The sequence below is a fragment of the Emydura macquarii genome, unplaced genomic scaffold (assembly GCF_026122565.2).
Source record: "Emydura macquarii macquarii isolate MOO-44397 ecotype Brisbane River unplaced genomic scaffold, CSIRO-AGI_Emac_v2 contig_2897, whole genome shotgun sequence".
Classification (NCBI taxonomy): domain Eukaryota; kingdom Metazoa; phylum Chordata; order Testudines; family Chelidae; genus Emydura; species Emydura macquarii.
In genome coordinates, this window is record NW_027133034.1 from 17,013,332 (window position 1) to 17,157,510 (window position 144,179).

Below are 144,179 nucleotides of genomic sequence, written 5' to 3' on the forward strand. Positions count from 1 at the left end.
ACTGGGATGAGCTTTGAGAAGGGGACCAGCATATACGCCACCTCCTCCTTCCTAGCAAGACAGACATCAACAGGAGAAGGTTAGCTTACTGGACCTCTCCAAGCTGGAGAATGAAATAGAAAAAGGGATCCATCTGAAGGTGAAGCTGGTTAAAGCTCTGCAGCTGGCCTGAGCCACAGCTGGCCTGTCTTGAGAAGTGGCTGAGCTGCCTGAACAACCCTCTTCCTCCCTTCAGGAGGAGAGCTGGGGGACTCCTGTCTAAAGGAGGGAGATGCTGACAGCTTGAACCATAACCCCAGCTGCAGGAGGAGGGCTGGGGGAATTTCTGACTAAAAGAAAGTGTTACTAGTGGCCCAGTCCATAACTCCAGCTCCAGGAAGAGCGGTAGGGGAAATTCCTGAGTTGAAGAGGAAAACTATAAGGACAGTTTGGACTATTGCCCAGTGTGTACCAGAGAAGCTGAGGAAACACCAAGAGCAGAGACTTTCAGTAACTGGCTGTGAGAAACCCAGGAAACCAGGACCTTGGTGGAAACAACTAGAGGACTGAACCAGAGAACCAGCCTGCAGGGCAAACATGGTAGGTAGCAGGCCAGGGGCACATTAAAGGGTTGTGGGCAGATTGCACCAATGACTTTATACAGGGTCCTGAACTGAACCCTTTAATGTGCCCCTGGCCTGCTACCTACCACGTTTGCCCTGCAGGCTGGTTCTCTGGTTCAGTCCTCTAGTCGTTTCCACCAAGGTCCTGGTTTCCTGGGTTTCTCACAGCCAGTTACTGAAAGTCTCTGCTCTTGGTGTTTCCTCAGCTTCTCTGGCACACACGGGGCAATAGTTCAAACTGTCCTTATAGTTTTCCTGGAACCAGAGAATGGGTGGTCTTGGGTTCCCCTACCAAACCCACCAAGATAATTTTGTTAAGGCCTTGAACAAGTGGGCCACACAAAGGGAACAGGGACTATATGCCACTCAGCTAGGACTACTTGTCTCATGAGTCACTGAATTCTTGAGTACCCTGAAAGAGGAAAGGACTGTCAATAACCCAGCCATAAGGCTAAAGTCAGGACAAAAGACTAATAATAAGTGAGCTAGATGGCGAGAGGTCCATCAGAGGAGTTAAAAGGAGGTAAGCTCGCTCTGGTGCTTGGTTTTGTTGAAAGTGGACACCCAAGATAGAAACCAACCAGTTAATGGGTACAAATGAGCAACAAATTCTGTAAGATACCTGGGAATTCAAATATCAAGCAATCTAGAAAAGCTGTATGATTTAAATGTCAAACCACTAATTCATCGATTGAAAACAGATTTGGAGTGTTGGGGGAAGTACGCAATTTCTTGGTTGGGAAGAATAGCCACAGTCAAAATGAACACTTTGCCAAGGACATTTTTCTTGTTTCAAAATCTTTATGTAATCATCCCAGATAATCTTCTAGCAGGAATACAGAGGATGTTGTTAGAATTTATATGGAATAAGAAAAGACAAAGAGTGAGTTCAGATACCCATTAAACAGGGGGGACTAGTTGTTCCAAATATTCTATGGTACTATCAAGCCAGCCAGCTCAACACACTAGGAGGCTCAGGGCACTCTAACCCATCCAAAGACTGAGGGCTTGTCTACACTTACCTCAGAGATTCGGCAGCAGTCGACTGGAGCTACGCAAACTACGCAAAAAACTTGCATAACTCTTGTCGACTTCTGTGCTTCTGTTCTGCGCGCCATCTTCACTGCACTGCGCCAACGGGAACCACGTTCCCATCGACGCAGCACTATGCCACTTAAGAAGGTGGTCTTAATACGTTGATTTCTGGATCGACTGAGCGGGTCTTCACTGACCACTCAGTCGATCCAGATACATCGATCTGACGGCGGCAAATTTGCCTGGGTCTTTATTGAACAAGCAAATGATGGCAGTATAAACATCCATAGGCTATTATGGATTACTAATAATAAAAACAATCACACCCTCCAGAAACATATAGACCACCTTTTGCACAAAAAAAAAAGAAAAAATCCATATGTACAAAGTGGCTGAGTTAATGCCATTGTTGAAAACTCTGTGATTTTTTTTTAACTGCAACCTTAATTTTTTCCACCCTGAAGAATCCCATAGTGCTTCCCAGTATTTACTATAGTACATATTGCACTACTGAAATGCAGACATCTCTGTGCAAACTGGCATACAGAATACTTCCCAGCAGGAGTGAGGAGGAAGGAATTGTTTCTAGAGACCCTGGACCAAATCCCTATAACAAAGAGTCAAAAGATGTTTAGCATTCATAAGAGTGCAGGCAGGATAATGACATTTAAGGCCTTAGCCAAAAGACACCTCCACCTCCTCCTCCTTCCACTCTCCCCCATCATAACAAAATGAGACTCATTTATTCACCTTCAGTAGGATGAAAAGTCAAGATGACCCTGCCAGGATTTGAACCTCCGGTTCCAGGAAGTCTGTTTAATACCAATGGGAGTAACATACATGCATCAATGGAAGGATATACCCCCAAAGAATCTATTTAAAATCAAGAAGCTGTTTTAAAGATCTGGATTTGTATTAAAGTATTTTACAATAACTATGCAAGCATTTCAGCTTGATCCACACTTGATGGGGTGCCACTGTCATTCAAACCATGTGTCATCTGCTTGGTATATAAGGTCTAATACTGTTACCGTCTGCATTTATTTTAAACTCTGATGAAATATATTATAAAGAAGATTTGAACAACGACAACTAAAATTTGTTGGGAGGACTTGAAACAGAGTTGAATAAAGTTGAAAACTTATGGAAATAATAAAATCTGAAATGTTATAAAGAGAAATTTAGTATCCACATGGGAACTACTCTACAATCTTCTTGGCAAATTCTAATCGGACATGTCTAACAAAAGTAATATAACTAGCTTCTATATAAACAAAAACATGCATACCTTCCACCAAAGGGATTAAGCATTGAAGTTAATATATTTTTAGGACTACCATATATAGAAATTTCATGGCAGTGAGCATTATAAAGAATGTGTAGTAGAGGAATGGAACTATTTCCAATGCACATCTATTTAGCTGGTCGTCTTTTACTAACTTTATTTTCCATGGTGGAGAATGCATTTATATTAATATTTGCAATATAATTCTATCAGTTTTGCTCCATGCAGCAACTATTTTAGTCTTTTTAAACTTCAGGAGATATTTTTCTGTCCAAGATATATACTGACATCTATATAACCCTCTCAAGAACCTGCCATATTTAAACTCCTATAAAGTTTTATTAGACCTATGTATGTTATCATAATTTCCTATTTAGACAGGCCTGTCAGAACCCATGGAGGAGTTCAGATGAAGCAATTTATTTCCCAGAATGATCAAAAGAGTTACTTAAATTACACAGCACAGACAGTGCATGAAGGGCTAACTAAAGACACAAGACTTGGCAATAGAGTCCTCTTTCATAACAATAATTTGCACTAATATAGCTCTTTGCTTCTGAGGCTTTCATAGTGTTTTAGAAACATGAATGAATAAAAGCTCAAAACATAACCTGTGATGTAAGGAAGCATTATTACCGTTGAGGAAACAGAGGCATAGGCAAGTTTTTAAAAAATTGCCCAAGCTCTCATATGCTGTGGCAGAGCTAGAAATAGAATCCATATCACCTGTCTTGTGCTTTAACAGGAAGATTAGCTGTATTCTCTAGGAAAATCCTTCCTTCTCTCACCAGGAGGTGAGGCCTCCTCCATGCCTCAGAACCACACCTGACCTCATTTATTACCTGTCAGCTCTGTGTTCTTGGGGAACCAGGGCGCAAAACCCCTACTCTCTCTGGCTCACCTGAATCCCGCCCCCCCAGCCTCTGCTTGAACCAGAAACCAAAAGCAATGAAAAGGCAGTGGGAGACACACCTAAAGCACTCCAAATATGGGTGATAGGATTAAGGCAATTCCACTAGTCTCATCTACATCAAAGATGTAAAAAGGAGGCCTCTCGATTAGCACATCAAATGGAGAACAGAAGCCTCATCTACATCAAAGATGGAACAAGAATTAGTACACCGAATGGAGAACCAAGCTCCAAAGCAGGAAGTGCTCTGAACTCTGGGATTGGCAAAGCGGGAACACACTGCATGATGGGAGATCTCTGCTCCTGATGTTAATGAACCCACACCTGCACACACCCAGCTCCACAGTTATCAGACCATTCTAGTTATTGATATCCAAAACACTGAATCTGCCTGATTGCATTGTGAGCTCCCTGGAAGGAACACTGCCCATAGCCAGGGGTGATCAGCTCCTATTGTCCAGCATAAACAAAACCAAACCATTCTGGTATATTCCCTTGAGTCATTGTTTACCCATAAACAAACCTAGTGTTTTCCCTTGAACCATTGTTTCTTCCCTACAAAAACCCTACCCAAGTTCAAACCTGGGTTCTGATGCCTGGATCCAAATGCTGCCTCAGCTCCACTGGGACTTCCCTTTTTCCTGACTGATCGTGTTGGGGTCTCTGCCTGTCTCAAGCACTCTGGACCCTAAGCTGAACAGCCTGTCTCTTGGGAACTTTGAGCTGCATGGAGTAGTGAGACCCCTCCCCACATCGCCTCTTCCCCCAACACACACACACTCTCTCTCTCTCTGGTTAAGCCTACTTCTTCCCTTTAGACCTATTTTAATCTCTCTCTCTCTCTTTTAGTCCAGGTATAACTTTCTACACATGACTGTTGTAATCAAACCTGAGCTAAGCTTTCTCCAATACCACAACTGAAATTGTGTAATATTGTAACTGTTTGATTGTTTTTCTCTTCTTGTATGGTATGATTATTATTAGTATCATAAGTTTTACATACCTGGCAATAAAATAACTGTTATAATCACCCTGGTTGCCAGTCTCTCTCTCTCCAAACTTCATTTACTCCTTTGTGTTCTTGGCTTCCCTATCTTGCTCTGCAGCGACACTTCTTCTACCTAAGCCAAAGATCCCTGGAATGCCCAAAAATCCTATGGGGTTTGCTCATCAAAGGGGTTACTGCTAGAACAATTGTAGTGTGAGAATGGGAATAGCGACGTGCTGAACCTGTGGCATATAAGCGTGGCAGCTGAGAAGTGCTGCTCTGCCTAGCCTGCGGAGTCCAAGGACAAATAAGGGTGGCAGCTGAAAAGTGCTGTTTGGACCCAGCCTGTTCAGAAGTGCGTTCTATGCCCCTTGATGCGGTACAAGGGGGCATATAAGGGTGGTCGCTGAAAGTGCTACGTAACCCAGCCTGCTGAGTTCAGGGACATATAAGGGGTCAGCTAAGAGTGCTGACAGCCTGGTCTGCTCAGACGCACTCGGTTAACCTGGAATGTGTGTGTGTATGTATCTGTGGGGGGTTTATTTGAATCTGGGGCTGGAGGAACCGAGCCCTGAAAACCTTAGGTCCTGCAGGATTGCTCCATTGGGAGGGAACTTGTAGCCATATGAACACACAAATAACACAAGCAGTACATTAATAGGCTCACACTCCCCCTTCCAGGAAAGTAACCCTAATAAATTAGCTTACCCCAGGGTGACAGGCAAATCTGGTAACACATAGTTTTAACATCTTGAGAGTCAAAATATATGGGGGGGAGGGGAGGCGGAGGCAGGGACAAATATATGGAACCAAGTAAGAGTTCAATGCAGTGTATTTCATACAAACTGTATCCCAAAAATGCTTAATAGAATTAAATAATACAAGACAGGGAATACAGTTACTGCAAAACAGTAGTGCAAAGGCACTGGGTAATTTTCTGTGCTATGCTTCTTAGAGGGGGAGCAGGGTTAAGGGGGTTTTAAATTATCTTTGCATAATCTTATTCCTGGGCAGCTGCTGGCATAATTTAGACAGTATTTAGGAACTAAATTACAGCAGCCTCTTAGGGCTGTCCTATGGGTGGCAGCACTGATTAGACTTTCTACAACATGATATACTGTAGCCCTACCCTGCCTGTGGTTGTCTTCTGCGGTGCATGCACTGGAGCAATCATTCCCAAGTCAGCACTTGGGCTTTTAGGGCACTTGTACTTGGTGAAGAAGGAGCAGAGCAGGGTAAGGATCTCACCTTATTGTGTGATGAATTAAAACAAAGCATTCATGAGGCCATTAATGAGAGGCATGGAAAAAGAGTGCTAAGCAAGGAATAAAATATGTTTGGGGATAAAATTTTGGTAAGAAACAGAGTCAAGGCAGATATAAGAAGACAGCTCCAGATGGTAGAAGAGAAAGCTTTTTCATTAACTCTGCGGTGAGGTTATCAGAAGGGAAAGAAACACCACTGACATCAGTAAAAGTCTTCCCATTGACTTCTTTGAGCTTTGGATCAAACCCTTAGTGAACAGAAGAAACGGGAAGAGAATAGAACAGGGATACTTCAACCTGCCAGCTACCAGATCTGGGACACAATGTGATACAAAGACTCAACACACAAGATCTGTGTGGAATGTAAGTAACTTTTTGACTAAAAGTAGGGACATGAGAGAGGTATGGGGACATGCTCTTTGGTATAGGCTAGAGAAAAGCTATGGAAAGGTTTGGAAACAAGGGAAGCAATTCTGGATCCCAAAATAAATGGGAAACCAGAAAAATAATATGAGGCTGGAGAAGATGCTTCTTGTAAGTGTGAGAGGATAAGCAGGAGCAATCAGCAATACTGGAGTCCAGAGAGTTGGCATTTCAGGAGCTCAGAGTTCCAGTAATAATCAAAAGGGAATGGATATTAAGGCATGCATTTGAGCAGATGGAGAGATGAAATTGTGGCACACTGGGGCAGTGATCTGAAATGTCTGATAGCCATATCTGAAGACATAGGAGAGGGGACGGGAGGAGTGTTCTGGGTGAACCTTGATATCAAGTTAAAAGGCAATGGAGGCAAATGGAAGTCTGAGTTGAAGAGTGAGATAGAGGACATGGAATGTTGTTTGAAGATGCTTCTTCCCTCATTCCTGCACTCCCAGAGAGGCACTTCCATTTTCAAGACATCTAATTGAAAGAAGTTGAACCTAAGGACTTAATTCTGCCTCATTTAAGTCAATGGCAAAAGTTCCATAGATTTCAGTGGGAACAGGATTTGATCCCAACCCCCAAGTTTACATGATCAAGATAGGCACAGGGAAGAATGATTGAAAATAATGAAAGACACGCACAGTTGAGTAGGATCAATGTAAAACTGGTAGTTAAGTTTAGAGGTGAAATGAAGGAAGAGATAAAGAACGAGGAGGGTTCAGAACTGAAGACGAGGTGGTGTTAGCACAGATATAGTGCTGCCATCGGAGAAAGAATGCTTTACTAGATGGCAGTAGAACCACAACAAAGGAAATCAGAGACACCTATCAGAGATATAGAGGAAAATGAAATGCTTCATAGTGCAAAGATTAAGCAGAGTGAGGAAGAAAAAGCATGCTATTATCAGCAGGATGGAGACTATTAGTACATGGAACAGTGTTTGAATTTTTCAATTGTGTATGCACAGGTATTGAACTATCAAAATCTGTGTATGAAAATGCATGCACACAATGGAGGCTGGATTGAGGGTCTTCTGAAAATTGGGGCCAAAAATCTTTCTATTATATTTATTGTGGGCTTTCTCTAGTTTTCATCACAAAGGTTCTACTGTGATTCACAAAGACCAAATATCTTATTTGCAGGCACATACTACTATCTAGACAAAGATAAAGCATATGGCAACAGTATGTTCATTTATCTTCATAGTTCTAGGGGCAGGAGGACAGTGCATATGGGGCATGCTGTTATCACATTATAAACCACTCCTTGCTATGCATATCTAATTTCTTCTTCCTTGTCTTAGCCCCAACATCCATCCATCACTCTATTAATGGGCCAAATTTATCCCTGATGTAACCCCACTGTGCTGAATGGATTTGTACTCAAAGGCCTTACATCAGTGATGTAGTTTGCCCAATTTTCCCTATCATAAGGATTTGTATAGATTTCTACTTTTCAATTCTCTCCTTTTTCTCATGGATCATTTCTGAGAAAGATATTCCAATAATAATAACAATTAAAAACAGTATTGGTTACCTGAGCTTTACATAATGCTTCATCTTCTGCTTGAGGAGTCTGGAAGGTAAAAAGACATGGACAAGCTTTCATGGGTTCTGGACTGTTGCATTCTTCCTCAGTCTCTTTCAAGAACCATTTCCTCTGTTTGCTGTGTTTATGTCATGTATGCCACAAAATGACAATTAATTTTGGCACTAATCAATTAACACTAGTGCTGCAGCATAAGGATCCTTAAAGAACAGTTCAGTGGGGACCTCTACCTGGCCACAAAGCAGAGCACCTCCACATATTGCCTCTGGTTAGATATGTGCCAGAGTAGGATTAATGTGAACTAACATCTCCATGGTAGATGAGGCCAGTGATACCTTTTTCGCATTAGTGGATGTTGCAGTGCTCCTGGATAAAGGAGGTGGAGGGCTAGCTTCAAGATACAGTGACTGGCACTAAAATGTTAATAGTTGCTGACAGACACCACATTGTTTTCACCATCCCTTTCTGTTCTAAGTAACTGTTGGCCTCCATGCTGAAATATAAAGCAATTTATGTGTATTCCAGGCTGATCTTTTCCATACCTAGTTTAACATTCAAGAACAACCACTGACTCCAAAGAAAAGCAGCATAAATTGAAATGATTACTATTGTTTAAAACATTGTTCAAAATCCACAAGTAACAGAGAGGAAAAAAATCTGTGCTACTGACTGGACTTCCCAAAAACATAATGCCCCTAAAAGATTGAAAAGGTGTGCTGTACCTTCATAATCTATTATGAGCCAGTAGCTGATTTTTCTTTTGTTTCCTAGCTTTGAGGGACCCATACCATATCCAAGTGCTTTAAAGTCCTTATGATCATCATTTAGAAAAGCATCCTTTCGAATGATCATTATCTTCAGCACATCAACGTTTTCACTATATGTTCAAAAAGTTTCAAATGATAAAGCTGTGGCACTCACTGGATCCTGAACCTCATCCAGTCACTTCTCAAAGTCCTCTGAGTGTTTCAGACACTGTTTGAGCCTGAGCTATACACTGGGATGGAATGGATCTGAAGCTAGAAAGGCTCTGTGGGAGCTTGTGACAGACTTGCTGAATCTTTGGCATACCAGTGTTTTCTAGTCAGGAATTACACAACATAGCTCTGTCTCCCCAATGACTACCACTATCAACACAAGTTACTAACTTAGACATCTTTTAAAGGCAGGAAAAATATCAATTGCATGCCATCTACCAACATGGCTTACTTGTGCAACTTTCAGTCCCATACTTTCCTTTATGATCACAGACTTTCTTGCTATTTAGGACTTTTCAACGTCTGCATGTCACACTTTGGACCACACTGAAGTGTAGCTGAACAAACCATGCAAGATGTGGCTACCTGATGCAAAGTGGAAAATCAAAGGCTCCCATTCATGCAACAGTGGTGAGATGAAAACATCGAAACCATCAAGTACATCATCACACAATGCCCCAAATATAGATTCAAAAGTGGAATAGCGATCCACAACATCACAGAGGAGGTCTTGAAATGGCTTATGGACCTACAACTGCATCTTTAGAATGTTGCTCCGCAGATGCCATGTGCAGGAGAGAGAGGATTTTTCAGAGAGTTTATTTATTTTTCATCACAGACGTTGGAGGAAAAAGTACAATTGAAGACTTAGTTTGGGTATAAATAATGACTTGTAGACAACTGGTTTTTATTTTCATTTTTGTTTTCACTGACTGAGAATGTAAATTGAACTTCAGTGCTATTGTGCTTTGTTCTCGCTCTCCGTGTGGAAATGTGTTCTGCATTATAGTGCATGGATAAACTAGAACAGTCCCAGATATCACCCTTCAGCTTTTGTATAGTGCAAGAGCCAAGAAAAGATAGAGAATGTGGTTTTATGACCAACAGATGGTGTAATTGGTATCATAGATGTTTTTATGTTAAAGGGTCATAGGTTCAGTCTCCATCTGGAGCCTTCTCAAATCCACTGTATATCTAAATGATTAAAGAATTTATGCTGGGTAAAAAACATAGCCATCTGCCCACAGGGGAGAAATGTTGCTTTCTCAATTTTAGCTATTAGACTAGTTAGGCTCTTTGCTCTCCCTGTTGTACTCTTCACACTGATCAATATACTGATGATATATATACTGGCCGTCTGTCCAGCAAAATCATCCAACATCAATTATTTCTCCATATCCTCAAAGACTAATTCTCAGTCACCCATAACACACCTTCTGAATAGTAAAAAGTACAGTTTTCATCACCTTTATTCTGATTTGAACTAATGAATAAATAGAAAGTAACTGGCTAAAATCAAAGAAAGATTACAATTATAGCGAGAGTCCTGTGGCATCTTAAAGACTAATGGATTTATTGGGGCATAAGCTTTTGTGGGCAGAAACCCACTTAGTGGGATGCATGAAGTAGAAACTTCAGTTTGGTAGGTATATATACACATGCAAGGATGGGGGAGTTACATCACAATGCGCTTTGAAGTAGAAGTTAATTTGATGTGCACCAGAGTCAGCATGGTCTAGTGAACTGAATATATGACTGGGACCCAGGAACTCCCAGCTTTCTAAAGAGAGCTCTTTCTGGGTCTTGGTTTTCTCATCTGTAAAGAAAATAGACCCAAGCAAAGTCTGGCTTAGAATCAGAACTTCCTCAAAGCTGCTCAGCTGCTATGGTGATGGAGTCCATACAACAATCTAGATGGCTGGATAGATAAATAAATCTGTGGCTATGGTTCAGGCACAGCTCTTAGTTTACTTCTCTCTCAGGGGGCTTGTGAGGTTTAGTCTGTTGGTTAACTACTGCAGTTTTGAAGATGTAAAACCCTATAAGAGCTAAGTACAGAAGGTGGGTGAATTTCTGGCCTCATCCAAATAAATGGCAAAACCCGGATTCCAGTGGGCCAGGATTTCACCTGCTTTTCTTCACTTCTTGCCTTATATTGTTACGTAGTTTTGCTGTGCCATTGTTAGATTTTGCCCCAGCAGCAGCTGCATTTCAGTGGTGATTGAAATGATTCTTAGATGTATAGCTTGTGGAATTATTTTGTAAAAGTCTTTAGGATCTCTTTGAATGAAAGATGCTGAATACACTTGTCATTATTATTGCTAAATTACAAATTAAATAACCCCTTCCTGTTTTTGATTTGTTGGGTTAGCCCAGCTATGCTATTTGTTGTTCCTAGGGCTGGTGTACACACACTCATCTACTATAGGAAAGTATAGGATTTGTAAATTTTATGTCATATTGTCCAGAAGTAGTAATTAACTTGACATTTTTGGCAAAAAGGGACACAAACACACACTCTTCAGGAGAATGGTGTAAGGCAAGCAGTGGATAATTTAAAAGGGCAGAATCCACACACACTAAGTTAGTATTCAAATCCAACACAGCATCTTTTTAAATATAACGGCACTGGGTATTAGAAATGCATTAAAATGGGATGTTTATGATGAAAGGATAGTGGTCACTTATTACTTGTGTTCTGCCTGAGTGAATGGTGTACAGCACTGACACTTCCAAAACACCAATTTAGTCAGAAAACTACTTCTGAAACAACAACAGACTAGGATTTATATTTTTTCAGATTATTAATGGGAAATGTAAAATTACCGTGTCATAAAAATCCTGTGACTGGAATGTGAGACATCTACTTGATTTCAGTTTGCATCGAATAAAACAAGAGATCGGTCTCATTGTATTAAAATAACCATTCAGGTCTTTCTTAAAACTGACCAAAACTGGGCAAAGTTCAAGAGGAAATGGGAAACAAGGATAAGCTATTTAAAAAAAAAAAATTATAGAATTATTCCTGCTGTCTGGCTTTGTATTCAGTTGATATCGTTTAATGCCACCATTACTTAGATTTAGGTATGTTATTGGGGGTGGGGAGGAAGGAGGAGAAATGAGTATGTGCATATTCTTGTCATACTTCCAATTTTTTAAAAAAGCATGGGTGGCGTGGGGGGGAAGAATCCATTTGGTAAAACCTGCCCCATTCCACAGAGCCAAATTTAATAAAATGGAAGCAGCAGCTGTAGGCGTCCATATTTGAACATCTTGGCTTTCAGAACATTTCTTTTTCTCTAACTTTATTTATTTATTCTTTTTAAAAGGCAACAAACATCCTTCTTTCTTTCCCATTTTCTTATGTTGTGTCTCTCCGTGTGAGGAAAGCTCATGCTCTATGGGGTGGGGAACATCCAGTGGTGGTTGGCTCCATGGGCCAGATAACAGATGGTTTTGCAGCCTAGCTAAATGCCAAAGGAGCAGAGGAGAGAAGCGTAGACCTGCAGGTGGTTTCCTGAAACTGTAGCCTAGTACGTGTAAGCTGTTTTTGTGGCCAACTGCAGCCACCTCTCAAGCCCAACCCACCCCCCTGGGCCTAAGCTTAAGAGGCTCGCCTGAGTCTCCACTACAGTCACAACATCCATGCTGCTATTTTTAGAGCACTTGTTGGAGCCCTCCTATTGCACATCTGTCTACCTGGGCTGGCCTGGGAGGTTCTTCCTGTGGAAGCAGGGAATCCAAGTTAGGTGCCTTTGAAGGAGCCACCCACTGCTTTACCTACAGCAGCACATTTCCACAGGGTGATCACAGAGCTAGATCCATGCAATTTTTTGCAACTCCACTGCTTCCTTTGCTCCATACTAACCAGACAAAGCGGGGGCCTGTCCGGGTGGCCTGCCTTCAAAGCTGGGAAGTAAGGATATAATCACTGACCAGCAATTTTAGTATGTCTTAATGTCTTCCAAATATTTTTGCTTTGCTTAACATCTTCTAGACATTTAACATTTTTAGTGCTTACCCTGGAGAGTTCTCATAGTGGGAAGATAGGGGAAGACTTTGAAAAGGAAAGAAGAAAGATTTAAAAAGAAGATCTCAACACAATCCAGTTGTCTATGCTGATACTATGAAGGGAAAGTACTATTCAAGTGTATGTATTTTCATGGGTTTACATGATATAATGTATTATGAATGCACAAACCTACAATTCCAAATGTATAAGAGTAGTTTTGAAAAAGAAAGTCCATATGTACAAAGTCCATCTGGAGCTAAACTGCTGCAGTGTTTACAGATCTGTGCTTATGTGCAGAGAATTAAAGTGTTTAAACAATCAATACGGAATGTCAGAGGGATAAGAAGCAGGAGAACTGGGGTTTACAAATATGAACAGATTTAGTTAACTTCCCTCAGATTTTTTTTCCATGTTGACACTTTAAAAATGCAAAAAAAAAAAAAAATTGTAAGGAGGGGCTCAAGAACTGACAAGACAGACCAGAACAGCTTTAAAATCTACCATACAAAATACCTATTCAGACAAATTTAAAGACTTGGTATCATGAGAACCCATGTATGTATTTAGAGACTGCTTACTAAAAGCCTTTTTGAAAAATAGCAGTATAGATATGGGGGAATTATTTCATAACATAGTTTCTTTAATTAATTTAACCTCTCTGTTCACCAAATATCTGAACAGCTCAGGAATTGGTTATTCAAAACAATTTTCTGAATAACTTCTAATAGTTTGTGGTGCGTGACTTGTGAACATTTTGAGGATTTGCTATAAAAATCTAAGCTATTTTGATTGGACACAAGTCACATGGTATGTTTCTGTTCTCTGAACATAACTCTTAGAAATCCGAGTCCCCATGTGAATACTCAGGAATCTGAAGTTTGCTTTCTATGAATATTGGAGAATATTCATGGTTTCCAAGGTCACTGGGGGCAAAATTCACTCTCATGCAGAAAGCCAGCAGTCAGCTAAAAAGTCCCCCCCAAATCCTGTTAAAACCCTCAAATTGGGACTTGAAGACACAAGTAAAGTGTGGGCTTTGCGCTCACCATATTTCACCCAAAACGAACACAAAGTACATACACAACCAAAGCTAACTCAGTTACAAATTCTATACTAAATCATTGCAGTATTTTTTTAAGCCTTCACCCAGACTGTATTTAGAAGCCAGTCCATCATCTTACCTCATCATACCCAAACTCAGAAAAATGATTAAAGGAAATCAAACCCTTGAGAAGTCTGTCTCAGAGTAACCTTGCAGACTTATAACTGTTGTTTTGGTTTATGGTGGTTTTGGATTTAGCAAATAGGAAAAGATGTTAGCTCTTTTGACCCAACTGGTTACCCAATATTCAAAGCCTTCCTGGGTTAGTTCCATGAAGAGTAGAAATTGAGGATACAAGGCAGGTATTTCTTCAGTGCAATCCTGTTTATTTACAAAGAATGCACACAGAGTCTTGTTTCCCTGAGCACAGCAGGAACAAACAGCTTAGAAATCCAAATCTACATTTGCAGCAAGCCTCTGTGTCCAAAAGAAGCTGTCTCCCTTCTTAATCTTCCTCCCAGGAACACACTCACCACTGTTTCATTTGCTTGATGATGCCTCACACACTAACAGCTACAACCAACCAACCCCTTACATCTTGTGCATTTTACAATCAGGCCCAGGGAAAGACCTCAGCCTCAACACGTTTAGCCTCTGATTGGCAGCGGCTCGCTATTGTTCCAGCTATCACTACATAAACTATATTTAATTGCTTCTGTCATTTAGCCTAAAAGAAAGGTGCTTAGCACCTCCCATCAACTTTAATAAAGTCTGTGATTGTCTATAGTTAGTCATTAACACCTCCTAGCCTACCAAATATATCTTACACTGACACTACTTAAAAATAAAAAGATTTGTGGGGAAAAAATTACTCAGATTCTGGGTCTTTGCATGCCAAATGTCAAGCCTGGATTCAATATGCATGCACTTTGGTAAATACTATTTCTAGTGGAAATATGGATCTGACCAAAACACTGGCAGTGCGATGAGACAGCACTATAATATGCTCTTGAGGTACTGGGGGGGAATTTGTTTGAAGATGCAGACTACTCATATAGTGGTAGGTAATTGGAGGCCTCCAAACTATTTTTTTTTTTGTAATATTGTTATATAAGTTACAGTAGCACCTAGAAATCCCAACTGAGAATGGGACTTGTAGTGTTAGACATTGCATACACATAGTAAGAGACAGTCTTTGCCTCCTAAGAGGTTTTAGTTTAAATATGATGGCGTTCACCCAGATCCTGTCATCTAAGTCGATCTCTTCAGGCGTTTATAATCTAAATGGGTAGCTTAAATTGGAATTTTACCTCTTCCCAAGTCTCAGACTTACACAGCCACCCAGGTGTCCAGGCTTGTGGTGGTTCTGTGTTCAATACCCACTCCATTTGTCATTGTGCTATTCCTATTCCAATTCCCCCTCCTCATTTGGCCCCGACATCAGTGGGCTACAGCAGACACTGCTTTCCCTAACTGCCCTCCCTTGCTTGGAAAGGTGCCTTCATTTCTACCTCTTGGCTTTCCTGTGTGCGCACATGCCTAAGTGGGTGTATGAAGCCCCATAAACAGGTGAGGTGGGATGATTTTGTAACACTCCTGGGGTGCTGGAGGTGGGTCATGAGGACAAAAAGAAGGGGAGATGTGATCACAGCCGGCAAGAGTTGGGTGCAGACCTATGCTACCTTTTCAAAGGGCCCTTCAAAAACTTAGGTTGGTCTTATTTGAGATAAAAGGCTGCTTGGTTACTGTGTATCTCTGATTTCTATTATGCATATTTTAGAATGCTTCTAGCATACAGGCCAGGAAACTAATGTTTGAACAATCCAGTTAGTATCCAGACAGACTAGGCCTATTTTTGTATTAGCACAAAAACCTGCCAAAGAACGTAAAACACAACAAGATGTGTTCCCCAAACGTTTCCTTTTATTGGGACACTGAAACAGCTCAATGCTCAAATGCTTTGGGTTAAACCTAAATATTCTGTTTGTTTAAGCAGCATTTCCAGTTCATATACCTTTCTTGTATCTGAGGATGCAAAATACTTTTGCAGTAGCAGCTTCATAGATCAGTGAATGCCAACACTCCACCACCTAGTTTAAAATAATAAAGTCCAGATGGAGTGACAGAAAGGAGACAGTACACCATTCTCTGCAGTGACCTGGATCAGATTTCAAAAGTGTAAAATCAAAGCTACTCAGCCATACCTTCACTTCTTCCTTAATACTTTCCTTATGTATTTCACCTCCCATCCAAAAAATAATGAGCTCTATCATAAACAGAAAAGGGAATCGCAGATTTCCTTAAAAACAATTAAATTAAATACAATCAATTATTTTCAAATGTTCAAGTAAGTAATGTCCATTGGGCTTATAATCTTTGAGAAACTAGTGGAGTTAAGTAGCAAAGAATTCTGAATTTTATACTGTAAAGATAATTTTGCAAAAGGAAATTATGTGGCTGACATTAAAAACACCCAATCTATAATATTGCTCACTAGCCACTTTAAGAGGACTACTTCAATGACTATCATTATTGAATTAAGATTATTTTTTTCCCAAGAAACCTTACTGAGGTGAAACCCTCAGGGCCAGGACCTTAGCTGTTGTAAAAAAATCAGCATATTTCCAAGAAGCTGAACCGTTAGGTGCAGGAGAAGCTTTGAAGTTTCGGATCAGGCCCACATGGTTTGATCTTAATCCCATGTGAATTTGATGAATGCTTTGCCATGTACTTTAAGAGGAGCAGGATTGGGTCCTATGTATGAAGAAATATTCCTTATGATGAAATGCATGAACAATCTGATTTCATGCAAATATAATCACAAAAGAAGGCTGCCCATAAAATTGTCTGTCAGTTCATGCAAGCCTAACGTACTGAAATTTAAAGTGTCCTATCTAAATCTTGCAATCTGTTGATTCCCTAGTGTCAAAAGCTTGAACAGATTCACCAACCCCTCCACAACCATCATTACCACCATTCCATTGCCCTGGACTATATAAAGAAACAGGGATAGATTCAAAAGAAGGATTTAAGCACCCTGCTGCCTAATAGAATTCGCAAGCCAAAGTCAGGAACCCATGCATTGTATGGGGAGAGTTAGGTACCTAATATTCCTGGGGGGAATCTGCACCACTGCGTGCACACAGAATTCATGGCCCCTACAGATTTCTTTGCTTCCCCACAGAAAACGTCAGGGCAGCAAAAAGAAGACTCATGTACACTGTTGTTTTGAGCACCCGGAGCAGCCAGCAGAGAGGTAAATCACTGCCGGGGGGGAGGGGGAAGAGACTGGGAGCACCCTGGCTAGTGGCTCCTACCTGTGCTAGGCTCAGCTTCTGGTCCCGATTGGAGGCGGGGAAGGATGGAATTTTCTCTTCCTCTGCACAGAGTGGCTGGGGTTGGATCAGATCCATCCCCAGAAACCTACCCAAAGCTCCATACCCCATCGCTTCCTGCCCCTATTGCTCCTCACCCCCTGCAGCTGGAGCCTCTTGCAGCCTGACCCCCTGCTGAGCCCTATGCCCCCCCCCACACACACACAGATTCCCAACCACCTTTACCCAGAGTGCCATTCCCCCTTTACCTGGAACCCCACAATGGGCTGCCTGCACCCAAATTGCTCTGCACAGAACCCTGGATCCTTCCACCCTAAGCCTCACAACACTTGAATCCTGCTGGCCTGAGCCTGCTTGCTCCACACTTGGATCAGAGGCTAGGACTGAGCGTGCATGTGAGACTCTGTCTCTCTTACTTGCTATCTTGGTGCGCCAGGCATGGAGGGGCAGAGCCCTGGAGTGTTTCTGGGGCCAGGCAGGCCTGGCCCTTGCATTGTGTCAGGGTCAGGTGCAGCCTCATCGCTGAGGCCATGTCTGGGGAGAAGACGGGGGGGCTGCAGGGTGATCTCTCTCATCTCCCACCAAGGCCATGCTGGAGCCTCCACATGCATTTATTGACAAATAAAATATGCAGAATTTTAAAATACCATGAGCAGAATTTTACATTATTATTATTATTTTTTTTTTTGGTGTAGAATTTTCAATTTTTTGGCACAGAATTCCCTAAGGAGTCACCCAAAACGGAATTCATTTTAGAAGCCAGTACACTGAGTAGGGAGCGGCCATAATTACCCACTAGGAAATGCCAAGAAGATGGATGGTGTGCAAGACTGGTTGTTTTTTTGAAAAGCTCTGCTCTAGGAATTATTTTGGGGAAGTTTTATGGCTTGTGCTATTCAGGAGGTCAGACTAGAGAACAATGGTCCATTCTGGCTTTCAAAATCTCTGAATCAAAGAGCATTAGGACTCTAACTCTGGCCCAAAGTGAGGTGCCCCCTTCCCTTCAAGAGTCGTAACTATCCTCAAGTTAGGTGCCTAAGCCAAGTCAGTCTTTTCTCATAGCCTGCAGTGGTGGTGGTACTGCTTCTGCCATCAGTGCACCATCCCCCACCCCTTACATCCAAGAGTCCAGTGATTAGAGCACTCATACAGAACGTGGGCTACCCAGGTTCAAATCTCCACTCGACCTGAGTCTGAGCCGGCACTTGAATCCAGGTCTCCCACATCTGGTGTGAGTGCCCTAATTACTGGATTGTTGGGGATGGTGTGGAGCTGGGGCCCAAGGTACTGGTGGAAGTAGCAGAACCACCACTACCTCCGGCTGTGACAAAGAACTGACCGAGTGTACATTTAAGTATTTCATATGAAGTGGAAAAGCTTCAACAGGGGAGATTCCCACACTAGAATACCCTTCATTAGTCCATTAAAAAGAGTGGAGAATAACCCATGATTAAGTCCAGGTGTATTTGTGGACTTAGAATTTGTGGTGGAATTTCATCACTTCCGACTAAATGATGCTTCAGCATCTGAGCTTTAATTATATTTTTTAAAAACGTTCCTAGCCCTTATAATTGCAAGGAAAAGCCTTCCAAAAGTGAACAGAACATAAATCAATAGTAATCTCAGAGTGTGCAGATAGCCTGAAATAAAAAGTGTGAGATGTGAATGGGGTATTGACTCCGATACCTAATATTTCAACGTTGGTCAGTACTATGCTTACATGTTAAAATGTTTATTCTGCACTCTCAAACCATTTCCTATGCTGCCCTAGGTGTCAAATGCTTAACTTTGCCCCTGACAAGCAACAATTCAGTTGTGTGTTAATACAAAAATATGGCACACTGAAAACCTCGTGGCCGGATAAAACTAACTTAAAGAAAAAAAACACTGTGTGCTTATTCATTTGCACATTTGATTCAGGAATGTGCTCTCAGAATGGTATAGAATTTAGGTCCAGCTTGTTGCAGAATAGAAGGGCCTTTTATGCTGGTCCTCTGCCAGAGAGATTTAGGAGGTAGGATGCTCTTGTGATTTAGACATGGATAGTGTGTCGCAGGAGAGTTGGGTTCCATTTCCAGCTCTGTCACATGCTTTTTCTGTGTGATCCTGGGCAAGTCTGGTCTGTGCCTCAGTTCCCATCTTGAAAGTAGGGATAATACTCCCTTCTTCTCAGCCATGCCTATTTAGATTGTCAGCTTTTCAGAGTCTTTTACTGTTTGTCCAGTACCTAGCACAATGGGGGCTTCAGCAGTTTGAGTAGGTGCTACTGTAATACAAATACTTAAACCATCTTTCACATTTGTCTAAAGATCTCTATGTGCAGTCGTACAGGGTTACTATTCTTGTAAACAGTGTCAGTCATGAAGGTGTGCTAAACCGCTTCCTATATAATGGATTGCCCTTGTAATATACAATACAGTGGGGGTTCACCCGCTCTTCAGCCAATGGTTTTCTTTGAAAGGGTTGCATCAGAGGTGGATGTTGACCTAGCTACCAAAACCCAAGATGTGCAGAAACAGATTCTCCAGTACTATGAGCGCACAACAGAAGGTAAAGCACATGCATTCAGTTTAGAAGGAGCAGATGAGGGATAGTGAAGTTACGAGCTTTTTTCCTGGTGGCTTGACATCTCTATGGCTATGTCTACACTGCCGCGGGAAGTCGACTGTTTAATTCAACTTTCAGCAGCCTATTTTTAGAAATCGCAGCAGTGTGTACACACTGTTTGCGCTGGTCTCTTGCGTTCACACTGACCAGCCTTATTTCGAATTATAAACCAGTGCAATATGGGTAGCTATCCCACAGTGCAACTAGCCACAGTGGCTGCTGGGACGCGTGTCATCGTCCCAGGATGCAACACTGCTTCCCGCACCCTTCTCCCCACCCCAAACAAACAGGAAAAGTATTTTCAAGCCGTTTTTTTTACTCCCCTGTGATTGCCATTGCTGCAGAGACATGGAGCCAGCTCAACTCTGCACTATAATTGTGAGCGTGACAAATACATCGAAGCTTATCATCAATTATTTTAGAAATAGAGCAAGAAGCTGAAGCAGAGACAACACTGATGCCACCGAGGCTGCCCTGCTACAAGACATCAAGCAGAACAATTCCCGATTGCTGCAGGCTGTAACATATCATCTGCAGTCTGTGGAGCGCCGGTTCTGGTGCAGGGAAACAAGCACAGAGTGGTGGGACTGCATCGTTATGCAGCTGTGGGATGATGATCAGTGGCTGCAAAACTTTCGGATGTAAAAGGCAACTTTCCTGGAACTGTGCTTGGAGCTGGCGCCATCCCTGAAGTGCGTGAACACGTGCTTGAGACAAGCTATGACTGTGAAGAAGAGAGTCGCCATCGCTGTGTGGAAGCTGGCAACCCCCAGCTGTTACTGCTCAGTTGGGAATCAATTCAGAGTCGGTAAGTCTACAGTGGGCATAGCCGTGAATCAAGTGTGCAGTGCCATAAATAGACTTCTGCTACAAAGGGTAGTGACTTTGGGAAATGTGCAGGACATAGTGGAGGGGTTTGCCACGATGGGGTTCCCAAACTGTGTGTGTGGGGGGGTGTCACTGATGGGACGCACATCCTTATCTTAGCACCTGCCCACCTAGCGACTGAGTACATAAACCGGAAGGGGTACTTTTCCATGGTCCTGCAGGGGCTTGTGGATCACAGGGGTCATTTCACTGACATCTGTGTGGGGTGGTCTAGGAAGGTGCATGACGCTCGTGTATTTCATAACTTGGGGCTGTTCTCTAAGATGCAGGCGGGAACTTTCTTCCCTGACCAAAAAATTGACATCGGGGATGTGGAAATGCCAATAGTGATCCTGGAGGACCCTGCTTACCCCTTGCTCCCTTGGCTAATGAAGCCGTACACCGGCCACCTTGACAGTGACAAGGAGTGTTTTAATAAGAGGTTAAGCTGTTGCAGAATGTGCCTTTGGGCGTTTAAAGGGTAGATGGAGGAGTCTCCTCACTAGGCTGGACATGAGTGAGAAGTACCTTCCTTCTGTGATATCTGCGTGCTGTGTTCTTCATAATGTGTGTGAAGCGAAGGGTGAGAGGTTCCCCCAGGGTTGGGCTGTGGAGGCAGAAAGACTGGCCGCCAATTATGAGCAGCCAGATGCCAGCACTATGCTGAGCGCTAACTGCAGAGTGCTTTGCATTAGGGGAGCTTTGAAAACCAGGTTCTGCAATGAGATGCAGGACTGATTTATGTTCCTGTATGTTGTTTGCCTTTGGTGACCTCCCATCCCCCCAAACGATATCTGTGCCCATCAAATCCCTCCTGAACAAGATATGATTTAATAAAGAAATGCGTTGAATGTTCAGAAAAAGTTTTGCATCATTTCAAGTCATGGGGGAATGGGAGAGTGTTCATTCACGTCTCAAGGGGTAGGGTGGTAGCTTGCTGGCCAACTATCAGCGTGGCCACCACTGCTTTCTGCTCGCCTCCACTGGGATGGAGGCGAGCACGTACTGCAGCCTGGACAATCTCCTCTGAGACCTCTTGGGGCGGTGGAGGGCGGCAAAGCCCTTGGTTGAGGAGCAACTCTGTCCTGCCTCCGCTGCTCCTGAAGGTCCACAAGTTGCCAGAGCATGTTTGCCTGGTCCCACGTGATTCACAGCACTTCCCGCGTGGTACTGGGATCATGCTCCATCATTTCTTTGCGACTCTCCCTGTCCATGTCCTGTGACAAGGTCAGCCGCCACGCTCTGTGCTCTGTCTCTGCGGCTGCTGAGGCGTTCATGAGCTCCGCAAACATGTCGTCTCTGCTTTTATTTTTCTCTCTTCCTAATCTGAGACAGTCTGTCTGCAACATTTCTTAAGGGTGGGTCCAGTGCCAGGGTGTCTACAGAATGAAAGAAAAATAAAGTAGCCAGTTCATAGTGAAAAAAATGATACAAATGTAACAATTTAAATAATAATTCCCTTGATACAATGTAGCAAATGATTCCCTCTCTGCTTGTTTTAAACCCTTACAGAGAGGAACTGCAGATGCCGTTGGGGGGGGGGAGGATGAGGGGGGTTGGGAGGCTATGCTTAAAACACAGATTTGCTGGATGCAGCGGGGTACCAGCAGTGTTCCGCCATGATGCTGGCTACCTTGACTGAAGAGAAGAATCCTACCGTGGAGGGAGGAACAAGGCAGCCCTCCACTGAAACGTTTTTCGAGGGATAACAGATTACATACATTACATTTTCCATGAGATATCAACTGATGATAAACGTAGCATTTCTCATCACATAAATCAACTGTTCCTTGGTTTAACAGACTGTACAGTCACCGAAACGCCTGAAATCCACTTTGAGTCCCCGGCCCCCTCGCCCAATGAAAAAGGACAGAAATGCTAATAAGAAAGAAAACTCACCAGATGTGCCTTCCCCAGGATCATTTGTGCTGTTCTGTGTGCTGTTGGACTGCTTGGGGGGTCAGGAAAAAGTCCTGACTTTCTGTGAGAACGGACACCCCGCTCTCCTGCACCCTGCTCTCCTCAGCTTCCTCCTCGTCCACAGAGTCCTCCTCATTGATCATGGACTGTGACCCAGCGGAGGTATTGATGCTGCGGGGAGGCACCATGGTGGGATTGCCACCAAGAATTGCGTGCACCTCATCATAGAACCAGCTTTTTTGGGTGAGGATCCAGAGCAGCTGTTAGCTTCCCTGGCTTTCTGATACTACTGACGCAGCTCCTTGATCTTCACGTGGCACTGCTGAGCATCCCTCTGGTGTCCCTTCTCCAGCATGTCCTGGGATATCTTCCCATAAAGGTCCAGATTCCTTTTGCTGGCTTTGAGCTGAGCCAGAACGGACTCCTCGCCCCACAGCCCAATGAGGTCTAAGACCTCTGATTGACTCCATGCTGAAGCATGTTTGGGCTTTGCAGTAGCCATGCAGAGAACAGTGACAAAGCTCTCTCCACGCTGGCAGCACAGGAAATGAAAATTCAAATCTTCCCAGGGCTTGAGAGGAGGGGACTTTTTCTGCTAGCATGACCACTTAGCAGCACAGCGCGACTGTCCAGAGCCGTCAAAATTGGGTATTGTGGGATACATTCCGGAGGTCAATTAATTCAATTTACTTTCTGTTGTGTCTACACTGACACTAAATCGATTTAACAAATTCTAATTAGGCGCTACGCCGCTTGCAGAGGTGGTCTTAAGTTGATTTTACAGGCACCTTAATTCGAATTAAGAGTGGTGCCAGTGTAGACGCGGGTGTAATTAAGTCGACTTCAGTGACTAAGTCGACAGTGTAGATCAGGCCATACATATATAATGGAAGCATGTATGTGATGATACCTTAGAGAAAGCTCCCTCTGGGAGGAGGGGGTGGGACATTCTTGTGATCTTAGGCTACGTCTACACGGTGAGCTAAGGTGTGATTCCCCTGCTTGTGGACATGTTAACACTAGCTCAAGTATAAACAGCAATGTAGCCATGGCAGCATAGGTAACAGCAGCATGGCTTAGCCATGTCAAGTACAAGTCCACCTGAAAATGTTGGGTACCCAACTTGGCACAGCTAGCCATGCCCTTACTGATGCCACCTGTGCTACCGTGGCTACATTGCTATTTATACTTATGCTAGCTCAGTGAGAACTAGCGTATGTGTAAACGAGCAAGGTAACCACAGCCTGCGCTTGTAGTGTAGACACAGTGATAGACTCAAACCCAAATCTTACTGCACACAGAAATTACTCCTATGACCACACCAAATGGTATGTGAACTGCATAAGCATAAATTTTCTAATCAGTTAACCTTTGCTTATTTGCAAGTCTTCCTCATTCTAAGTATTTTGTTTGACAGTTGAAAAAACATGATAAAGGACCTGAACATCCCAAAAGTTTAGGGGTCTAACACTGTAGTGTAATTGACAAACAGCATTTTTGGATTAAGGTTTTTAGCACATTGTTTTCACCTGTGAGAGTTTATTATTGGGAGCACATGGGCACTGCTCAGAGTGCTCGATTCCCCATCCTTAAAATTCCACATGAGCTACTGTTCCATGTTATACTGATATAGAAAGGGGAGTAACCCTCTTTTTGTTGTAGACCAAGGCCTGTATGTAGTCAAAAAAGGGGAGAACCTGTCCTTGTTCAAAATCAGGATTATAGCAATAGCTGCTGATAAAATATACTGTCAAAACTTGCAGAAGTAGGGTTCTGAATGAATATAAATAAGATTCTGTCTTGGGTATTTTTTATTAAAAGTCAGACAGGTTACGGGCTTCCATGATTTTTTGTTTATTGCCTGCAACCTGCCCCTGACTTTTACTAAAAATACCCAGAGAGGTTAGGGGGAAGCAAATAGACAGAGCGCTGCTGCAGGCTCCAGCCCCAGAGGGACTGACCCAACTGTTAGCTGTTCTGGCGGCCCTGGGGGCTGCTGCTCCTACATCACCAGGGCTGGCTACTGGCAGTGGCTCCAACCCTGCTGCTGCTCCAGCCTAAGGGTACTGACCCAATGCCAGCTGCTGTTTCAGCTCTGCCCCAGAAAAGTCATGGAATCAGTGAAAGAATGGTATCCTTAACTACAAAATATTCCGAGCAGAACACAAAGTCCACATGACTTTATGAAGATATTTGCACTTAGAGACACCAACTAGACTTGGAAAGGCAACGCACAAATGTACTATGTACTGAAAAAGGTTTGACTAAAAAGTGTCTGATGTAGAACATTAAAAAAATAGCTAAATTTTACAATAATTTAACTGATACATGAAGTTTTGAATCAAATATGTTTAACTTTATTTAAACCAAGTTATTTCCCAAATATAGCACTGTAGTCTTTGTAGCAGCAACCAAAAAAAGACATTATAAAACAACCCAGAATACAGAATAGGCAGAATACAGAGAGTGTTTTCAAACATATAAGCCTTTCTAAAAAGTATTGGACTACACAGTAATGGTTCATATGTTATAAAAGTTACAAATAAATATGTCATCCTCTCTCAGCTGTTTTTCAAGTGATTGGTGCTCTGTTTATACCCATCTGTGTTTACTGCAAACCTGCATATGACCTTCAGATGGAGATTTTCAAAAGCTCCTAGGGGAATTTAAGTACATAAGTCCAGTTTTATCTCAATGGAATTTATACGCCTAAAATCCTTTAAGCATTTCTGAAAATCCCAGTATAAATTATAGTTATTGATGAGTAAACTAATAGCTTAAAATTTAGAGATCATGCTTCAGAACTTTCACATTGTTACGGTTGGTACACAGTAAGGAGGTAGGGGGGATTTCAAACTTTTGATTAGGATTTTTTTCCCATGCCATTTAAAATCTCTCCTAATTCTCTTCAAAACTAGTCTTTAGCCCCTGGCTGCACACACTAGGGGCTGCACACACTGTATGGAAGGTAGCAAATTCCAAAACTAGAGGTGTTAATTTGATATACGAGTTAATCGTAAGAAAAACCTCATCCACAACCGGCAAATTAACGTATACTTACAGATCAAATGCAGCATTAATCAAACTGTATTTGATGTGAATGTTGCTTTTTTGGGAAATGGACTATTATAGGGACAACGATTAAGAATTGGTTTCAAGAAATGGTTAACCAAAGTAAGTTTTAGTATATAAATATAGGGTGTGCCTAAGTACTTATTTTATTTTAATAAAATACTTAGTATAGCTGAAAACGAAGAATTCATTAATACATTAACTATTTAGCTTTTAAATATATTAAAAATATCTTGAAAGAGGTAATATTTTAAACAAAATTAAATTGACTTTCTGGAGATTATGTTAAAAATTCCTACATTCTCATAATGCTCAGTAGTTATACACAATCTTTTGGGAGAAATGGAGTGTTCAATTTAAAAAAAAAAAAAAAAAAAAAACTTTCAGGGGATGGAGCAAAGCTTAAGGCCTTTATGAAAGAGGGGAAAAATTAATATAAAATACTGCTGGGCAACAATGATACTCAGTATAATCAGTACTATAGGTAGAGTTTGTACTCTTTACATATGGTGTCTGTCATTTAGTAATTCCAAAATTCACCATTCTTCCCCTCACCATATCTACATAATTATGGAATGACCCTGTTAATCATCAATCTTTCAATTTCATCAATGGATGAGCCATAAACAGCTGGAACCTTTGGAGTGGAAGCCAAGATGCCATACAGTGGAAAACATTTCTCTCAGTGTCAGAATACAAGTATCTAAATCAGCAGTTTAATTCAGTACAGACTGTGCAGCTTCCCTGATAATCGATGCAGCTTTATCCAGTTCTTGTTCTGTTTGTTCCACTGTTATCACTACTCGAATACTGAAAAAAGAAAAACAGAAGTGTTGGCTCTTGTAATGGCAATGACACTTATTCCTTGCTTTATTTCTCCTGAACTAGTTTAAATTTTTATCAGAATCATTGGGTAAAGAACTTAGTTCACATCAATTTAGGACACTTAATTAAATTTGAAGCTTTATTGTGACAATTTTAGCATATATAATCACCTTAATTAAAACACAATATAAATGCATAAGTAAAACAAAGCAAAAAAGAGCAGTGATTAGTTACCTGATCATGGGTGTAGGAAAGCTGTTTCTTTCATTACCAGGTGTGGGTAGGTACATGTGGGGGGGGGGGGGGGGTCTCCGTCCTGCATTGCTTCGATTATTTTTAACAGTCTACATTCGTTTATGCTCTTATGTAACCTGTACATTTGCGCATACTCATACTAATCACTTACTTCCCTTGTCACATCTGATATATTTCATGCTATGTGCATACTACATTTTTATATAAAACACCCTTTGAATTGGTTCCTTCATAACAGTTACATGCAGACCGCACATAGTGACAGTGTCATCTTGCCCATTCACTATATTCAGATGTTTCCTATTTTTCTTAAACTTATCTACTTTGCTGTCTGGAGTATTTCTCCCTCACGTTTGAGGTCTAAGGTACTTTGTTCTTCTCAAACAACCTGTAACTTTTTGCAAGCACCTGTTTTTAACTTTTAGCTAAAACAATCTGACAGTTTAGAACGTTTGGTCTAACTAACAAGATACGTTGAACTACACAATTACATTTTCCATTCTTAATTAACATTACATAAATTATTAAAGCTTGCCAAGGGTTTTGGTTCATTTAATGATAGGCTTTAGTTTAACAAGCCCCTCGTCTTAATAATCAATAGACTTAGGCCTAGCCTTAACTCTTACTCGATTTATGTAACTAATATGACCCCCACTCAATATTTTGATTCTCCAGCAGAGTGAAGGAGAGAGAGACTCTCAGTTAAAAGCAATGTTTGAGCCATGAATGCAGGCACAACAAGAGGCGAAGTATATGGCAAGACGGAGAACTTGTGTAGCAATAGTTCTCGGTCAAAGCAAATAGTCATACTATCTCATTCCAGTTAGGCACTAAGCATGTCACTTGCCCATCACACACATTATATTATTCCCACATTTAGATGTACTTTGAAGTTGAATGGGCCTCTTATGAAAACCTACTCAGTAAGCAGCCAGGATAGTATACTAGAAAAAACAATACAATGCTGATATTGAAGATTCGGTTTATTTTGATAAATAGTCTCATAAATAAACATTGTAACATGCCATAATACCCATTTATAGTTTATTGTAGGCAGCATATTTCCCATTCTTCACCTGGCAAACTATGAAAAGGCTTAAAGCAGATAGCTTTGTTTTTATAAAAGTCAGGTGGTTTTCCTCATGCAAGAGAGAAAAAGAAACAGAGGTTTCTAAATTTCCACTCACCTAGGTGGTGGAAGACATTTCTCTTCCTTCTCCAGATAGCGGGCCTGAGTTAATGCAATACTTCTATTCATACACTGCAGAAATATAAATAAGAAGTTATGCAACTGGGAACTTCAGATACCACATTACAATTACATACTATGAACAGTGGTTATTTAATGTCTGGAAGACAAATATGGCAGATTCTTATTCAGCACAGTCAGAGCAGAGAGAGAAGTATATATCAAAACTAAGTCCAGTATCAGAAGAGAATTACTAGCATTTCCCTATATAGCTGTCATTAAGAAACACTCCTGGGCACAACGCATCCTTAAAAAGTTTAAAATTTTAGAAACCCAGGTGAGACTTTTTAAAATGTAGGTGGCTGTGTTATACTAGACGAACAGAGATAAGGGGGTATATGGAATGGATAGGTTTGACATTTCTTGCTACAGTTTATTACCAGCTTTTGGGAGTGGTGAAATTGCTTTTTAGAGAAGGTGGCCTGCAATGGAAGATGAGGACTGCTGTCCTAGGTATTTCATAAGTCAAGTGAGTAGGGGTTCTTACATATACATATAACAAACAGGGAAAGCTAAGGATGGGCTTCTTTCATTTCACATTTGTCTGTATGTTATCAGATCAAAAAATGTTACCTAAATAGGATTAAATCGCCTAAGCATTTACAGAATAGTGATATTTAAAATAAAAAGGACTAAAGGAAACCAACTATGGCAGCTGAAATATCTCTGCTTTGCTTCCACGCACCAATATTTCTATCTATCCCAGGATGCTTCATAAATTGTTGATCTTGGTCAATACATGCTGACTACACGTCAGCATCTAGTAACCCTGTCTGTGGAAGTCGTTGCTGCTGAGAGTCAATACAACTACTGTGGCTAGATTTAAGAGGGGACTGGTTAATTTTATGACTTAACATTTGTAGCTACGCTGGCAGAGAATAAAGTAACTGCAGTCTTTTAGGAATAAAAAGTTAGGGTAAGTTATATACCATGAGTATTATCTTATTATTTTTTAATAAAGAGTCCCATGGAAAAAAAAAGAAATAGATCATCAGAATAATGGCTCTACATTATTCTGCTTGTACTAAAACCACCAGGACAGGCAGTTTCTGGGCACACGTAGAAAGCTGTTTAATATGAACACTGATATTTAAAAGATTTCTTAAATCGAAGAGCACCTCTTTCAAAGAGTTTCATTCTTTGAATCTAGATTCGCTAGATGAGCTTAAACACAAAACAAGTACCATCATCCCCCCACCACCCAAAATGCACGAGTCACATCAATCATCTGGAACATACATATACACTTCTCACATGGGGTGTCTTGAGAATTAGTGTATACTGATGATGAAAAGTGGTAAATGTTATATATAACATTGTGCAAAATAATAATATGCTCGGACTCAAATGTAAATAAAGTTCCATCCTGTAAAAACGCTTTTTAAAAAATACAAGAGCTGAAGCTCAAGTGGAGCAGTACACTAACAGAGCTCTGCTCAAAGAATAAACTGAGTTTCTACTTCACAAAAGTTCTCTCTAATCCAGTGATCTTCACTACTTTTCAAGCAGGGGCTACTTTGGCAAAAAACCTTCAATGTGAAAACCACATCAACTACTAAATTAAGACGTAGGTTGCTATGATAATATTACAGTTATTATACAACGGATATACTTAGATGTACTTATTGGCGCACATAGTACCATGTGGTCAATGTGACGTGTAAAGAAGGCGGACTCTGATAGGCTCGGTACATATTCTAATGTTAAAAATAAAATAAACTGGAATATAAACCATTAGGCAGGGAGCTGCACTTAGGGACAATGGAAGCCGCCACTGGCTCCCAGGCCTTGGAATGAAGAACACTGCTCTAATCCATTCGTACACATCCATTCTCGTAATGGAAAGAGAAACTCATGTTTTGATGTGCTATGGCAGGGATTAAATATTGTACAGTACCAAGGTCAAATATTTCATTGCTGTTCAAAACTAAAGGGGGATAAGGGAGGGAGACTATCACTGTGGTGTGGATGATAAAGGAGATTTTTGCAGCTGGGGAACTGAGTTTCTGGATGGATATTTCCTCCCCGCTCAGGCTATCTTCCTAACCTCACCCCACTCCTGTGATTGATTTTCCTTTTTCTCTACAATACCATCCACTTACATTTTCGAAAAGCGGATACTGGCCCCTGCTGTTTTGCCTATTCAATTGCTATTCTCCAAATGGGGTCTGGAAGACTCCAGGTCATATGACAATTCAACCAACTACCATGCCCTGGTTTTGCACAAAATTATTGCTCTGCTAATAATTAAAGGGCAGTTATGCTTTAATTGCAAAAGAGTCACTTACATAATCTACAATTCTCTTGAGTAACTTCGTATCATTCTCTCGAGATCCACTGGTCTCTTGCAACTGAAGGTGTAATGCTGGAGAAAATGACTCTCCCACAACTACTAAACCAGAGATTCTGAAACAAATCAAATCATTTTAGTGTATGTCTGATCATAATAAAGAAAAAGTATATAAAGAGACAGTGAAAAGATGCTATTTAAAGGCTTGCTCATTTTTGGGTGATATTTCAGGAAAACTTTCTAAATTATTTAACATTGGTAGTATGTTAAACAAATTCTAAAGCAAACAAAGCTTTACATCTTTGAACTTCTGTATACCAGCAACTACAATACATAATTTACACTATGTAGTCATGAATTACTCATGAGAACATGTATATTGACCAAATTAAACAACCCACACCACATTGTTTCTTTCACTAAGAATGTTTACTCTTTGTGAATCTGGGAAAGGTAGGTCCCTTTATTTTAATTCAGTTTTATTGCTTTATATAATTCCTATCGTATATATTCTTCATCTACTTTCTTCTAACTGATTCCCCCGCCGCCCAAGTTTTCCTTTAATAGCTTGACCTGCTCAAAAAACAGAAAATGTACCAAAAAATGGGGAATCAGTTGACTGCCATAGGTAATGTTAATTTTTAAATAAGATTTTGTATCAACTGAATGCCCTTCCTTAGAAGTTTAAAAAAAACATGTGATTGTAATACACAAACCTAACACAATAATTCATTCCTTGGTTTGCAAGACTCTGATACTTTCAAATCTTTAAACAAAAACTTGAAGCAAGATGTTTAAGTGCAATGTGTTTTGCCAATAAATAAGGAGAAGACACTTAAGCTACCCCAATCAGAATTTAGAATCAGAGTGGGGGGGGGGGGGGCACGGGGGAAGGGAAGGAAAGGAATCACTTTCTCACATGCAGACTTGTAAATTCCCCATCAAGAAGGTGTATCAATATACAAATAAGATGAAATAAAGCCAATCCTTTGCTCCCAAACGTTAACAGCATATCACATATATGCACTATGCAGTTAGCATCAGCCTAATCTTAGATTTCTTGACTGGTCAGCTTGTTTTACACGCACTGTGTTGTAAATTTACAAAGTGTTTTTTTAATCCCCAAATTAGTTTCCTATTTAAAAAAGGATGCAAAAAGTTAGGGTCTCTTCAGAAAACACAAGTTGTCAAATCCATGGCAAGAAGAGAGTGCCACAGACGTAATGAATCAGTTATAACGCTCTGGAAAGAAAGATGTTTTTAAAATCTGAAATATGCCTTATATTTGTACAAAGCTCTACTGATTAAGAGGCCAGTTTTGAAAGGGAGCTTAATCTGGCCTTCCATTTTTGCAGCAACAAAATTACACTCAAAATTGGCATCATGTAGATATAAAATCTCAAGTTGCTTCTAAAAAGAGTCATGTAGTTAAAGAGCAAGTGTTTAAATACTGGTATCTCTCTCTAGAGATCACAGGAAAGACAATAGAGGGCAACATATGGAGCCAGCAGAAGCAGTCTGAGACCATTCTGCAAGGTAGAATCACAAATGAAATATATACAGCATGACAGATGTCAGTCATTAGGTATGCTCCATAATAGAGACCTGATGTTATAGAAGCACAATTCTAGAAATTAACAGGTAAGAACGGTAGCCAGACGTTACCATGTAGCTTAATTTAACAGCTAAAGAGGTTTCTTTGCAGCAAATATTGTCTTAGTGTTAAGACAAAGTATGTATCTGCTAGAACTTAATGAACAATACTTGCTACTAGCAATGAGATTTTCTTTTTAAAGAACATATATTAATATATTAATGACTTTAATAGCTAATCATATAACATGAAGAAGTCATTTTAATTTAAACTAGGTAAAGCATTCGTGAACAGCCTAAAAAAGAAAGGGGACGGCAGGAGAGGATGGGTGAGAGTTAATGTATTTTAGAGCAGGAAACAGCCTTTGTACCACTGCCAATTCAAACTTTGAATCTCACTGACTTTGTCCAGACAATAATGCTTTGTATTAACTATACACTTTGACTTCTAGAGGCTGCTTTGCAAATCCCAAATTGATGTCTAATTTGAAGTTCTGTCAGTTACAACTCTAGTTAAATAAACCCTAATCTGACTCAAGCAGCTGTCTAACCAAGGATGAACAATAAGAAATGTAAAAGACCCAGTTCAGCCCAGCTCTGTCAGAGAAAGGGCCACTTAGTGTGTGAAACAAAGAAAGGTTGGCTGTGCTTTTCTTGCAAGCTCTGGGTAAGTGAAATAACATTTGTGAGTCCACAGCCTGCACAGAATACTAACATCCCATCACCCCCATCTTAACTTTTCCAGAAAAACAGCTAAATTATGGAACCTTTCATAAAAGTGTTTCCCACCTCTAATTTCTGCCAGGCACCGATTTTATAAATAGGATAAAAATTCATACTATTAAAAAGACAATATTACATAGGAATCTTGTCCAATGCCCTGTCTGTTACCTCAAGAAAAGGCAAAAGAAACTCTGGAGCAGATAGTGATAGAATAACTTTCCCATTGGGTTTAAGAAGAATTACATTCTCCTCCACTCATTAGTTAGTGTTGTCTTGTGTCCTGAAGCATGAGACTTTATGTCTACTTAGCTCCTTATTTTATCATATTTAAGGTAAATGTGGATTTTCTCATTAGCCTTATGAAGATCTAAACCTATTCGGAATTCTACTAAGCTCTTGGTTTCAGTGATATCTTGTGACACTGAATTACAAAGTGTCTACTTGTGCAAAGCATAAAAAAGGATTTGGTTGTTGATTTTAAATTTCCTGCTTTTCAATTGACTTGTTTTGTATTATGAAAAGGAAGAAAATCATATACTCCTGTTTACCTTCATTATTTTATACAGTTCTATTGTACTTATTTTTCACCTCTAAACTTGGTTCCATTCTTTTCAATCTTAGTGATACCGTATATATATGTATATATGAGAGAGAGAGAGAGAGAAGGCAAAATCATAAGTAAACACCATATTCCAGACAAAGGAATATCACTGATTTCTATTACAGCATAATACTTTCTATATACTTTTTTATACAGCCTAATATTTTGTTAGTTTTTTTGTCAGAACTGAACAATTTCAAGTGATCAATTCGCCTGTCATCCAATCCTAGCTTTTGACAGTCAGAGGTTTAGGGACATTCAGAGCATGGGATTGCATCCCTGACCATCTTGGCTAATGGCCATTGATGGAGCTATCCTCCATTAACTTATTTAATTATTTTTTTTAAACCAATTTATACATTTGGCTTTCACAACATCCCCTGGCAATGAGTTCCACAGCTTGACTGTGCTGTGTGTGAAGTAGTACTTCCTTATGTTTGTTTTAAACCTGCTGCCTATTAATATCATTGGGTGACCGATGGTTCTTGTGTTATCTGAAGGGATAAAAGACACTTCCCTGTTCACCCTCTCACTCCTCTCTCTTTTCTAAGCTGAACAGTCCCCCTTTTTTTAATCTTTTCTTATATGGAAGCTGTTCCTCTTCCCTAATCATTTTTGTTGCCACACTCTGTACTTTTTCCTATTCTAATATCTTTTTTTGAGATTGGGTGACAGAAGTGCATGCAGTATTCAAGGTGTACCATAAATTTACATAGTGGCACTAAGGTCATTTTACCCCAGTTACAAATTTCAATCATCAACTATGATTTTAATTATTTAATGCCCCTCCCTTACAATTAGTTGTAAGAGAATTTAAGTTTATCAAGCAACTTGACATGGAGACCAAACATGGATATTGGCATAGAACATACCATTCAAGGAGAGCAGACTGTTCTGGACTATTTACATCACCTTACAATGAAAACCTTAAGCAATAACTGACTTCAATTCTTTATCAGAACCATTAGAAAAAAACCTTGCTAGATTACAAGGCTATCAGAAAGAATACAGATAAGCAAATACTGTTGTGAAAGAAAAAGTAGAAGGTTGTAATTGTTTGACCACTGCTAAAAATCAGTTAAGATGTCATTAAAACTGAGTTATAGATTACTGCAATAACTGACAGAACTTTAAGAAACTTTAATCTGATATAGAAATTGAATTGGGACTATAGGAGTAGGTATATTTTTATGTATTTATAGTCAAATGACAAATTTTCAGAATCAAGTATTGAATCTAGAACACTTACTGTATTATCAAAAAACTGCTGCCAGAATAATTACATTAAAAACTCAGTAATGTCACTACAGAGGATATTATATTCAAGATACTTTGCGATATGCTGAGCGAGTTGACAGCAGTCAAAAACCAAACAGTTTACCTTTGTAAAGCTTTGTGAATCCGTTTGCATTTCTCTCGTAAAACCTGAAAAATGTCTAGACAAAAGAAAAGAGCCTCAGTCTCTTGCTGTATATTTCTATAAATACCTAATAAGTGTTTAAAAATTTTAAAGTTTAGTACAAAATCTTGAGCCTCTTTACCCCTCCTTACAATGATCCTCATTCCTAAGGGAATACCATTTCCATCATGAAGTGACAGGGTTTGAAGATCTGACAAATGTTTTCTTTCCCCAAACTCTGCTATTCCAATGAAGTAGTTCCTGTCTAGAACTCTTTTTTGCGTGAGCCAATTAAAGCATGTCACATAGAGAATCAAGAAACTACAAGCTGAAGAAATATAATTGGAAAGTAAGAGGGGGCTTCATTCTTGGATAACTATATCCCCCTTTTTTCCTTAACTTACCCTGAAAATGACCAAATATGTTCTGGTCAAATGGGAGCAGGGAAATGAGCAGGCCATTTATTTGTGGTGAACAACAAACAATTTTTAATGAGGTGTTCAGTGGCTCCCTTCTCTGGCTCTTTACATCTCCACTTCTCTTTTTCACTGTGTGTGAAAAAGGAAGGGGAGGGAGAAGAGATGTATGATGGGAAGAGAGTGGGCGGGAAAGTTAAAGGGAGAATGAGTGAAAAGAAGAAAATGAATGGAAGGTGTGGAAAGAGTCAGTGGAAAGGGGGCAAAAAGAATGAACGAATGAAAGCATGAGGGATGAAAGTGGAGGTAGTTATACCCACAGGTTTTCATCTTGAGCTCAAACAGTTAGTGTTCCCTCTGAGCAGAGGGACTTGTGTCACATTACAAAGTACTTGATTTTTCAGAATGAAATACCTGGATTCTCTTCCATGATATTGAGGGCCTCAATAGCAGCAGCAGCTAGTAGGGGAGGCAGAGAGGCTGAAAAGCAGTAACCTTGACCTGACAATCGCTGAGAGAGAAAATGAAAAGTCATAAACAAACCTGAAAAGCTTTTATCAGTTTTGCTTTTTCACGACAGTACAGATAAAACTTCAAAATCATTTGGTTTAAATTAAGGAAAAATCATAACTGAATGCTAATAACTTTCCACTTCAACAAAGTATTCAGCCATGGTTCTCTAAGTCATCCACACAATCTTTTTGAAGAAGTGATCTTCTAAATGGAATAAAATCCTATGTAAATCATTATATCAATATGCAGCTTGTAAACAGAAGTCAAGCCACTGTCATTTCTTAGTAACTCAGTCTGCTATTCCATTTAAAAATAAGAGGTGGCATAGCATACCTGATGGTCAATCACAAAAGATCTTCCACAGCAAAATCCTCCAATAGAAGCCAGAGAATTCTCCATGTTTGCACTAATCAGATCTATATCATCAATCTGCCATTCAATTAACAGAATACATTATGAGAGAAGAATGAAGTTGATGGAAGTGAAGAGATACCTAATTAAATCAAGATAATTTACAATATATAAACTACCATTCCAATTAACATGAGTACTAGGGCAAAATACACTAGGCTACTACCCACACTCACCCACCCACAAATAGTTTTGATTAAAATGGAGACACTTCAGCCATAACTGTGTTAAAATGACACAAACAAGGAGCTTTAAAATTATGTTTAGAAGCACTGAAAACATCTAAGTGAAATATATGTACCAGATCCTGCAATATACGCAGCATGTAAAAATCAAGTTATGCATTTGTAGGACCCAATCCAGCAAAGTATTTTGGTACTTGATTTATTTTAAGCATGTGAGTCATCCCAAGGAAGTCAATGGGACTGAATGTGATTTAAGTACATGCTTAACTGGAGAGGGGTTTAGACCCTAGAAAATACCTAATTATCCTATTAACTCACTGATTGCAAACAAATTCTCTTTTGTGAAATGTGCTATGCAGCACACAGAAAGAAATTATCTTTACCAGAAAGAGTTTTAATTCTAAATAGACAAGACTGACAAATACTAGGGGTGGGTAAAGGGATTTTACATACAAGTCAAAATCAACTGATGCTTGGCAAACATCATGGCAGTCCCATTTGTGCTTTGTTTCTTCAAATTGGTTTTCTGTTTGTTCTAAATATATTATGTGGGTAGGATGAGTTAGAGCAAACAAGCAGGAAACAAAAGCAGGAGAAGAGGAAAAAAGATGGGACCAAGGAAGGCAGGGAGTGCAATGCTGGCAGATAAGGGAGGGATCCAGCAGAGGCAAAAGGATGACAGAATTCAGACAGAAGGCAGTAGAATTTCACAATATCGATTCAGGGGGTTGTGAAAGTCACTTCTGCTGAGGAGCCACTACCCTCCATGTGCACTTTTCCTCTTTCCCCAGCCTATGGCGCCCAGGGGTCTCACTATACAGGTCATCCCAAACCAATGTCCCCAAGTACAGGAAACACACTGAATTTGCGAGCACAGGGAAGCCCTATCACAACAAGCAAAACTATGTTAGAACCTACCTACAGAAAAGCTGGCTCCATTTGCTAATCACCCTGTGCTCCAATGAAGGCAAGTGAGGAATGGGGGCATAGCACATGGAGAGGGACTTCTGACCTTCCTCATGAGAATATTTTTGTGTTACTGTAAAATTTTGAGTTTGTGGTGGTGTAACTATATGGAGCAACAAAAGTGCCTGAGCCCAATTTATAAACTGGATGAGTTAATTTATTTTAAAGAGCTGGCAAGTGTTTTTGGAGACTAAATTCAGTGAACTGTGGAACAGAGAGGAGTTAATTATGTTTTCAGTGAAAACAGGAATGTTTTAGCTTTAAGATACCCTCTTTCAAGTCCACGTCTTGTTGTTCTGAAGTGTGCAATGCCTGAGTACAGGCTGAAACAAAGTATAAATACCACGCATCATACGAATTTCTTTAGACAATTTACAATAAGCTGTGCCCATCTGTAGCATGGTGATATTTAATATTCATGTTTGTTTGTTTTTTAAATCCTTCATGTGAGCAGGACTGATTATTTTTAAAACAACATTTCTTTTCTACTTACATTTTGTTTAACAGCATAAATATTCTACTGCATTTAAAATTAGAAGACAACTCTGTATCAGACATGCAGGTTCACATTACTTGGCGAACTCAAGAGTTTGCTACCATATGTATGTGAGCAGAGTATTGGATTAAAAAGACCCCTCCCTGTCAAATGTATTCCACCTCCAACCCCAAGTACAATGTCCTCATAGGACAAAAAGAGCATGTCACATTTACTGTTCTCCCCCACCCTCATTCTAACAAGAGAGATAAACAAACTAGTTTTTATTCCAAATTTGCCTAAAAGTAGTTCGCTCCTCAGAGCAAAATTCAAATCCAAAGTGAATGTCAATGGCAGATTATAAAAGGGGTCTTATAAGGGGTACAATGCCAACTCCACCTAACGCAATGCTGCTATTTAAACAAAAAAATTTAATAGATGTCACAACCTCATAATGAAAAGGTCAGCATTAGATAGAGTGACTTAAAATTCCTACCATATGCAGATGAACTCAACATCTGTAGTATTGTCATTGCCACAGACATACATGAGTAAAGAAACCAGTGTCAGAACTTGCCCCACTCTACAACTCTCTTGCCCACACAAAATAGTCCCTCGGGGGTTGGGTGGGAAGCTTGGCACTTACATCTATTCCAAAGTGTTCAGTAACACCTCGTCCGTGTTCTCCAAGGACTCCAAAGGAAAGACTTTCCTCCAAAAAAATCCTCACTTTATATTTATACTTCAATTTTATCTGCAAATTTATTTAATGGTACAAAAGTGACATAAAAACAGTCCAATATTACTGACATATTTTGCAAAGAAATAAGTACTAGGTACATATACAAAACGTTGACAAATCACATGAAAGATCTTATGTATTATCCTGAATAATGTAAGACTGTTAATTCCACTATATTACTTAGTCCTTTTGTGCATTTTAGAGTCTTGCACATTACCAGTGTTTAACACTTAGTGTAGGAAATCTAAAATGCCAGTAGTCATGTACAAGACCTAACCTGGATTTTCTTTTTAACAAACAGGCTATAAAATATTTTAAAATATTACATACAATATTCATAGCATTCTCTCCTTTATCACCAGGAACAGTACTGTACACAAAACCGATCTATGTTTAATAATTAAGGTTGTTCTCCCTGGAGACAAACATATTGTTTTCATTATTTAAGAGGCCAGCCTTAATTTTTAAACTAAAACTAAAAAGTGATTTTAGTCTAAAGCTACTAACAAGGTATACTCTGTAAAAAATGTATCTTTGCTAACAACTAGGATATGTATATGACAGAACTGCAAAATTCTGAACCTGATTATGAATACCTCAAAAATGTCCGTTCTAACAATTCACTTTGCAGCTAACAGAAAAGGTGATATAATATTCTATTATATTTTAGAAATATGATCACGAACAAAGGGAAGGTTAAGGTTGTATGCAAAGCATTACCTTTGGCATTTCCTTACTTTTAAGGCTCCAATATGCAACATTAATATTTTATTAGCAATGTGTGTACCTAAAACACACAGTTTAATTAAACTAACAAAACTGAAACCACTTACCAATTCTGGAAGGGGACAAATATCTCCAGTATTCATATATAACCCTTCCGCCAGAATAAACCTTCGAGTTACACGGGCCTTACGAGGATTCTTCAGAAAAAAACATATGTTTCAGTACATATCAATTGTTCAGTAACAAAAAATCCAAACTTCTATTAAGATAACCATTTGGTTTGAAATAAGCTTTTATATCCCAGTTGGAAGTTAGTATTTCAGCTCTTATAACCATGTTAAGCGTCTTACAGTTGGCTGACTTTCTTTGGCTTTATTGTTTTTAAAGTTGCTGTATCTTATATGATATTTAAGATTCTCTACCATTGTGTAACAAATCAGGGACTGAATACCACCGATTCAGCTAAACTGCACACGTATGCTAAGGGAACAGAACTCAGGACTGTATACTTGGAGACCAGGTCTCTATCACATAGTGTAGAAATGCTCCCTTAACTGTCAGCACCATTTAAGGTATACTTCCTCTTTGTCACAAAAAGGTATGTGGAAGTAGTTTAAAGACTTTAAGGCTTTTCAAAATAAGGTTACTGCAGTCAATCTCAATTCAACAGAACCATGTTACAAGGGCCCTTTTATAACATACCTCAACTATATTCATATAGATTATATAGCTGGGAGGGACCCCTGTGATCATCTAGCCTGACCCACCCGCATGACACAGCCCTAGGGCTTCCCTGATTTCCCTTAATTTCTGTTTGAACACTCTTTTTTAGAAAAACATCCATTCTTGATTTACAAATATCCAGTGATGGAGGAATCTATCACAATGGTCGCTAAATTGCTCCAAAGCTAAATATATTCTCACTGTTAAAAATGTGCACCTTTTGTCAAGACTAGATTTGTACAGCTTCAACTTCCAGCCATTTGATCTTGTTATACCTTTGCCTACCAGACTGAAGAGCCCTCTTATCAAACTTCAGTTCCCTATGTAGATACTTATAGACTGATCAAGTTGCACTTAAATTTCTCTTTGATAAGCTGAACAGAGCGAGTTCCTTGTGTCTTGCCCTTAAGGCACATTCTCCAATTCTTTAATAATTTTCATGGTCCTTCTCTGAATCCTTTTCAATTTATTCACAAACTTCTCAAAGTGCGAACATCAGAACCGGACAGTATTCCAGCAGTGGTCACCTCAGTGCCAAAAAAAGAGGTTATATATCCTCTTTACTCCTACTCATGATTCCCGTTTATACATCCAAGGAGTGCATTAGCCCTATTGACCACAGCATCACATTGGAAACACATTCAGCTGATTTTCCATAAGGACCCTTAAATGTTTTTCAGTTTCTCTGCTTCTCAGGATAGTCTCTCTCATCCTGTAAGCATGACCTGTGTTCTTTTTTCCTAGATGTAGGACATTATATTGGTTGTGTTGAAATGCATTGTTTGCTTGGGCCTAGCTTACCAACTGATCCATGTTGCTACTATTATTGACCTCTTCATTATTTACTACTCCCCCAATCTAGGTATCAGCAAACTTTATCAGTGATTAAAGTTATATTTTCTTCCCGATTATTGATAAAAACATTACACAGGATCGGGCCAAGAACTGATCCTCGTAGGATCCGACACACCTGCTCAATGACTTCCATTTATAGTTACATGTTGAGACCTATCAGCTGTTATAAAATCAAATGGGTGTGCCATGTTAATTTTGCATCATTCTAGTTTCTTAATTAAAATGTCATGCAGCGCAAATCATTTACAGAATTCACTTACAGAAGTTTTGGTTATATTTAGTTATATTACATCACCACTATTTCCTTTATCAACTAAACTTGTAACCTCAAAAAAGGTAAAAAGTCATTTCACAAGACATTTTTCCATAAACCCATATTGATTAGACTACTCTCCTTTAATTCTTCGGAATCAATGTCACACTGACTGGCCTATAAATTACCCTAGTCATCCTGTTTACCCTTTAACATTGGCACAACATAAGCTTTCGTCCATTCTTCTGAAATTTCCTCTGTGTTCCAAGATTTATTTTAAAAAACAACAGTCCAGAGAGCCCCTTGAGCTGCTCTTTTAAAACTTTATATGAAAATTATCTGGACCTGCTGATTTAAAGATGTCTAGCTTTAGTAGTTGCCATTTAATATCCTCCCAAGTTACTGCTGGAATGGAAATATTTTATCAACATATTTGGCTCCAATGATAGTTTTTATAAAGAGGGAGCGTGTGAAAGAATACATGAGAGGGGCTGGGGAAGGGTAGAAGAATGCAGGAGAATCACCTTACCTCTTTTACAGTTCTGGTCTACAGTTATTTATTTATAAAGTTAGAGTTGATCTAACTGATTTACCATAGCAGTTAAGAAAATGATAGTTAATTAGTGCCAACCCTAGGATGGGGGCAGTTACACAGATTTCAAAGTAAGTGTTTGTATGAGTACAAAAAACTGTTAAATCATTAGTCCTTAGTGACCGCCTTCCTCACTCTTGAAAATGCAATCATGATATGTGAACACAGCAATCAAATTAATTTTAACCATATAAGCAAAATTAAGCATTCAGCAATGGTTTATATAAACACAATAGGACTATGAGTACTAGATCCATTCAAATATGAACCTACTTAAGAAAGACAAAAGACTACACACATCTTTTCAAAGAAATTGTACCTTTTGATCTTCAATCTCTTGTTCTTTCAGAAGTCGCTCAAGGTCAGCCATATCATTATGTTTAAATAACTTAATGTTACTCCGAGATGCCTGTAATCCTTTCTGAATAGCAAAGCAGGCAGCTTCATCTCTGTAAATACAAATTACCTTTTCAGTTTGCACTTGGTTTGTTAATCTATTTAAAGAACAACATAGGTTAATTGCCTTTTTAGGACTGCTTTGCTTTTAAACTGCCCTGTATATTTATATGTATATAAATAAAATCTGTATTTGATTACACAAAATTTCAAATAATTGAAAATTGGTTTCTAAAACCAGTTACCCTCTGTGGCTATATGGAGACATCTTTACACTTTAGTCATGTACAATTTAGAGGTTTTCTTTGAAGCATGCACTGGTCCTTTGGAGTTATACTAAAGTATTTTCTGGTTTCCAAATTACACCAAACTGTTCATATGAAATCACTACAAATTTATGTAATAACTATTTCCATTAAGAAGCCATTTTACTGTCTTTGCATCTAGAAGGACTATCAGGGTTGTCCTGTGGTTACCTTATTTTCACTGTGGCAGGTAAAGGCCTGCATAATTTCCCCAAGACCAAACACTCCAAAAGACAGGTATTATACCCCTACAATTATCTATTGGTTCTTCTCTTTCTATCTACCTCAGCTTCTAATTTTAAAGCACAGCAAGTCTGGGGATGTGCCTGACCCCTCTCACTAATCTTAAAACTACTCAGACTCATTCCTCCTCTTTTACTCCACCCTATGGTGATCATTTGTCCCAGTTTTCCAGGCCTGGTAAGCCATTTCTTCAGATTTGGAGAAGCATATGTAATTTGGTAATTTCTTAATTGCATATACTCAGAATTCCTTTTGAAGTTGCAAATCCCTCCTTCTTCACATACTAAACAATAGTAATTTCATTTTCAAACATCAAATCACTAACATGAGGCCACAAATGCACCTTTGTCATCAGTCAGTGGTAAACACTGTGTATACTAAATCAGAGACTCTTAGGGTACATCTACACTTACTGCAGTGTGCAATGTAGACACTACATGCTCAGCTAGCATGAGTGTAATAAACAGCAGTGTAGATGGTGAGGCACAGCTTAGGCAAGTAGAGTGCCCTACATGGCTGACCCCTTAGGGCATATGACCTACACAGGCTCTCTACATGCCCAAGCAGTATCTCCACCTTGCCAGAGCCTTTCCTGGCTGCAATGAAAGGCTCCAGCAGCTCTGCGGCACGCAGCTACACGCTGCAATGACAAATGGGAATGCAGCCCTGTCTCTCACTGCAGCATGTAGCTACACATGTAGCGCCCGTACTTTATACACTACAGGAAGTGTAGATATAACCTTAGTGCAAAAAAGCTAAAAATATAAGTGTTCTGGTAATAAATATGCATGAATTCAGCATATCAACCTTAAAGATATTCTGGCCACTCAATGCAGGAAATGCTAATTTGCTTTAATATAAAATGTGAATCCACAAACTGCAGCTTTCGTTAAAAAGCCAAGAGAAACAGGTTTGGGAATGCAGCCTTAACGAGTCTACTGCTTTTTATTCCGTGGGTATATGTTCCCCCAGAAAATAATCTAACCTAAATACAGCCTATTTTCTCATCACAAAATGGGCTGCATCTCTTTTAAGGAAAGAGGTTAGGTCTGAGGCTTTTCTATTATCCAGCAGAACCTTTCTATTGTAGCTTTGTAGTTGCAAAAGGATTTTGCAGAATAGGAGAGACAAGATTTACTAACTGCCAAAGAAAGCACACACATAGTAAGCACTTTTTCTTTAGAGACATTTGACACCAATTTTATCAACTGCTCTCCATACTATTGCAATAATTGCTTGTCAGATTGTCATCAACTCATTTTAATTGACAGTGTGAGTGAGGTTGTTTGAAAGTAAACATAAGTTGTCAGCAGTATTTAATACAATGATTTCCAAAGGTTTCTATAAACTAGGTATTTTTACCCATTAAAAGAACAAATGTTATCACTTACACGTTTAGACTCTCTACACATCAACTTAAAAATGCATTAAGTGTGCTAGGATCATACAGATAGTAGATTTGGGTCCTGATTTCTTATAGGAGCAGTTTGTTCTATAGCTAAAGTTTAAATTTTTTGTAACATAGCAGGTTTACAGATTTAGGTCTTCCAGACGATCTACATGTTTTTTTCTTTTAAGCACTGTACAAAACCATTATGCATCAGACATCACTGCTTCAAAGCAATGTTTAAAAAACATAACCTAGTCTAAAGCACTGTTTTAAACTAGTTTGCCTCGTAAATGGGGACCAGGCATAACTGTGCTGACTATATTAATAGTTTAAGCTTTTCTATTCAGACAGTAATTCCAATATTGACTGAGCCAGTAAGACTGCTACTCTATTTTAAAGAGAACCAGATTTGGATACCATAGAGAATGTTCATTTACTCACAGCACAGGCCCAAACCAGTAAGATTCCCTGTCACCCCAAGTATATAGTCTTTCCAAATGAATACATTTATATGCAATTCCCATTAACAATAAAGGGAGTCTCTGATATACACAAAGGGGTCAGACCTGGTGGGATATAACACATCCTGGCCCCAATCTTAATATTCTTACAGCACTTTAAAAAATAGTACAAATACTATTTACAAGTATTTTTATATTTAAGAACAAAATAGGTTACAGTGTCCAGTGCTAGACTGCAAAACGGATGTAAAAATAGCACCTTAATTATTACAGCTGTTCCTTGTGACTATTCAGAATTGTTTGCTAACATTAACAGTTTATTCCTGTACACCCGGTGGAGCTAATACAACTAGAAGGGAGTGAGGAAAGGAAAAATCCTTTTTTTTTCCCTTTCACATTGATACAACTGTTCATTAAGATGTAAATTACTGATGACAAAGGACATAATCAGATGACACTCCAGTTATATGTGTATAACCAAGGGCATAATTTATTTGGCAGAAACTTTTGATCTTGTGCAAGAAAGGAAAAACCCAACTCGACTTGCAGATCCCAGGCTGATTTTGCAGGGCTGGCAGTTAAAAGTACAAGTTGTTTTTTCTAAATTGAGTATGTTTTAGGTGGAAATTAAGATAGGCAATTAGGCATAGAACTGGTTACTTTAAAAAAGTGTGTCAATCTATTTTTAGAGTAACACTACTTTTTAAAATTAAAATTGGATTTACTTACACAAACACAATGTCCCCTCTCTTTGAATATGCAGGAATAGCACTGGCAATTGTGGCAAATCCATATGAGTAGATAATAGATTCCTCTGTCCTCATAAATTTTGCTAGTCGATCTTCCAATTCCAAGTGTACATCTGAGAAAAATTTTAAAATTCCTCAATTAGTTAAATTGTTCTTTTGTTGCAGAATGGCTTAGCAATTTGTACTCAAATGTAAATCAGCATCTATGGAAAGAGAAATTTGCTAAGGAAAGATGTTATTGTTCACCTGCGGTAAGTGTCATAGTAAATGAATCACTGAACACCACAGGTGATTAATCCATCCTTGATAAGCACTGAGTGGTGTTTGTCAAATCTGAGCAACAAAAGTTCTAATAGTTGTCAAACCACAAACAAATATTTTAAGTGTTACAGATTTGTAGAACTAATATGCTCGTGTACTCAGAATAGCAATGAGAATTTCCTTACACTTAGACTATAAGCATCTGGGTCAGGGACTGGCTTTTTGTTCTATTTGCACAGCGCCTCATTACAAAGAGGCCCCGGTCCATCACTGGGGCTCCTAGCTGCTACTGCAGGGCAAACAACAACAAGCAATGCAATTTCCAGCAATTAAGTCCTGGCTGGCTGAACTTCTGTCCATCCCAACTCAGAAAATCAACTTCATCCCAGTATAACTGCCCAACACTGCACTGAAGCTCATGCTTTATTGCTTTGTTTTCAGATGAACTGAGAAGTGAAAAAAGGTAGACCATTCAATAGTCTACAAATATTCTACTGCCCCAAGACTGATGCATCTGTTATGTTAATGTTAAAGATGCAGCTTTTCAAAAAAACCAGGAAAAAGACCCATGACCTCCATACCATGTGAATTACAAACATTTAGCGTTCCCCAGAAGTGTAACTATACTAGATTTATATATTCAGGTCCATGTGTTCTGGATCAATTTTATTCAGTCCTTTCAATATTTTAGAAACTGGAAGCTTCCATCTACCCCACCTCAAGTTTGCCTAGAGTGTCACTGGTGCAAAGCACTGGCTTTTAGTCTTAAAAAGTGAATTTTTAACTACAAACTCTTTGTTAAAAATAGTTATTTCTGGCACTTAGGACCTACCATGATCAACATCTTCCAAATGGCGACAGCTAGAGTACCTTCCTAGTACTTACAGGGAGAATACTGATCGTGGTCTTTGGAAACACACTCAGAATATAGACTTTGTAGAGGTTTAGGAGTTTGTTTTCAGAAATTCTGGTACAGTTTTCCTTTTTTTCAAATAACTGCTGGATCTACCAGACTGAATCACCCAGACAGGCTGGAAGCTGAATGAACTTTGACTCAACTAGTAAAAGAGAAGCATAGGTAGGACCTGTTATCTTGCAATGAACACCCACAGGAGAGGCCACATGAAATACGTAATACAATATTCAGAAGAATTAACTCCCTCATGGGGCCTCATAAGCTGAAGAGTGCTGGGTATGGAGAAAAGTTACAGCTTTGACTGTCCAGCTGTGGATTGCCTCGAGGAAAAAAAAGAAAGCTTCCTCAGGAGGTGTATGTAGATGACCTAAGCCATTCAACAAAAAAGTTTGGTCTGAAAGCTCAGAACATCAGGCAGCTCTCTGGAGAATGAGGGAGAGAAGAGGACATCTAACTCTATACGTTTATTGAGCTTTGATTGACAGATACAAACACCACACACAGCGAAGGAGCTCTACATTCAGAAAGCATTGTTGTTTGCAGCAATGAGGAAGTGAATATAATTAGTTTCTCATTAAATACTTAATACTTGACAACCACAAACTACTCAGGTCTGCTAGAGGTGGGTACTGTGGCTATTGCAATGAATGAGAAATTTGTAGCACACCCGAAGTATCTGTAGCACTATACAAGAGAATGAATTTTATATAATGAAAACAGAGTATGGCTTAACCAGCGCAGGACTCTATTCATGATCCTTAAAAGCTGAAGTCCAAAGAAAGGCAGGAACTTAGACTGGGACCTAGCCGGAAAGTTGGTAAAGTCCAGATGAAGCTGAAACTGACCAGTCGCTGACTTCTCAATCACCTTGCTTAGTCTGAGATTGGGTGATAATGTCAAGGGGTATCACTTACAAGCATTAATAGTGAAAGGACATCCCAGAGATGTACTACTTTCCTTGAGAAATCAGGATAGTCAGATTCCAAAAGAACCCAGAAGATTACAGACAATGACCAAATCAAATGCAAAATATGCAGAATCAGTTAGAAGCCCATGATTCTCATACTGAAGAGGGGCCCTAGTGATGCCAGCCTGGAGGCTCTCATTCATAGAACACCCCAACTTGTCACCACAACCTATTTGAAGAAATTACTAAAAGGTAAAAGACTGAAATACAGACTTAACTAACCAAGAGTTAGTCTGGACTCAGCCATGAACAATGCAGGGAACATAAGACTCGTAGTTTGCCTGCATATCTGCACAAATTTCACATACAAGGTATTTCCTCAAGAGTCTTCAAGCAAGTTTTTTGAAGTCCCAGAAATCTTCACTGAACTAGTGACGCCTGGGCACAAGATTGCCAGTGTGTGGGAAGGAAGTCAGGGAATCAAAAGCCCTGGTAACTATTACTAGCTGGCTATCACCTTGGTTGGAGAGGCAGATCAGCTATGTCACGGCATCAATGAACAGACTAAATGTCTGCAGGATTAGGTCTCAAAGGCTGCAATAAAAATCTTGCTGTGGCAGATAAGTATTTCATATCTATCCTATCAAACATAAGGAGATTGCCTGACCACTTAATAAGGCTGACCAGAATAAATAAAATACCTAAGCCAGCCTTCTGGAGAAATCGAACATATGATTGGCACCAAAGGGGCTCTTTTCAACCATCTGGACAAAAAACAAGGAGTCCATGACTCCAAGGGAGTGACATGAAAGCTCACAAGAAGAGAGGCCAAAATGTTAAGTCTAACTATCCTGTTATTTACTTCTGCTGAGTGGAGACAGCAGAGGAATGTTAAATGCCATCATTCTGTAATGAAATATTAGAGGCTAATGTTTCACAAGTAGTTGATTACCAAAAAAAACCCTCCAGACTGAGATTTGTCACAACTAGAACTCTTCCAACCACCACCAATCTCTAAATGTTCCTTGTGGAAGATATTTCATTCTGAATATAGTATTAGACAAATAAGCCAACAAGTTTCCTCATTAGAATTTTAAAATATACAGAAGTCAGACTGCCCTCTTGTGGTCTATTTAGAACTTTATGAAGGAGTTTTAAGTGCATTTCTACTTCAACCATTTTAAGACATCTCCCAGTATAACAAATTCCACAGCATTATAAACCAGTGAAATTGTGAAACATAAGAAAGCATCTAAAAAGAAAGTATACTAAACAATTTACTTAGCAAGAAATTTTTATGTAACCTCACTGTTACTGATGGTATGTATTAGAAGACAGTCTTACCTAGTGGACAGAAAAAAGAGAGTCCCGTAGCACTTTAAAGAGTAACAAATTTCTGCTGGCATACGCTTTCGTGGGCTGAAACCCACGTCATCAGATGCATGTGGATGCTAATGGATAGAGCAGCACTAAGTCTAAATTTTGCATCCTAGATCTATCACTGACTGATCTAGGATAAGTCCAGTTAAACGCTATACTTACAACTTAAATTAAATACATACATTTATATCTAACCACATACTTGAACTGATAGCCTTTGCTATTGTTTAATCTATTTTAAACAAAACAGGATAGCTAGTAGTAATGAAAATAGCTACTTTATTACATCTTATAAAACACTTAGATAGGTCTCAGTCTTGACTGGATTGTGCATATTTCCTCTTTTAGACTCAAACTCATCATCATTTAATTGTGCTTATTTGGACCCTAATTTATCCACATTCTCTCTATAGTATGGTGACCTAAACTCAGTAAGTCAAATTCAACATTATGACTTGAATCAAGGATCTGTCTTAGACAGACTTCGTGAGAACAGCCTTTAAATACTTGTTTAATTTAAATTTTAGCAATGATAAATATCAGAGATCACTGGTAATACCAAGAAGTTTGTTGTGTGCCAGCTGTTCCCTGCATTGAGAAACTGAGGAGACAGCGTACCAAACAAGTATTTTGGAAATGTTTGCTTTCCCCACTATCCCAGTATGAAAATTTTTAAAATAAGTTGAATTAAAAGAATGTTAGTAACAGAAAACAAAGTTATATTTACCAAAAGTGCCATAAAATCCTCTAGGTCCACAAGTGCCAACACCATACTTCTTTAAAGATGCCTGGGCTGCATTCTTTAATGAAAACATTACATGAGAAACAATATTTAGCTTATTTCTGTAGTAATCTATTCTGCAAAATTCACATTGACAATGTTACGTAATCGTCAACATTGCTATTCTTGTTCCATGTAATTTATATAGCCATAGAACCAAATGCAATTAAAATGTTGTACAATAATTCATTCAATAAATTAATTTGCCAATGAGACATATTTTAATTGGGTATTTAAGCTTAGTTTACAGTATATAACAATACTAAACTGATGGTGCACGGGGGGAAAGAGTGCCTAGTATGTACTAATAATGTAACTTTATAATTGAGCAACTGCATATGTTCTCTTACCTATTGAAATATTTAATATTAATTTAACAGTCACCTACTAATTTAAGAACTTTCATTTTGATGACAATCTATGGTAAGATCACCCTATGTACTTTGGTATTTCACATAATTAAAATTTCAGGCGCATGAAAATAACTGACTGAACTCTCTCTCTCTCTCTCTCTCTATGAAGTTTTCAAGCTGGTACCATCCATCGATGACTGTTTTATACACAGCTTTAAAAACAGAGAAGACTACAAATAATTTATCATCTGTATATCTATCAGTTGGGAAGAGCTACCCAAAGTGCCTCTTCAACACTTGAGGAGGAGGAAGTCACTTCTATCAGATTACCTCCTTTATAGTAAGCAAAGGAACATTAGATTAAACATTCATTGGAAAAATTAGTCGTCTTGCAGTGGTGTGCAACAAGATTACATTATATATAGCTCTGAATGCAACCTGAACAAGTTATAAAGACTGACTTGACTTTATCTTCTTATACAGAAAGCAATTTGAATGGAATAGATCAAAGTTTAAGAGCATTTCTCCCTGTCGTGCAAAGCATGGGCACGATCCTGCTAACACCTCACTCGCTATCCAGCACAGTGCTTACTACCACGAATAGTCTCATTGAGGTCAGTGAGTATACTGAGGGTAGCAAGCACTATGCCACAAAATAAGATGTCTGTAAACTCCACTATCAGATGCCATGTAGTCTCAAAGTTTGTCACTAGACTTTTTTAGAAGACACCTCCCAAAATGTTTATAAACAATTCTTTCTGTAGTCTTTATTTGTGATTACAACTTTAAACTTTGTCACTTTTTCTAATCAGAAAGAAGGACAAGGTAGGAGAGGCTGTTTATTTCCTACAGAATTGTCTGGTTGTGCTAAAATTGCTAGGGCAGACATAGCCTATATAAAAGCAAGAACAATCAAGGAAGGGGAAACAGTTAATCATCTACCCAAACTTTGGAAGAACTTACATATAGGAATTGTCCTTTTAAGATCTATAAATGCTTCAAAATTGAACACTTATAATTAGGGATATCATTTTGTCACAGTAAAATTAAGCAAAATTCACAGAACAGTTGGTAAAAATATATAATATCGCAGACATCTGTTAAAGTCATGGAATCCGTGACAAACTAACTATAATGATGCAAATACTGCAATATTTTAATGTTGATTAAAGTTCTGCCATTTAAATTCCTAGCACTTTCACACTTCCAGTATACACACTACTGAAATAACTGAAGCATTACACAAGTTACTGCTATCCAGTTATTTCATGTTGTTGCAGGACTGCACTCACGTGGAGACACCTGACTCACGAACACTTACTTAATATTTGCACATGGCTTTGAACATGTCTATATATATAAATGCTAAATTATTTTAATTTTAGTAACTCCTATGAGGTAGGTATGTTCAGATCTTTTCTTTACAAATAAAGAAATGTAAGAAGAGGTGAAGTGACTTGCCCACAGTCACATGGTAGGTCATCAGCAGAACCAGGATTAAGACATGATGTCGATGTACTTGGTTGAAGACAACTACTATCCAGAGTGTTTGTGAGGTTCATGTATTTTGAAATCATCCCAAAACGCAAGGTAAAATGTAACAGCAAATTAAAAAAAAATCCCTTTGTATAAAGCTACCTATGTGTAATCATATAACCCACTCACCTTCACTCTTTCATTATCCAGAAGTCCAAGAAAGTTAAATGATGCAAAATTTATACATTCCTTGCCGTTCACTATGATTTTATGACTTGGAGGGCTACAAAAATATAAAAACAGTGCTACAGATAAAGTTAAATATTTGTCATTTTCATAAATGCTCAGAGAGTACACTGACTGTGTTTTAAAACATAGTAAGATACGCACTAAAAACATTTTGAAGTTTTTTTCCCATTCTGCCATGTTTTCAAAGTCATAGTTTTACGCTGGCCCTAAATACAATACACACAGATATACTAACCCCAGCACCTGGTCAAATTCCAGTTTAGGTAACTACATTCTGCCTACCTAAAATCCCATCCCTTAAACTAAATGCAGTATTCTCCAAAGTTCTGTTCTGAACTGTTTAGTATTGTTGCTTGCTGTTGAAAAATTGCTGGTTCACACCACAAAGGTGATGTATTTAAGTAATAGATAAAACTTCCCCTCTGTATAATTTGCAGAGTGCATTTGGGATCCTTTGGTATAAGACATGCTATGTAAACAAAAGATAAAAGTGAGATTTTAAAAAGTTTTCTTCCCATTTTACTAACAAGGAAGTAATAAACAATGGTTTCATCACAAAGCAAGTTCACTCTTGAAACACACAGAAAATTTTATAAAAATAAAAAGGCACCAAGTTTATGCAGACACTCAACACAAGATGCTTTAGAATGCTTGGAAATCTGACGTGCTAGATTTCATTCTGTTTAAGTCACAGTTATAGTCAGTAATTCCAGGAACAGTTTTCGCTAGGAGTCAGTCAGCCAGAGAACCGGGATTTGGAAATAAAAATCAAGTAATGAAGACAAAAAATGGTTGTGAAAAGAAAAAAGTTTAGAACAAGCAAGCAGTCTGTAACCAGGAGAATAATGAAAATGAAGGCTTTTACACTGCCAGCAGTTTACTAGACACATTTACTGAAGCAATTAAAAATATGGTTATTTAAGAGTTTGCATTAGCACTAGCTAATTCAATTTGACATCCTTTTCCTCAATTTAGGCATCAGGCCAGAAACTCCTAATGTCTAACCTACAGATTAATCAGACATCTGTGTTCTGTACTTTTCAAAACCAACCAAGGCAGCTCAAATACCCACAGCCAGTTGCTTCAAAACCATTTACTGACCCAAACAAAATTCACCAAACAATTTTAACACATTTTGAATGAGTAAGTTTGGAGAAAGTTTTAAGTTAAACAAAGCACAAACATGAAGAGTCTAAATTTGAATTCACTACAAACTGTAAGAAAAGAAAAATAAGTTTCAGCTTGCTGCACAAAGTGTTCAGAATTTTAAAAAAACATGGATTCTTGTTTTTGCAAGATCAGAGCCTAACTGTGCAGATATAGGCTTATTGCAATGATCAGTATATTCCTAGTATGCAATTTTTAAATGCTATTAACTTCGGTAAATCAAAAACAAACTCCCCATCCCTTCTCTGCCACTCAGACCCAGCAAAGGCACCAATGTTCATTGAGAGCTTGCCATAGGAAATCTCAAAATTGTAGCCCTACCTAAGAAAAGTATGGTCAGATTTCCCTCTTTCTCTGATTTTATATAGATACAATTTTGTTCAAGCTTCCAAAGAAACCTTATCCTTGGGCAATGACCAAATATGAAAAACTTCAGTCGAAATGCAATTGCACTGGAAAGTTATAAGCATATGGAAACAGGATACTGTATTCTATAAACTACTTTGCAACTGCAGCCACAGGGGGTGCTACAAGACAATAACTTCACAAAGAGGTGTGGAGCAGCTTTAAAGCATTGGGGATTTTTAATACTCCAGTTCCTACAGTATCACCTATGGGACCACTAGTTATAACTGGACACTGAGTGGCCCACATTCTTCCTTTAGATGAAAACAAATAATTCCAAGTGATTATCATAGAATCTACAAGTGTGTGTATCGATTGGAGAATGTCTTTTAGGGTCCTAAAGCTCCACATCTGTGACTGGGGCTCTCACTGAAATTCACAAGAGTTGCATGTACAGACAGAGGCAAATGTTGAATTTTATCAACCTCAAACACAAAGATATATCAAAAGTTATAAGCAAACAAGTAGTACCATTTTATTAAAGTTAGCATAGAACAAGTACCAACATCTAGAAAGTTTATTGTGGACTTTTTTGTTTCAGGGATATACTTCATTTTTAGCATTTGTGTTTTCAACATTTCATAATGTTTCCCTTAAACATTAAGGTGCACATTTGCTGAATGTTCCAGAGGGGTAGCCGTGTAAGTCTGTTTTTGGCAAAACAACAAGAGTTCTGTGGCACCTTAAAGACTAACAAATTTATTTGGGTATAAGCTTTCGTGGGCAGAAACCCACTTCACAAAGTTGCTTTGCTGAATGAGAATTCAATATGAACCTGTCCAAATAAGCTATCTTGCAGATGGACTATGATTTGTAGGAAAATGGTTATATTTCAGGAATCAGTTAATTCAACATAGCTGCTCTTAGAGTGGTCTTTAGTTATCTTTTACTAATAATTAACTTAAAATTGGCTTAAAATTTTGTTAGGAAAATGCTTTGCCCCATTAACAACATTAGCTGCTGGAATTCTTGGTTAAGTAAACTCATCCATTCAGTTCAGACAAGAATCTATGTAAGTGAACTGCATATAGCTTTATCATGAGGTATAGAACTGTCTCACACAGTAAAAGGAGGGTTATTTTTCCTTCATGGGTTAGAATAAATCAAGAGGTTTTCATTCTACGTTAAGTAGACAATATTTCATACTTCCTAAGGTGGTGTCAGCTACATATGCTTCAAATCCAAACGTTATATTAAATATGGCAATGGAGAACTCCCACCACATATACCATTATAATTAAGATCTACAAAAGTAATGTAATGTAAGACCAACATCAAAATGACAGAAGGAAGACTGCCATTACTGTCAACAGGATACCTGAAACACTAATTTAACAGGGAACAAGATGGCTCTTGAACTGGGAATAGGATATGGAAATTTTCACTTGTATATTAATTTTGAGATGTGACCTGGGCTGTCAGCCCAAGTTACAATCCAATGGCTGTTCAATGGCCTATGGGAAAGTAGCTAGTTGGTGGTCTTAGTGTTACCAGGAAGGTGACAGGATTCTCCCACCTCATCCCCTAGCAGCCACACTACCCTATCTTTCTACCCCAACACACTCCCTGGCCTGAAAGGCTTTAAATAGTTTATTTTGGCATTTTTTGATTCAAGTGAAAGTTTTTCAAACATTTAATATTTTCCTTCACTCCATAGCCACCAAGACATTTTGACTGTTCGCCCATGCCCTTTCCCAATATCTTTGAAAACAGCTCTGAAGGGGGGAAAAGCGACCAAAAGTATCCACATTACAGAAGCTACAATTAAAGTTGGCCCCCATTTTTTTTTAAAACCTCTTTGACAGGGCTGATGCACATTGGCAAGCCAGGATGCGAAAGGAATCACTGTGCTGCTTGTGCCATACTTGTTTTATGATTAGATGATTTTAAAATTACTAGTGTTGTGAACCTGGCACCTTTCATGCGCGCTAATATATACTTTTATTTTTAAATGCTACCAATGTAAAAGTTAAAGCTAAACCTGTACCATTCCTGCAGAACTGTGATTACAAACTAGAAATGTTTGTATGTTTGAAATGCATGTGTGTTGCAACGTGTATAGAAAATATTATGTATTATAAGTATCTGAGGGCTCTTCAGTCTACATGGTGCATTACACTGCACCAGGATGTCACTTCCTAACTCGCTCGCATTATAACTTCCCTAGTGCACATTAGTGCAATCTCATTTCAAACTTGTAGACAAGCCCAGCCCTAGGACATTATGGCCAAGATTTCAAATGACTCCACTTTTGAGAGCCCAGCTTGAGGTACCTTAAAGGAATCTAATTTTAAGAAAGTACCAAGTTCCCATTCTCTCAAAAATAAGGTCTCTCAAGTTGAAAACCCAAAAATCACTAGTTGCTTTTGAAGATTTAGACCTATACCTTTACAAAACTTGCTTCGCTTTGGCCATTAGTTGTCAAACAGAAAAGGATCCTGAATAGGATATCAAGATGAAACCCAATTACCTATTGAATACTTTACTACAAATGATTAAAAAGAGAATCAGATTCTCTGTACTATTGTATTTCCCCTAGAAGTTAATTCTGTCTCAACAAAGATGTAATGAACTTCGATATGAGGCTTTACCATCAGTGACAAACCCACTCTTGTAATTCTAACATGCAACTCACTCACAAAGATATCCCAGAAACATTAAAATCCTCATATATTTAAAAACGGGGAAATTTTAAAGAGATGTATATTAAAGTTGAACACAAGACTCTTTTGTGCTAAATTTACCCTGAAACAACACTGTAGTTGAGAGCTGGATGATCTTTTGGTACAGGAGGAACAAGAGGTTCTGGTTGCCACTCTTCAATCAATTCTTCCTTTTCCTGAAAGGATCAGAAGTCAAAATACTCAATGTTTAGTATCTTTCAAATATGATTTCCATTATAGCAGATTGTGCTAGATATAGCTCTTTTGGCTAGAACTATGCCAACATGTGACACTCTTCCAAAACAATGTTGAACTATAATCCCAGTACACTATACAGAGGGGCTCTGCACTGCTCAAGGTGACTCTGAAATGACACACAAAATGAGAGATCCTGACCAGATCTGTTTATTAAAGATCTTACGGCATGTTTTGTAAGAGAAGAGGTGTTGACTCAGTGTCTCGGTCAAAATTTTAAGTAGGGCAATTTCATTCTGCTTTCCAACTAGCAAAATCCCCCTCTAATTTAGATTGGATGTATTGGGTACAGCATTCCTCACTTCCTGTCCTCAACCATTCTATATTTAAATAGCTGTTACATTAGAGTGCTAAGTGAAATGACACAATAGAAGCAACAATTACTAATCAATTTATCACAATCTACACATTGGGTAACATCATGTAGCATAGCAGCATGTCATAACTACTAATCCCCACAACACATGCAAGGTATGCAAGTATTCCTGTCCATTTTTCAGATGGGGTAACACTGGTTATGTCACTAGCCCAAGGATAAACAGTGAATCAATGTCAGAGCCAGAATTAGACTACAGGAGTTCCTTAGTTCCACCTAGTCCTATACTCTAACCCCTGAACCACATTGCCAGTAAGTCAGTAGGGTTACGATATAAGCGTTGGTTATGAAAGGATATTAAGTTTGAAACTACTTTTAACTTATTTTAAGACTAACTCAATTTTTAGATACGACTACCACTGACAATCCCCACTGTGTGGCTTTATAATTTAAGTAATTCTGTTGTAGTGAACAAGTCCCATAAATAGGGTATGAGAAATTAACCAAGGCTACATTTACACTAGGATTGATATTGCTAATATATCCTACTATTGCTCTTAGCACTAGTGGAGAAAAGGCTTCATCCAGATGGCTGCTGCCATTTTAAGTACCATGCTGTCCAACCCAGCTAAACAGCCACACTTAAAAAAGATTAGAGCCAGGCATTCTAAAATGTGATGTCTCCCTTAACATTGTGGAAGAGTAACTTGTCCTAAGAGTTATTTTCCAAGTATAATAAAATCCCATCCCTGCAACAAGTCAAAGAAGACCATACATTTCTGATAATGTATTCCCAAATGGAAAAATAAAAGCTTTATCATCTTGGACTTTCAGATCAATATTGTAATTAAATATCAACATAAACTATAAGGATAATGGACTATTTAAAAATTACATGACCTACTTATTGATACTTATTACAGGATTACTATTTAAGAAAATCCATTATTTCAGTAATGGAATAACTGGAATAAATGTTTGAAGATTCTGACACACAAAACTCATACTTAAATTTAAAGAAAAAAATTTCAAAGTGTTAACAAGAAGTTAAAGAATTAGAAACGGGAAAGGAAAAGTGTACACAATACGTTTATTTTGTTTTGGTTTCAACATGTTTCTTTTATTAAGATAATGAAGGATTTTGTTTTTGAACTGTGACTGTTTATAAAATACCATTTCGTATTTGAAAAGAACTACAACTTCTGTGTCAAAATATAAATAGCCCTATCTTTCAGAAGAGATTTTTCTTAAGTTTTTTTAAGAAAAAAGTTTAGATAAAACATTTCATCTTGTTCATGTTATATTTCGTACTGAAACTGTGCCCAAGGGCCCTATATTTGAAAGGAAAAAAAATTTACACGAATGTATGCAACAACAGTAAGTCTAAATATTTGTTTAATATTTAGAAATAGCTACAGTCATGTTAGAATGTGTGCTTGATTACTACTGAGAATAAAAGCTAGTGTGCTATAGTCATGAATGTAATTATAGCACATGCATTACATTCCCTCCCCCCCCCGCAAGGGGTTAAAAATTCTCATTAAGTTCCATCAAGTATTTAGCCAGTGTTAATGCTGCTAGCCTAGCATGTTGAGGGTCATATGCTATTGTTTTATTTAACTAAATATTATAGTTTTAATACTGATCTCTCTGTTCTCTATCAAACTATCAACACAGTTTATTGGTGTGCAGCATTGTCCAGCAATATCCATATTCCCCATTACCACATAAGCAGACCTGGGAGATGATGTCTGAAGAGTAAAATCAACGTGGTACTAATGGACAGAAGGTGAATATTTAAAATTATAAAATAAAGTTATATTGGTTAAAAAAATCTCAGGAACCCATGACCCTCAATATGCTAGACTAGAAGTATTACCACCACCAGTAAGGCCTGGGAGCCCCTTTATTGACTACTATAGATGCCAGTACAGAGGAAGTCATGGGAGACTCCCCACCATTATCACTAATTTTTAGAATATAAAGGCTTGGAGTACCAGATGAAGTAGGGATGAAGAACCAAAAAAAGAGAATGAAGTATTGATGTTTAATTCTCTGATACTTACACATGCTTAATTTATGTACATACGTAATCCTACTGGAGTCAGTGGAACCATTAGTGTGTAGTGTTAAGCAAGAGTACAACTGTTTGCAGGAATGGGTTTCAAAGTTTAACAGAATCTTATCCCCAATAATGTGTAAAGTTCTCAATACTCTCTTGAACTTGCTAATATCTGAAGTGTTAGGTGCCACGGTTTCATGCAGACATTCTATTTCCAGACCGATGATTTAGCAATTGCTTTCCAGGACAGCATAATTCAGCATGAATTGCTTTTATAGCTTTTTTTTAAATCTACCTAAAGTTTCCATTGTTAAAACAAAGCCATTCGTAGAATATAGAGAGGCTCTAGAAACTTAAAAATTAATCCAATTCCTTCAAATTTCTGATTCGTAACTTTCTAAAAATTAAGTTTTCCTCTAAGTGGTGTACTATTATTTATGATAAAATATTTCTCCTGCCCAAAACAAAACCACACATTGAAAAGTCTCTTACTCCACTGTGGAGTCACTAGAAATATTTCCTTATCAAAGTGGTTACAATTTGTGAGGTGACCAAACCACATTCTGAGTGTCACAACAGACAAATATATTGAGTATTATAAGTAGGTGCTGTAAGGAATAAATTGGCATATTGGGAAGAATGTTATTACAACATACCTTAGGTGTGAGATCAGATCGTTCTTGAAGTTTATAGGTTTTAGAGAAAAGAAGTCTGATTATCCAGAGTATTAGAATTCCTTCCAAAATAAGATGGTAAGCAGGAGCCTAAAAATTTTAAAAAAAAAAATCCATATAAGATTCACTCTTAATCAGGTGATATTTTAAAAGTTTTCCTTTCTATTATTTATATTTCTAAAAGAAACAAAGTTGCCTTGCATCTACTAGAATTGTTCATACATACCTCCTGTTTATTAAAAAATAGCATTTTAAGAAAATTTGCTGCTTTGCAGATCTTGCCTGCTGAGTGTTAAAATTAACTGGAATGGTCTTAGCCTACATGTTAGTGGAAGACATAAGTCAGTCTCAAAGTTGATATGTTAGGCAGTTTCAGTTCTAGAAAGGTACATGAGAGGATTAGCAAGTACACTACAAGTCAGCTTAAAATGCACTGGCAAAACTCTGGATAGGGAGTTTGTATGGAATTGAATAGCATACCATATACTGGCTCAGTCTCACTTTTATCTGCATTAAATTCACACATATATTTAAAAAGTTACACAGACTCACCACTAAACAGACTACATTTGATTAAATCTGCAGACAAATTAATAAAAACTGCACAGAAGCTAAACCTTGCCTATGTAAGGAACAAGGTCATGCTACATATAAACTAATTTCTAAAACATATCAACACTTGATAGAAAAGCTAAATTCATGTTCTAAAAGAGCTATTTTAGCAAGGTTCCAGTATACAGTGTGGACAACAGTTATTTTTCAAGAACCTGATATAGACACTTTTCCACCCACTCCATATAGGAATAGAATGGTGCAAAGCTATTTCCAAAAACAGTTTGGTATTTTGTTAGTACAGGGCCTAACAAAAATGGAGGAAGTGGAATGTAACACAACCTGAAACAAGGGAAGTAACAATTACCAGTACAGATATTTCTATAGTCACTATGAAGGTGGTGAGGATGAATGCAACACATTACTTCATATTTAACTAACAAGGAAACTAAGGCACAAATTTGCCCAAGGTCACACAATGTTAGTAGAAGAGTTGGGGATGAACGTCACATCTCTCGATTTACAGCTCCCTACCTAACTTGCAACACTCCAGTTTCACCAGTGGTAATTTGCTCTAATCAGAATTGTATACTGTAGTAGCTGGTAGCTCTGGATGCCTGTCTACTCTAGCACTTCCTCTTACATTTGCTGTGGGGCTGTCATTCTTGTCAATTTCAAATTGACAAGAGAACCCAAGTCGGGACTGCTGCAAGCCTGGGTGGCTGGTTCCTGTTCCCAGCTGGGAGCAGGCCTGGGTTCTTCTCCACCTGCAACCCAACTGGGCAGCCTTGTCATTATACAGCTGTGAAATTGACATGGCTACCTGTTCCAGAGGAGAGCAGGGAAGAGAGAGTCCTGCATGGCTTTCCCCAGCTCCCAGCAGGTAAAGGGGAGTATAGGGGCAGCCCACAGGAGCCCGGCAGGGAGCTGAAATAGCAAGTTCTCAATTCCCCACACTGCCCCTTAGGTCGATGGAAGTGCTCCCGGTGAGGACACACTCCACTGACCCAAGGAGGGCAGTGTGGACATCAGTAATTATAGCAGTGGCTGTAAGTTTAAAAAAAAAAAACATTGACCCAATATAGGTTAAGTGTTTTTATCAGGTAGGTGAAGATTTTAATACATGCTGCAGCTATCCCCTCCTCAACATTTTGTGTGCATGTATTTGTTTAAACCAGCGGTTCTCAACCGTTTTTTCCCCGGAGTACTACTTGGGTCAGGTTTGCCCCTTTTCGGCAGCAGGGTTTCGTGGGGGTGGGGAATTGCGGCGGATTCGGCGGCGCAGTATGGCTCGTGTACCACCCAGCCTTCTTCAAAGTACCACCAGTGATACGCGTACCACGGGTTGAGAACCGCTGGTTTAAACCCTTTTTGCGAACGTGTCTTCTGCAAATTCTCCATATCAAGTCTCATTCTGATAACGTTAGGTTAAGACCTATCTAAACTCTTCTCCTTCAGAGATGGTGCTGGAGGCAAGTTCTGAACTCAGGTTTTTAAAACATCTGGATGTTTCACTTAAAAAGGATCAGCTTTTGAAAGTAGCCCTTTACAAACGAAATGTGTTACATAGTGCATGTCACTGGCAATGTATCTTTCCACTCGATCTATTGATCTTTAAGAACCATGTTAAATGACCAAGACGTAGGAACAACAGAGGGAAGAGAGACTGACCAAAATGTCATTAATATCAGAGTTGCAATGGAAAATACTGCTCACAGAAGAAGCAGCATTTTTCATTGCAAGACTTGCTGGGTAACTCATATAACATTATCTGGAAGAAGGTCACCACTCAGATTGTGTGTGGGATGGAAGAGATTAGAACAACACCTAGATCTGTGAAGTGGTAACCAGGTCCTCAGTTTGTTTCTAACACAGAAAGGCCTGTTTCTAACACTCTGGAAATAATTACCCATTTCCCTATTAGCATAAAATGACAGCACAGTCCATTTTAAGGGCAAATAAACTCAGTTTGAATTCATAAATCTTTGCCTTTCAACAATTAAGTACCAATGTGTAAACTGAAGACTCTTGTCTTATTGCTCCACTCATACCAAAATGGTAGATTTCCCCTCAGAAAATAAATGTGGCAAAAACAGTGTGTATCAAAATATAGCATAGAGTTTAACAGTAGAAATAGCATCACAATATGGAACAACCTGCCTCCAAGTCAGAAGAGGCCAATAATGCTGACTAGCACATGGTGTAAAATCTCAAGGTGAACATGAAGCCCAACCACAGATGGATACCAGATGGATACTAGATTTACCTTGACAGACACCAATGTTAACATACTTTAACTTTGACAAAACATGAATAGCTTATCTCAACATAGGACTATAGGAACAGCTATTCGGGTGAGACCCAACATCATTTAGTCCAGCATCCTGTATCGGACAGTGGTTAGCATCAGATACTTCAGAGAAAGGTGCAAGAACCCCACAATAGGCAGACAGAGGTACTCTATCCCCCCCCCCGGGTTAGGTCTCATTCTAGTTGCTAATAGTTGGAAGTTGGTTCATACATGATGCATGAGATTTAACATCCCTTCCAAAACGTGATCAATTATGATAGCTAGGGATTTGCAAAGCCACATAAATGTCCACTCTCTTTTTGAATCTTTTTTTAAAGTTCTTAGCCTCAATGACTTCCTCTGGCAGTGAGTTCCACAGTCAAATTACAGTCATGTAAAGGACTAAATCCCTTTATCTGTTGCATATTTCCCACTCTTTAATTTAACCAAACATCCCCCTGTACTTGATTTAAGACACAGGAAGAGGCTCCTGCTCTACTGTCACGCCAGCCTTTGTTATTTTCTATACTGTGGTCCCCCTCCTCTGTGAAGTCAGCAATCCTACTGCCTCACAATCTGAGTTTCTGCAGACCACTTTAGTCTCTGAGCCCCGTTTAGGTCTGCGGGACGTGACCAGTGCTGTATGCTCCACTGCTCTGATCATCAGCACCATCACACCCCTGGACCAATTCACTGCCCCGTTCCCTCCCTGTGCGGCCAGTACAGCCTGGGCTTGGCTCCTGTACCTCCCCCCCGCCGGTGCCACCAATGCCAATGCCACAGGGTTCCCCCCAACCCCGCCCGCCAGTGTCACAGGAGCCCCCCGAGCGCCCTCAGAGCTGGGGTGTTACCAGGCGGAGCCGCCAGCCAGCCCCGTTCCCTAGGGCCGGGCGCACGGCCCCGGCGCTCCCCCCATGCGGCAGAGCCGGGCCCCGCTGAAGAAGGAAGGGGCGGGAAGCTGCGGTTCGGGACCGGGAGTCTCACCTCGTAAAAGGCCTGCACCATCTCCACCAGCACCCACTGCTGCCCCAGCCCCGCCGCAGCCGCCATCGCCACCCGACGGTGCGTGGGACCTGTCGCCCCGCTGGCCGCTTCCGGACTCACGCTACGCGCGCCGCGCGCCCTGACGTAGTAAGCGTGGGTGGGAGGGGGAGAGAGCGAGACAGGCTGCTTACTACGTCACCAGGCCGTGGGCACGCCCCTCCATTGGGGGCGGGGCTCGTTTGAAGGAGCCGCCCTCATCGGCTGGGAGGGGGAAGGGTGGCTAGGGTCAGGCCTTAGCGCGGTCGTTCTTCGTACTCCCTGTGCCCGCCCGCAGCGGGATTCAGGGCTTCCTCTGCCGGCGGGTGGCTGGTCTGGCCTGGGGCCCTGCCCCTCCCCCGCTCAACTCCCGCCGCCGTGAAGCGTTTGTGGGTTGTGGCTACATTCACACGGGGGCCGTGCAAAGCACTGCGGGCGGGAGTAGAGGGGCGTGCGCAGTCGGCGGCAGCAGCCTGTGGTGACGGCCATTGAATAGAAACGTCTCCCGTCATTGTCACTGGGGCTCTCCTTCATTACAGGCAGAAGGGCGCAAGTAACTGGCCCGTTTTACCAACCCGTGTTAGATATTGAACCAAGTTCACACAGGTTTAGACCAGCTGTGCCAGAGCTCTCAGCTGTGGAAAGTCCCTTCCCGGGGAGGGTGTAAGTAGTTTTCTTGTATGTAAGGAAAGTATTTTCCCCTTTTTTAAGAGGTGAATGTAGTTCCAACTTACAGACTTGATATGCTTTTACTTACTACATTGTTTTAAGCAATACAAATCGTAATAAACCTTAGCTTTCCTGACCTTATGACTGTTGATTTATACAATAATTATAAGGAATCAAATTACATTTCTTTTGCTGTAACAGTGGTCTGCTACTTACTGATCTGGTGGTGTGTTGGCAGAAGTGGATAATCAAGCTCCAAATATGACTGCAGAAAACAGGTACAGGATCCCAGCTACTGATACAGATCAGTGAAAGGATGGGAGACACTAATTGCGGTAAGAGCAGAGATAAGGAAAAATATTAAGAAAGCACAACTTTACACATTCCCTGGTCCCAGAACTGGAGGGGGGAGGGAGGGAGGAAGGGAGAGAGAGAGAGAGCCATGCTTTAAGTAAATTTTCCAGGATGAAAATATAGCAGCTATGCTAATCACAGGGTCATTGGAGAAGAAGACATGTACCTGTTTTGGGCGCTGGCTGAAAGTTGCTGGACAAGATCAAGCAGCACCACCTCTAGTTGCTTCTAGAATCTCAGGAGAAGACCTCTAACTTCCCTCAATTTACTTAGGTAACTTTGAGATGCCAGTTGATAAGCCTGAATACTATTCATTTGTTCTTTTTTCATCATTTTGGGGGCAAACACTTGAAAACAAGTAACTCTCAGATTATTTCTGTTCATTGACACCAATTTCTTTTATTTAAGACATATTGGGCTTGGTCATTGCATGAGTGACTTTATCCTAGAAATGTCCCATGTAGGTAATTATTAAACTTTCTAGAAAAGTTCTATGAAATTATATGACTGGTTCTTCAGTAAGTTTATTTGGTACAAAGGCTAAACAGGATGTTACGGTGTAGAATTCCATTTCTGTTTTTCTATAACAATTTTGATAAATGTTCCAGGTGTTTCTAAATAAGCACTTACAAATAAAAATTTGCTTACTCCTGCTCTCTTCACCCTTCCCTATTAACCATGGCCTTCCTCAAAGTTCAACTTCTACTTTGAAATGGCTAAGCTGGCACAAAGAGTAAAATGGTTTTATTGTATGTTAAGATCTTAATGATACCTATTATGCAATGTATTTTCTAATGCCATATTTCCTATTATAATAGTCTTTACAATTTAAAATTTACTTTTAAATAGTAATACTAGTATTTTTAAATTCTATAGCTATATAGCTGGGTAATAATGCAACACCTGCTAAAAGTTTAATGACAAAAGTGAAATCAGATGACACTAGGAATAACTTCTCAAGGTGAACTGAATAAACACAGACAAAATAACTTTAAAAATAGGTATTTTGTACATAACTGTCAGTAAAGGCTAAGTGCTACATAGCCAATTGTTAAAGTCAACAAATGAGCTTCAGAAGAAGGGCTGTTCAGAAAATACGCAATGGGCTAGATTCTAGTCTTAATTACACCTGTATAAGTCTGGAATTTGCAAGCTAATATGGCAGGGAAAAAGGGGAATTATGTCGTTTTGGGCTGCATACACAAAGGCATCAGGAACAGGGAGGAAATTGTCCCCTCTATCAACTCTGATGCAACTGTATGTGAGCTATTATGTTAATTTTTAGGTACCTCATTAACCAACAAGTGACAAATTATAGGGTGTGAACCCATGAAAAATAAAAATAGTGACTGGAAAGAATGGCATGTGAGAAAAGATGAGTTATATACGTATAGCTTTTCTAAATGATGACTAACGGGGATATAAGAGTGCACAGATATTGTACACAGAAGAAGATGAATTGTTAGCATAATAAAAAGGAGTGTCAAAATAGGAGAGTTTGAATATAATTAAGAAATGGATATTTTGTTCTTCGGTTCAGGTTTATAAGGCCCTTACCACGACAGTATATGAACACCTCTTGTGAGTTAAAAGATGACACTGTTCTCTCTTCCTTTTCTGCCATCAGGAATCCAGCTTAGGTGGTGTGGTTTGTTTTGTTTTTAGGGCTATGGCTACACTGATGGCGGCAAAGTCGCCGCCATCAGATCAATTTCTCTGGATCGACTGGTTAGTGAAGACCCGCTCAGTCAATCCAGAAATCGACGTACTAAGACCACCTTCGCAAGTGGCGTAGCGCTGCGTCGATGGGAATGCGGTTCCCGTCGGCGCAGTGCAGTGAAGACGGCGCGCAGAAGAGGAGCCCAGAAGTTGATGGGAGTTACGCAAGTTTTTTGTGTAGCTTGCGTAATTCCTGTCGACTGCCACCAAATCCTGGAGGTAAGTGTAGACAGGGTCTAAATGAGTCTGGCAGAATGAGGGTACTATTTGGGAAAGGCAGGTTTTGCTCTGAACGCAGCAAGGTTAGCAATGTTCTTAATGTTTCTGGCAGTGAATTCCACATCCTTGGTTCTGTCTCTCATTGTCATGTGCCTGGGCCTGTTTGACGGTTTTTGTTCTGATGGAATACAGTTGTTATGGGAGGTCATGGTCACAGAAGCAGAGGCAATCACACAGGCAGCCAGAACTAATCTTCCAGAAGCTGGGATGTATTAGACCATATAAGAACGGCTATATTGGATCAGACCAATGGTCCATCTAGGCCAGTATCCTGTCTTCCGAAAGTGGCCAGTGCCAGATGCTTCAAAAGGAATGAATAGAACAGGATAATTATTTAAGGATCCATCCCCTGTTGTCCAGTCCCAGCTTCTGGCAGTCAGAGGTTTAGGGTCACCCAGAGCCTGGGATTGATTCAATGACCATCTTGGCTAATAGCCATTAACGAACGTACCCACCATGAATTTAACTAATTGGTTTTTTAACCCAATTTTACTTTTGGCCTTCACAATATCCCCTGGTAATGAATTCCACAGGTTGACTGTGTGTTGTGTGAAGACGTATTTCCTTATTTCTTTTAAACCTGCTGCCTATTAATTTCATTGGGTGACCCCTGGTTTTTGTGTTAGGTGTAAATAGGGGTGAATAACACTTCCTTATTCACTTTGACTATGCCATTCATAATTTCATATCTCCTTTAGTTGTCTCTTTTCTAAGATAAACAGTCCCAGTCCTAATACAGAAGAAGCTCTTTTATATCCTTAATCATTTTTGTTGCCTTTTCTGTGCCCTTTCCAACTCTATAATATCTTTTTTGAGATGGGGCAGCCAGAACTACATGCAGTATTCAAGATGTGGGCATACAATGGATTTATAAATTGGCATTATGATATTTTCTGACTTACTATGTATCCCTTTCCTAATGGTTCCTAACCTTCTGTTAGAAGTCTCCCACAAAAAGTCAGGTGTGACTTCTAGAGCTAAACTAAATAAAGCACTGAAACAACTGGGAACAATCCTCCCCCGGCAAGGAGAAGGATTGGATGATTTAATAGAATTTATAGGAAACCTATGACCTAGTTCACCTGGGAGTTTGGCATTCAGTTAAGAGGATGTAGTCATCAAGCACAGGTGTCCTAACTCAGTTGAGAGCTTAGCCTTAAACCAAGCAGGCATGCCCCAACTCATAGTAATAATGGAAGGCTATTCTGTGGGAGGAACATGTACTCCTTTTCTTGAGGCTTACTAGAATCTCAAGTTCCACAACTCTTGCCTGATGATACCAGGAAGGAAAGGAAGGTGACTGTTTGAATCGTTAAGTAGACAGAACGCTAGCATAATCTAAGACTATAAACAATTGCGTATTATAGGTTATAAGTTAAAAAACTGAGCCTATCCTCTGATAAAGCTACCTTGAGTTATTCCAGTGGCACAAAGCAACCTTAAAGAAGGCCCCTGCAACAGTCAATGGAGCATTGCTTTTATCACGGCTCTACACCCCCTCCATCTCTGCCATTTTGGGAAGTGTTGGGACATAAGGCATAGTAGTCACAGTGTGCTTCATTTTAGCAATCTCTGACCATTGTAATGGCTCCTTGGGCATAGTTGCAAACTGGCATTAATTAGAGCAGCCATGATTCTGTTCTAATTAATAATGCAAGTTGAACTGGCCCCCAACTTCTTGCAGTGTTGAGGGAGTGCAATCTTTATGTACAGCTACCTTTATTCCTCCTCTGATACTGCACTAAAAAGAGCTTAGCTGGACCTAGAGATCAGGAACAAGTGCTTATTTACAAGGTAATATATGTTAAATAGATATACTATATCAAAACCAGAAGTATAAACTAAACATACTTTAGAGTGGGTATTTTACATACCCTGAGCATTACAAATAGTAACAGATCACCTTTTAATCCCAATAACCTTGTAACTGTTGATTAATAGTTATAAGGACTCATAACTGAGGAAGGATTTATCTTCAAATCTATGAAATGCTAGTCTGTTGGTTAAATATTGAGGTTTCAAGAGACAACCCTTTGGCGTGAATAATTTACTTGGTAATTTATTTGGACTCTCCAAGCTGTGGGTCTTTGGCTTCGATGTTAATCAAGGCTTTGGTGTCTATCATTGAGTACCTAAAACTTGAAGCTTAAAAATTAGTGACCACTTTTGAAAATTTGGCCATAATTTGTTCAGAAGCAATTTTTGTTTTAAGTCAAGCTTTTCTGATGCTACAGCTGGTTTAGTTAGGAAATGATACTCTACAACTCTCGCTGTCTTCTTTGGTTGTGACTGGAAGCAACATTGTTAAAATATTCTGCGCTGTAGGAGGTAAAAGAAAAGGAGTTTGAAAAATATTTTCCTTTTTTTGTTTAACAGATGTTTTTAACATTAATAAATCTTTTATTCTTAAGAATGGAATTTTCCAAAAACAACATCAATAATGCTTGCCATCCAGCAAAGGTGTATTAAACTCAAACACCTTGAAAAATTTGTCATGCTCAACTGGATTTATATCTCCATCATCTCCTGTCTTTTTTGGTTTCTCTTAAGTGATGAGACTTGGAAGGAGCTGATGATCTGATAAATGGCTTAGACTTTTGACATATTTCCTTTTTCCTTTTGATGTTTTCACTGCTTTAAAATAAGCTGTCAATAAAAACTTGGCCAAAATCTGTTTTACAAATTCCTCTGCTAAATCACAGAACACAGGGATGTTCAAATGGAAGGAGTTAGTTAACCCATTAGTACCAAGTGTTGGAATTTCCTAAAGCTTGCAGTAAGGATTGTGATGCTAGTAGGTTTGATAGCATTGTGAGTGCTTAAGATTCATTAGTATAAATGAAGCAAAGGATGGTGATACAATCATGGTATCATAACAAGCACGTATAGGAATTTAGACTTGATGCCATCTCCAAAATAGCATACAAGTTTCATATTATTTCTTTCCTATGGTTAAAGTCCTTTCTGAACCTGATCTTATGATGTGCTGAGTGAACTTGCACTGAAGTTAATGGGAATCAAGGATGCTGAGTATCTTGCAAGATCAGACCTCAAAGAGAGAGAGAGAGAGAGAGAGATTACAGACAACTGGTCAGATTATACAGCCAAAAAAAAGATAATCCTATACTGTTAGTCAAATTAATGTAATATAAATGTAATATCATAAAAACATGTTGTAAGTGATTATTAACTTAGTTCTCTTTCAGAAAGTGTGCACGTACAATGCACTGTGCACACACACAACCATTCAACTATAAACAATTGGGATCTATGTCTGATAAACTGAATCCCACCCAAAAAAACTGTTAAGATCCTTCCAGATTTAAAACGATCCTACCATGTCCATTAACAACAGGATAGTTGAGTACTTTCGAATTTGATCAAGGATGTAAGTCTAGAAAACTTCAGCGAACGGAGAGGAAAGAGAAGACCTTTTTTATGGCACTGCATGTTTCTAAGATATTCCACTTGAATTCCTCTGTTTTAGAGCTAAGAATATTGGGTCTCCTGGAGTAAATGGATTAAAATAGTGCATCCTGGAATAAAAGAGAAATGAACATGTTTTTCAGGGAAGGAAGGTTAAAAGGAAATGAAAAGAGCTGATGACACTGCTCTGTAACACTAAGGATCACCCATATCCATTTGATGGCATTACTGGAACCTAAAGGGAAAATGTACCCAGCTGTAAACTATTTAGAAGGATGGGACAACACCAGGAATAGTCAATTTTCATTGAATTAAAGGATTCTATTTGATATTCTACAGTTTTTACAGCCTATGAAATTTCTCAGTTGGTCCACATCTCCCTCTGCTCCCTTCCCCCCCACATGTGATGTAACTTGTGTCCTGAATCCCTTCTTGGGGTTTCAGTGCCAACTGTGCTGGGTGTGATGCAGATGACTAAGCAACAGATGGAGACAGATTGCACACTGCTACTCCCAAACACAAGGAGAAAAATTCTGTACTCCTTTATGCTGATGTCTGTCTCGGGTAACTCCATTGATTTAGTGCTACAGTGGAAGCTGGTGTGGCTTCAGATTTACACCGGTGTAACTGAGCACAAATTGTGGCCCAAGGTACAGTTCAGTTATTCAATGGGATAATATATTGTAATCAAATACACTATCAATTCTTTAAGCCAAGATTTTCAAAAGTGACTAGTAATTTTGGGTGCCTCAGTTTTAGGATGCCCATCCTGAGACATCAAGAAGGGGCATGTTTATTTGGGATTTAAAATATTAGCTCAAATCTGGTGTCACAGGCTCTTCTACATTCTCAAGCATTACTTCCCCTATGCCGTATTAGTAAAGAGAGAGATTAATGGGACCAAACCTAATGTCACCATGGTGGTTAAATGCAGCTAATACGGTAGTTAAAGAATACTAGTGTTACCATTTTTTTTTAAATGTCAATCAGTGACATACTGTATATTCAGAGATTTGCAATAACAGCGTGGGAAGCAAAAAGGAGAACTGCAAAAGTTGTAAATCTTATCTGATGGCCGGGAGCAAAATAAGCAGAAGCCCAGAATACTGGCTTTGTAGAATCAAAGATGCCACACCCTGGGCTGCCAAGCCAATCTAATTGCCTCACAAGAATGAAATTTGAAGGGAAGCAGTGGGAAAGTGTCATATTCACACCCTCAGCTCTGATCCTAAAAAACTCAGTTCTGCCTTTTTTTCCTCAGCTCATCAACTGGGATTTTGAGTGTGTTGCAGCCTTTGTAGGTTGGCTGATACACATGACAGATATTTATTAGGTCTGGCTGCTATACCAAGGATATAGATTTATCAGAGCTGTGCAAATCATACAGGATCTGCTTGCTGCCAGGGTTGGCACTGGACCAAGCCAAGATATTCACTTGAAGATTCAGATTCTAAATTAAATCAAACCTCCAAGAAAGTCCCATTCCAAAAGTGTCTCTTGCAGCCAGATCCCAGAGAACCCTCCTTATCATATGGGGGGGCTCCATGGCCTGTTCACCTCCAGGAACTTAGTGGCTCTTTTTATTCCCTCCTGAGTTTTGATGGGAGCCGGACATCCACTACCCTCCACATAATTTTTAGGGGCCATCTGGTCAAGGTTACTGCTATAGTGAAAGCATATAATTAATATTATGGGGTGTAAGCAGACATAGTCCCATCTCAAGGAACTTGCAATGAAGGTTAATACCGCATAATTCTGAGCCTGGTAAATAGGGAAGTGAAGCCCCACAATCACTAGAACACAGTTATCAAGACCAAAAATTTAAAAGTGGTCGCTGTTTTTGGGGGCTTAACGTGAGATACTTGAGGCCCTATTTTTCAGAGGTGTTCAGCACCCATCCAGAACTCCAATAGAAGTAAATGAACACTGAGGGTGCACAGCAGTTCTCAAAATCAGACTCAAGTTATGCACCCAAAAAACAAGCTATCCAAAAATCACTGGCGACTTTTAAAAATCTTGTCTGAATGTCTATGTATATAAATGATTGCAGATGCAAGTGGAATGCAAGGGAAAGAGAAGCAAATGTGGGGCTCTCAAGCTTGATCATGTCTAACAAATAAAGACTGAAGCAATGTGAAAGAGAATTTAAAACATAATCTGTCTCTGCTTGTGATCAAACATCTGTAGAGGAAGGAAAATGTTCAGAGTTTTCTTTGGAGACTTGATCCCATTCACCTCTCTAATGGAATCATGAGTAAACTCTTCAGTATGCTGGTTGACAATTTCTGGAGGTTTGTTTTGTTTAAGTTTGCCCTAGAAATAAAACTCTTTTGACCTTTACGTGGCTGGGAGGTCACATCATCATTATGGCTCTCACTGCATTTACAGTAACATCATCCACTAGCAATTCATTGCAGACTCCAGTTTGGGTGCTCTTACCACAGCAGGTATTAAGGCTAATATTTGTGAGGCTAAATTCAGCCCCGGGCCCCAAAGCATATTTTAAAAGAGAATAAGGTTCCAGCAGTAGAAACCAACTTTAGTCTCCTCGTTGCCAAGGACTGTGGCGTTATGGGACGGCAATGATGCCCAAAATGTGCATGGATATGGCTAGGGTGTAGTCTGGACAGATGAGGGATGTACTGAGACTCCATGAAAAGCCTGGGCTTCTGGTGGCTGCTAATGGATTTTAAAGCTGCTTTTTCCTACTTTAAATACCAGGGAGTGAAAAGCAGCAGCAACACTGCGTGACTAAACTGGTGCAAGGGAATGGAAATTATACCACCCTGCACCAAATTTTGGACAATAAGAAGGGAGTGCTTAAATTCATTTTCTAGCCTTTCTAACTCAGCTTTACTGATGTACACAACATGCTGGGTGAGCTGCAATAAATTCCTTGCGTTGCTCAGCCTGGACTTGCCTGCCGATGCACTCTGATTAGCTTGATTTTCCACAGTTTTTTCTTAAATTCAACTTCTTTTCCATTCAGGTGGTTCCTTGTTTTAATGGTAACATATGGTTTGCAATGCATGCCCTTAAAGTTCTTATTGAGGTGTCTGAACTTCAGAAATACTTACCTAGTCAGATTTATCATCGCTGCCAAGGAAATATAAAAATGGCATTTAAAAATATTACGTTCATCCTGGAGGAACTGAGGAGCAATGCCTGTGGCCTATTTCCTTGAAAGACATTTATAATATATATAAAGAGGCAACCACACTTCTGCCAGAAAAACACTAAGTATCCAGTTGCCAAGCTGTCCATCTCACCAATATACCTGAGTTCAGAAGGGCATTGCGCTATTTACAGATCCACATAATGCAGACCAGAACACACCACACAGAACACAACTTGGAATTCCTTGTGGTTATAGATAATATGTGTATGAAAGTGTTGGCAGAGCTATTCAAGACTGACAGGCAACACACTATATGAATTTGCTATCCAGAGAGCCACAATATAACAATTGCTGTGAATCTGGAACAGATGGGGCTGAAGAATATTTTGAATAGACAGAACATGGCTTTCCAATCTTTGAGATTCTTATTCAGTTTTTACTCAGGTAATAAAGCCCAGCTCCACAAAACGATCTTTTAAGCACCTAAGGAATCACAGGAACACAGCAATCCACAACACTTTAGTTAGGTGCTTAGGCTTCCTGTATAATGCCTGGGAAGAGATAAGTGCTTTAGAATGTGATCCACAAAGCCAACACATGCTAGGCAGGGAGCTGCCTAAGCTAGGCAATAGGAGATGCTAATAAACGGGGTGTGTTCTAAGCCCCACCCCCTCTCGGAGTTTGGCACCAAGTTTGGGCTGCAGGGAAGTACCTGCCTCTCCTTGTGAGTCATGAAACGGGAAGATAGGTGTTTGGCTGCCTAAATTGCATGCAGGGCCCGGTCCACTAGGTGTGCTGAGAGGCTGCTACTTTATCCTGTCCCTCAGGCAAGCTCCCACAAAATAGCTGGGATTGGAGGTAGCGTGACCAGGTGGCAAGTATGAAAAATCAGGACAGGGGTTGGGGGGTAATAGGTGCCTATATAAGAAAAAGCCCAGAATATCAAGACTGTTCCTATAAAATCGGGACATCTGGTCACCCTACGTGGAGGGTAAAGGGTCTCCTAGTGTGAGGCACTAGGGTGCATGCTAGGGGCAGAAATATAGGCGCCGAGGGAACTTTCACTGCAAAAACATAGGCTCCTAGCAACTTTAGGCAGTGGCAGGGTTAGGTGGCAGTTGAGTGGAAATTTTGTGGATTGTAGTGGTGCCTAAAAACCTTTCTGAATCCCATGCTAGGAGTTTACCTGAGCAAAAACTGAGTAACCTGAGTTTCCACAGCTGTGTTTGGGATCACCAATAATTTGTGAAACTCAAATTGAATGCTAATTATTATTGTTTGTTACATGTCAACAGTTGTGCTGGGTGCTGTACAAGACACAAAATTAATCTATTCACTATCTAGAGCTTCCAAGACAAAGCAGACAAAATGCACGGAAAAGCCCAGAAGAAAGGTTAATGTGGAAGCATCTTCTTAAAAAGGTTTTCCACGAGGTGCTGTAGAATTCAATCTTTCAGGGAGACATGAATACAATAGGGTTGCTTGGCAAATTGAGTTGGGAAGGATATTCAATTAAAGTTAGCAGTGTAAATTAACAAAAGCTGTCGGACTTTAGAACAAATGTCAGTAGGTTTATAGCTAGATTCTGATTTCATTGACATCACTGTAAATCCAGAGTAACGCCACTGAAATCAAAGAAGAAAGAAAAGTGTGACATATGAAATTTGAGGTTTTTCTAGTTTCTGCTCTTTTTAAAAAAATCTAGTTAATTTTCAGCTCATTTTTTGCTTCTTTGTAATTTTATGTGCCCTATCATTTCAATACCTGGCACTGGTCTTACATTTACATAGCACCATTAAATACCCTACAGCACGTTAAGCATCCACCTCTGTGCTGAAATATAGCAACAGTACACATACAAATTCACAGCTGCTTAAGATGGGAGTTAAAATCCAGACCTCCTGTCAATGGGCTCAACCTGTGATTTTAGTGGAGGTGCACCTGATTACACCTTCTCTATTTTTGGCCTAAAAGGTAGAAAATACCATATGCAATTGAAATACATAATTATAAGGGTGCAGTTGCATTAGCACTGAAATACCAGCCCTGTTCCTACTCCCATTAGAGTAACTGAACCAGGCCTATAAGTTGTCGTAAATATTCTGTTTTACAAATGTTCCTTACTGAGCTACAAACGCTGCCACACACGCAAAGAAACACATTTTGCTCAGTACCTGCCATGCTCTTTCCTCATATCCCAGCATTACACAGACACTGACACTTGTTTGCTGAAAATAGCTCACGTCACCCAGCTGTAGACTTGATGGAATAATGACCTGAGCCAATACAACATGAATCCCACACACACGTATTCTATGTGAGTGGAGTTGGTGGCATTTTGCTAATAATCTTTAAGTTATTCACTGTTGGGTTTTTGTAGGTGACACCTTCCAGGATTTACATTCTCTTTTTTCTAAAAGAGAGGAAAGAACAGAAAAATACAAATTCTCTTAGCAATCAGATTTATCGCTATAGCAGGGAAGACAAGGTTACATTTCCATAGCTATATCAATAACAGAGACCATTAGTTAAAGTAAACAGGAATTCACAAGAATTTGACCTCTGGTCGTTTTTCCCATTGCCAGGACTGAAAAAACATTAAAAAGTTTTACCAAAAAAAAAATGTCACAAACAATTATTTTCAAAAGTGAATAGGTTTTTGCAAAAATTTTCATATTTGAAAACAGCATTTTTCAATGAAAAACATTTAGCTTGAAAAATTTTGACGAGCTCTAATCCAATGTGCAAGTCATTGTCTAGACTAGGTGATAAACTAATATGCCTGCAGAAATTAAATTTGTTAATCTTTAAAGTGCTACAGAACTCTCATTTTTTTTAATCTACTGAAATTCTCTTAATTTGTTATTATTGGGATATAATTGCCAAAAGAACAATGTTTATTAGTCATTCAGCCAAAAGAGTGACCTGCCTAGAACATCATGTGAACATACTTCTAATAATATAGCAAAATCTAGCAAATTTTGGTCCTTACATTGAGGCTGGGATTTAGACAGTTTTGGCTCGGGCTTTGGTTCAAATAGGTGTCCATGTTAAAGAAAAGCAAGAAAAGAAAAGTGTTAAGTGGAGGCTCTGCTGTACTTTTTATTCAATACTTCTACTTCCGTATTGTCTTTCGTTCTGCTCTCTGGATGCAGATGCGGCAACATTTTCTTCTTACTCTGAGTATTTTTAGGGGGAGGAGACAAATAATGTCTTTTTAATGTCTTTTGAACAGCAGCCTTACCTTGAGTTGACTTGTGCACCAGAAGCCATGGCAGTTTATACATGTTGTAGCTTTTTTTGTGTACAGATCTCATCAGGAAGTGAGTGAGCCAACAAGAATTTGGAGCCACAGTACCCACATTCTCAGTCACATTTCGTTACTCCATATGGGGAAACAAATGTGTAAAAATCATTACAAAATTACAGTGCACTGTCTAAATGATTTGCTGTTAAAATTTTTTAACCAAAATTGAACATATGTGGCTAGTTACAGAAATAACAGGTATTTTTCTTAACCACACCAGCACACTCAGTCATAAAGCAGTGAAAAAACTCCTAGGAGCAGATCTCCTGCTGGTGTCAGTTAGTGTCAATTTATACCAGTGGGGGATCTGCCTCTAGTATTTTTATCACTGCCTTAAGTAAGAGCAGGAACAGGCCTTCTATATGAGAATGATAAAACTCTTAGGGGCGGATCCCCTGTTGGAAGCCAGTGTCATGTATATTACAGTAGAATTTTCCATTTTTCAAAGATACAAGATGAAATTATGCAGCCAACATTCAAACTTAAGTGTCTATAGTTAGACACCCACTTATTTGGGTGCCATTTTATTTAGATGCTTTATATAGGTACCTAAGGTGCCTACATCAACACAAAAGAGATTAACCTGGGTACTTAAGTATGGCTACTTAGGCATCCAAGTTTGAAAATTGAGTTCTGTAATATACTGGGAAATAAACTTAGATACCTCATAGGACACCTTTTCATAGACTGACTCATAATTTTACAGGAAATTGGAAACATTAATTTAAATATAATCAGGACAGTTTATTTCTTTATTTTTTGAAAGCCTGCAATGAAATATAATAAATTGAATTGTAGGGGTTAATATTTATGGCATTTTTCTTATTCCATTAGCCCTATATGTAGCCACAAAAACACAGGGACAATATGTGCTATATTTTTTAGGGCATAGCACCACACACACTGATGATGCCTAGTAAATAAAATCAATCAATAAACATGATATGAATGGTTTTTGATGTTCCGCTACAAGATATGAACCTGTATTTGTGGGTGCCTGGTAGCCTCTCATACAGTATAAAATGAGGTACACAAGGGGATACCTAGTGGTGAAGTAGTGGCACAGCACATAGTTCACTCCAACCATGTTGTTCATTGTATGTCATTACAGTGGGAAAGTCAAATAATATAAACCCTAATGTGATCAGCTTGTAACTTAGTGTTTGATACCAGGAAAGTCTGGTGAATTATTTTGATTTTGGAAAACCCAGATTGTATTTCTGTGCATGAACTTGGGCACCTCTGAGCAGGAATATGGGTGGGCCTGCTCACTTCCCAGTGAGTCCATTGCTGCCTGTTGTTCTTGTATTGCTAGTGACAATGGTTAAGATTGGCAGGGCTGCCGCTGATATACCAAGCAATCATACTTTGGGAGGTTCATCATACTTTGTTTAGCATCATGCATTGTTTAGCACCAGAAAACCCACAGATGCTAGGAATTAATGTTTTAGGGGGTTATTAGAAGGTTAGAAGCCTTCCACCTATTGATTACCAGTTTGAATCAGCCCAGCCTGGAAGTAGCTGAATGTTGGCATCACCACAACCATTTTTACCATAGGTGGCCTATGCAAGATGAGATAATGGTGTCAGTTCAGTTTCCAGTGGACAGGTGTCAACTGTCATGGCCAGGGCAGAAGCAGCCAGGCTAGTAAAATCCTCTGGGCTGGGGTCAAACATAGGAGTCAAGACTAATTACCAAGTCGAATCAGAAAATAGTTACCAAGGTCAAGCCAGGCATGGTCAAGAGTCAGGATAAATTACCAAGCTGAGTCAGGAGGACTGATACCAAAGTCCAGGCAATCCAGCGTCAAAGGCAGGAGTCAGGAGCTAGTCAGGGCAAAAGGACAAGATCAGTAGCAAAGAAAAGTCTACATTGTTGCTCAGACAGCTCCCGGGCAGACTTTGTGGTTTAAATAGTTGGTGTGGACTAAGCAGGTGGCCTCAGGGTTTTGTTGCTCTGGCTTCTTTGAGCGATACTTCCTGCAGTGCGTTATCTCCAGTAATTGTTGGGTGGTGCTTCAGCTGACTCCTCAGTGGCAATAAAGGCATCAGTCTAGAACACATGCTCCTGGGTTCTAGGCATGTGGATCCTCACATCAGTGTTGCAAAAAGCACCACCAGAAAGGGCAGACTTGTTGGTAGTATCTACACAGAGGCTAAGAACTATACAGGAAGGAAGAATCCTCTTATTCTTAGAGATGATTTCAGATCAGGAATGAGGCACATGAACAGATCATGGGCATGTACTAATACAGCCTGTTCTCTTTCTTCTATGTTTAATTAGAGGACTTTCAAAGGACGTGCAAAAATTGAAAATTACTTTCCATATGAAAATTCTGTATATACACAACCCCTGAGATTTATCTTTTGGAAAAAGATTAGTAAAGGGGACAGATGTATTTTTGTCCCTTTTTTCAGGTTGTTAACTCTGTGCATTTGACAGCACTTTGTGTGTAGCTGTTTTCACTGCTTTGTTGAAATGTCCTTTCCCAGGCCCTGCAAAAGAGCATTAGCACCAGTTAGGGCAGTAGCAGAGTTGAAACTGAAAGTCAATAGGCAGTCGTAGGCACAGAGAAAAAGAGCAGGTGGGAAAAATGATGATGAAAATTCTTCTCAACATGTAAGAGTCCTTCTGCTTCCTTGTATAACCAATGTTCAGTGTCTTCTGAGTTATATATGTTTCCTTTACTGATTCAAACAGTCTGGCGATCAAGGACTGATTGAAATCTCACTGGCTGAAGCAAAATCCAGATAAGACCAAGGTAATATTTATAGAGTGGGGGAAACAGCTATAATTGTGGAAATTACATCAGCATCCCAGACTGCATATGGCCTCCATTGGTAAAAGTGTTCTGTAGTTTGGGAATATGTTTGGCTCCAAGACTCCTGCTAGATAAGCAGGTAGCAGCCACAGCTAAAAGTCAAATTTCCATCTGTGCTTGGTGAGGCAAGTGTGACAATTTCTTTTGGAAGCAGACTGAAAAAGTTATACTGCTTAGAAAATGAAGTGGGTGCAGAATGTGTCAGCCTGCCTACTAATTGGGACCTCCCCAAGAACATTCAACATTCTTGCTCCGTGAGTTTGCCTGGCTGCTTCTAGGTTTCTGAGTGAAATTCAAGATATTATTATTTGAATTTTAAAGTCCATACTGGCATGGGACCGGGCTCTCAGAGAGACCACCTTTTCTCCATGCAGTTGCAGTCAGAGGAGGTTCTTGAGCTGTTGCTCTCTCAGTAATGAGGAGAGAGGGCTGCTGACAGGGAGTTATCTGTGGGATCCTCTCAAATCTGAATGAGCTTCCTTCTTTAGTCAGCCAGAGCCCTGTGTAGCTAACATTCCAGGCACACTACAAAGCTCCTCTTTTCTCCAGGGCACTTTTATTAGATATCTTCTTTGAGAGGCTTTCTACTCTGGGGTTGCAGGGAGACTTTTGAGCATGTAATGTTTTAAATGTCCATTGTTTTAATGTGGAAAGAGCAGTCTGTTATCTGGTTTTATCATCTCAGCCATGGGAGGATGCCCAGTTCAGCACTCATTTGCTATTTAATACATCTAAATAAATAAGTACATAAAACTTAAATATTTTAAGTATTTTACATGTTGGCATTGCAGAGCCAACACCCACTGAGGGAAAGTGAATTGGATTTGATTCTCATTCATCCAGAACTGCTAACTAAGTTCTAATTGCAAAATCTTTGTTACATAATTACATAAGACCGGCCATACTGGGTCAGACCAATGGTCCATCTAGCCCAGTATCTTCCGACAGTGGCCAATGCCAGGTGCTTCAGAGGGAATGATCAGAACAAGTAATCATCAAGTGATCCATCCTGTCATCCATTCCCAGCTTCTGGCAAACAGCAATCCCTGTCCATCTGGCTAATAGCCATTGATGGACCTATCCTCCAAGAACTTATCTAGTTCTTTTTTTAACTCCGTTATAGTCTTGGCCTTCACAACATCCTCTGGCAAGGAGTTCCAAAGGTTGACTGTGCTTTGTGTGAAGAAATACTTCCTTTTTTAAACCTGCTGCCTATTAATTTCATTTGGTGACCCTTAGTTCTTATGTTATGAGAAGGAGTAAATAACACTTCCTTATTTACTTTCTCCACACCAGTCATGATTTTATAGATCTCTATCATAACCCCCCTTAGTCATCTCTTTTCCAAGCTGAAAAGTCCCAGTTTTATTAATCTCACCTCATGTGGAAGCTCTTCCATATCCCTGATCATTTTTGTTGCCTTTTTCTGAACTTTTTCCAATTCCAATACATCTTTTTTGAGATGGGGCAACCAGATCTGCATGCAGTATTCAAGATGTGGGTATACCATGGATTTATACAGAGGCAATATATTGTCTGTCTTATTATCTATCCCTTTCCTAATGACTCCCAATATTCTGTTAGCTTTTTTGACTGCCACTGCACATTGAGTGGATGTTTTCAGAGAACTATCCACAATGACTCCAAGATCTCTTTCTTGCATTGTAACAGCTAATTTAGATCCCATCATTTTATATGTATAGTTGGGATTATGTTTTCCAATGTGCATTACTGGTAATGATGTGTGAACCAGAATGAAAGTCAAGCTGTGTTCCAATTCCAGGTTGAGTTTTTAGGGGTTTGCAGTTAAAAAAGCCATCTTTCCATTTGAAAGTAGAGCAAATTTGATCTAGAAGCATATAAGAGACAATAAACGCAGAACCCAAAAAAGCCATTTTCCCTCACTTTTCAAAAGTATACTCACATTTACAACTTAGAAATGAACAAAAAGCAAGTCAGAGAGAAAATATCAGACTGCAAAGGGTTAAATGCTGTAGTCAACTTAAAGGAATGGTACTTCTTCCCAGTAACTGACACAGTGTATTATATTTCTAATAATTCTTCCCATGGTTAGTAATCCACTCCCTATCTTTCCGCTGTGAGGAAAGTTTTCTTAACCACAAGACTTTTTTCTCCTCTCCTAGTATTCAGACAGTTTTTTCTCTGTTTGATTCTAATGATGAACATGAACATCTTATGGCTTTTTGTAAGAGGAATCACATTCTGGGAACTTTTTTTTTGCCTCTAAGATAAAAGGTTGGATTCTATTTTTGTGACATCTCAGTATCCCCACCCCGATACATTAGCCCAGGGTGCTTTGAAAATTTTCTGCAACTAGGCATAGCAGTGAACTATATTGCTTTAATTCTTCATTCTGGAGTGCTTTGGAACTGCTGGCAATCGTATTTGACTTAAGAGTTCGCAAACACATCTGGCATGATCAGTATTGATCTCATTGCTTTTAGGAACTGCTGGTAGTATATATAAAGCAATGACTTACAGAAGCATTTGTTTACACCAACTAGGCCAGCCCAAGGTTATCAGTTGATGTAGTTCATGCCAATACTTCTGAATATCTTGCAAAATGGGTAATATGAGGCCATAATATCCCTTTGCTAGTGAAGGTAAAAGAGATGTTAGTGCTCTTTTGCCTAACCTTAGAATATCTGCTTTTAAAGTATATTTTAACAAATTAAGTGCAAATGCCCATTTGCACTAGCTTTGTATAAGAGGGGGTTAAAGCTGCATTATTTTATGTAGCACAACTCCATAGAACATCATGGGGAATGAGCTTATTGCATGTCGCAGATGGCAAATCACCTGCACTTCTTATGAAACAGCTGGTGAGTCTATTTGCTGACAACGGTAATTATCATCAGGTAATGCAGCACACTGGTAGTTAGAAGGACTTACTAGACCTTGTATGTTTTGCTGCTTAGTCTCCATAACAAATATTGATTTATTTAAGAATGATTGAAGGTCAAATGCCCTAATAATTAAATTAAATTAAATTAGCGATTTCAGATTACGAGGGTGACCATGCATTTGGTTATATATAATACTTTTTGGAGACGTCTAGGCTCAAGTCTGAATTTGGCCAAAAGTTCTTGGTGATCTCAGTCCAGTTATTTGTGGAGTAGTCTACATCAAAAAACTCTCTGATAATTTAACATAATTAGCACCCTTTCTTCAGGAGAGATTCAGATGTGGTGTAGCAGGGATGTTTTACAATAGGCTAGAATGAGTTTGTAGCAGGAAGGTTTGGCCTTCCTCCGAGATTGATACTGAGGGAGGGCCACCCACTCCTAGTGGGCAGAACCAGGCACCTTGGTGGGTAGAACCAGGTAGTCCACACCCACCAAACTGGAAGCAGAGGAGCAGGACAGGAACAGGAAGTATAAGATGGAGACCCTTCCCTGTGTCTCAGTTAAGAAGGAGACGCTGACAGAGACAAATGCATCCTGCCAGCACCTAAGCCCACCAAAGATTCCTGCCATTCCAGCGAGGAGCCCAAACTACCAGAATTGCTGGGGATGCCCCACGCTGAGGAACTGCTGGGGTTACCATGGACGGTATACCCTGGGGAAACCGAGGATGACCCTGGGACTCAGGTACACCTCAGGAACAGGGTAGGAAGAAGCCCAGGGATAGCTAACCACGGTCTGGCTGTGCTCGTGCTGGAGCACTGGTCGGCATGTTTTGACAGGAGCCCTGCCAATCCAGTGATGGAACACTCCACCACAGTTAGGGCCCTGAGCTTGGAGGCAGTGGAGTCAGGCGGCCCTGCATCCTCCTACCCCCTGCTATGCCTCTCCTGGTGTGGCAGACCCCCCACTAGGCCAGGAAGTCTGCATTAGTGCTCACTCACCTCCTGTGGGCTCTAGACTGCATTCGTGCTTACCCACCTTGCCTCGCCCTGCCTGAAGGCCCAGGGCGATAGACTGCTGCTTGCCCTGCCCTGCCCTGCCTGAGGGCTGGGGTCCTCAAACTTGGCACTGCCATACCCAGTCTGGGAATCCTAGAAACTGCTAATCTCTTCTCTGATTTAGGTTCTTAACCCAGGGCGCAATGGCCAGGAGGTGGGGCCTCTCTCCGAGATTGATACTGAGGGAAGGACATCCCCCCCCCTTTGCACGCCTACCCCCATCTACAGAAGTGTATGGGCATTAATGCATAAGGCAGCTTGTAAAACATCTTCCTAGAGCTTGCCTGGCTCCAGCAAGGTCTAGCAGTCATTTTCCGAAGGATTCATTCCCTCAAAATGAAGGGGGGGTGGGGAGGAGAAGACCAATTTATTGCAATATTTGACTGATGCAAAACGCTCTGGGCCAATTTTTTTTTTCAAACAGTGACCAGAGCTCTGTGTGCAACTATCTGAACAAATCAGGAAACTGCAAGTACAAATACAGGTAATTTTTTTTTAAAAGTGTGAGGAGGGCCTCAGAAACATTCACAAAGCCTCATCATTGTTCTCCTTTAAAATCTTCAGTAAGATTTTCCACTGCTGGGATGTCTATAAAAAGCTTTTGGCTAGATAGCTGCTGTGCTGTGACTGTTGATTATCATACTTACTGTAGTCTAGCAGCCAAATGCAAGTTCTTTGCAGTACCTTATTTTAGTGTCCATATAATGTTTTTTGTGGATTCTAAATTTCAAGATGTGAGAACAAAACACAGCACCATTTGTCACCATGATTGCAAACTGGAAACCAACAAAATGTGTGATAACCTACTGTTTGAATAATGCCCCCCAGTATACTGGTATTCAGAAAAGATGTCTTTTATCATAAGCCAAGGAAAATCTATTCAGTAGGTTAACTCAGTTTGTTATGGTTTTTTTCATATTCAGTACCATAAATTTAATGAGAAACAGTTGTACAGCTGTTATACAATGTGCTTATGTCTATTACCACAATAAGTTTGTCTTCAAGAGATAATTATGGGGTTTACAGGTCTATACAGATTATGGAAAAGTTGAATTGTCCAATATTGCATCCTGGCTGTTGTACAATGAAGCCTTTAGATCTGATAATATTGCTTAATGCCATTTAAATCTTTACATTTTGGATTTAATAATTATAGAAAGGGCATTTTCTTCACTGATTTCCTTCGTTTCTCTGACCTTTGCAAGCAAAACTACAGTGCATATTACAAATGAAATATGATACATTTTAGCAATTTTAGAGACTTTTAAAAGTAGACTGATAAAGAACTAGAAAATATATATAAGGAAACAAACCTAACAAGGGAATGGTTTAAACATCCCGACAGAGCCTTCCAATCTCCAATTTCTATAATTATGTATAAGTTAAAAGGTGAAGAAACTTTACTGACTAGTAGCAATCTGCATATGAATGGAAGGTTCACATTCCAGCATTCCCAGCTTCCAAGCAACCACTGAAGCCCACTTACACCAGCAGTGAATTTAACTCCTAATCTGTCAAGATAATTGATAATCACCAAAACCAGCTTTTGTTTAGACACATACCAGTCCCCATGAAATACAGGTATACAAATTAAGCTGCACTACAGAGATCAATTCTGTACTGTCACGGAGCTAGGCTCACTGAACTAACCAATCTATTCTAACTCACTTTCCTGCATCCAATCCCAAAGTCTTTACACTGTTTTTACTCACTCCTTATTCCAGCAAAATAGTTTAGTATATCCGGACTGGGTAAGGATTTGGCTTTAAGGTGATTCTATGATCAATCTGCAGTGATAGGTCTCTACCACTAGAGAGCAGTTTTGCATTATGTAGAGCAAAACACAACACAGGGTTTACAAAGGTTTGGAAAGCAGCCAGTAAATCACACCTTTCAAATTTCTGCCTCCCAGTACATATGTACCGCTCACCTTTCCCTTATCATAGACCCAAAAGGGCCTTGAACTACTGATTTTTTAATTACTGTAAACTATTTATCTCAGAAAGGATCATGATGAATCCAATAAAGAACTTTCCCATTATTTTCAAGACATTTAACCTTCCTGAAATTCTGAACAAGCAGAGAAAATCAGAACATTCAAGAGAGATAAGGTTAAACCTGCTATATTAATAAGTCTTATTACATTTTGAAATATACATAGCAGTTAAGAATATTGTTGCATAATGTAGCCATAAGATGGCTGAAAGCTGATCAGTTCTTGTAATTAATTTGTATCTAGTTCTTATAATTGTTTCCTTTCCTTAAAATCAACCTTCCTTTATGGAAGTTTCCTATCCCACTTGAAAAAAAAACCCTGTTTCGAAGCACCCTGAACACATCATTTGCCTGCTTTAGGATCTGATTTTTACAGCAGTTTGATGGCCACAGTTTACTGAACAATGTGGCCAATAATATTTGTCAGCTGTGACTAATAATATCCACTATTTAACATCCGCACTGTGGCAGGGTGCAGTGGCCCAACTCCACTGGCTAGAAAACAGGAAGCTATCTTCCTGCTTGGACCTTCTACATGGAGTCAGGAGCCAGGGACTGAAGAAGGCCCAAAATGAAACCTCTGTAAGATCTACCTACCTAACAAATGTCATGGGGATAAGCCTTCTGAGAAAGGAGAAGATGATTCCAGTGCTATACTTCCCTGGCATGTTATCAGCATGTACCCAGTAGCAACTCAGATCTGTTTTCTTGGGGTGAAATCCTGGGCCCGTTAAAGTTAATGGCATTTCTGGCACTTTGTTCTAGTTAGCCACAAACACAAACTTTGCTATCAGATAATTCCCCAACCTGAATGTATCTGCAATATCATCTAATTGAGAGAAATATTATTTGAAGCACATTTATGCACTGTAAAACCAGTACCACAGCTTTTCCTCCAAGAGATTGTTTTATGGTGGATCATACCAGACAGTGGATTCCAAAAATATTGCATATCGCACATAGGATGTAGACTGTATGTTTCCTAAGCTTGACTTTCCACCAATAATAACAACACTTTGTTCTTATAAGTGAGTGCCTGTCCTTCAAAGATCTCAAAGCATTTTCCAAAGTTAAGTAAGTATTATTATCCTCATTTATGAAGGAACTGAGGGAGGTATAGAGAGATGAATAGACCTACCTGACCACAGTCAGCCAGTGAGTTAGTGGTAGGGGCAGGACTAGAAGCCACATGTTCTGATTCTCAGTGCCCAACATCAAACAATGTTTACTATCGCCATGCAGCTAGGTTTCAAGAGAGAGCAGAAGGGAGCTGCAGTATTTCATGCCATGTCTTATGTATGCTAGTGAAGTAAAAAGAACAAGAGAAATGCAATGTATGCTTTCAAAATGCCAGTCACACTGAACCATGTCACATATTAAAAGCAAGATGATAAATGTAACAGGTAGGCCTCATGGGACAAATTGGATCTATTACAGTGGTTCTCAACCGGTGGTACGCGTACCACCGGTGGTACTTCGAAGAATGCTGGGTGGTACGCGAGCTGTACTGCGCCGCCGAATCCGCCACTGAAAGTCCCCCCCCCCCTTTTTTTTCCCGAGTGGTACTCGGGTCAGGTACAGTCAGGTCAAGTACCACTTGACTGTACCTGACCCGAGTGGTACTCGGGGAAAAAAAGGTTGAGAACCGCTGATCTATTATATTCCTTTCATTTCAGTAATACATACTACAAGCTCTTTATAAACTCTAGCAAGAGTACAACCTGTAACCTGCTGAGCTTAAAAGCATTAAAGGAAATTTCTTAAATTCTTAAGGTGTTCCTCAAATGAAGTTTTATATGTTAGGAAATTTTCCGCATTGTACTATGTTATTTTAATTGTTTTTTATCTTTTATTTACTTTGGGGTTTGGTTGGTTTGTTTTTGTTTTTTACTTTTTGCCTTCTTAGAAGCTTGAAAACAAACAGATCCTAATGACATCCTTCTCCATTGATTCCTCCCCTCCCAGTGGTTCAGATCATGCTGTGATTTCACTGACAATAGCCCCCAACTTTGATAACCACTGATGACAAATGGGGTTCCATGGATGAACTAAAGGATTTGGCTCTTTAAAAGAGCAGAGAGTGATAAAATCTTGCCTAAAGAAAAACGTTGTGCCATTTTTCCAAAACTGTTATTGTTAAAATTGTGTAACCCCTGTAGAGCAGACAGTCATATCAATATAAAAGTGTTTATACTGGTATAGCTTATTCACATGTGGATAAGGGATAAGCTATATTAGTATAAGGCACCCTTATACCAGTATAACTGAGTCCACATTAGGATCTGGTCTACACCAGAAAATTATAATCGGCATAACTATGTTGGCAAGTGGTATGGTTTTTTCACACCCCTGACCAAGGTATCTATGAGGATATAACCCCAGTATAGATACAGGCAAGACAACAGACAAGGGCGTCCATTGACATAGCTAGCTTTGTTCAGGAAGGTGGTCAAACTGTCAGTGTAGGCTGCGTCTACATTAGGGGCTATGCTGATACAGCTATGCTGCGATAGCCTTCATAGTAAGATGTAGAGATATACTGGTACAACATCCAGCGTAACTAAATCAGTAAAAAATCAGTCCTCTGGCTGAAATAATTATATCAGCACAAAAACTAGACAAGGCCTAATATGGCTGTTTTATACTTACTTCTGTTTGTGCATCAATATCATCAGTGACAACTGCAGCTGCTCAGCACAGCTCTAGGCTTTGTATAGTTCATTGCTAGAGCAGGAGTCTACACCTTTTTTTTTTTTTTTTATGTCAGCCCGATAAAAAATGGGAAGGAGAGATGAACATGGTCTAGTGAGGGTTATGGGCCTTATGACTGGGACATTTGAATTCTATTTCTGGCTCAGCCACTGGGCAAATCTCAACTTCTGTGTCTCAGTTTTTCTATCCATAATATAAGGATAGTGATCTCCTTACAGGAGTGTTGTGAGTCTTAATTCATTAATGTCCTGTAAACTACTTTGAGATTCTTTGATGAAAGGCACTATAAAAGTGACTGTGCGAAGTACTGTTATTTATAATAAATGGCTCGTATTGCTTTGTTTTTTTAAAGGGTTTTGGTGGTAGTGCTGACATTTTTAAACTTTTAAATAAATGGAATTGTTAGCCTAAATTACCTGGTTGTCTGTTTAAAAGATAAAGCAATGAAATGGGTGAGGTAATATCTTTTATTGGACCAACTTGTGAAAGAGACAAACTTTAAAGTTACACAGAGCTCTAAAATGTACATCTATACCTAGGTCGACTCAGATAGGGTTGTTATACAAGCAGATCTTTGCAAGTATTGATAGATATTCAAGGATCAATAGAAAATGGGTAGTCATCTCAGTCCACTTCTTAGGATGCGGTTAATGGGGAGTAGGTAAGATTGACCCAGAGATTGACCTAGAGATTGCCCCAGACCAAAAACATCAGATCCAAACACCTAAAATTTGGATTGGTAACCAAAGTTTGCAGCTCTGGCCTATCTTCTCTAGTCAGTATAATTATTCCCATTTGTGAAATACATATAATGAGACTTACGCACCTTTGAGATCCCAAGATAAAATATGCTATATCATTGCTAAGCTGTTTTTAGCATTAATTCACAAAACGAGTATAGCATGGGCAGGGGCAATGGAAGATTTTCTGCAATGTCCAGTTGGTTTCCTTCAATCCAGACCTGAAGAGACCACAGTAAGGGTGATAAGATATTAAATCTACTTAAGGCCATGGCTTTTCTGCTGCGAATGCCAACAAAAGTGCAAATTAATGTCAAATGCCCATTGGTTTTGCATTGCTGATGATAGTCCACCAGGAAGTTAACCTAAATGTGTTTGGTGATCTTAGTTAGGACATTGAACTGACATCAGCTGGTACCAACTTTGAATCAAAACCAACTTGAGCAGGATTTTAAGCAATGATCCAGATTAAAGGCTATGGTCCTACCAGCCAGTCTCTGAGCTAATCAGTCTTCCTAGCTAGATAGCTATTTCTAGGTGGGATACAGATGGAGTAATATAGAATAGGATTTCTGGTTCCTTCTAACATTTCTGTTTTGCAGCACAAATTAAGCAACATTTGGGGATATTAATGAATTTCCCAATTTCTTCGTTCATCACAGCATCTGTTTTGTGATTCTATGTATATGCATGTCCTTGTATGGATGCACTGTGTGAAATAAAGTGTTACTGAGTCATGGATACACTGTGTGAAATAATGTGTTACTGAGTCAGTGTGCCTCCTGGTATAGGTGAAGATTCAATGCAGATGATGTCTGATTTTCTTCCTATATTGTCAGAGTCTTTAAGGATAGCCTCAGATGATGACTGATATTAGAATCATCACGATGAGATATTTCTTGAGAAATATTGCTATTGTTAAAATGCCAGGCTGCAAGAATGTACTATCATTGTTTTGCCCTACCACAAATATACAAAGAGAGAGTTTGAATAAAAATCACAGAGCATGTAAAAAGTTAAGTGAGAAGCTCCATTAACTGACACATGCAGAGTTTCTGACTCAGAGATTTTAAGGCCTGAAGGGACCATCATGATCATCTAGTCTGACTTCCTGCACGTCACAGGCCACAGAACCTTGCCCACCCAGTCCTGTAATAGATCCATAACCTTTGGCTGAGTTACTGAAGTCCTCAAATCATGACTAAAAGACTTCAAGTTACAGAGAATCCACCATTTACTGTAGTTTAAACCAGCAAGTGACCCATGCCCCATGCTGCAGAGGAAGGCAAAAAAAAAAAACCAACCCCAGGGCCTCTGCCAATCTGACCTCGGGGAAAATTCCTTCCCAACCTCAAATATGATGATCAGTTAGACCCGGAGCATGTCAGCAAGGCTCAGCAGCCATCTCATAAGGGGTTTAGAGGCTTGGTCCTCTCATCAGGGGATTGTCCTGAGACCTGTGGGGAAATACAGTAGCTCTCAGGACATTTGTGAAGATATCCAGCCCCTCTGAGAGTATGTCTACATTGCCGTCATGGGGGGTGATTGCATCTCGTGTAGACATACCCAGGCTAGCTTTAATTCACTTAACTCAAGTACTGGAACCGTGAAGCCGTGGGAGCATAGGCTTCAGCTTGGGTTGTACAAGCCTGCCCAGAAGCATGGAGAATGACTCGTATGGCTAGCCAGAGCTGAAGTGTGTGCTGCTGCAGATTCACTATTCCAGTACCTTAGCTAGCTAGATTAAAGCACAGGTCTACATGCACACGGTCTACATGAGCTGCAATCACAGTCTGTGACTGTGGTGTAGACATACTCTGATTTACTTCCTGAGCCCTCCCCGTCAGCGGCCATGCCGCCATTGCCACCCTGCACACACTCTGTCCTCCAGCCTCTCAGGAGAATGGATAATATGGAGAGGAAGCTGCTTCTTAGTGTAGACAGAATTATCTTTACAGTAATGGTCACATGCATTTTACCTGGGTTTGCTGAGGGTTGATGTTAGACAGAATGGCAGTCCCCTAGCTCCGCCCCACTCTTCTAGCCAGCCACACCTCTCCTCGACTCAGAAAAGAAAGATGATCTTGTGCTGAAAGTTGTAGCCTGGGCATCAAGAAATCTGGATTCTGTTCTCAGTTCTCTGCTCCAGACTCCTGTGTGACCTTGAGTAAATCACTTAATCTCTCTCTGAGCCTCAGTTCCCCATCTGTAAAATGGAGGTAATTATAATTCCCTACCTCACCAGGGTTTTGAGAGAACACATTCATTAGCTGTTTGTGATGATCTCAGATTCAATGGCAATGGGTGCCATATAAGTACATAGATGTAGAGCTTGGAATGCGATGTCCACATAAAGGAAAGGCAAATGCCACCACTTCCGCTTTACTCACGTATAGGCAGAGACAGTGAGTTATATGGGCCCGTGGTTCCCATGCTCCACCAATATTCAGAAAGGTGGGCCCAGCTCCACCAATATCTCTGTGCTGCTGGGGGGCCGGCCACAGAGCCTCCAGTGGCACTTGGCCATGCAGGGGCTGAGTGCAGCGGCCCCCAGTGCCCAGGGTGGTCCGGCCATTCTGCTTCCCCTGGACATACTCACAGCAGCTGGCCAGGAGCCGTTCCGGTGCTGGCCCCACCCCCAAGCAATGCGGTGGCCGGTCCCCCTCCTAGCCCCGCCCCCTCCCAGGTGGGCCCAGTGCCATGGCCAGGAGCCACTCCTGCTCCCAGCAATGTGGCAGCTGCTCCCACCTCCTGGTCCCACCTCCCTCCCACTTGAGCCCAGCCAGTATCCTCCCCCACAGGGCTTACAAGGCAGGTGTGGGGGGGGCGGGACTTGGACCTGTTCTGGGCACCACCAAAAATTATACAAATCTGGTGCCCAGGCATATAGGCTTTGGGCACTGGAATAGATTTTATATTCTTCTCATCGCTGAGCTGCGGTGGGGGGTGGGGAGCGGGAGGAATGATATATATCCCACAAATTCTCTTTTAATGCAAATTTCCTTAGTATTAAGAGTGAGAGAAGAATGCAGAAAACATACTGGAATGTTGGATATACAAAATTGTCTCTAAATACAATGCCTTTTGAAGCTTACCAGAAGGCATCAGTAAATCCAGACAATGTTCTAAAGACAATACTGTCCCAGGGCAAATTCAACTAAATTCAAATACTATTGTTGTCTGCCTTCCCTGGTGCCAATATCTGTAGCACATTTTCTCTTTCATATTAATAATAGATAATAATTATTAGTGTTTTCTTTCTGTGAGCTCCAACCTAGATGTCTTTGTTGCCCTGCACACAGACTAAATGCTGTTATTTTATTCACACACATTATTTGTTAATTGTATAGTGTTAAAAGTATCAAGCGGCTTGCATAGATTTGGTGACTTGGTCAGGTTTCTTAGCTATTTTCTGTCAAAGCTGATAGGATTGTTTCATTGATCAAGAAGCTATCAGTGTTTTGAAAGATGTTATGGACCTGAGAGGTTTTCAGAGTCAATTGAACCTGGTGATATAGCCTCTCTATTATTATTTATTAAGCACACATGGCTGTAGAATTCCGTACCGTGATGCACATCTCTAATTCTTTTTAGAACATGGACATGAAAGGTTGATGGAGGCTGTAGTGAGGCATAATGCTTACATGAAATATAAAATCTCAAGATCATTGATCAGCTTCTGGATGCACTCAAGGTTTAGAAGCTGCAAAATATGATCATTTTAATTTTCTGTTATTAATATTTCATTTTAGACCCCTGACCTTGTTCTGAGCCAATTTTTACTTAGTAACCTGAGTTACTAGTAAGTGTCATACTGTTAGGATTACAAATATGGATGGGTGAACAACCTCAGGTATGAGCCAAACTGACTTTTTTCTACTCAGTTTTTTGATGTTCAGAAAACTTCAGAGATATTTAAACTTTCATTTTAGCCAGCTTGCATCAGAAGCAGGAGCACTGAAATGACACAATGTTTGCAATGTTTAACTGCATTAGAAGTCAGAGTAACTAGAAGTCATAGGATACAACTTGTGTTAGTGCTTAGATTCTAACTTTGAGCCTCTAGGCTAAAAGGGGTCAATAAAGATTCAAATTACAGTGTGTGTATTTGAATGGAACCATTTGCAGTTCTCCCGTCACAAACAGCCTCAAATTCAATAGAAAACCTCCATAGAGTCTAAATTTGACCTGATCCATTGATAAACACCTACCCTGCTTAGCTGCTTTTTAAAATGCCGTTAGGCACCTATCTGCATCTTTAGGTGTCTAAATATCTCTGAAAACCTGGCTCTTATGGACCGTTTCTTCTTTCACACATACCTGTTTTACAGTTGTGCAATATTATTGACATCAGTAGAGTTACTCTGATTTACACTACTGTAAGTGAAAGGAGAATCAGACCCATAATCTTTTGGGCCTATACCGGTTTGAATTGGAGGCCTGAAATATTCTGACTTCCTTTAAGAAGACAAAGTGTTTTTTAATGTGGTGTTTTTTTAATGAAATCTTTTTTTAAGCAAATTTTTTAAGCAAATATTTTAATCAAATCAAATCAGGTATCCTAACACCCAGTACAAAGCCTTAGAGTCACTTGCTAGAGATTCATAGACACACAAAGTTTGTATCAAACTGTTTTGTTAATAAATTGTTTAACTGGCACTTCCAGATGTAAATGTTTAGGAAGAAGACTCCAGGCTCCTTTGCAGATATAGAAAAAACAGGACTTAAACTGCCAGTACTCAATTACTAGGTATACAATGTAGCTAAATGACATATGGATCTATTCAGCATTCATTTTCCTTAGATGAATAAAATTGATTTTTGTCAGAAATGGCTAGCCAAAAATCTGCACTCAGTTTTAGTCTGCATTATAAAACCTTTTACAAGACAGTGGTTATCCGGTAAGTATTTAGATACCGAGCCATCTGGAATAACCAAGGAGGAATGAATAAATCCTGACTGTCACTGGTTTTCAGTAGTTTATGAACCGTTACAAAGAAAGCTTCAGGAGATTAGAGTCTTCGTTGTATCCTCTGGCTTATTCCTATGAGAGGCCACAATTGCAATGGTAACCTGGAGGGTTAGGTGAGAAGGGCACTTGCCAGATAATTGTGTGTTTTATTTGGCAACCTTCTGTGGCTTTGTTTTCCAAAAGAGACCAAGCTAAACTTGAATCACGTCTCATTGCTGTTATTAGTGAGGAAATGTCCTGAGCTTCTAAATAAAGCTTAGTGATGAGGGTTGGATCATTATCTACACTTTCACATCAACTAGTCTTTAATAAACTGATTTTAAACTGCTTTTCTAATAAAATTAATTAAACAACTTGTCAACTAGTTTAGAAATGCAGAATTCAGTGTCATTCAGCTAAGGCAACAACATGTAAAACAAATGTTACTAACTTACTGCAAAACAACTTGCACTCTAGCTGTACTGATGAGTCAAACTCTTCTCCTGTCCAGTATGGAATCAGGATTATTAGACATATACCCTTTCCCCATCAGGCAATGCACTGTACACTCACGATGTTTTAAGGGGTTGTTTAATCCAGTGTTTTATGTGGTTTTGGCTAAGATACATATGAAGGAGGAGAAGATCATGTACATAGGAAGACAGAGTCTTGTCCTTTTCACTGTTTATGGCCCATAAACTTTGTGCATGTTAAACAGCTATATTATGAGTTATTCTCAAACACCGTCATCATTGGATGGTATATCACCGCAACAGCAATGATAAGTCAGCATTTCTAACAGTGATTTCATTCCTTAAATTACAGTCCTGCTACAGAGTAATACAGTATGCCCAGAAATTACATTCAAAATAGCACTACCATGCTTATTCATGTCTTTCTTATTAATGCCCAGACTTGTCTGTTAATGAAAATTAACAGCAGTTTATTTACCAATAAATAAACCTGACTCTTAGTAGCCCACATCTAGCATCTCTCTCTCACAAGAATTTTGAGGCCATGGTCCATATTCTGATCTCAGTGATAAGGTGGTACATCCAGAATGACTTCATTGGCGTCCACTTTAGAGCGGGATAACAGCTCAGAATCTGGCCTGATATTGTATCTCTTTTTCCTTCTGATCATTTGTATTTGCCATGCATTTTACATAAAGACAATTCTTGCTCAAACATGGTAATTGGGTTGGTCATTAGATATGAATGCATTAATATACAAGGCCAGGCAAGGATAAAAGGACCAAGTTTTCTCCATGATTACACCAGTTGAACCCCATTGTACAGTATAAATGGAAGGAGAAATTGGCTCACAATGCCTTTTTAAAAACAAGGTTTGGGTGAAGATTGAGAGATGGCAGTGCTGTTGTGAGCAACATCTCAGTGCTAATTTATCAGTGTAAATTACACACTGGAATATCCTGCCCTTCTACACAGGCATGCATGGACCAAAAAGCAGTAAAATCAGAGCAGTTTCACTGTGTGACAGAGCAGCAAGCCATACCCCCCACCACCACAGACCTTCTTAGAATCATAGGATTAGAAGAGACCACAAGGGTCGTCTAGTCTAACCTTATGCCAAGATGCAGGCTTTGTTGTGACTAAATCATCCAAGACAGATGGCTATTCAGCCTCTATCTTTTTAATCCCTCCATCAATACACGTCAGTGTCTCCACACCTTTACACACTACCTCAATTTTCTAAGCCCTTCTCCTGAAAGTAAGGGAGGGAAAACTCCCCTCCCCGCCAGCACGTCTTTCTATGCCCTTTTATACAGCTTTCCTGTTAATGGTCTAACTGACTCATTAACTCACCAGCCCCAATCTGGCCTGGTAATCAGGTACACACCTCTGTCCAAGTAAACCTTCTTCAGGGGAACCTAATTAGAACTAATAGTCATTAGAGTGTCGGCTCCAGTGTTAGCCTTCAGCACTCTGTTCCACACTGATTTCTGCTCACCATGAAGTTACGTTCCATGAGGCTCCTTTCATGGTAGCATGCAAGGCTGTTTCTGGGGGTGAGATGACTACACAGATTCACTGGGCAATCCATCTGGGGGCTGAGGAGGAAGGAGGACAAGGCTGCTGCAGAGGCTACGAAGGGCAAGGCGGAGGACTGGGGGAGAATTCCATCTCTGTGGAGCACCTTTCCCAAAGTTTAATTGTTTGGGCTTTGCAAAAAAAAATTGGCCCATTGTATGGACCATCTCTAGGGATTACACGTGGAGGGATATAATTCTAAATTAGAAGGTAGTTTGGATAAAAAAATATTCACTTACCTGTAACCAGAATTTCAGTTTGGCCCATCATCTTCTAATATGTCTGTGTGAGTCTCCCTACTGCCATCGTATCTTGGGAGAAGTAAGTTTTAGTCCCAAACCATCTGCTTCTTTCTTACTGTACTTAGCAGAAAAATATCTACAGTACATAACATCCATTCTGTGACCAGCTTCTTATCTACAGATATTTAACAGATATTTAACCGAAAATACCAACAGTAGGGTAACAACGCAACTACTCAGGGTCTAATTTTCATGGGCAGAGAACCCCCTGCTTCCATCAGCTGCAATTTGGATGCTCAGCAGCTCTGAAAATCAGGTCCTAAGTCTATTTCCCTTTAGAAAAGCAAAACAAAAAAATTGATGTTTTTGAAAATATAAGAGGCCTTCCTTGAGCAAAACCTTTTAAAAAGAAGTATCGCTGATGCAGTATATGCAGACCAATATGAGTTTCCAGTGTGATGCTGTGGCTAAAAATATAAACAGGGATATATAAACAGGATATATAAACAGGGGCATGTTGTGTAGGAGTCAGAAGGTTGTTGTACCTCTGTATTTGGTATACCACTGCCGGAATACTGTGTCCAGTTCTAGTGTTCACACCTGAAGAAGGATGTGGAAAACTGGAGAAGGGTCAAAAAAGAGCCATGAAAATGTTTAAAGGACTGGAAAATATGCCTTATAGTGAGATATTCAAGGAGCTCAAGCTATTTTGTTTATTCAAGAGAAGGATAAGGGATAATTTGTACACAGTCTGTAAGTACCTACACAGGGAATTGAAATTTGATAATAAATGGCTCCTTGTCTATCAGCAAAGGTAGAAGAAGATCTAATGGCAAGACGCCGAAGCCAGTCAGACTAGAAATGAGGCGCACATTTTTAACGGTGAGGGTAATTAACCATTGGAACAACTTCCCAAGACTGCAGTGGATTTGTTATCAGTGGAAATTTTAAAATTATGATTGGATGTTTGTCTAGAAGGTATGTTCTAGTTCAACCACAACTTCTGGATTTGAAATAGAAATTAATTCAGGGAAGTCTTATGGCCTGTGTTATGGAGGGGAACAGATCTGATGATCACAATGGTCCCTTCTGGACTTAAAAGCTATGAATCTATTAATCAATCATACTGAGCTGAATTAATTATCTTGTGCTATGTTGATGACATTGGAATACATCTCACTGTAATGATGTATCACAGTGTGAGGCAATTTGCACACATATGCTGGGTCAAATTCTGTAAAGACCTAACTCTTCCGCCGGCCAATTAATGTCAGTGAACTTGCAGGGGGTGTGAGTCATGTAGAATTACTTCTGTTGTTTGAAAATATGGCTATATAAGTTCCGTGTTTTGTGAACAAATTAGGTGCTCAATTGTACACCCAATATGAGCAGACAGTTACCATGAGTACGTGTGCAAGTTAGGCAATTGTGCACACAAATGACAAGCATGATCATTTGAGTCTAATCTGAATGAAAATTGTTGTATTTGCATGTGCAAATTAGTCATGCAATGGCATTAACATTTTGAACATACACAATTGCATTATTAGTCGTTGCAACATTACTGTAGCTCTTGCTAGAGACCCCCAACTGATATCAGGGCCCCATTGTGCTATCTGATTTTAAAATCTGGCCAGTAAAATTATATATTTGTGTGTGTCTGTGAGTGTGATATTTTCTATATACGCACTACACACAGCATAATTACATTACTATCAAAATATAAAACCAAAACGTGCAGCTTTACTTGTCATTCATATTTTTCTTTTTTCATGATTATTATGGATTGAATATTTCATCTATTGTTTTCACCTTTTGCCAAGGACACACTATTGTAGCACTTAAGCTGACACTAAATATTTACATTATAATTTTAGATTTGCCTTTCTTGAAATTCATATTTAAATCAGAAAACTCATAACTAGCTCCCAGATTATTCATCTTTGCAGCTGGTAGATAATGAATCATAATTTACATCATTCATTTAAAATTATTTGTAGTTCATAGGAACCCACATGCATCTTATGGATCTTAAAAACGTTGGATGCTAAATTTGTGAGGAAGATCATATGATTTAGCTCAATTATATAAATGGGTTTCATCTTCCTTATGAATAATATGTTGAGACATTTTTTAAGAAAACTTTTTCTATATCAGTGCCTTACATTCAACCTTTACCACCATAAAGAAATATACAACGTTTTTTGTGCCACCAATTTTCCCCTCTATTTATGCGTTTTGGCATTTTAAATATATATATATATATTTCAATAGGGAAATATAGCATGCAGGAAATGACGTGTCCATGTAAAATGTCAACAATTCATACCTCCATCTGTAATGCCGCATGAAAGCTCTCCCCAGCTTTAATTGTGGGCCAACTTTAATAGTATGTTGCATATGGAACAACTGCCGTCCCCCCAAATTAATGGCTTCAGTAATGAGAACCAGGAGTCTTTTTGCTAACTGTTGTTTAAATCAGCATGTTTCCAGTGTTCTGATAATCATAAACTGCCCATTTTTACTGTATAAAGAATCCATATATTTTCAATAGTGCAACATAATGAGTGACTTGAAATGACCACACAATGATAAAGATCTTCCAAAGTGACTGGTGCTTTTAGGTGCCTAACCTGAGAAATCTTACAGGGGGCTGATTTCAGGGGGGAAAAAATCAGTACTTTCTGAAAATCAGTCCCCTTTAAGTTGTCTCAAATTGGGTACCCAAAATCAATGGTCACTTTTAAAATCTTGGGCAATGGGCCAAATTGATCCCTGGTGTAATTCCATGACAGCATCAGTGGAGCCGCACCAGGGACAAATGAATCCCCAGGGACCCGATCCTGCAGTCCTTAGTCAGGCAAAACTCTGAAGTTTGGATAGCCAGAAAAGATCCAGATAAACTCACAGATATCTGGGTGCTTATCCAAACGGAGTCATACTAGCTTCAATCATCTCTAATTGGAAGTAGATTCTAGCTCTGCAATGTATAACATGCTATATTTTCTTCTCTTCTCAGTGTCACATAAATGGAGTTGGCCTGATGTAAAGCTCTCTCTCAGTTATCAGATAATTTTAATTTTAAAATAATCTATAATCTACTTGAAAGCTGCAAGGAGAATTTCTGGATCTCACCACAGACTCACCATTCTGTTATGTGATTTTCTGCGGCTTGTGGCTTCAGTTCAGCAAAAGTAGTGATACACAAGCAAATGCCTAATTGTAAGCATGTAAGTCATTCCATTTACTTCAATGGGACTGCTCCTGTGTTTAAAATCAGTCACAAGTTTGAGACCCTTGTTGAATAAAAGCCAAAATTAAATAGGTCCTACGTGTATTGATGACTCACTGTAACAAATATGTCAATACCTCCCAAGGACTCTTCTAAGCTATTTCTGCCAGGGCATGTTTCTACTGATAACCTGTAAACTTTACATTTGTGGTGGTGAATGTGTCTGAATTCAGCATCTTGAAGATAAGGGCTCTCTAGTCTATTATTTATGTCTTACATATTTCACATTTTTACACCATTTGACCAAAGCAGTGGTTCTGTGTAGCCCTCTTGTTCACATTACTACATCTTGGGAAGGTTGCCAACTACATGGCAGTAGGAGGTATATGTTGAAGAGAAGCAGAGATTGGGTAAAAAAGGGGTGTAACTTACACTAAAGAGTAAGTAGAAGATCTCCTTGCAGTTTTCTTGCATATTAAATTATTTCCATAAATCAGTGTATAAATTATAGAAGACAGTGATCAGATTTCATGTGCTTGTTAAAGTTTGGTGTGCAACTCTCACTCTGAGTTACAAGCATTAGCATAAAGATGAACTTCATGAAGTGAACATAGAAGTGTAACGACTAGGGAAGAAATACAGATAGATCCCTGAACAAGAGCTAGTCTACCCAATTTTTCTGAAGACTAGAGAGAATCACTTTCAGGATAACGAGACTACTGTCAAAGAAGTCAATAACATGTTTATGAAAAGAATGTGAGGTTTAAGAGAGTACTCTCTGTGACCAAATGTTCTGCAATCATCTAAGACCTGTCGGCCTGCTTCTCTTCTCACACCAGTTTTACTCCCTTGACCAGATTTACACTAGTAAGAGTGAAGAATTGGACTAAAATGTCATACTTAGGTGTCTAAATTTAGGCATCTACATCTGTATTTAGTTACCTAAAGAAGTGGCCTCATTTTCAGAGATGTTGAGCACCAACAACTCCCAGTGGCTTCAGCTAAAAACTGCAAATGCTCAGCACCTTTTAAAGTCAGGCCCCTTTTTTGGATGACTAAATATAGCCTAATTTTCAAAAGTGTTGAGCATGCACAACGATCATAGATATCAGTGGGAACTCTTAGGTCTTCAGCACTTCTGAAAGTCAAGCCATAAGAGCCAGCTTTAGACACTCAAGTTTGGTCATTGTATCTCTTGAACTTGTCCACTTCAGCCTTTTTTATTTGACAGCAAATTGGCTTCTGATCTGGACACAGCTGTAATGACATGGTGGCTTGCAAAATGATTCACAAAGGACCAAGTGGCCACTCTGCAAATGTCCAGTATAGGAACGTCACTTAGAAATGCCGTTGACATCGCCTGAGGCCTCATGGAATGAACTTGTACCCCTTGAGGAGGTGTAGCCTGGGCTACTTCATATGCTCTCATGATACAGAAAGTTATCCACTTAGAAATTGTCTATGAAGAGACAATTTGACCCCATCCACACATGAAACAAACCCACAAGGTAAGGAACAGAAATTTTTAGGTCTACCCACATGTAAAGCTAAAAATCGCCTGACATCCAGGATGTGAAGACACTGCTCCTTCAGAGTTGAATGTGGCTTAGGGAAGAATACCGGTAGGGATGTAACTTGGTCCAAGTGAAAATGGGAAATCACCTGTGATAAAAACTTGGGGTGCATGTAAGGAGGCTCCACTATCAAAGCCTGCAGCTTGCACACTCTCCTTGCAGCTATCGCCATAATAAGGGAGGCAGTTTTCTGACACACAAGGGGGAAAGACAATGTCGCCAGAGGCTTGAACGGAGGTCCAGTATGAGCCGCTAAGAAAGCATTACGGTCCCACAAAGGAACTGCCTCTTCAACCGGTGGGTGGAGACGAGTGAGTCCTTTCAAGACCTCACTGTCATGGAGTCTGAAAACACTGACTTCTCATAGATGGGAGGATAAAATGCCAGAATTGCTGCCAGGTGGATTCTCAGTGAACTAAGTGCAATATCAGAAGACTAAAAGTGTAACAGGTCCTCCAATGTGCTCTGGATACAAACCAGCATGGGTTGAACATTCTGGGCTAATAACCACATTAAGACCGCATTCACTTGGCTGCATAGGTCACCCTGGTGGGAGGCTTCCTACTGTTAAACAAGATCTGCCAAACTCCAAATATCATTCTTCTTCCTCATCTAAGCAAGCAGCATCCACGCTGTGAGATGCAGGGAGCCGAGTGCTGGATGCGAAACTTCACCATGATGCTGCATCAGGTGCTTAGAATGAAGAGGAAGGAATATGGAAGGCCAAACGAGTGATGTGAAGAGATTGGAGAACCAACATTGTCTCAGAGCCACTGACACAATGAGAATGAACTTGGCACAGTCCAAGTTCAGCTTGAGAATGACGTGCGAGGTGATCAGTGTTGGAGAAAAGGCATACAGGACTGTTGATTCCCAGCTCAGGTGAAAAGCATCAGTCAAGGAACCTTGACTGAGACCCTGCCAGGAGCTAAACAACTGGCATTTCTTGTTGTCTCTCATAGTAAACAGGTTGATCACTGAGATGACCCAAACTGCAAAAATGGGTGGAAGGACTTTGGGCTTCAGAGATCACTTGTCATTCAGGGAGAAATTTCTGCTGAGGTGATCTGCCATGTAATTGTGGATCTCAGGCAAGTGATCAGCCACAGAGGAAATATTTCCCCTGATGCAAAAATGCCAGGGACTGATCACCTCTTTACAAAGCACATTGAAGTGTGCACCCCCTGTCTGAATACATAATGCATCCTGGTGGTGTTGCCAGTGAGTATGAGAACCGTTCAGTCTGTGATGTGACCTTGAAAAATCTGACAGGCATTGTAGATGGCTGAAGCTCCAAGACACTGATAGGCAGAGAAGCTTCTTGCTCTGACCACAGGCCTTGAACTTTCAGCGAGTCCAGATACACTCCCCAGCCTATTGAGGAGGCATTGGTGACTATAGTCCTAATCAGTGGTGGTCGACCAAAACTATGTACAAGAAAAGTTCTCATAAAACTGAGACCGAAAGTGGAAAGTGAAGGCACCACACAGAGCTCTGACTCTAGCCAGGGGCAGTGAGAAGGAACTGAGGGGGTCCGAGCAGTGTCACTGTTCTATGGCCAAAGGAGGGGCGAAGGCTGAAGAGTGTGAGCACTGCTCGTACAGATTCTGGTAGGCACTCTGGGGTGCTGGGTGCATGCACACCTACATGGAATACACAGTTGCATCTACTCAAAGAACAGAGGAAGCTCTGGAGGAGAGAGATTCCTCAGGGGAGTTGATTAGGAAGCCTCTCCCAGTGGGGGTCTCCATACAGAGCAGAGGCTCATGGAGAGAGGAATACACCCAGAGAGATAGAGCTCCCAGGCAATGGACCAGAGCAGCCCAGGGGAACAAAGTGGGCATGGGACTTCCTGAAGCGCTAGTAGGGACTTGCTCAGCAGAGAGGCATGCACTATTGGGGAAGAATGGCATTTGGCTAAATGCCCTGGAGAGGCCCAAGCTCCAGTGAAGGAATTCAGCCTGAAAATGTTCCACGACTAGAGAGGTGAGACATAACACTGATTAACCCAGAGGCAGAGAGTTTCTGATGGAGTAGCTGTCTGAAGCTTTCATGTATGTTTTTGTGTTGTCCTTTCCGTTAAATGCATGAGACCATCCAAAGAGGGCACTCTTTATTACTAGAAAGGCTTGAACGGACTTGTTTAAACACTGCATGAGGAGAAACTGAGGCAGGCACTTACCTGCAGTGCCATGTCTGACCACCAGGGAGTGCACCGAGATGACCTCCACACTATTACAGGGGATAAAAGGGACAGAAAGTGGGAAGAGAGAAGAAAATTGGGTGAATAACAGGCACTGGTGTGGAACCAAAAAAACCTACTATAAAGTTACAGAATATTTAAACTGTATGTGAGAAACACATACTGTCTGAATCTGCTTGTGGTTGGTGAGACAATCCCTAGCTCTTATCCAGGTCTCTTCTACCTAAACAGGGAAACAGCTTCACTATGCTCTTATGAAAAGCACAGAATATGCAAGTATTGTATATAGTAGCAATCAAAGAATGACCACGTTATGAGCTAACATTGTACCTTCTGCTGCATAAGAAAGAGACAAATCTGGTTTGCAGTGATTGTGTGTACCTAGAAGAATCAGTGCTCAAGACAGGCAACAGTATACATCTGGGGCCCAAAATAAACATTTTCATGACACTGTTTCCAGCTTGAGGCAAACAAATAGCTGATGTGCAGTGTACACAATGTTTCATGCATAAAAAGGTTTTACTAGCAATGTAGGCCACCAATGTACTGTGGCATTTCTCCTGTCCTATAGCATCTACCACAAACTCACTATTTGGTGTTGTGCCAGGTGTTTAGGTCAGCCATAATTAGTGAAGCAAAGAATGAAGCAGAAAAGGAAAGAGTATAAAAAAAAATTCTGCTAGCAGAAAAAATGCCAGATGCTTTTACAGCTCAGCTGAAATGAAATGTCCTCATGACCATTAGAAAAATAAGGTATATGGGGTTTGGTTACAGTAGAACAACAGATTAAGTTTTGATTTCTCATCGAAATGCTTGAAAGATAACTTGAAAGTGAACCGAGTGTTGACAAGCCAGACCAACTTCCTTATAAGGATCTATTTGTTACAGTAAATATTCATATGGTGTAGCAATTTTAAAATTAGAAGTCTCTACATGGATTCAAAAAATAGACACATTGAGAGATTTATTTTAGCTTGGTAGTAGTTGTGACCCTTCCATGCCACCTGAAAATGCCAAGGTCAGGGCAGGCTGCAAAAGGAGAGCAGATTCTCCCAGCACTGGTGGGTGACACTGAAGTCAGTCTTCCCAAACAGCCACAAACTGGTTATCAAGAAGCCAGTACACTAATACACACAGCCCCCTTTACTGCATTTCAGTCTCCGGCTCCCAGTCAGCTACTAGATCCAGTAAAGAGACCAGTTATTTAAAAGTCTATGCTCTTTACCCAAAGGGTCAGTCACAGTACCAGATCAATATAAGTTTGGATCTTACCCAAAATACCATGCTGCCAGCCAATCCTTTAGTAACTAAAACTAAGGATTTATTATAAAAAGAAAGGAACAAACAATAAAAGAAACGTTAAAGGATTAAAGCCATCAGATACATACGAATGATTTGAAAGTCCGTATGCATCTGGTTTCTGGTAGAATTGTGGAGTTTGCAGGCTTGTATAGTCCCTCTGGTGTACATCCAGTACCTGGATGGGTCTCGGTCCTTTGTTTCACAGCTTCAATTGCAGATGATTTGATCCAGAGGTAGATAGGTGGCTGAAGGCTGAACCCGACTGAAGACAAAATGGATTCCATGCCTCTGCCTTTTTATGTCCTCTGGCCCTTTCCGTGCTGCTTGTGGAATTTCACAGGAACCAAAATGGAGTCCAAAGTCACATGAGCAAGTCCCAGTGACTCATCAGGTATATCCCTGGTGTTTTCCCCGGGGCCCCTTGCACCTGTGAATGTCTCAATGGGCCATTAAGCAGACTATTGTTCTGCAGCCATACTGTCTGGGGTGTGACCCAGACAGCACAATTTGAAATACAGATATATCAAATATATCCATAACTTCCATTACACATATACTACATGAACATAAACATTGTCATCTTACTTAGCACATTATAGGCTTTCTAACAGTACCTGACATGGCATATCTCACATGAATTACTATGATTTTGACATACTGATGTCAAACAATATAATAAATGCCCCCCAATCCAGCCAGCATGACTGTAGTTAAAGGCTAATAAAATGTAGAGCTTTTTCTAAATATGTGAGGGTTGGGTATTTTTTTTCATTTTTCAAGATGCACATACGGAGCAAGATTGCAAAACTGAATCCAGAATACCAGATATTGATAGTTTTAAGTAAAACAGATAAAATGAACTAACAAGTGGCAATTATGAAGCCAGTTGAAAAGTAAAAGAATAAAATAGATAGAATATAACACAGGCTGTCCCCATTATCAGTCAATGAAATGTGAGCAACTATTGGTACTGATTTTATAACTTTATCGGTTACCTCCCAACTTACATCAGTTCTGGTTATCAGAAAATTAATTCCATATCAGGGTTACATAGAGGCTTTGTGTGTGTGTGTGTGTGTGTGTGTGTGTGTGTGTGTGTGTGTGTGAGAGAGAGAGAGAGAGAGAGAGAGCGAGAGAGATGGTGGTGGATTTTTTTTCCTTTTTTATATTTAACATGGTTCCAAAGAAACTCAATTTGATTGAGATATGAAAATTAAGAAGGCCTGTAATTCCCCGTTATTTGCAGAAAATGGCCTGTTAAGAGCAGAGGATGTAAGATTTTTCCTCCCTTCTCTTCCCACCCTCTGAATACAGCATCAAGAGTGTGAGGCAGTGGAAGAGAAAAGCTCCCAGCCAACAAGAGGAGTCTGATGATGGGATCTGATGTGCAGCTGGCTTCTTTACAAGGAGAATTGATAGGGAACAGATAGTGACCGTACTGATTAGTTTAGGAACCTGTTGTAGCAAATGATGAGTTGTAGTCCTAGCTCTGATACTGATGCTCGCTACAGTCTTGGATGGCCTCAGTCAAATCATTTAACTTCTCAGTCTCAGTTTCCTCCATCTGTACGAGATGGTGAATACTACTTACTTACCTCACAGCTAGCATTGCCTGATGATTTTGTGGAGATTTCATTTAAAAACAGGCATGGAACATCTGGCATTTCGATAGAAGCAAAGAGCCATCTCCAGAAATGTCTCCAGATGGCGTGGAGTCTGATCCTTTTCCCAGAGACAGCCTCTTTGTACTGCTCAGCAGCACAGCAAGACGGTCTAGTTAACTGGCTTTCAGTGGATTCCCCTGGTGGCATAAGACCCAGTAACCCTAAGTTACCCCCTTGCAGCTCCTGTGTACAGTGTGTGTTGAGGTCCTGGGTGGGAAACGGGTATGTGGTTTGCCCCAGAACTGGGTGGGCATAAATGTGTGAATGCTCCTTTACTTCCCCCTTCTTAGCTGCCCTGTGCCCTATAGTTGCCCTGTGGCTTTAAATATATGGAGTTATCAAAGAAAATAAATAAAACCAGCATACATCCTTCATGTTTTTCTCTGATGAAATAATGTCACAAATGTTTCCCCTGTCTTGTTGACTTGGTCTCTAGAATAGTGTATCTCCGTTTATTTTGGCTCCGAGTTGCCTTATGCAATGAGCCAAAACTGTTTAAATGAATTTCAGCATTAAAAAAAGCAAACATTTATCAATGTAAAAGCAAAGGTATCTTTTTTTGTAAATGTCATCACTCTTTGCCTTTTCAGAATGAGGATGTCTCGAACTTATAGTGCAATTTATTAGAAATATGCTATTATCTAAGGGCATTACTTATGCTCTTTGGAAAGCAAGTTTTAGCTTTAAGTTATGTATCCATCATTAACTAAGCAATAAAATGAGACAAGCATTTCTTGGTAGTTATTACAAGAAATATTTCAGGTTGATGTTATGAAGTAAGTGGCAGCAGGCAAGTCACTTGAACAACCTGAGAAGTGCAATAATCCATGAGAAATACACTGTCTGGAGTGTCTGGTAGCTCCTTTCAAGTGACGGGGAAATAGTCCCATTTGTTCATTGAAGAGTTAGATTCTGCTTCCACTGACTTAAATGACAGCCGAACTGGTCATTACAGAACATTATTGATGCTGTTGATTGAATCGCAGTTTTTTTTGCTAATGCCCCAAAATATGAATCCTTATCTGAACCATGTATTTCTTCTATGCAAAGACCTTGTCCAATTACCAACCACCTTTCTTTCCTACACCATGTCCATGAATGATTTTCCCTTTCTCAAGAATCAATGGTAATACCAACCCTTCTCTCTCTTCCCAGGGGCTCTTCCCATCCTGTAATAACAAATGGCCACCTCCACCTTACCTAAAATACACCTATCCTGAGTTTCCTGACCCAATCATCTCCCTTTTCTCTGATCTATCATTATTTTTGGCTGTAAACTGTGATGACAATTCTGGTGTCTTGCCACCAGTTGGTCACGTTTTTGTTGTAATTGCTGCCTTGAGTTCTTGCTGTGGGAAACTGTGCTTCCGCATACTACCTCTGCTCGTAATGCCCTGAATAGGATTGTGTGCCTAAAGGAAGCACTGTAGAGAACAAGATCACTGAGTGGGAACTGAAGGTAGAAACAGCAGTGGTGGACGAAAGCAGCAGAATCATCAAAGGTACTCAGGAGAGGAACTGGCAGGTGAGTGGATTTAGAGGGAAAGGAGAGAAGGGGGGTGAGCAAAACCAGTGTGTGGAACTCAAGAGGGTAAGGACAGCTGACTGGTGTAAAAACTCTATTGAAATTTAATTTTTTTTTTAATGACAATTGACCATAGTCTTAACGAATTTTGGGTGATTGACCTAGTGAAATTACCCTACACTGTCTAAGTAGGGCCAATAATCAAAACTAATAAGCTGTATGTGCCACAGTAGAAGTCATCTAGGGCCAAATTCTGCTCACATTTAAGTCTGTCATATAGACTCTGAGCTCCTCAGAGCAGGGACTATCATTTTATTTCTGTAAAGATGCTGTGCAAATACTTTCAGATAGTAATTTTCAGTCTTGGTTTCTTACTTCCTTGACTAGCAGGGGATAGAAATGCAAGGAAGCCACATGTCCAGTTATTGGACAAGGAGAGTCTTGGCCTTTCATTGTTCGGTCTGGGCCCTGCATTGCTCAACAACAGTGATTCCTCCAACCGGTTACAGAGTGGTGTTGATGGGCTCTGAAAGGAGATCTGTTCTGTCCAATCTGCATTGGCTTCAAGGATCATGAATGATGCAGGGTCTTGAGGGTGTGAAACAGAGAAAAGCTGGGAAATCCTCAAAAGCCTAACAGAAATATTATGGATCCCTAAGAAAACTAGCTTTCCAAAGGCCCACTGATGGGGGCGGGGGGGCAAAGTGGGGAAACGCCCAGTGGCCTGGTGATTGAAAAGGCCCTGGGGGGATGGGAGGATAGAGATGTATGTTCCTCTCCTCCACACCCTCTTTTCCCCCAAGGCCCCTACTGCTTGCGCTCTCTGCCCCTCCTCTGAGCTGAGTTTATTTATTGTGCACCATGCAGGTTCCTGGGTGGCTGAGGAGGCAGTATCTGATATTCAGCTTCCCGGGTTCATCAGTAATCTCCCTGGGGAGTCCAAGGGTCCCAGGAAGCTGAGTACCCTTCTCAGCTGCCCAGGAGCTTGCATGGCACATAATAAATAAGTGAAAACTTCTGGCAGAAGCCCACTCAGACCTCAGCCATTCCTTTCCAGAGGGGCCATTGACTGTTCTGCCCTGGGGCCTGGAATTGCTGTCAGTGGGCCTGGCTTTCCATTTGGGTTAGAAACAAGAGCACTAATGTTTGAAGTAGTTAATATGTTTTCCCAAGATTGATGCCTATTCCAAACCTTTGAACACACATATTTGTTGGTGACTCTGGCAATCATACAGTTATCTCCATTTCTGTCCAAATTTCCAAAGCCATCTAACAACTATGCACCAAATGTATGTGGGTTTTAAATTTTGTTTCAGATTTCATAATGTTAATGTGCATCAAGCTGATTCACTGAGAAGTTCATTTCTCTCTTTAGAGCAAGGAGAAGATGGGTCAGCTAGTCTGTGAGAATCAGGCAGTCAAAAACTCAGATTGCTCGATAACCATGGTCTATTTAAATAGCAGCATGAGATTAACTTTATGAGCTTTAAGAGCTAGAAATCCCCAAACATATGTTTTGGGTTAGGTTAGAGAGATTAGCATAGCTGCCAAATTTCATAAAAATCTAGGCGTTATTATTTTAACCAATGGAGTTGAAAACCCAAATTATAATGTCAGTTAGAAACTCCGGTGGGAAAGCAACTGCTTGCCACAAGGTTTCAAGAAGCAAGAGTGAGCTGAAAGTTGACAGCATCCAGGGATTTTTTTTTCAATTATTATTTTATTAAAACTAGAAAAAATTAGAAAAATAAACCTCAGGGGTTTCAACCAACCACAATTCAGAATTTCAGCCAACTGTTCCTGTATTTTCTTAGTTTGTTAGGGAACTTCCATTGCATGCAGAGGCTGGCTGCATACCGAGGGCTCAGGGCTTGATATTCTGTAATCAATTCCCAAGGAAATGTTAATGCAGATCTCTGCTTTCTCTTCCCCACTGAGGCTTTTGCAAACTCAGCGAGGGTAGCTTTCCTTTCGCTTACTCTTAGCCAATCAGATTAACAGGCTGGAATTTAAGAGTTCTGTCCAGAAACAAGGTATTTCCTTTTTCAATAAGATTTAATTTAAAAAGGAAACTCTGGACTTCAGAATGGGACTTTTCAAATTCAAGAACTATATTTGGATCTAGAAGACATAGATCCCCACAGAGACACATTTAGAAAAGGTTCAGCGTGAGAAGCCCAGTGTATGGGATTTTTAACCAAAAAAGCACCTGGAGAAATAACTCATCCATACTCTCAGAAAGAAATAATTTAACAAAGTAAAATCTAGAAAAAGTTACACTGTTTAAAGTTCCAAATATGTTGGTAAAACACCCATAACTCATGCTAACACTATTGTAATTTAGAGGTGGTGGGAGAAAATTGATACAGACTGGCCCTGGTTTGTAAAGGGCATCCTCTCATTTTGTGGGAATAATTTGCACTCTCAAAAATTGTGCCTGCAATTCTGTGCTCCTTTTGAAAGGTTTAGTATCTGGTTGCAGGTACAAATCAAGTACCAGAGCTGTATGCTTGATGCCTGCAATTAACTGCAGAGGAAGACAAATGTGGACACAATTTGTGTGCATGCATTCTGCAAGGAGGTCACTTTAAAAATCTGATCCTTTGTTTCTTAGATAAGATTTAAAAATCTCTCCAAATGGAAGACAAAAAGCTTCCATTCCACTGTCTGAAAAGAACAGAACATTTTCTGTCTCTATAGAGTCCTTTTTTCTGAAAGGTACTTAAGAACACAAGTAGTCTCATTGAAGTTAATAGGACTGTTCATGACTTTAAAATAAGACCCATGTTTAAGTATGTTGCTAAATTAAAGTCTAATCCAGGTTCTAATATTCAAGGATGAGTCTGTGCTTCTCTTCAGTGCTTAATGTCCAGCATATTTGTCTACCGATTCACTTGGAAAGTGGAATATTTTGAGAGGGGAAAATCTGACATACAATCATGTTTCACGTTATTTATTTATTTATTACTTTTTATGCCTGAAAACTGCATTATTCTTGGAAATAGAAAAAGATACTTATACCTGTCACATTGTTGATATGACACTGTTTTCAGATAGGGTCATCTCATTTTGATGTTTGCAGCTTTCTGATAATGTATAAACGATCTGCCTAGATATGATGTCAGGATTTTCTGGAAGCAAGAGATTCAATCTAGAAAATTATTATAAGACATCTAAAGAAAGGGAGACCATAAGTTTAGGTAACAGGAATGCACATCCACCCTGTTAGAGATGGGCATGAACTGTGAAGTTTGGATATGGAGCTAAAATACATTTTTTTCTGGTGTCTGGGGCTGAACTGGCTTTGGTTTTGTTGCTCAGGCACATCTCTACTCAGAAGCAAAACAAAGTGTATCATTTCTGAATAAAGTAGTGGTTTAACTGTCCCAACGCATAGATTCCTCTGAAAGCAGGACCCAAAAGGTAAATAACATTCCAATTAACTGGAGGGAAGGCAGTACATTTTTCTGCCTGTCTCATTGCAGTTGAAGTGAAGAGAAAATAAGGGGTGAGTTTCCTTCTCACTGACACTGGTGCAAGCCAGAAGCAACTCCACAAAAATTAGTGGAGTTACTGTGGTGTACAAGTGGGGTGAGATCAGAAGCAGGCCCATACTGCATACATTACATTTTCAGGCAGTGGTAGCTAGAACTAAGCATGTGATTAAAGCTAATCAAATTTGCATCTTTTTATGCATACTTCATGAACATATATATAAATATCTGCATGGCTTTTTTGATTCTGGGAAGTAAATCAACTTCTCTCTTTGCAGCTGGGTTCATTCATCCTTGATGTTATACTGGGCATTTGCGTGTACAATAACTTCTAATATTCACCTAATGGATGTCTGTGGAAATATTATGTGCTGAATTCTGGCAATTCTAAAGCTTAGCTAGAAAATTGCACCGGGGAAAATTGCACAAGCTGAATACTCATTCCCACTACAAAGATTCTTGTCAGGAGCAAGCATAATCTTGTGTGGGGTGAGACCAAGAGGGGCTGAGGCTATACTTTATAAGAGGCAAGAACATAATGATCTGCTGGAGGACCTATAGAAAGACCTCTTGGAGGGTGTTACAGCCCCATATTTCCATCCCTGGTTATGGTCTTTGGATGGATGTATAAATTACAGGCAGAATTTGGCACCAAGGACTAGATTTTCAGGAGTGGCTTTTAATTTTGTAGGCACCGTCTTTTACTCTGAAATACGTGTCCACATTTTCAGCTGCTATGAACACAAGAAGCTGTTTAACAGTCGATCTGCACTTCGCTCACATTCCTCTAACTCTCTTTCCTGCATCCTATCCTCCACAGGGTAGATGCAGACTCTGTAAAGACCTGACACATTGATAGAGAAGGCTAATTCACGTGCACAGACCACTGTAGAGTGTGAAAGGATTTAAACTAACACTGCAAGGACTGCTTCAGCCAAGACAGAGAATGGGGAGTCCTGGGGCCAAACTTGCCCCTGGCTAAAGCAAGCATAACTGAATGAAAGTCAAGGTTATTATTAGTAAAGCTGTTAAGGGAGAAATTATGACAGGAAACCCTTTCATATTATCAAGAACCTTTGGATGCTAAATACATTAAAAACATCTGTTTGAGGGATAGGGAGATTGCCAGTTTCCTTTTTCACAGGGGTTTTGAGGCTTAAGTGTAACGAGACAGTGACAATGTAGGATCTGGAAGTTGTGCTGGAAATTGATGTCTTGAGCAATAAGATCACAAACTTGTGCTTTTGGATCATCATTGGATTGCATATTCTGGATTTGCCCCCTATCTGGAACTCCCATTGATGTCAACGGAATTGCACTTGGGGTTTGAGGAAAGGGTATACGACATCTGTGCAGTACAAATCTGAGAAGAATGTTTTGCTTGGAACAGATTTTCATCCAAAATGCTGGGTTTAGTTTTCATTTAGTGGATTTAGTTTATCCACCGCTATTTTACTCCAGTCTGGATACTGGTTATCAAGTTATCAAACAGAAGCAAATGTCTTTATGTCTCTCTCTTGTGTTCTATATTTTTTTTCACAGATTTACACTCACACACACACATACACACAATTTAAAATTCACTGGTAAAAACTTTTCCATTTGTATAGTAAACACTGATAGTGTCCTCTCTTTTAAATATACATGGTGTGGGCCTGATCCCATGCTCACTGATGTCAATGAAAAGACTCCTTTTTTAATCCCTCTTTACATAGACTTTCTGTTGTGCTGGTGAACATACATGTTCATTCATCCGCCATTTGATAAACTGATAGCACTCTCCACCCCATACAAGACACAGAAGAAGAAATGGGCTGTTCCCGAAGAATCCTACAACTGGTTTTGCAAGTTGTACTGTGGGAAGGAATCCTCTATACAAGTGTGGAACCCCATTGAACTCATTGGGTCAATAACCATCAACCCCCTCTCCCCTCCCACAAGAGCTATTTGAATAATGGAATCTGTGAGGGGGTCTATCAAGCCTTTTTTTTCTGCTGTCTGCGGGAGGCAGTGGCAGCCCCCTACTCAAGGAAAATCTGCTAAGGTTGGACTTCCAACAAGACTTAGTCCTCTAGACATCTAGAAGGGCCAGAGGGAGACACTGACCAATCAGGAGCCAGCAAGCCAATTAAGAAGGCTTGCCTGAAGTGGAGTGGGGGATAGGGTATGTGCTCTGGGTGAGACTGGGGCAGAGGAGGAGCTCCTCAGTGCTAGCACAGGGCCAGGTCAGGGTTTTGTGTTCCAGTGCTACTACTGAACACTTAGCTTCAAGGTTTGTTTGTTTAAAGGTGCAGACATTCAAATTCTGAGTTTGTTATGTTTCTGTAACTGTGTAGCGACTGATGCTGAGCTTATGACACAGACTGCCCTGCTCCCAGCAGGCCAGGCACAACTTGTAGACTAAGGCGTGGAGTGCCTGCAGTGCCACATTTGGCCCTGTAGGGGTGCTGTGGAGCAGCCCCATCTGTGACAAACATTTATCCATCAGCTGGGAGAGGGGCAGGGGAGGAGAAGAACTGTGCTAAATAACAATGTGATTATTCTTCAACTAGCTGGAATAGGATCATTCCTGATAAGTGCTTTTTAAAAGATGGTCTCAAATACCCAACACACACATGGGGGATGCTCTTTCTTCTGAAATCAATCCAGACATGTATAGCAGTTCAGCACTGAATAAAAATACTCGGACTCAGGAGACTTGAGTTCTGATAACTGAGAATCTTGAAATCATCTCCTTAATGAGAACAATCGTGTACATTACGTTTAACCCCTCTGAATGGAGATGGAATTGTGATTGTGTTCATAGCCTTCTTAAAAGGTATATTATGCCTAGAACCGAGGTAAAGCATTTCCCTTCCAGCGGGTGTTTGATAGCTGTGTAAAGCCTTCAAGCATTCTGAGGCATCAGAGCGAAACAGAGGAGGAAATCACTTCTCTTCTCCTGAGGATGGAGCACAGGCTGTGAGCTGAAGATGAGAAGCAACAACTTATGTTTTTTTGATTGATCAAATCTGTCTTCTCCCCTGCTGGAGAAATTTATCTTTTTCCTCTTTCTTCTTCGAGGCTCTTCAGTGCAACAGAGTTTGGCAATTTTAACTACCTGTCATATCAGGACATTTCATCCCTGGCCATGCATAACCTTCTGCAGTTTTGAAGAAGCAATGTGCTCCTTCAATTTTGTTTGAATTCCATTGTATTTTCTAAAACATTGTACAATCCCAACAGAGAGTTATATCACTGACATAAATTTGGAGGAAAGTGTGGTTGCAACTTTTTAACAAGTGCATTGACCATCAGCCTATGTATTCTGGTTCCTAGGCCTGTACTCATCTGCCAAAAATAATAATAGAGTTTTGATTACCTGCATTGTTTGCAGAGCATAGTGAGTTACAAAACTACTAGCATTCTTTTCCCACCTAAGAACTATTGGGTCAATAACCATCAACCTTCCCCCTCACCCCCACAAGAGCTATGGTAAGACATTCTACATGTTACTTTCAGTGAAAGAGCTAACCATGTTTAACACTTAAATTGCCATTATTAGTTTTCAGAATTAACAAATGTTATGTCCATTAAGATTAATAGGAGCAGGTCAAATCTCTCAGTTTTTGTTTCAGGTTGCTGGCAGATGCAAGATGACAGAATCCGGCCAGAATTAATACACATGTATGTCACCCACTTTAAAATTTGTTTTTAAATTATCCAGTACAAAGACAGCTCTTACTCAGTGCTCAATGATTTAACAAGAAGTAGAGATTGATATACGCTATCAGTTTAAGACCCTAATTCTCATTTTCAGATGTGATTTAGGCACTTTGGAGACTAAATCCTATTGACTATCAGTGGCATTTTGGCTCCTAAATACCTAACCCCTTTTGAAAAGGAGAGTTAGGTTCCCAGATTAGTTAGGTGTTGGACAGCAACACCTAAATATCTTTTAAAATTTGGGCCTAAATCCCAATTGTACGTGTAAGAGAGAAATTATCTCCATGTACTAAGATAGGTTTGCTTATTAGGTAAACATATTGAGTAAGTCTTTCAATTTGCTTTCATTTTTCCTTCATCAACTCAAATTATAAAAGGCAAAGCAAATTAATTTGCTCAGTTAGATTCTGCAGGATGCACCTGTACAGGATCAGAGCTGAGTGAAATTTTGCAACAAAACATTTGATTACTTTAGCATCATTTTCTGCTTTTGGAATATCTTCAAGTAAAGCATGATTGCCTCAAATTTATTTATTCATTAAACAAATTTGGATAATGAATATCTTTTCTAATTTTGAATTACACGGACTGGCCTGCAAGAATTCAAAACTCAAGCTGTGTTGTTTATTTGGCTATAAAAAGCATAAGATAACAGATCATCTTGTGCTCCAGGTCAGCTTGCCCTTCAATAGAAACAATACAGAAGTAACTGCAAAAGCAAAATGAAAGATGCCCCTTTTTTCCCCACTAGCACCACTAAATAATAATTGCTATTCTGCATACATATTGCAAATCAAAGCTTCCCCCCAAATGCCCACACAAACACACAGGCTTTGCAGCATGCCTGGAAATCAACAGATTCAGACTATTTCACACTGTAGGTAGTGCAGGAGAGGGAGAGGGGTGTAAAGACAGGAGGGAGAGCAAGGGGAGCTACTGAGACTCAGCAGGGGGCATTCCAGCAGTTCCTCAACAGTTGGTGCCCTGTGGTCCCCACCACCTCCTCAGCAGCAGGTTTCTTATGTATTGATGCCTCCCTGCCCCCCACCCAGCTACCAGTGCCCTGTCCCACCCCTCACTCTGACAGCTGGCACGTACTCCTGCCCCTTCCTTGGGCTGGAAGATGGGGAGTGGAGTGCTGTTTCTGCTGCATGCACATGGGGGTGGAAACATAGCCAAGTCCCACTCTTGCATCTGAGCTATTGGGAGGAGTGGCAACATACATCAGCACCCCACCAATATTTCTATTGCAAGGGTACTAGTCCCCCTGCTTCTGCCAGCCATAAGTGTATGCCAAAGAAAAGGGGCCCTCACAGAGAATCCCCTACCCACTCTTTACAGCTGGGGGCAATCCAGTTTATCCTTTTCTGTGAGCTCAGTTGTGTGGTAGTGTGAACCAGGGACAGATGTGGTCTCTGAGGAAGAGAATTCCCACTCTACTTAGAGCTTTGTACATCAAAGAGCTAACATCCTAAACTCTACCCAAAAGCCAATTGACAGCCAATGCAGATTTTGGAGCACACATCACATACTCCTGGAAAGAATTCTGATTTGCCTGGTAAGTCGCATGTTATTGTTTCTAACCCGAGTGGATAAATATGAGAGCGCTTTTGGCATAAATATTTGTGCAAGTAAATTTAAAACTTGACTTTTGCAAGTATTCATATGACTTTCAAATTCACTTTCCACAAATATTTTTTGCCAGTAAAAGCTGATCACTTGTATGTTGAATGTCACTCTGAACACAACACAAAAGGGACATGATCTTGGCTGAGATCAAACAAATTTAAAAACTCAAAAGTATGCTCAGGTTTTCTGCATGATTCATCCAGCTGTAAGTGGGAGGATGAAATTCTACTTCCCACATGCCACAGTGCCTCCTAGAATACAAGGCAACAGTAAAAGAATGTCCTAGCTTTAAACAGGAATCCAATGAGACCTGTTTTTCTAATGTACGTATTCAAGAAGACTTTGAAATACAAGCACAAGCTACACATTGATAGGTTACTATGCTTATCTCGTAGTTGATGGTGGCATTCTTAGGAAATAACAGTCTGCTAGTGGAAAAATTCTGGGACCTAAATCATTGTACACCAGACATAACCGAAAACATAGCTAGCATTTTATAGTGTCCGCTAAACGCATGTAGCATTGACACTACTAAGGAAAACCCAACTGAAGACTCATGAAGATTCTCCAGGCTTGATTTTTAGAAATAACAGAATCATGTGATCCTCTATGGACATGCCATGGGATTTGGGCATGCTTTTGGTTCCTTTCTTTTCTTATTCAGGTTCTTTTGACTATAATGCTAAGGGCTTGTCTATACGAAGTTAGTGTGTGGCAACTAGTGTGTGGGGTGTAAATCTACCTCGTACTAGCTGAGCACGAATTGTCTTTGTGGAGTCCCCTCATGTGCTTTGATCTGCCACACTTTGAAATGGGAGCAGATCAAGGGCGTTGGGGAACTTTTAGTGCTCAGCAGCAAGGTCCATATGGCAGTTAGTGTGCGACAGGCTAGTGTGAGGTAGATTTACACCCCAGTTTGCCACGAACTATCTGTTTGTACAGACAAACCCTGAAGATACTAACGTCCGTCATAGCATGCCCTCACCTCCAGGACACCCCCTCGTGCCTGGATGCAGCACTGCAAGGATGTTCTCATCTCTGTGCCCCCTTGCAGCCGCTGCTTCAGCTCTGCAATGACCTTTCTCAACCTGTGTCTTCTCCCGAGTCTCTATCTGGGTGCTCTGTGGCCTGGCCCTGCAGCAAAATCACATAAAAGTTCAGTCCCTTTCCAGAGTCAGAAAAGGTGTAACTGAAAGTCCAAAAAGATATCCAAATGATAATTCTTGTCTCCCTCTTGGGATCTGCTGATGTCCTCTGTTTCTTGGCCCCTGCTCCTAGCCTCTGTAGAACTTCTTATGCTGCTGCTTCCTCCCAGCCTGTCTTCCTCCACTGCCTCCCCTCCCTGAGGGACTCTGGCAGCTTCCCTCAGGCATCTCCATGCTCCTTGTAGGTCCTACTTCAAGGCTTTCCCCACAAGCGCCTACTCTGTTTCCTGTAGGTCTTTTCCAACCTCACATCCCCAGGCCTTTCCCAGAGAGTGACTCCCTTTGCTCTTCTCTCCTGAGTCTCCTCCCTGGCTGATTTCAGCTCTATTTAGGTAGTCCTCTGTCCTGACCCTTTCACAGCTGGGGTCACTAGTTATCATTAAGCTGGGGTAGCACCAGCTGCTGGGAGATAACTGCTAGATCACAGGCAAGGCTGAGCCTGGCTTTCCTTAAAGAGCCAGCCCGCCCTGACACTTCCTACTGACAAACTACAAAAAGGACATGATGACATTACCACCATGCTTACTTTATTTTTAGACAACGTACCATAACACTTGATCTGTAAGATAGGCAGCTGTGTGTATTATCAAGCAGTAATATTTTTCTTTACAAACAGCTAAAATATAATAAGCAACAATATTAAAAAGGGAACTGCGTGCCCCAGCAAATTGGCAGTGGAATGGAGGGCGTTGTGGGCAATTAGCATGAACTCAGCTCATGTTGATAGTGATGGAACTTGTTTATCATCTGATGGACAATGTGAAATGACTGTGTCGGTCTGAGTCCAATCTTCACTGGACAAGCTGCGAAACCCGTCACCCTTCTGAGTGGTCTCAGCAGAGAGATCAAGGACAGAATGGGTCGCAGCGGCTGAACTGACCTCAGCACGAAAAATGGTCCTTTCTGGTCAGCAGTGAGTCAGTGGAAGAGGCTTGCACTGTGCTTTCCTTGTCCTGTGGAGAGACGCAGGCGTTCATTCTCAAGGGCTGCCAATATGGAGATCTGTTCCAACACTAACAATTTATAAAACAAACCCAAACCTACAAAATACATCATATAAAACCCAAACGACATGTTAATCCCAAACCAAGTAGCATCATTGGATGTAGCCCACCCAAACTGGAAAACAACATTTTTAAAAGGGGTGCAGGAGCTCTAACAGAGGAAGTCACAGGAAATCTGACAGAAGGAAGGTTTTCTGCATGCAATACTGTAGCTCTACAGCATGTTTAAAAACAGGGTAGGATGAGCTGAACTGAGCTGTATGGCCTGAGGGAGTGAGTGCCACACCCCAGCACCAGATGCAGTCATTCTTCAGACATAATTAACAATGTGCACTCACACATTTACAATAAGATGCAACAACAGAGAGAAGAAATAGTGGCAAGCAGTATGTGAAAGAAATGCTGCCTGAGAAACATGAGTGAAACTACAGTAGCAGGGGCCAAACCCTGCTTGCCTTACTCACATGAACAGTTCCTCCAGTTATTTAAAAATAAATTAAAGTTAAGGGGAGGCAGTATGGCCTAGTGGGTAGTACAAAACACTGGGACTCAAGGGACATGGGTTCTCAGCTCTGCCAGTGATTTGCTGGGTTCCATGGGGCTAATTACATCACCACCTTGTGCCTCACTTTCCCCATCTCTATAAGCTCAGATTTATATTTTAGACAAAAGATCTACATAAGAGCTATATGTTTTTTGTGTAAGTCAGTTGAATCAGATTTGGCCCTTTGTGTGGCTTCCTTTATAACAGTATTTCTCAATGACCGGTCCATGGACCAGCTCCGGTCCCTGAGATCTCCCTGACACAGACTAAACAGAGTTTAGAAAAGCAGCAAGCCGGTCCCTGGTATCAAAAAAGGTTGAGAAACACCGTTGTATATTACACAAAGTAACTAATACTCTAAACCGTTTTGAGAAGGCTATTGTGAAAGGAACTGTAGAGAGGTGGACTGGGCCAGGCCATTTGAATCTGATCCTGCAAGCGTGGGGCTGTTCAGTCCAGCAAGCCCTGAAGTCATTTGCAAACGCATAGAGGAATAGGTCCTAAATTTGGATCTGGATTCAGATCAAAACTTCCTCAAAATTTGTATGTGTTTGGATTCAGGTTCATTCAGGAAAGCACTCTTTGGCTGCAATTCTAGGGTAGAACAGAAAGACAATGCTAAAAGAATGTTAAATGAAAACGAAGAGAATATTTACCTGGCTGTTTCTAAACAACAATGGGAAGCAAGAAGATTATGTGGAACAGAATAAAAAATATAACACAACAAATATGTTACTCCTTTGGTACAAATAGATATATTTATAGTGCTTAATATATTAGGCAACACATTATTTGTATCACGACTTACCCAGGTTCTGTCTGTCCAATGTTGTAATTCCTTTTTGCTGTTCTGATAGCACAAAGAGGCCATAAAGTTGTTCTAAGCAGGCAGCTGTAGAGCTGGCTATGCTGGCACCATGCCCTATTAGCTACCCCTTTCCCCTCCCTCCCCATGCATACAGCAATGCCCTTTAGCATAACAGCCCTTTGGGAATGTTACAAGCCAGTTCAATTTGAACAGCCTTGAGGCTGTATTGATCCCCAACAGCCTCAAGGACTGAGGGGTCACAAAGGTGGTCCACAGCCACCTTGGCCTTCACTCTCTTCAATTGCACTAGAGCAGAGCTGGGTCTAGCCTGCTAAAATATTAGCTGCAGTGCTTCTTTGATGTCCAATCATATCATCATCTTCTCGTACCAGTTAGTGAGTTACTTTCAGTGGAAACCAAATCAGAGTCACTACTTATTGATGCCAGCATCTGCCAATGTAAACGTAGGTACGAGGCCCCCAGAGCAGGTAAGTGTGTTGAGGGGTGCGGGAGGATGGGTCTGTGGCAATGTAAGATGGTCCAAACCTGCCCTCCACTGGTGATGGGGAAAGCCAGAGACTGGCAGTGCAGTAAAAATAACATGGGAGGCATGTCTATAGCAGCTGGCATATATGTGGATACAGCAGGTCTCTGCTGCAGCCTACATCTTAGTTGTTGGAAGAACCTAAAGCTGTCTCCAAATATTAGAACTCTTGAGGAAGGGTGGGTGAGTAGCCACACACGGAGTCAGACTGGTATACACAGGTGCATCTTGAATCCCTCCAGGCCTGCTGTGATGAATTTGGCCAAAGAACCTAAACAAATTAGCCAGTGGTAGCTTTCAAAAAAGGCCATCTAATCTAATCTAGTGCTGGAGCGAGGAACATAAAATCAGACTGTGTTTGTATCCCTTTCAAGATGATTATTCATGCTTCTCTGCACAGGCCCCACGCGTGAACCAGTTACAACACAGCTTTCCTAAACATAAAGAGGCAACGTTCACTAAAAAGCTGTTTAGAATAGGATATATGCAGGTTTGTTTCTAGTGTGCAACACCGTCAGATTACCAGCAGAGGGAAATCTAAAGACATTATTAACGAGATTTTTTTACTGTACTATACAGGCAACTTGCTGGCATGCGTGTTCTGGAATGACAAGTTAGTAATGAGGTTTTATTTTTAATTATATGACCACAGAGAACAATTAGCTTATGGTCTTGCTGAATATATTTTAAAGTATGTGTGTGTTTGCTAAACGACACTCCTCAGAATAAATCTAGGGCATTAATACAGTAGTGGTGTAATTTGTTTTCCTTATGAAAACTAAGTTGTTTTTGGCAAGTCAGTAAAACTTTTTAATTTTATTTAGTAACAAGTGATAATATTTGGGATTTTTCCATTTTCAACCTTTTGGTATATGCCTGAAGTAATTTACCAACTCCTCCATACTCTGGGTGACACTTAGGGATTGACCTTAGAGGAAAATACATTAAAGAAGGAAAATAAATGTTACTAACACACTGAACATATCAACATTAGCCGTGGGATAGAGTGCCTTGTCACAGTCAGCATGAACTCAGCTCAAGCTGAGTGTAACTGAACTTGTTTCTCATCTGATGGCCAATGTACAATGACTCTAGCACCACCTCTTAATGAAGAGGTTGCATGGCACTGAATGAAAATCTCCTGGTGCTTAATACAATTTAAGGAAAATATGATTCAAAGACTATTCTAAATTTTTTCAGCTTCTAAATTTAACACTGAGAAAGCAGAGGTACCTGGTCAGCTCAGGAGGTTTTTGGGTTTTTTGTTTTTTGTTTTAAATATACATAAAAGAACCAAAAGCAGAAAGTATTGAAGGGGTTAGGGTGAAGTTTGGTTTCATGTTCTGAAGTGGATGACTGGCAAAATTGCCCAACACCACGCTGGAATTATTCCAAAGTGGTAGAAAATAAAACATTTGCAGTGGAAAACAACCACAGGCTCCAGCACAATTTACTGGACAAAATGTCTTTGACTTACTACACAATCCAGTCCTTGCTGTGGAATTGAGTTCTAGAATTTGAGCTTTCATTTTGAAACGATATTTCTAGCCCTTATGGTTTCAAAGAAAAGGTAAAAATCATGAGCCAGAATACACTGAGATGCAATCCTGAGTCTAAAGATATGTCTACACTAGAAACACAGATAACCTATATTAGGTCAAATTACAGCCACACGACCCTCCTTGGGCCTGTGGTGTGCATCCTCCCCAGGAGCGCTTCCACCAAGCTAAGAGGGGCAGTGTGAGGAGTGGCAGCTCCCTGCCGGGAGCCCGGCTGCCCCATAGGCTCCCTACAGGCTGCCGCTCCTGCAGCTCTCTGTTCATGGCTGGGAGCAGGGAAAAGCCACCTGGGGCTTCTCCTCTCCCCGTTCCCTGCCCAGAGTGGGGGAAGCTACCTGGGCTTCTCTGCCCCCTCAGTCTACTCCCCCCTGGAGCCCAGCAACCTAGTACAATAGCTGGCTTCAGGTGCGGATCCCACAATATTAGGCTTCCACCACAACTTTGACAGTCGGAGCCCCAGTCGGAGGCCCAGGCTGCCCCTCTCAGTCCCGTGCTCCCGAAAGTGGGAGCCAACAGTGGAAAATTAGCCGGAAAAGTAATAATGGACTTTATTACAAATAATAAGATCCATGATTACTTTTACTGGCAGGTGTCTAGGACTAGTCCTGCACTACCCAGTGTGGAATAACCATTAACTAGTTTAAAACAAGGACAATAAAACAAAAATCAAGCTATAACAGACATCTTGCACCTTTTAAAAAAATAACTGCACAGCTGAATCAACAAGCGGTCATTCCATTCCTGACACCTGATCTTTTTTAATGGAATAAGACCTGCTAGGTTTATTTTGAGGAAGATAAGTTGCTCACTCCACATTTGTTGGCAGAAAGTGTGCTCTGCTATTCTTTACAACCTCATCAGTAAAGCTGCACAGGTACTTTAGACACCTGGGAAAACCTAGATAATAAAAAGCCTCCTTGACTGGAAATGGTGCCCCAGACCTTTCATTTATCTGTGTGGGGAATGAAGGGTGTGTTATCACCGACACTTACAGGTGGTTCCACAAGATAACTGTCTAGCATGCTAGACAAAGACTTTGTTATCTGATCAACAATACTGTCCTATCTGCAAGTGCTGGGTCAACAGGTTAATTGGAAATTTGTGACTGGTTGGACCATAGAGGAAAACTGAAGCGATATCCCACGGGTTTGTATTGGAAGGCCAGAAATATGTGGAGGTCAGGAAGTCAAAGGGCTCAAGGAAGCATCACTGAATTGTTTCAATTCCTCTGTCAACGGAGAGCTGTAACTGTTGAGCATTGTGAGATTTATTGCCAGTTGGGAACTTTTAAAGCACGGATCCTGTGGGCTGGTGATTACATAACACTAAACTGGCAGCATGCTGATTTTCACATCTTCTATGACTCTTTCTGGTGGGGTGCCAACAAGTGCTGCAGCCACAATCCCTACTTTTCTCAATATGATTTTCAACATGTTCACATGGTTGGGTGGATCCGATAGAGGCCTGCAGATACCTTGGGGCTTGGTAACCTTATACAACCTAGATAGCTACAAAAGATGTGGCTTAAACTGGCATGGCCAGAATCCACACATTATGAGTGGCTGGGAATGAGAATTGGGCAGACGTTCTCTTGCTGCCCTCTGTTGAGATGTTACTGTTATCCACTCTGGACCAAGTTCCCATATGCACGGCATTTTGCTGTTCCAGCAGTTGCTGCAGCATGTAAAAGGAAGTGTCTACCACGTGTTACATTTACCTATGCGGCTCGAGGAAGTTTCTTACCAATAGGTTTAATCAATGATCAAAAAACAACAATGTACATCACTACCATGAATACCATATTTTACATCCTGACAACGCCATTATCAGAAACAATACATCCACAGTTTAACTTCTCTTGTACCAACCAGTAAACAATCTATTCTCTAAGACAATCTAATAACACTGTGGTTTTTATCAAAGACTTTAAACAAAATTTCAGCCATTTTCTGTGAACTTATCTGTCTTGTGGTGCGTACGTGGTGCTGGGGAAGCTGTCCACAGAGTAGTAAAACTTATAAACGTCAGTTGTTTGGGGACTGGTTCACACGTGAAAGCAGTGTGTAACTCTACTTTCTGCTGCCGATAATATCTGGTTCATTTTAGGCCAAATTCTTTCCTTTTTTAAAATTTTATTAAGTGTGTACAGAGGACAGAATTTATGTGCATATCCAAGTATATGTTGAGAGGTTGGGCCTGGTGCTTATGTACGCCATTCTGGCAGTGCAAAGGAGTTTTAAAGTAGGAATAAATTATGTTTAAACTCACTTTAAGGTCTTTTTATGCTGCCAGAATGGTATAAAGTGGTATTAACAGAAAGGAGAATCTGGTCTTTTCTTTCTAAACCTGTTTGGTATAGTAGCCACAGTGGAAAAATATTTACATAGTGGCATTTTGTAGCATGACTGCATTTTCTGGCATGTTGTAAGAACCTTGTCTTTCAGTAATTGAATATAGAAGAAGACTTACTGCAATCATTCTTGGTATCTGCTGAGCTAGCTCTGTGACCTTGGCTGTTTTGGAGTAAATGTTTTTTCTCTTTCTAATGTCAGCTGTTTTCTGACAATTCTTACTGTTGAGCCCCATTTTGTTAATAACAGAGAAGGTAGACTAGATTTAATTGCTCTGAGTATATTAAGATTAGCTCTTCATAAAAACAGTCTTAAGTATGGTTAGAAAAATGAAAGATCCACTTTCATTGCCATCAGCATTACACTGACTGGTACTTCCATTTAGTGTGGCTCAGACAATTCACTGCCAAAATCATCATTTGGGTTTAGTGGAGCTGAGATACTGCTGTGTAACAAGAGGGGATAGCCATTTAAAATAAAAAAAAAAAAAAAAGGTTCCCATTCTTAGTGTTGAAAGTAATTCTAAACAGTAGATTATGCTTTTAATTTTGCTGCTGGGGAGGAAACAGAAGGAACTAGATGAGAAAAGACACTTGAAGGGAAATTGTTGTTATTCCATTACAATGGGTTTCTGACCTTACCCAAAGAGGTGAAGGTTTCAGCCATTGATGAACTATTAAGTGTAACAGTACTGCTTAGGTTATCAGACTCAGATCCCTCCTATTGTTCTGCTGCCCAGTGATTGGGGTCCTCTCATTTTTATGGTCACAAGCAGATGATTGATTTCCTAGGACTTGTTTCTTTGTCAGATTCCACAGTCCTGCTTCTCACCAACAATGCAGCAAAAGTAGTAATTTCCTGTGTCCTACTCCCAGCAGCTTCTCCTCTCTCTTTGTTTTTGGTACACAACTAGTTTGAAAGAAATATTTTGTTCAATTGGCTTCTTCCAGAATTAGGGAAGAAAGTTTATTTTGTATATTTCTTTTCTTTTTTTTTTTTTTTAAACCATAGAAAAGATTTTGAAGAAGTCTGGTTTGGAGGAACTATCCATTTTCTAAATAGATTACAATAATGTATTAATCTTATGTATCTTGTCAATTGGTTAAAAACTGGAAAGGCCCAGGTCCAGGCAACATCCCAATGGATCTACTTAAGGCACACTTGCAAAAGATATTTTGATAGGTCTCTTATAAAAGATATGGGAAGAATACCAAACGATTTGAGAAATGGCCATATAGTGAAACTGTCAAAGAAAGGAGATGTCAGTGAAAAACCTGGAGGGGCATTCGATTGTTATCCATCCCAAGTAAAATACTTACATGCATTATTCCTAGACAGACTAAAGAAAGCAGTGGATTCAAGGCTACCTCAAGAACAACCAGGGTTCAGACAGAAGAAACCATGCATGGACCAAATAGTAACCAACTTACCATCTTAGAACTGTTGATCAAATGGCTGTCATGGGTCTACACAAATTTCTTAGACTTCCAGAAAGCCTTTGACACAGTAGACAGAACAGTTTTTTGGAAGCTGGTATGCCACTATGGAATTCCCCAGAAACTTGTGAATATTATTCAGAGCTTCTATGAAAACATGACATGCCAAGTAATACATAAAAACAAACTGACTAAGCCATTCAAAGTAACTACTGCTATCAGACAAGATGTCTTATGTCACCCATGACCTTCTTACTGGTAACAGATTGAGTAACGAGAAAAGACCACAGAACAACCAAATGATATGCAATGGATTTTCACGCAGAAGCTAGAGGACCTCAACTTTGAAGATGACATCAACCTGCTGTCCCATACCCACAGAGATATGCAAGCTAACACAAATTAACCCCACAATTAGTAGAGCTGAAAATCAACACTGAGAAAACTGAAACCATGGGAATCAACACATAAGAAGAAACACCAATAACACTGTCTGGGACTGACATAGAAGAGGTCCGATATTTCACATATCTTGGCAGCATTGTAATAAAAACATGTGAAACAGATGAGGATATTAAATCCAGAACAGCAAAAGCCCAACGTGCCTTTGTAACCCAAAAACCAATCTGCCGTCTGAACTAAGCTTCAAATATTTAACACCATTGTAAAATCTGTGTTACTATATGACACAAACTGGAAGACTTATCAAGACCTCACTATCTAAGCTCCAAATTTTATAAATAACCGCCTTAGATAAATCCTCAACATCAGACAGGCAGAAAAAAAATCACAGATGAAGAGCTTTGGAGGAGGACGAATCAGAAATTGATAAGACAGGAAATTGTGGAATGAAAATGGAGATGGCTAGGACACATATGGAGGAAAGAACTGAACAATATAACAAGGTAGGAATTGCACGGGAATCTCCAGGGCAAGAGGTGACAGGGAAGACTAAGGAGAACTTGGAAAAGCACAACAAAAGCAGTACTGAAAACTATCAAATTGACATGAGAAGATTCTAAGACTGCAGCAAGAGACCACTGAAGATGGAAGTCAGTGAAGACCCTGTATAAAATAAAGAGGCGTAGGTCAAGTGTTTGGAGGTGAAGTAAGGTACCAACCTTATTAACATTTAGCCTAGTGGTTAGAGCACTCTCATGGGATGTGGGAGATCCAGGTTCAGTTCTCCCCATCTGCCAGAGGAGGAGGAAGGATCTGAACAGAGATCTCTCACCTCTCAGGAGAGTTCAGAAAATCCCATGTCTTAGTGATTAGAGATCTGGGTCACCTTAATCTTCCCTGTTGAAACTGTTCCACTGTGGACAAATAATGAAAGAGTCATTGGAGCAAAGGGAGTGGACCCCTAGGGTCTACCACTTCTGAGGTGTGTGTCCTAACCACAGGACTATACAGTCATTTGCTCTCACTCTTTCTCTGACCCAATGACTTTTAAAATATTTATCCACAATGGAACAGTCATTGGGCCAGAGAATGAAAGTCCCAAAACTGGGAGGTAGGTGCCTAAGTCCAGGATTTAGGCAACTAAATACCTTTGTGGATCCCACCCCTGGTGTTTAAATAGTCTAGTCTGACTGTACTTTTGTCATACATTTTACAACATGCACTGTAGTTGTTTTGATTTCAGTAGCTTTATTTTCCTCTTTGACTAATGGCATTTTAACATTGTCCCTGGCTGGAATAGGCTTGTCTAAACTAATTCAGACAGTTGACTGAAGGCACAAAATAAACAAAACATTTATTAAAGTGAAGAGTTTCCCTCCTCCACAGACAGTTTCTCCAGTTATTGAGCAAAATTCCACATTATAACTTCTGCTCCTCAGGCCATACTAAGCCTCTCTTCAATCTAACCTGCATCCCTAGATCTGCAGATAGAAAGCCCCACAGGCTACTATTTCCAGCCTCTGTCAGACAGCAAAAGTGCACTTATTGCCTCAGTTCCTGTTAACTGCTGATTGCCACACCTGCCATTCTCTAAATTAGGTGCAGCTGGACTGGCCAGGGCCTTGTGAAGGGAGTGCCAAAAGCAATCTACTCGCTTTGGATGAAACTGCTGCTACTTCCTTTTCAGATAATATATTGCACTCCTTTTGACAGGGAAAGGAGAGGGCGAGAGAACGTAGGATTGGTTTCTTCTTTGCTTTGAAGAGCGTTGAAATGAAAAAACTTTGCACCAATTTAGATTATGTCTACACTACAGACCTTACAGCGGCACAGCTGTACCGCTGCAGCTGTGCCACTGTCATGGCTTCCATGTAGCTGCTCCATGAGAGAACTCTCCCGCCGGCATAATTAAACCATCCCCAAAGAGCACCGGTAGCTATGTTTCTCCCGCCACCATAGCGCTGTCCACACCGACGCTTCTGTCACACCCCAACCAACGAAAGTTATACTGACAAAAGTGCTAGTGTAGACAAAGCCTTAGTGAAAAGGGAACTGGCTAGTAAAGTGCCAGTCATACACCATTTGTGTCATTCACACATACACAAACTGAAAAATATGTCTGAAAAGGTTCCCAGTGTAGGAAAAATTAAAAGGGATCTTGGAGAGGTAATTTCCTACTTAATCCCAACCTCCTCCTTTCAGAAGCTCTCCTTTCAGATCCCTAAATAGAACAAATTAATTTGCCAGACATTTTCCCTAACCCTATTATAACCTTAGAGGTAGGGGAAAAAAATTCTTTAAAGGATAAACCACCTTGGCCCCAGTCTTCATTTATGTTAGTAGGGTTTTTTAAATTAAATCTGATGCTATCTACAAATGAAACAGTCTTTTTCAGTTCATCTACTGTTCTGCTATAATGCAGAGTTAGAGTACAGGCAAATTCTTGTACAGACAGAAAGGAAATTGTCCCCAAAAACTAGAAAATTAGTCATTGTTTTAAAGCATAGCTACCCTCCCACTGATACACCTGTGTGACAGTAGAATTTGCTGAGCTAGCTCTGCAGGAGTTATAGTTCATGAAATTTCCCTCCAGTGAGGAGGTATTTGTGATAGAGTGAAGCGAATGCAACTTGGGAACTCAGTAGATCCTGAGGATTGCAGAAGATGAGTTGTAGGCCATCACTGCAGAGAGCCTTCTCCTCAGCTCAAACAGCTACCCAGCCTTCCCTTCCTCCTGCAAAATGGTTTCCTCAGGACATATGCCATTCTTGGATGCCATGCACCTCCCTCACAGTCGCACAATTGGCGCTGCAGAGGGAACTCATGAGTGTTCTGCTTTTAGTTACACTTTAAGTAAGTCCTGCATGAATATCCACTCAGAAATTCATGGGGTCTTGAGGGAAGTATGCCTCAGAGAATAGCTCTTCTCTGGCTCTGCTCCGGTCTCTGTCTCAGGATACGATACATAAAGGGAAATAATATAAAAATCAAAGTTTCATGTATCTGAGGGCCATTAAAATAAATATATGGAGATTTCAATACCTCATTATTTTACCACGTTAGCAGGGAGAACAGTTACAATAAGAAGATTTGAAAAAACAACCAAAACCCACTGAACTGAGACTTTTAAACATTCCTCAAAATTGGGGCTTAGTAAACAATTGCGAATATTATTGGTTTTTCATAATACAGAGATATTTAAAGTGGAGGCTAAAATGAAGCATAATTAAACAAATTAATAGATTGTCTAAGTATTTCCAGTTCACCTATTGCCTTTGTATCTAGTCACTTTGGGCATAATTTAGGAAACATCGAAAGGTCATTAAGGGTACAAAACTCCTCTCTTGTACCTCATTTTAGGCTGCTCTTCAAGTTGAATACGCCTCACTTCCTGTCTTCCAGGATGAAGGACTTCACTTGAGTTTCATTAGGCCTCTATAAAGAAAGGGGTCTAGTGTCATACTTGGAAGGTGGCTAGTGTCAGAAGCTTCTGCTCCAGAAACAGAGGCTTGAAGTCAACTGATCTTTAGCAGCAATCAATATCACGGTGGCTTACTACTCTTTGCAGACCAGACAATCACAAGAAGGTAAGACAAACACCTAAACAACTCCTGTTCTGTCTAGTAGAGGACAGTGAACACAAGAAGTCAGTGACTAGTTTGAAATTCAAGAAGAATAATTCTCATTTTGCCAGGTTCTCATTATTTAAAAGCTTTGAAGATTCAATCTGAGAGAGTCATCACGACATTAAAAGGCCTGCTCCTGCTACCGCTAAGTAAATGGATACATTCCAACTGACTTGAACAGAAGCAGGATCAGAGACCTAAAATATCACCTTCTTCTCCTTTATGTTTATTTTGCTGCTTCATGACGACCCTTCATTCACAATGTTTCCTCTAGTACCAATATCAAACATAAGATTCTCTATGAAAGTGGAGAGGTTGGAAACCAGTGTCTCTCAAAAATTTTTATTTTAGAGGTGATCTGGATTAAGTCATTTCATCCCTCTGTTTTAATTATCAGCATGTATAGATGGGGAACTACTTTCTCTCCCCCTCTGTCTATTAATATTGTAAGCTTTTTGAAGCAGGCACTGTCTATTACAGTTTGTACAGTGCCTAGCACAAAGGGGGGCTCAGCTCAGCTATAGCCTCTACTTCTTCTTATCATCATCAAGGCAAATCCCAAAGTGATGTCACCTCCTTGCAGACCAGCTGCCATCCACATCAATATCTAGTTAGGTCCTTAAGATGACCTGGCTGGATGTTCAGTTTACGTCAGTCATAGTCAATCTTGTCACACCTCTGAAGCAGCGTTCTTCGGTAAATGCACTTCATAATTCATTGGTCTTCCAGCCTAATAAATCTGCACCAAAAAAGCCACCGAACCTGAATCGGTGCTGATGGAGGTAGTTGCTGGGTTCGGCTATCGATATCCTCATTGCTGCCTCTAGGCACTTCTATTATACAAAAAATAATTTTCTCAACTATTCTAAGTGCTCTTCCAAGCATCCTAAAGCACTTGTTCTCCTCCCCCCCCCCAGAAGCGTTTTAAAAGATATTTGTTTTTTAATAAACAAATACACGTCCTAAAGACTACACTGCTCAGTATCCTCCTTTGCTGTACCTCATCCCCTGCCCTTGAGTCATTCATTGTCTATGTACACTATAAACTGTTAAGGGGAGGAATCATATCCCAGGCATCATAAAGTACCTGGAACACTTTTGGTACTATATGAAAACTGGACTAGTCAGTTAGGGAAATGTATACAGAAGCCTAAGTCTTCATAAACATAGCAGTGTTTAGGCCCTTTATGATGTTTTGACAACAAAATAAAGTTGCTCTGTGTGTTGGGCTTGCACTAAAAATGAGAAAAAGAAGAAGTGGAAAAAATGAGAAAATGTTAAAATGACCTGGCCAGGCAATGAACTGTATTTAATGAGCTAGATACAGCCTTTATTCCCTCTTTCTTCATACATACCCCTTCCTGCCTCCCCTCCGCTCCGCTCCTCCCGCCCCACAAAAAGCTCAACAAACACACACTCAAAGTTCAAACATAAACACAGTCTGACTGAGTTAATTTGAGAGGGAGTGGTTGTCTCAGAGCCAATAGGCTCTGCCCCGCCTGTGTTTTATAGCTGATGAGGCTCTAATATTTGAGTTTGCATGTTTCGCTGATTTCGGCATTCTGTAAGATTAATCAGAGGTTTTAATGAGCAGATGTTGGTCATAGATAAAAATTCCTCCCTTTATTATTTTGGGAGGTCTATTTTGTTTTCCTGAACTTGTGGCTCCTTGTTTGACACTTTTAGGTATGTATGAGGCTGTGTATATTCATAACTCTGTCTAAAAACTACATAGACCTGCAAAGTCCTGAGAACTTCACACATATTGTATCAGCCTCTATTCATCTGTCTTAGCTGTTAACCACACCAGATTGCATAGGGATCAAATATATCTAGGTTTCTGTACTGCACTTGTCACTATGCTATCTGAGAACCCAGTCATCCCTTTCTCACCCACTATATATAGCCCAACTATGCTTTTCTAGTCCACATGGCTGCTAATTGCTGGCTAATGTCACAGGGAGTCCAATGAATCAATCGTTAATATCTGTAAGCTTCAATTGTAATGCTTTTGTGTCATTCAGCAGATAGGCTTATTCATAATCTCAAATCTGAATTGACATGCCTACATGAAATTGGACATGGAGCTGAAAGGACATGAATAATGACTAGTGTCTGAAGTGTCCACATGGCCACAGCCTGTTGAATGTGCTGTGCTCATCCCCTCTTCACCTAAGTGCTGCTCCCTGTACTTCTCCTCTTGTCACTATGGTAGTAGAGTGCAGTACCTTTGTAGCAGCAGTGGGTAGAGCCAGAGGATACTAGAAAACTCGTCCTGGCGAAGAGGTGGAGAATCTCTATGGGGTTAAATAGAGAGGGCTGAAGTGGGTGAGAGGGAGAAGAACCCATAAGGAGTAACATACACAATAAAAAGAGAATAAAAAATACATAACAGGAAAAAATGAGAGGGGAGATGGGGCAAAGACTGGAAAGAACAGAGGAGAAAAGGGAGGGGACAGAAAAGTAGAGAGACAGTAGCAACTACACCAAGGCACGGGGCAATAGGAGGAGTGGTTGGGGCTCCAATTTATCACAGGGATATGGGGAGAAAAAGATGGCTGGAGATAGGCTTGAACTAGGACACCAAAGCTGAACCTTCTTAAAGCTTTGCTGAGTTCTGGATCCTGACCACTCAGCTTGAGCCCATTGCTGCTGGGAATTGGTCTTTCCATAGCTGCATTCTGCGGCAGATGCAGCATGTCACTGAAGAGAGAGTGTCATTTTTTATGTGTACTGCACCTTTAAATGTAGGAGAAGCCTTCCTGCCTAGTGGTGGTTTGTGAGAAGCTGATTCTGCTTATGCTGCACATATTGTGTGGTTTTTTAAATAGCTATTTATAGTTGCGGACAGTAAGTATAACTGTCACGCAGAGGTGTGAAAAATCCACACCCCTGAGCGACGTAGTTATAATGAACTAACTGTCCATGTAGGCAGCGCTATGTTGATGGGAGAGCTTCTCCCGCCAACATAGCTACCGCCTCTCGGAGAGGTGGCTTAACTCTGCTTCTCCCGTCAGCTTAGGAGTGTCTTCACCTACGTGCTGCAGCTCTAAGAGTCTTTCCTTTGTGACAAATTGGCATAAGTGAAGGCTTTATAGGTAGATTAAATGTGTTTGTGGCATAAGGCATTTGTAATACCGCATCACACTGCAGCTAGAGTATGTGCGTCTCTCTGGCTGTTATTTTATGACACACTGGTCTTCATCTGCACTTCCCTGTATGGAACTCTAGTCTTGTTTGTTTGATAAATGTATCTGCTAGAAGAAGCTAATCTTAGGTCTAACAGCAATGGGAAAACTGAACAAAGTGCATACTGAGGGAAAATCTTGCAGGGCAGTAGCAGCAGCACCACCACATCCAGCTAAAAGGAAACCAGACTGAATATCAAAGTAATACAGAGTAAAGGAGGGTTAAATTCATCCACAAAATCTTTCACTAGAGCTGCCTGGAGGAATGAGACTTAGGCATCCCAAATGTCTTAAGTATCAAGAGATGAACAACCTTGGCATCTCTATAAATCTGGCAGTGATGCGTGAGGTACAATTAACAAATATTACAATTCACCATGCTAGAAAGAGCTTTTGTAATAAAATGTGTTTTCTCTCTCTCAAGAAAAGGGGTTAGCTAGATCGTTCAGGTCAGCCTGTAGGAAAAATAGTATCAATGAAAGATTTTTAGGGCCTTAGCAAACTTTAGGGTTAGCAAAACTGCTGCCTTACCCATGTAGCCAGGATAGTAGGTTAGGAAGTTGTGTCATATCCCTTTAAAGACCAGGGCTATTTCACAATTTGGTGTCCTGGTTACCACACAACAGACAAGGCCAACCTGTTTTATAACATGGTCACAAGCCTATAATAAAATCATCAGTACAATCATTTGGCTGGTGTAGATTACTTCCTAGGCAAAAACGGTTTAAGATTGTGAGAGAAATGTCAAAAGAACAGAGGAAAAAAATCCTGCTCCTGAAATCTTAGCCATTCACAGTCAGTAACACTGGCACATTTAATTGATCAGCACATATTGCACTGTTGACTGTGTGAAATAGGGCAGGAAGAGGAGTGGGAACTTGTGCGAGAGCTTCTCTCTGTACTTTCCTCTCCTTAATGCACGTTCTCTGAAGTAGCAAGTTCAAGGTTTTATTGTGTAAACTCTCTAAGATAGCATAGTGTATGGCAATCCAGGAAACAGTTGCCTTTTTGGTTTTTTAGCAAAAGGAAACATCAGTCAATGTGAGCTACTACATTACATTCAGAAGTGATACTGGCAGTTCATTGTCTTGTGTATTGGCTTTTCCAAGTGATATATTTCTGGTAAAGACAATAGGTTGCATTGTGCTACCTTTATGATTCTAAATTCTCTTAATTATTGCAGAAATTATTTAGCTAGTACAGGATGAAATAAAATTGCCTTTATAATCTTCCCTAAATACCAACCCTTTCAGATATTTCTAAGTATATAAACTACATATAGGACAAAATGCTCCCTGCTTGATCTCAGCCTGAAGGTGAATGTTCTGGGGAAGGCTGGGCAAAACCTGCTTAGTCACTTTTTGAGTGTCTGCTACAAACTGGTGGCTCATCAGTTGGAAGCAAAAGAGGATGAGAGAGACCTGGGCATGTGGGTCGATCACAGGGAGACCATGAGCCCCCCATGTGCTGCAGCTATGCAAAAGGCAAATACAATCCAAGGACGTATTAGACGAGGCATTTCCAATAGAGATAGAGAAGTATTAATGCCAGTGTACAAGGCACTGGTAAGACCTCATCTGGAATACTGTGTACAATTCTGGACACCCATGTGCCAGAAAGATTAATTAAAACTGGAAGAGGTACAGAGAAGAGCTACTAGAATGATCAGGGGAATGAAGGGCCTAATTTTATGAGACTGGAAGATCTTGGCTTGTTCAGACTAGCAAAAAAGGCGGCTATGAGGGGATATGATTGCTCTCTATATAAATACATCAAGAGGTAAATACCAAGGAGGGTGAAGAGCTATTTAAGCTAAAGGACAATACTGGCACACAAACAAATGGATATAAACTGACCATGAACAAATTCAGGCTGGAAATTAGACGGTTTCTAACCATCAAATAGGTGAGGTTCTGGAACAGCCTCCCAATATGATGGTGGGGAGCAACAATGTAATTAGTTTTAATTGGAAACTGGACACATTTACGAGTGTGTTTGTATGGCAGGGTTGCTTGTGATGGGAGGGCACAGGACTCACAGCCCTGGGGCTCACTTCAGGATTTCAGCTGGCCACCTGCAGGTATCAGGAAGGGATTCCTCCCGCTCCCCCGCCCCACTTGTATTTTGGGAGGTATTTTTTAATCTCCTTCCTCTGAAGCAGGAGGGATGACCACAGCTGGGGATAGGACATTGGGCAGGGTGGGCCAGGGCTCTGTGGTGGCACTGAGCATTTTTCTTTCTCAAGTTCTTGGCTGGCTGGTTCTTGCTCCCATGATCAGGATCTAACTGCTTGCAATATGTGGGGTCAGATTGGAATTTTCCCCCAGGTCAGATTGGCAGTGATTTTGGGATATTTTTGCTTTCTTCTGCCGTGTTTGGGTCGCTTGCCACTCCCAGGGTTATCTGGGTATTTCTCATTTAATCCTATCCCTGCCATCGCAGGGGTCTCGAGCACTGGTGCACCTCAATCGCTCCTATTCTCTGCCTGTGGCACATAATAGTCTAGGGGCTCTGGGTGGGTGGGGCACTGCAGAATATATTAGCTTAATTTGAATTTGCAAAGGTTTTAGAAGTCCAAAAATCTTTTTTTTTTTTTTTTTTTTGAGAAATTCCCAGCACATAATATCACGAAGGCAGAAAATGAGACTTATGTGATAGGCAGCGTAGAGTGTGTGAGCACAAAGTTGGGAGTCCAGAACTCTTGAATTCTCTGCCCACTTCTACAACAATAGGACTTTGCTGATTTAGTTATGCCTTACAACACCTCTAATAAAGTGAGTAGATAACAATGTACCCATTTTGTAGATGGGGAAACAGAGGCTCAGATAGGTAAAGTGAATTGTCCAAGTTCACACAGCAAGCCAGTATCAGAATCTTATATCACAGATGTACTATATATTTCTTGTTCATGAGCACTCTGAGTTTCCCAGGACTGCTACCTCAAAAAAGGGGAGAAATATCTTGGGAAAAGCTGGACAGGTGGCAACCTTATCTATTTCAGCTGGAGTAAATGAATACAGCAGAGAGTAATAAGTTATATGACTATAACCACTACCTCCCCATCTAATGGTGTTTGTATTTCCTGTCCCTTGAATTTTTTTTTTTTTTTTTTTTTTTTTTTAAACATTTTCAAAGAGATGTCCAAGACTTTTACTACCCAAACTATGCCCATTGATTAAGTGGAATCATATAGCTACTATCCTGTACAGCTCTTTGAAAATATGTAGATTAGTAGGTGAAGACAATGGACAAATGGAAAGTTTTCATAGTGCCTAAGCCATTTCTTGTACATGAAAGAATGGGAAATTTGCCCACTACAGCCGTTGTACTACATTACAAACATATGTATTCATATAAATATCTATACACACACATTTGTTTATAGTGTCATATAGTGCAAAGGCTGTAGTGGGCAAACTTCCTATTCTTTCATGAACAAGAAATATATGTATAAACAGGGAATGAAGCCAGGAAGCTACTGGCAAACCAAAATAGGAGTTTAGTGAGATTTAACCATCAGACATTGATATCAAATTCTGAGCAAGTTCATTTAAAGAAAAAAATATATATATAAAAAGCAATTTAGGACAAGAAAAATAAAGATATTAATAGTTTATTCTGCAAGTTTTGAAATTTTACAGTGTAACATCCAGGATATTAAACACAATACAGGCTAACGTTGCTGTCCATCTTTAGAATTAGAAAGGGGACAAAAACGAAAGCCTCAAATCAGACATCCCTCTCCGCCCCCAAAATTTGGTGGTAAGATTTGGATTGGCAGAACCTGCATCCCAACTGCCCATTGTGCTTTTGACCAACCTTTTGATTCTTAACCAGCATGCACCTTGTGTCATTAAGTTTTTCTTGAGAGAGAAAAGAAGGAAGGGAGACAAGGAAGAGAGAAAGTTAGCCTTTTTTCCATTTCACAGGGGATCCTTCAGAGAGATGCTGGTCTTCCAATTTACACAGGGAAACCCGAGTTGAGTAGAAAACCTTTCAGTTGCATGGCAATTCCTGTAAGGAGCCATAGATTCCTGTAATAAGCCACAAAATCTGTTACACAAAGAATTTCCCAGGTACTCAATCTGCATACTGGGTGTCATTCAGTTCACTTGACGCTTCAGCACCATCACCCCTCTGGCCTTTACCTCTTTCTGAGCTGTGGTTCATTAGTGTCTACAGAGCTAGCTTTTGTTCCTTTCTTTCCAGCTGCAATTAATTCACACATTTCATCTTACACTATTCCTTCAAGGGCATGATTACATTCATCAATCTACTCCTAAGAAGTTCCACTCTCTTTCACATAATACCTGTTTGAGGCAGCTTGGGAGCCCTCATTGCTTCCCATAGTCCATGAAAGAAAGGAAAAAAAAAAAAAAACCACCACAAAACCAACCCCTCCCTCCCCCCAATAAAATTCAAGCAAAAAACACAACCAAGATTCATTCTGTTTTCAGCTACAAATCTAAAACATTATACACTGAGGTTTCTGCCAGACCCTTTTTGGTTTATGCCATCTCTAACTAAAGCATCATAAGACTGAATAATTGGAGTTCTTAATTGGAACTGCATTGTGTATGAGCAAATACATGAGGTTCTATGTTTTTTACCTCAGTAAATTCCCAGAGGTGATTTTATTCCTCACAATAGTATGTCATCAGTATGGAAACATGTCATCGCTATGGGGCTGAATGACTGGTCTTCTAAATGTTGTTTGTGCATGTATTGGTGAGAGAGAGATTGTGTTTTATAACAAACAAAATATTTGTTGAAACTGGACAAGGTCATGTTTACAGCAGCAGATACTACAAAATAGAAAATGTCTATAGCATGATACAACCAAAGGCTGGGTATTCCAAGGGTGAGCATATAGGGATAAATAGGAGGGGGTAGGATTATTTTTAATGTGTGTACATTAGTGGCCTCACTTTAAAGAGGTAGTGAGCACTTTCCACTCCCATTGCCTTGAGCTGAAGTTGTGGATTCTCAACCGCTCCGCAAATCAGGCCCTTACTGCTTACACAAGTGTCAGATTAGCAACCTTGCAGATTAAAGTCCTGTTAGGTACATCACATGTAGTGGCAGTGCAAATTTCCTCAAATTATTCTGCCACTTTAACCTGTGACCATGTGAGAAAAAAAAAACCACATTCTTTTTGTGTACTCATGTCCCTTGGTTTTTGTTTTGAGAATATCAGCAAGGGTGCCAATTAATATCAGTTGTGGATGGCTTTTTGATATGGACACATGTATCCTAGAAACTGGACTGAGACCATAGAACTCATTTCTTTGTGCCATCATATCATAGCCACTCAGGTTATTATTAATCAATAGCTGGATTTGAACCCATGACCTAGAACTGAAAGGTTTACATTCCATTAACCATCCCTTGGTCCATTCAAGCCTAAGTGTTTTTACTGTTTAATAAATTAGAAGGGGGAAATACTGCAAATGTAAGTTGTAATTCAGACTGACAACTAGCTCTATGAGCCGAGCTCTGCCTTGGCTAAGGTCCCACTGCTTTTATTCAGGCAAGTAGTCACATTAAAGCTAATGAGACTATTCATCTGAATAAGGGCTGCTGGTTGTGGCTTCTATTTGCCTCTGAAAATCTAGCTTTCCAAGTTTCCATTATAGGTTTTCACATCTTGTGGTTATGGCCTGAAGCAAGAAGCAGCTCTTTTGTTGCTATATGACTCCGGATTTTTCTTCTCTTGCTGGATTTCATCAGCTAGCAGACAAGCGGCTGATCTGGCACTTAGTTTATGAAAAGGTTTTACTTTTTCAATGCATCTTTCACACACTGGGCGTGTGTAGGTTTGACTCACTAGAAGGCGGTGCGGTGCCATGTCAAGTAAGTTATATTGAACTAGGAAAAATGTCTAAAGACGCCAGTTATTTGGTATTATTCTACAGAAGAAAAATGATTCACAGAAGTTACCCCTTTGAAGAATTTGGCCTATAGACCAAGTTTTGGAAGAGCTACTACTGCTGTAACCAAAACACTGAAAAAAATAGTCTAGTAGATTTTTTCCGTATTTCATTTCCCCTCCCACTTTTATTGCTATGCTCATTTGCATTAAGAGTTTTTTTTTCATTTTGAAGTTAATTAGTGCTTGTTTATTCTTATAATCCCTTATTAATATGAGTGTGATGCCATTCAGAATGAGAGGATTAGGGTGACTTCAGGTGGAAACAAAGTGGAAACCAGTAGATGAACTCTTAAGAAATAGATTTTTTTTTAAATGTCAGCATGCTTAAGTAATAAGCACTGGGGGGAACAAAAATGCAGAAAATATAGCATGTCTACAGAGCTGAAAGAAAGTGCAAGAATGCTTCTCAGCAGCCCTTCAAAAGCAAAAGCAAGGCTGTGAAATTTGCATTAAAAAAAACACATCTCAGCTGTGTGTTGTGTGAATAACTGGGCTTGTTTAGTCTGCAAAAGAGAAGAGTGAGGGGGGATTTGATAGCGGCCTTTAACTACCTGAAAGGGGGTTCCAGGGAGGATGGGGCTAGGCTGTTCTCGGTGGTGGCAGATGACAGAACAAGGAGCAACGGTCTCAAGTTGCAGGGGGGAGGTCTAGGTTGGACATTAGGAAAAAGTTTTTACTAGGAGGGTGCTGAAGCACTGGAATGGGTTACCTAGGGAGGTGGTGGAATCTCCATCCTTAGAGGTTTTTAAGCTGAGGCTTGACAAAGCCCTGGCTGGGATGATATAGCTGAGGTTAGTCCTGCTGTGAGTAGGGGGTTGGACTAGATGACCTCCTGAGGTCCCTTCCAACCCTAATATTCTATGAGTCTATGAATAAAACACAGATTAGATCTAAAATATTTGAAATCTGTTTGCAGCCTCCAGCTCCCAGACCTTTTCTGGTGCGGTTCAGGAGAAGCAGTAACATGCACATTCATTGTCTCGCCTGAAAATTCATTTGAGATACAACCGTGATTTTTCACTCAAGCAACAGCTAATAAGTGGCAGTCTAGTCCATTATGTAATCTTGGGCATCACTTTAGGACCCTGAATTACCTGGTGCAATCAGCTATTGTTGCTTGCTTTTCAATGGTTTAAATATTTATCATCGTCAGTTGTTTAATGTCTTGTGATACAAACATGAAGGCTGCACTATTTTGGGTTCTATATTGAATACAATGAGGGCTATGAAGGTTTCCCTCTTCAGGGTTAGAGGTATACACTTAGGAGGGGTGTCAAATCCACACGATTCCCCACACAAATTCCTAATGGACAGCAGCACAAATTAGATCATAGCGTTTCCATGAGCAGAAATGATATTAATCATGAAAGTGACACAAACCAACTAAAATCCAAGCATATTAGGAAGATTCCCCTAACATAGCACCAGCCAAAAGGTATGCTTGTTTTGTGATGTGAACTAGTGTCCATTGTACCATCGGAGGGGCTGACGGCTTGCAACACCTTGAGCTGCAGAGGCAAGTTCCACCCTTTCTTTCCAGGGGTCTTTTCTGTTGTCAGAAATAGGCCAACATGCAGGAAAAATGGGCCAGAAGGTGCATCTGGCTCAGCCAGAGCTGCATGCCCTTAGCTCCGTCAGTTGGGGAGATAATGCTTGTGGGGGAGAGAAAAAGATGAATACAAAAATGTCCTCTTCCAATTGGACATCTCCTGTCTGAGTGATGGTGAGGGAGGAACACTCCTCATCAGTATAACAAAAATCCTAAGTTACATCGGCACTTTGAGCTGGGCATGTCATTTCCAACTTGAGTAGATATACCCACGCTAGCTCTCATCGAGCTGGCGCACTGGAAATAGCCGCAAAGCCACAGCAGCACAGATGGCGGTTTGGGCAAGCTACCTAAGTATATATCTGGGATCCAAGGTGGGTTTGTACTCAGCTGGCTAGCCTGTATCACCACCCATGCTGCTGCAGCTTCACTGCTACTTGTAGCAAGCTAGCAAGTCCATAGCTCAGGATTCCTGCACGCGCTGCAGTCACACCTCCCAAGTGCTGTCTAGACATACTCTACCAGAGCAGGCTACCCAGTAATTTGGTGACTCACGTGTCATTAGCATCAAGTGTGTACCTCAAGCAGGCAGAAGTAAGATCCCCAGTGGGATGAAATAAAGATGGCATTACCTGAATCGAAACAGCTTCATTTTGTTCTAGGAGTGTTTGGGCAGAGGACACTTTCTGAATGACTGCCCAGGATCAGAAAAAGGGTTGGACTCCAAGGGGCTAAAGAAGAGCGTTTGTGTTTTGTAGGAATAACTACACACACTTGTCCCCCTGGGGAAGAGGATGAGAGAACAAACAACCAGATATTAGTCATGTTGAAGGGCTGAAAATCTCTGTCTGAGATTAAGTTTTAGCAAGTTGTTTTCTTACAGCAACTTTGTGGAATTCTCAGCTTTACACAACTGCTGCACTGGCCACAGAGTTTACTTACTTCACATATTTTCATTGCTCTAGTTACGATTCAGGAAATGAATGAGGCGGCACCTAACCAGAGCACATAGCTGAGTGTCTGTCTAACCCCCGTCTAAGCTAGACTTTGCTTCAGCGGTAGTTAATATCGCTCCAGCAAAGAGACAGACAGGTTAGCCACACACCACATTGTCGCGTGTCTTTTGTAACGCAAGAATTGAAGGTATCTTAAGATTCAGTGTGCTGCACAGTGTGGTAACCTACGTGAGCAATAACAACGTTCATGTAAATGAGGCTCTTTGGCTGACGTAAATAGGTAGCCACAGAACTGTCTCCATGGTAAAAGTGGGCAGTTTGAGTCACCTAGAGCCAGTATTTGAGGGATTGGCCAATGGGCATCTGCTTTTCAAAAGGTACTGAGCGTCTGCCACTGCCATCAACTTTAATAAAAACTCCGGGTACCCAGCACCTCTGAAAATTAGGCCCTCTGTGCTCACTATGAAAAAAAGTGCCTGCACTAAGTGTCTGTAGACAGCACACGGATTTCTGAAGCTGTCAGGAAATCTCATTTCCTAGCTGTGCTCACTACAAAGCCTAGCGAGGCATGCTTGGCCGTTTGACTCTAAATTACTCTTAGCAAGCCATCTTTATGCTCCTGAGCGGCTCCCTTCATCTGCTACGAGGGTTTCCCCTTCCTGTCACATTTTTGCGAACAAGGGCCAACGCTTTCTCACTGCAACATAAAGGGAAGAGAGCGTCTAGCTGAGCACCCGCTGCCTAAACCAGTCAAAAGGAAACAAACCAAAACAACCCAAAACCTTGCTCAGCTAGACTCCATGGCTTGGGGCTTGTAGCCAGAAACGGCTTTGAAGAGAACTCCACGGATACTTACCACTCCAGGACACAGTGCTGGGCATCTCCAGGAATGCTTCCATTTAGCCCTATGTAAGGGGGTGCTGCCCTCAGGCACACCACCTAGTGGCCCTGGGTAGCACTGCAGGTGCTCTGCCCTGAGCGCGCTCTCAGTGCTTGCAATCCTTTTCTCAGCCCCAAGTACTTCAAACTGGTGCCCCTCTGTGGTGTCTCATTTATTAACATTTCCTATTCTATATAGGTTCTTACACTGCATAGTGCCACAAACATGACTAACATCTGCCACCGGTTATTTGTTCTCTCAGGCCCTTTTACTCAGTCCTTCCATCTGTTGACTTGGAGAAGTTAGCAGGCCACAGCCCTTTTACTAGTCTCTGTTATGCGGGAGGAGGCAGTGGCCGCAGCACATATGCTGCCTTCCTTCTGAGGGCAAATCCTGATTGGATGGGACAGAGAGAAGCTCTGTCCCACTCTGCACTACAAGGCTTCAGGTCCTGGCCCTTAAAGGAACAGTAGCATGGGTTCCCCCAAACATTAATTATTCTCCCACGACCACTTCCTCTCACCCAATGTCTACTTTTGCCACTTCTTAGGCCCTTGTGTATATATCCAAACTCCCAAAACCTTAAAGGGTCATACCAAAAATAGAGATTGGCTGATCCCTAGTCTCTACTACCCTTAAAGAAGACCAGACCACCTTGTTACACCCTCCCTTCTTCCAGCATATGAGCTTTATACTTCATCCCTCATTTTCTACACTACCTCAGTCACAAGTGTGAAAAGAAGTGCCACATCAAACCGACAAACACTTCCCCTGCCATGATCCCAATTAATTTAATTAATGCATGGTACTTAGAATTGCTAGATGATTGTGTTATTGCTCCAGTCGGCTGAATGATGTTTTGTGGAGAAAGCTATTCCTTTCATGAGGTGCTTTCTGATACATGGTGCTAGAAGTTCTATTAATGTCAGCAACCTGGAAAGCGCAGTCATCTCCAAGGCCTATGCATTGCAAAATATTTTATTTCTAAGACTGAATTTTTTTTAAAAACGGGAAAAAGCTATTTCAAAATAGCATATTCAGAAGTAATTGCCACAGCATTTGAAGTCTGAGTTCAGAATTTTAAAATGAGCCCATAAAAGTAATTGCCTGCTCCCTCCCTGGTGTGATGTTTTGAAGTTATTTATTTAATAGTCTTTTCTAATTTCAGTAAGTAATTTTATACTGAGACCAGGAGAAGTGAACAGGGTCCACATGAATCACTAAAACTATCTCAAGCCTTTGTTTAAAAAGCACAAATCACTCAGTTCCTTCTGCCAGCTGCCACTTCCCACTGTGACACACAAATGCAAAATGCATTTTACACCTCAAGGAAGGTATTTCAGGTTAATTATTGTTAAAGGCTAAAGGAAGGTGCTCTGCACCCTGATGCTGAGAGGGAGATTGAGATATATGATGTTAAAGGGGAAGTTTGGAAGAGTAGAAAGCATTTTAAGTGAACTGCTAAGAAACTTTAGCCTTGTAGGGCTCCAGTATTTAGAATACCCAGGTAGCAGCCAAATTATTGCACAATTTTATTTAATTTCCAGAGCCCAAAGTGCCAACTGTATGAGGTTATCCTATTGCTCAGCCTTCTGAGGTAAGTGTTCATATATTTGGTGAGTAGCTTCTTTTTCTTTGTTTGATGCACTTTCCAAAAGAGCCCATGCTCATTGTTCAAATTACACAAACAACACTAAGCCTTACTTGCACAAATGGCTATGTGAAGTGTAGTGCTGAAGCCATAGAGTAAGAAGGTGCCACTGTAACGTAAGAGATCTCCTCCCACGCTGATGTGTATATTTGCCTAGATCCTGACTTTGACTACAATAAGCTGTCTCCCCTACCACTGTCAAGTCTCAAAGCCGGGCTACTACAAATTGAGGGAGGTGAATGAGGTATCTTCCTCATGTGAAAGGACTCAATTTACTGAGCACAGTAGTCTATTTTTATTTTATACTAACAGACTATCAGTCTTAACAGTGACCAAGAATAGCAATTTGTTAAAAAAAAAAAAAACAGATCTGGATGCAGAGTGCTAGCCTTTGTTGCAAAAAGCCCACAAAAATGCCTTAACCGCTGCAGTTATTGTAATGGGATCATGTCTTATGTAGAGAATTAAAGATTTGACAGCTTAACCATGTACACATGTCCCAATAGGTAATTTTCTGCATCATGCACAAATAAGGAAGTTTAGAGGTTAGGGAGAGGATCCTCTGCCAATTCCACTAGAGCACTGGCTTCCTGGGCGTTGGGTCTGTTTGGAAACCTAGTTGGAGATTAAACTCTCAGTTTGTATTAAACACTCTGATCTATCTCATGGCAGAATGCTGTGTATGTTGATTGATGAGATTACCAACGCTGGCACGAATGAGAGAGAGCTCATATTGCCAGAAGCCTGTTAACTCTGGATGGCAGATCACACCATGAGGTGACTTCCTTGCCACTGAACATGCTTTGTGTACAAAAATTAAAAACATGAAATCGCTGGTTAAAAATTGTGATGGTAGTGCACAAAAATGGAGTAGGGAGTGCTTGTTTCCATTACAAACAATTCACCATCATTGGAGTAGCTGCATTTAGCATGGTTAACCTTTTGAATACTGGCAGTTAAGATTTGTCAGCCAACATTGGCTGTTACCCAGAAAGCTTGATTGCTGGAGCCATAATATCACTATTTATCCTTCCTCAGTGGCCTGTTCTTGAAACTCTCTTCGTACTGGCTAATTTTTCTCTATCTTGTTTTACACTTCAAACTTCATGAAAGAAAAAAAAAAAGTCAACCAGCAATTTACATATTTTAGAAAAAAAACTACACTAATATCTTA

At 40.2% G+C, this 144,179-nt stretch overlaps 1 protein-coding gene and 1 long non-coding RNA gene across 6 annotated transcripts; one reads left to right on the plus strand and one right to left on the minus strand.

Moving 5' to 3' along the window:
- Positions 1-24,928: 24,928 nt before the first annotated feature.
- SPTLC1 (serine palmitoyltransferase long chain base subunit 1) lies at positions 24,929-62,858 on the minus strand. 3 transcript variants are annotated; one of them, XM_067568805.1, is made up of 15 exons: positions 62,697-62,858; positions 58,853-58,960; positions 55,645-55,739; positions 51,269-51,362; positions 49,197-49,269; positions 44,986-45,118; positions 41,781-41,910; positions 39,146-39,235; positions 38,217-38,324; positions 35,867-35,962; positions 35,435-35,531; positions 34,587-34,641; positions 30,287-30,404; positions 27,937-28,010; positions 24,929-26,479 (listed from the first exon to the last, which is right to left on the minus strand). In XM_067568805.1, exons 1-15 carry the CDS (start codon positions 62,760-62,762, stop codon positions 26,386-26,388), a joined length of 1,431 nt encoding a protein of 476 aa, XP_067424906.1. In that variant the 5' UTR covers positions 62,763-62,858; the 3' UTR covers positions 24,929-26,385. The 3 variants fall into 3 exon arrangements, 2 of the variants coding, with proteins under 2 accessions (XP_067424906.1, XP_067424907.1); XR_010923865.1 differs by lacking the exons at positions 24,929-26,479; positions 34,587-34,641; XM_067568806.1 differs by lacking the exons at positions 24,929-26,479; positions 27,937-28,010; positions 30,287-30,404; positions 34,587-34,641; positions 35,435-35,531 and having other exon boundaries at positions 35,938-36,026.
- Positions 62,859-63,137: 279 nt separating this feature from the next.
- LOC137166843 (uncharacterized) lies at positions 63,138-69,513 on the plus strand. 3 transcript variants are annotated; one of them, XR_010923841.1, is made up of 5 exons: positions 63,138-63,395; positions 63,603-63,736; positions 63,897-64,028; positions 65,421-65,693; positions 69,323-69,513. It is a non-coding gene; the product is annotated as an uncharacterized lncRNA (long non-coding RNA). The 3 variants fall into 3 exon arrangements; XR_010923840.1 differs by lacking the exon at positions 65,421-65,693; XR_010923839.1 differs by lacking the exons at positions 63,897-64,028; positions 65,421-65,693 and having other exon boundaries at positions 63,142-63,395.
- Positions 69,514-144,179: the final 74,666 nt, after the last annotated feature.

Coding starts and splice junctions, on each gene's coding strand:
- SPTLC1 (XM_067568805.1), bottom strand. CDS start 62,762: ATGGCGGCTGCGGCGGGGCTGGGGCAGCAGTGGGTGCTGGTGGAGATG. Junction 55,740..58,852: donor GATCTGATCTCACACCTAAG/GTATGTTGTAAT, acceptor TGATCCTTTCAG/GAAAAGGAAGAATTGATTGA. Junction 28,011..30,286: donor TCAAGAGAATTGTAGATTAT/GTAAGTGACTCT, acceptor ATATTTCTGCAG/TGTATGAATAGAAGTATTGC.